Genomic DNA, 144,179 nt, shown 5'->3' on the forward strand with positions numbered 1-144,179 from the left:
CTGCACAGTTTGATTTGTATTAAGAACAGGGAGGAGGCGTTGAAATAATCTTATCTAGAAAGCGCTAGATTGAGTGGCCAACCAGATAATTTGCCGCAAGTCCTTGATGACTTGGAACGTTCGGAGTATAGGGGGCTGTTAGATCCAAAAGTTAGGGCACAATGGGCTGTCCATGGCATGGAGAATTATGAATATGGGGAAAAAGCTGGAGCAATCTTGGCCCGCAAGATTAAAGCAGACCGCGTAAGAAACAACATTAACAATCTAATTATAGACGACTTGGGGACTACCTCTTGTGATCAGGAGGATGTGCAGAGGTATCTGCTCACTCTATTTTCTAAACATTATGAGGAGGAGTTTACTCCAAGTACTAATAACATCCAAAATGGCTGGAAAGTAAGGCCTTACCAAGCTTGACAGAGGAAGGCCGAGACGTGTTGAATAGTCCCTTTACGGAGGATGAAATCGGGCCCTATATAAAAAAAATAAAGAATAAGAAAGCTGCAGGGACCGACGCCCTTCCAGGAGAAGTATTTAAAGTCTTTCAGGAGGTTTTGGTCCCAAGGCTTTGTGAGCTTTTTAACTACGTATAAAGCACAGAGGCAAGGGTCCTTCCATCTTGGAAGGAGTCCATCATAGTACTTATTCTAAAAACAGGGAAAGATCCCCTTAAGGCAGACTCCTATAGGCCTATCTCCCTGCTTAACGCGGATTATAAGATCTTTACCAGCATTTTGGCAGGGAGAATGGCTAAGTTGACCCCACAACTTATTAATTCTGACCAAAAGGGGTTTATCCCAGGCAGACATATTCAAGAATAAACTCTGCAATTAATAGGCAGTATTGATTTAGCGGTGGCACGGTCAGAGCCCTTGGCAGTGGCTGCTTATGACGCAGCTAAGGCTTTTGACCGTGTCAACTGGAGCTTCTTATGGGAAGTTTTAAGAACGATGGGCTTCGGCTCAACTTTTATACAAACACTTAGAAAGTGCAATGAGGGTGCTTCTGCTAATATACTTTTAAATGGACTCCTGATGCCATGCTTCAATATAAAAAGGGGAACAAGGCAGGGGTGCCCCATCTCGCCCCTTCTGTTTGATATTTATATTGAACCCCTTGCGCAAGCCTTGAGGATGGATGATATTATCACCCCCTTTAGAGTTGTGGAATACAGCTGTAAATTAGCCCTATATGCTGATGATTTGCTGGTTTATACCAGTAATCCGGCGGAGGTACTCCCTAAGGTGGAGGCTGCTCTGACTGAATTTGGTCTGTACTCTGGCTGCCTGATTAACAACTCCAAAACCGAGGAAATGTGCTGGGGGGTAGATAATTGGGCAGGTACCTGTAGCAGTGGGTTTAAGTATCTGGTAATAATAATAACACAGGACCTAAACAACATCACCCAGATAAATTTGAAGAAGGTGGCCAAGGAGATCGACCATCTTTTCTTCAGATGGCAAAACCTTCCTCTCACAACATATGGCCGTGTGAATCTGGTTAAGTGGTCATCCTGCCCAAACTGACGTATCAATTCAGTACTATACCTTTGGTCTTTTCTGATAAACTTTTGGGGAAAATCCAGGGTAAAATAGGCAGCTTCATATGAGCGAATAAAAACTCCAGGCTCTCCTGGAAAAAGCTAAAAAGAAAACTTTTAAAAGGAGGTCAGCGCTGCCGGATGTGCTATGGTACTCATTCTCTTTTCAGCTAAAAAATATAGGTAGTCTGCTCTCTAGCCCTGATGATTCCAACTGGGAATGAATTTTTACTATAATGGCTAATCTTGAGGGGAGAGATACCGGTTTCTTGAATAAGTTTGGAGTGCCAAAATTTTACAAAAAACTCCGCCTGAAGGTTTTAAAATTAGCGCTTCTCATCTGGAATAAAGTCAAAGGGAGATGGGGTATAAGATACTACTCCAACTTTGCCCCAATTTGGGTTTTGCCAGGATTGCCCGAGTGTCTCAGAGATAGTTTAACGCCCCCTATCAGGAGAGATTAAGATACGGTCTGACCTCGTAACATCTGAGGGGTTCTCCCCTGGGAGGTCCTAAGATTAAAGATAGGGGACTCTTTTTCCAGATTCAAATATATACAACTTTATTCTTAGTTCCTGGCAGAGAAAGAGAATATTGGGGGTAATTGGGAGATCGAGAATGCCCTCCAAAGAAGTGGGATTCTGGTATAGAAGCCTGTTAGACACAGAGGATTTACAGTATCCCCCATCTCATCTAGTATGGAATTCCTCCATGCTGGAAGAAGCCTCAGCTAGTCTTTATCCGCTATCCCTCCAAATACTATATACGTTCGTCAAGCCACCTTCTCTAAAAAAACACTTTAATGGCATTAGTATGAAGTAATTCGGGGTTCCCAAGGCCTACACGCTCCGGAAATAACCCACTTACACTCAAGAACTGTTGGCACGGAAACTGTAAAAAGTCAAAGAACAAGTTTATTAAGACCCCATGGGGTGGTGGTACACTCAAACAGCACCCTTCGGTAATGCAAGAGGTATCACACCGAACATCGGTGTGACCCCCGTTTATATACAGTTTGGGGTAATAAAAAGTTAGACGACACAAGTTTAAGGCACACTTTTAGGGACATATATGGTCATGTTTTGGAATACTGCCAGCTCATTGGAGGGGGCACAACTCACTGGTCAGTTTGGTGCACATTCCTGAAGGTTTACGGGTCAGTGAGAACTGCGCATGTGTGGCTTGACCAGTACTAAAAATAGCCTGTTGCTGGGCAGACGAGAATGGTCAGTGGAACGGACAACGGACTAAAGGGCACGTCGGCCACGAGGCCGCTCATGGTCTAAGATGGCCGCTACAACATTCAAGATGGCGTTATCGTATGTAGCCAAGTTAAGGAGGACAACGTGTAGGTTCAGCTAATCGCTAACGCGGCCGGGCCAATTACGACAGACAACCCTTTTAGCGTTTAGCTGAATCTACCTCATAATGAACATAATCAGGATGTTCGTCCTCGATGTCTATCAACATAATTTGTGTCACCTCTTTGTGCAGCATCATTTTGTCATGGGCAAGTGCTCGTTTTGATGGTAAACAAGCTGATAAACACATTGAACATAAGGCTGGGCCACATTGAATACATAAGCATATAAAAAACATTGCTCCCACAAGTATACAAAGAATTGTCAACAGTTTCCAGCCCCAAGTTGCAATCATGGACCAAAACCATCCCGAAAGTGTCCAAGTTCCATTGTCCGGGTGTATTTCAGCAGCTATCTTATGTAATTTGGAGATTGCATCATACACGGATGGAGAATTGTCCGGGACATATACACAACAACTGCTTCCGATGATTCTACATGCCCCCCCACGATCAGCCAAAACAACGTCTAACACCATTCTGTTTTGGAGGGTGACAATTCTGGAAATCTGTAATTCTTCAGTAATATTCCCCAGAGCAATAGCAGTATCATTTGCAACAGCCTCAACAACACGTGTCAGCCGTCTGATTTTCCGGCTGTTCAGTGCGGCCCCCACAAAGGAGAATAGTCCCAGATTAAAATCCACATACTGTTGTAATGCAGTGTCAGTTTGGTCGATATCCTCCAGGGCAACAGTTCGTTTAACTCTATTCAAGACGAAATCATGATACAATGTATAATCATTGTGGTACATCGGGGGAGCAATGAATACAGGGGGTAACACAAATGATACATAGCACGTGCCCAACCATCCCACTGGAAGCTGATGGTATCCCTTCGTTCCGCAAATAAAGTATGTGTTTCATGATGCAACAAACGAAATGCCATTCGGGCTATCAAATGTGAGAGTAATGTTACATTCACTTTTCCCCACCGCAATTGAACCCTTATTTCTAATACATAGAGCGGCTTTTGTAGCAATAACATTTATGACATGGACACTAGATACATTAACATTTCGCTGATTGCTGTATACACGTGGAGCAGATATATTATCAGGTCTATACTCCTCCCATTCGAAACGAGTGCCCTCAACCTGGGGAAACCCATCCTTGTCATGAGAACATACTTTATTCAAACGAAAAAGCACCCCCCCTTTTGGTTGGCCATCTCAGGGTAAAAAGGAGGGTGTACCAAGCGTTGCATGACCCATTATGTGAAAACGGGAGTGGAATAAGTGGGGTGCCCCCTCTCTTCTGGTGCCCAGGCAACATCCCACACACCCAGCAATTGGAGGTATTGGTCATATTGTGTGTGTGGTGAAGGATCTGTATGAAGCTGTTGTTTAAGTACGTTTGGCGATGGCGTTCTTCATGAAAAGGCAATGTAAAGTGAAAATGTTCAGACGGTGCCGGGGTAGTCGGCAGCAAATGTTCACGTACAGGCACCACAAGTTCGACTACCCAGGCTATAACAGCTATCACCACAATAGTCAGAACAAAAAGAAAGGCACCCAATATTTTCTTATCACAAGATGCCGTTGATGCCATAGTTCAGGAATGTTCGTGCAAAGTCTCAGATGGCACAAGTTGATTACAAATTGTCACAAAGTCTCAGATACACATGCGTGTATACCTAAAAAAAGGAAAAATGCGGTGCTGAACTCCGAGGTAGCCGTTGTTTTCTTCTCCGGGCCAAGACGGGTGTCGCTACTCTGGCAGAACTGATCCCCCCCCCTTGGAATTCCCGGTTTCCGTTTCACAAACCTGGAGCGGTAACCAACCAGTCATCAAAAAACAAAGGAAAAATCTTCTTATCGTGGACGTAGATCGTAGCGCTCTCTTCCGGTGACAGATTGGTCCGGGAAGGCTCCCTCTACTTCGGCCGACGTCACAGCTGGACTCTTTTCTTTCTCCAAGATCTCCTTGTAATCAGTCAACACAGCAGGAGTCACCAGGTCCGGAGAGACTCGACGACAATGTGTCGAATGCACCCACCGCTTCCTGTTGGTCACTCGTACAGCGGTTCGGGTTGCAAGTAAGACCTGCTCGGGGCCTTTCCACCTGGGCTCTAGGCTGCTTGTTCTTTCAAACGTGCGGACCATCACATAGTCTCCAGGACGAAGATCATGGCCTTCTCCAGTAGAGTTGTCAGGGAGCGCTTCTCGAACCTGTTGATGAATAGAGAGCAAATCATTTGTTAATCGTGCCAAATAATCATTCATCATAACACAAGGCACATCATGTATTAATCGCGGCTTGGGCACCCCCCAGATGTTCATAGGGCGACCGAACACCACCTCATATGGCGTAAGGCCAGTTCGTGAGTGGGGTACTGATCTAAGAGATAGTAGCGCTAGCGGCAAAGCGTCTGGCCACTTCAACGATGTAGACGCCACAATTTTGGCCAGCTTAAGCTTCAACGTGGCATTGTACCGCTCAACCAAACCTGCTGACTGAGGGTGGAATACAGCGTGGAATTTCTGCTGAATCCCCAATCCCTTCAGTACATATTCCACAATCTTTCCAACAAAATGGGGCCCATTATCGCTCCACAGAAATTTGCAAACTCCAAAGCGAGGAAAGAATTCCTTAAGCAACACCTTAGCTGTTGTCAAAGCCGTATTGTCTTTCGTGGGGTAGGCCTCAACCCACTTGCTAAAAGCACACACCACCACTAGGACGTACTTCAGGTTATTGCAGCGCTCGAGTTGGATGTAATCCATTTGAAGCACCTCAAACGGTGCTGAAGGCGGAACGAACCCTCCTTTCGGAGTATGGGTCCCCTTTCCAGGATTGTGTTGCAAACATACCAGGCAGGTCTGCACTACTCTCTTTGCAGTATTAGCAATCTCGGGGTGTTCCCAAACTCGTGTTAAAAGATGAGTGATTGCAAGAGCCTCGACATGAGCCAGTCCATGCGTCATCTGGACCATCGCCTGTAAGTAAGCCGCAGGCAATTTCCACTTCTTCATGTCTTTGCTTCTCCAACAACCCTCGTCATCTAGTACCCCATCTGCTGCCCAAGCCGCAAGTTCAGAGTCTGTAGCTGATTTTTGAATATCGCAGATTTCTACTCTAGCATCACTCCATCGCTCAGCCTGTGATTGTACCACGTACATGGGGGAGCTAGTTCGAGACATAGCCGTTTGCCTCGCTATGTTGTCTGCAAAGGCGTTTCCTTGGCCCACTTTATCTGTAATCTTTTTATGGGCACTACACTTCACTATCGCTACTTTCTTAGGGCAAAGCAACGCATTTAGGAGATCACGCACTAACTCTCCGTGCATAATGTGCTCTCCGTGAGACGTCAGAAACCCGCGTTCTCTCCAAAGCAGCCCAAAATCATGGGCCACTCCGAAAGCGTACCGGCTATCCGTGTATATGTTCACACATAATCCGACACTCAATTCGCAGGCTCTTGTTAGAGCTATCAGCTCCGCCGCCTGAGCCGATTTTTGTGGTATCCTGGCTGTTTCTACCACGGTCTTAAGTGTCGTGATCGCATATGCTGCAGAAGTCGTACCATCTGGCAGCCTTAAACACGATCCATCCACCCACAGTTCCCCGTCCACATCTGGAAGTGGCACATCCTGCAAGTCGATACGACCCTTTGTCTGTTCCTCGGTCAGGAAAACACAATCATGATGTTTTTCTTCCTGACCCTCCTCGACCGGATAGGGCAATAAAGTGGCAGGGTTCAAAGTAGCACATCTTTTCAGTGTAATATGTGGCGCTAAGAGTGTTAGTTCATATCCTGTTAGCCGTGCACTCGTGAGGTATTGAGTCTTTGTTTGGTTTAACAGAGCATCTACTGCATGCGGGACTAACACCAACAATTTGTGTGATAACACTATGCCCTCACTCTGCCGTATAGCTATGGCTGTTGCTGCTACCGCTCGAAAACACCCAGGTAACCCTCGCGCTACAGGATCCAAAATAGCAGAAAAGTATGCACATGGTCTCTGTTTATCCCCGTGTAATTGCACTAACACTGACAACGCGCACCCATCATTCTCGTGCACGTACAATGTGAAAAGTTTCGTGTAGTCCGGTGTACCTAACACGGGTGCGGAACAAAGGGCCTGCCTCAACTGCTCAAAAGCTTTCTGACATTCATCTGTCCACTCAAGAGGCATCGGTGTAGCTTTGGACAGTAATGCTAGCAAGGGTTTTATGATATGTGAAAAACCCATGATCCATTGCCTACAAAAGGACGTTAATCCTATGAAGGCACGCACATCTCTTTGCGTGCGGGGGACTGGTGTGTCTAAAATTGCTTGAATTCGATCAGATGTTAATGCACGCCCCTCCTTAGACAACAGATGACCGAGGTAGGTCACCTGGGGTCTGCAATACTGAAGCTTTTTCTTGGAAACTTTGTGATTGTGTTGTGCTAAAAAGGAAAGCAACGCAAGTGTACTCTGTGCACATTGTTCATAGGAGTCAGCGGCAAGCAGAAGGTCATCCACATACTGAATGAGCGCAACGCCAGACTGCAATTGGAAGGAATCGAGTTGCCTTTTCAAAGCCTGGCTGTAGATGCTAGGGCTTTCAGTATATCCCTGGGGAACACGACAAAATCTATATGATTTATTATTGAGTGTAAAACCGAACAGATATCTGCTATCAGGGTGAACAGGGATAGAAAAGAACGCATTCTTTAAGTCAATAACGCTGAAGGTGGTGGCTGTCGGTGGAACCAAGGTGAGCAAAGTCGTGATATCAGACACCACCGGGTACTGGGGAATGACAATTTTGTTTATCTCACGCAAATCAATAATAAATCGATAGATCTTGCCATCTGAATCTCTCTTAAGAATTGGTAGAATAGGGCTGTTACAAACATTATAAGGAACCTCCTCCACCACCCCTGCAGAAATCAGATCCTGAACAATATGTGTTAATGCAATTTCACCTTCCTTCGAAATCTTATACTGTGGCACTCGTGGTAGAGGGGCCCCATCCTTAACAGTAATGTGTATTGGTGGAATACGCATCTCTCCCACATCCGTATCTGAGGTCGCCCACAACGAGTGCGGTAGAGAGGCTAAAGCAGGGATGTTAAGAATGGCATAAAATCTGTCAGGGTCGGGGTAATTGTCATTCAGAATAACCCGCACTCCCTCTGGAGCGCAGCGTATTGTAGCTCGAAAATATTTAAGCAAATCAATACCCAGGATATTGTCAGGGGTATAGGGCGATAACAAAAATTGGCCAAAACTAAAGTATTTGTCAATACACAGTGCAAGGGGCTTGGACAATGGGCTGGGGGAGGGTGTGCCATCAAACCCTACACACGTAATCATGTCGCCAGACAGGGGAGCCCTTGGAACCAATCTTTTCGACAGAGCGCTACGAGTAGCCCCTGTATCAACTAGGAATTGATCAGTAGAACCCAAAATACCCGCTGTTACATATGGTCCTTCCTGATCTACCGGCACTTCAACTGATTCCTTACCCCATCCCACGCAATCCTATGCATGCACATAATCCTGATGTTCCACATTCTCTCCTTCCGAGATCTGATATTGATTCCGCCTATCAAACGTATTTCGTTCATCCTGGCCACGGCGCCTCTCCTCAACATATCTTCGATCACCTCCGCCACCTCTCGTTCCAGTATAACCTCCTCTTGACCTTCCACTGCCTCGACCACGCTGACTGCGCTGGTCACGAAGTACCGGACAATCATCGGCCCAATGCCCAAACTCCTTACAATAAGCACACTGATCCTCCGCAATGTCCGTACGACCATATGATGCGTTTCCTCCACCCCGTCTACCTCTATCGTATCCTCTACCCTGTGTTCCCCGAACCTGCGCCAACATCACCTTCGTTTTCAACTCCTTCGCTTTCTTCTCTACACTTTCTTTAGCCTCCACTTCCTGCCGCTCATAATACTGAGCCATAGTTAACAAGGATGCAGGGGTCACCGTGGCCCAGGAACTCTCACTCGACTTCAATCGCTTTGCAATCTCCGGTAGGAGATTAGCTACATACTTATCTACAAACAAATGTCGACCCGTATCGTCAGTTAAAGATTGACCACTGTAATCATGAAACGCCTCCTCGAAGCGTGTAAAGAAATCTGAGACCGTTTCATCGGGTTTCTGCTTACATGACGTTAACATAGTCCAATCAATCTTTTTGGAGGGAACAAGCGTTTTTAATTTAATCAAGATAGCTGCCGGAAGATCTAGAATTAACTGACAAGGCTTACATGCTGGTTCTCTGTCCAAATCTGCAGCATTTATTTCTTTCCATGTTCCCCCCAATATCACTTCATCATTATTTTTCCGAATTTGCCTCCACATATCAGGTGGTAAAATCAATCCAAAGAACAAATCTATATCCACAAGAGTCATCACACAAGACGAAATAGCCCCTTCCACCCCCTCATAAAATGCCGCCGGATTTTTCCGAAGATCAGGTAAAGAATTTTTCAATGCCATAACATCTGCTCTATTCCATGGCGTATATACCCAATTATACATAAATACCCCTTTGCATCCTTCGATGATTTATCATCATCCGTACCTTCCCCTTTTGGTGGGACATACAAAGGCGCGGCTTCACGCATAGGCATTACATGCAACGCAAAGCTCTTATCTGAACCACGGAGGGAACACTCCTTAGCCTGCCCGTTATCCTTCAATTCGGACTCCTTTTGCCTCCGCTTCCGTTCATCCCTTAATTGTGTGGTCTCATCCCGCAGCTGGATCAATTGCTTGAATAGATCATCAACATCTGAAAAATCAAAATCACCTTTAGCCAAATTCTCACGGTACACTGACACCGCTTTAGACTCTAAAGTATCAGACAAATTACGATATGCAAGTACAACTTCATCCGCCAGACTGGACAGAAAATACATTAACTCAAGGTCCGACCACCCTTTTTTTTCCGCTAACAACTGTTCCTGAGTAACACAATTCTTATTTACTTTACGAGCCCAACTACGTAAATGAGCGGACCGCTCCGTGGTAAACCTGAGAGCTGATACCCCCTTCTGGGTCAACTGATCCTGATCATCATCCTCGGAATCCGCAACCGGAGCCGTCGGCGAAACGTACGGAGGTGGTGACCGATCTAACAAAGAAAAATCATCAATTTCATTATTAAGGACAGGATAAAGTGGTCGGCGAATTGGAAATTGACCAGTCGTTTGCAATTTACGTTCCCGTTCCTCCCTTTCTTTCTTCTCCTGAGCCTCCTTTTCCTCAAGCTGTAAAGCCTTATCCCGAGCAGCCTTGCGCTGCTCTTTGTCCGCCAAGGCAACCTCACGCTTCATTCGCTCACGCGCCGCTTTCTCCCACATTCGCACACAATCAAACATATTCTGTCTAGACCTTCGTTGAAACAAACATTGCTCTACAAATTGTATTTTACTCAAATCGTAGGACCCGTGTAGAGGCCACTGCAATTCAGAATCGACCTTAGTATATTTATGCCATAATTTACTGTACATAATAGGGGGAAGGCTGAATTTGATGTACATCTCCCTATTTGGTGTTCCCTCTGGGGGAGCCGGCTGTGATTCTGCTAACCTAATTGAGGTACCTTCTCCAAAACAACACATTCCTCGGAGCGTGCTGAAAACAGGCATGTTCAAAAAGTATCACGAAAACGTGACACCGGACAAAATGGCACTTACAAGTCTTCGCACGGTTGTGCCGCTCAAAGGAAAAAACAAAGTTAGAGAAACATCTCTACATGCCTGCCTATGTGAAGTGCACTACACATATAAGTTCAAAGATCACAAATTCACAATGTTAGCTAACTCAAGTCAAAACATAGACCCTAGGGCTTCGACAAGCGTCCAAGAACTGCCTTGTCGATCACAAATCGTAGGACTTCAGTAAGCGTCCGAAGACTACCTTACCGAACACAAATCATAGGACTTCAGTAAGCGTCCGAAGACTACCTTTCTGAACACAAATCATAGGACTTCAGTAAGCGTCCGAAGACTACCTTACCGAACACAATTCTTACCCAACTTCTCAAATGTCCAGGTTCCAACTGCCAAGGTCTTGTAAGCCAAATCAGCCAAACGGCACTTTCTCAGCAGCGCAGACACTCGAAAACTCAGTCGGAGACCGGCGCCACCTGGAAGGTCAGATCGGAAGGAAAGGAAGAGACACCGTGGCAGCCAAGACTCGGGTCACTCGTGGCAGTGCGCATCCATGGCGAGTTTCCAAGCCTTCGTCACGACCTCTCCTTCGGGCATCCGAGTCGCCGATGAGTCCCTTCGTGGTCGCCAATTGAAGTAATTCGGGGTTCCCAAGGCCTACACGCTCCAGAAATAACCCACTTACACTCAAGAACTGTTGGCACGGAAACTGTAAAAAGTCAAAGAACAAGTTTATTAAGACCCCATGGGGTGGTGGTACACTCAAACAGCACCCTTCGGTAATGCAAGAGGTATCACACCGAACATCGGTGTGACCCCCGTTTATATACAGTTTGGGGTAATAAAAAGTTAGACGACACAAGTTTAAGGCACACTTTTAGGGACATATATGGTCATGTTTTGGAATACTGCCAGCTCATTGGAGGGGGCACAACTCACTGGTCAGTTTGGTGCACATTCCTGAAGGTTTACGGGTCAGTGAGAACTGCGCATGTGTGGCTTGACCAGTACTAAAAATAGCCTGTTGCTGGGCAGACGAGAATGGTCAGTGGAACGGACAACGGACTAAAGGGCACGTCGGCCACGAGGCCGCTCATGGTCTAAGATGGCCGCTAGAACATTCAAGATGGAGTTATCGTATGTAGCCAAGTTAAGGAGGACAACGTGTAGGTTCAGCTAATCGCTAACGCGGCCGGGCCAATTACGACAAGTAGGCTGTATTACACGCCCAAAAAAATAGCTAAATTTGTTAGCCCCCCCCCCCTTAGTGTTCAGATGTGGCCTGGTCAAGGCCGACAACATCCACATTTTTTTGACTGCGTTATTCTGGGTGTCTTTTGGCCTAATGTGGGGAGGGCTTTGGAGGGTATTTTTGAAGTTAAATTGTGCCTTAATGCAGCTCGAGTGCTGTTTGGTTTGGATGTAGATCTCTTAAGGGTGTCCTCGGCAACACAAGTGAGATTTTTCTTGTGTCTAATTTTGATCGCCCGTAGAGAGATTTGCAAACTGTGGAATGATCCTAGTTCTCCTCTCTATGAAAACTGGTTGCGTGCAGCATTAGGTATAGCGCGTCTAGATATAGGTTTGGCACATAATGTTAACAACAATGTGTGGGAACCTTTGATCTTGTGGGGCAGAGAAATGAGGATGGTCTAAGGTCTCAATGGTTCTATGATTACACCACGCCTCGTACAAAGAAGCAGGCCTGGTTGGCCCTAGGCGAATGCAAGAACATCAACCCTGGGTGCCCAGGATGGATCGGGTTTTAAATGTTCATTTGCAGACGCCAATGGTGAAATGAGGACCTTAAAAAAAAAATAATAATAATAAAAAAATGTTTTTAAAAAAGAACAAACATGCAACATAGATTTTATGGTGTGATCTAGATATAATTTTAAGTATGCTTTTATTGCTGTGCAATAAAACTTGGCATTCCTTCACTGCCCAGCACCTTTCCTACGGTAAGTACCCGGCGGAGTTTGAATAGTAATCTTGCTCCCCAGTCACTGTCCAGCACCTTTCCTGAGGTAAGTACCCGGCAGAGTTCGAATAGTAGTTTTGCCCCCAGTTGCTGCTCAGCACTTTACCTGAGGTAAGTACCTGCCAGATTTCGAATAGTATTTCCCCCTCCCCCAAGAGTGTCCAGCATCTTCCCTGAGGAAAGACTCCAGTAGAATTAGAATAGTAATTTTGCACGCAGACACTGTCCTGCACTTTCCCTGAGGTAAATACCAGGTGGATTTAGAATAGTAATTTTTCCCCCAATCACTGTCCAGCTTCTTCCCTGAAGTAATTATTCTACTGGGTTAAAATAGTAATTTTGCCCCAAGACATTGTCCAGGATCAAATCAGACTATGCAAAAACTTTTTTTACTTAAAAATTATGTTTATAATAAGTTGTTTCTTTTTACCTTCTACCTTCCGGTAATGTACAGTTAGTAATGGAACTTTAGTCGTCAACAGGAGTTACATTTTTTACACAGTCTGTAAAATTTCTAAAGATTCAGAATCAATCATTGTTTTACAGATAATGCTATGTTTTTAGATTATGTTATTGGTTTCGTTCATATTTGTTTGTGTAGCTAGATGGCAGTGTTTGCAACTGGCTGTCGCTCTCTCTCTCTTCAGCTCTCAGTGGTGTATTTATGTCATGGTCATAATCGTTATGCTAGTGAGCACAAAATGGTGGATGGCTGAATTTTTAGTTTTTTTGTGGTATTTCGATAATTAATTGTAAAATATGTATTGAATTGGATTTTTTATTGTCGTTTACAATTTGAACAAATGTATATTTAATTTGATTCATGATTAAAAAACATCACAACGTGATAGCTATCTTGGTTGGAGACATAAGCCTGAAATGAAGGAAGAACTACTGTGTACACAACAAAAATGTAAACACAAAGATATTTGCTCTATGTCGATATGATTTTTTAATTATTTATTTTATGCAGAGACTGGGTACCAACATCTTACTGTACTGCTTTGTTTTTCACATGCTCTGTCCTCTAGTAGGTACTCCAAAACTAATTATTGAAATTATTTTAATATTTATTTTTTTAAAGTGTTGCATAGGTATGCATGGTAAATGTATGTGCGGTAATGGTATGAGTGGTAATTGTACTTAGAATGTACCTCTATGTACGTTTGTGGTAATGACATGCATTGTAAAGATGTGCGTCGTTCTGGTAGATGTGCTGTAAAAACTGCGTTTTAAAGGCAGTCGTGGTAAAAGCATGCGTTGTTCAGTCATACATGCCATATAGAATTATTAGGAGACAGTATTCAACAGAAATACTTTCTTATTGTTCACCTTTACATACAATTTTAAATGTTTGGCTTGTACAATAGGGAACCCTTATCCCTTATTTTTCTAAAACATTCACTTACATTTTTTTAATTATCCAAATAACTCTATCTTTGACTTCTTTAGTTCTCAGCCCATAAACTGAAGGATTTATGATAGGTGGAATGACACAATATAGGACGTTTATCAGAGCACGAACATCAGTTGAGAGACTGTCTCCTTTTGCATTTGCAGTCACTATAAGTATTTGTGAGGAATAGTAACATGAAATAACTATGAGATGTGAACCGCAAGTGCTAAAAGCTTTGGACATCGGCTCCTTGGACCGGAGCCTGAGTACGGCACGGAAGATCATGGAGTAGGAAAATAAGATGAAAGCTATGTCAAATCCAGTGGTGAACCAGAGTAGCAAAAAAATATAAAGGCGGATGATTGGGTTATGATCACATGCAAGACTTGAGACAGGCAAAGGCGCACAGTAGCATAGATGAAGTACATTGCTTGCACAGTAATTGAGCTGTGCAGTGAGTGCAACTGGCACACAATAAAATATGCACCTCAACAAAGCAAGAAGACTTGCTTTCAGTAGATACTGGTTGTTAATGATTAAAGGGTACTTCAGAGGATTGCATATGGCAACATAGCGGTCATGAGCCATCACCATGAAAACAAACGATTGAGTTGAAGGAAGTGCAGGAGTAAAAAAGATTTCCGTAAAGCAGGTGGCAGCGCTAACTGCCTTTGAACCAAACAAAATGCTGTCTAGGACAGGAGGAACAGCGTAGATGCTCAAAACAATGTCCAGAGAGGCGAGGGCGACAAGTAAATAATACATGGGGGTATGGAGTTTCAGCTCAATCCAGATTATCGATACTAAAATCAAGTTGGCAGATATAGCAACAAGAAGCAGGATTAGAAGAATGGCAGAGAGAAGACCTTTCCACCAGCTCCAGTCTCCTGGGAAGCAGAGGAGAACAAATTCGGTAACCGAGACGGTGTTGTTGGAAGAAGACATTGTCAATGGAGGAGATCGCGGTCCTGTTCAAATTTGAACCTGAAATGGGAAAATGAAAGATTTCAAAAATTAATTGCTTCATATATTGTTGTGGTGTAGGAGTAGTTTGTACCTGACTATGGGGCCGATTAGGATGGCGGGCGGATTGCCCCCACCGGGCTGGCGGTAGACACCGCCGGCGCGGCGGGGCTATCCGCCCACCATCCTCACTGAAATGACCCCCGCCACATTAGGAGGGCTGGGGGGTCCGCGGTGGATAGGAAGACCGACCGCCGCTTTTCTGACGGCCGCCTTTGCGACCAGCAGAAAGAGTGCGTACATATGGTGGCGGTGTCTGCAAGACACCACCAGCCATATCGGAAATGCCCGCGGTCCTATGTCTTTCCATGGCGGCATTGCCGCAGTGGAAAGGCATACGGTCTTTGCTTTGGGGGCCTGTTGCAGGCCCCCAGGGTGAAGGGGGTGTGTGGAATGCACTTGAGGGGTACCTATGGTACCCCCCTCCGTTTCATAGTACAGCATGTATATAACAACACAGGGTCCTGGCTGTTCACAGTAAGGCTAAGCCAAATATACCAAAAAACAACACAATGGCCAATACTGGATGAACTTACAAATAGTCAAATAGTAACCTTTGTGAATAAGTGTTGGTTGGATGTGAAGAAATTGTGAATTGTAAATATGTATAAAGCCGTTGGTTTGTTATGTCTAACTGTTTAATTGTTTATACATGCATATTTAAATTGTGACATGGTTTATAAAATTGTAATATTCAACTAGTGAATAAAATAAAAATGTAACTAGTGACGCAAAACGGACCTTTTTGCTTTATTCACAAAGGTTACTATTTGACTATTTGTAAGTTCATAGTACAACATGGCAGGCACCACGCGGTGCCTGTCATGTTGTGCTTTGAAACCCACAACATGCATTTTTAGCATTGCTTTGGGCGGTGCTTTCAGCACCGCCCGCCGCAATGTTAAAAATGCGGGATGAACCCGCCACTGTGGCAGGTGCATCCTAATTCCACGGACGGGACTGCCGCCCTTATGGCGGACGGTCCCTTCCTACGACAGGATGACGGGCGGACAAAGTCCGTCCGAAATCCTAATCGGCCCCACTGTTTTTGCCGCATTCCAAATGCTGCATACATTTTTAAATGAAATGCAAGCTATATTTTTAACCAACTCTAAATTATGCCTTTCAAAGAAACTCTACTTGTACTGCCTTTTTAGCACATTCCAACTCTTTCTGATAACACCTATAGGGAATTGTAAGAGTAAAAATGCTGGTACACTGTGTATGAAACCCCGTAGAAAAGAGCGTTTCTGCACAGTATGACCCATTCTGCTGGGAAAAGCGCTGTTTGTGTGTAAAAACTGTCTCGAATGTTATATACCATGAGTTTTTTTATGTGCCCAATTTTTGCACACACTAGTTATCAGTCCAAAAATGTTTTAATTTCAACTATTGGAATATCGCTTATCACAAAGCTACTGTGATATACAGATTTTTTTTTTAAATGCGATTTTAATCCATGCTCCATTATAGTTACTCAAAATAATGTAAATAATATACTACAAATCCTATGCATTGCTTTTTTCATTCAGATCAAATCTAATTATCACATCTTTGACTTAATGAGTGGGTAGATTAGGATAGCAGACATCTTTAACACCATGGCTTCGATTCTGAGTGTTTTAGTGCAATGTAGTGTCCTCATAAATACTGCAATCATGTATATGGAATGTATTGGATGCGATTAATAACAATTGCAATGGGCAAGAACTTGTGAATTTTGGTGCTTTCCTGGTCTTTTTACCCTATAAATGTCAGCAGGCTTGAGCTACCTTTCTTTACCAGGGAAAAACTTTCTGTTATGCATATCAACTCAACATTCAAAGAAGTTCATATTTGGGGTAGTATGCAACAAAATGTAAAAAAAAAAAAAAAAAAAGCACAGTCTCTGTCTCACTATCCCTCCAGGGATTAACATTTATACAAAATTATGTGGAAGACATATTCATTCTAATTTTTAGGAGGAAGAAGCTGGGCTTGAAAAATTAGTCATCTCCTGGTGAGACGTTCCTTAATATGATGCCCAGGCCCATTTTCTCCACTCTGTAGAATTAGTTGCTTGGAGTAAGATGGTAGAACTCCTGTTATATTAAAAACTATTTATTTGTCATCATATTGGATATGATACACATGCTCCTCTAGTTCTACCTTAAAATGCTCATTGTTTATCATAGCTTGCTGTTCTATATTTCACACAAGGGGTTGGTGTCCTTGTTTGTTATTCATTTGTTTGCCAGATTGTGTGACAGGTGAAGAACAAACTCTTCCATAAATTATAGAACAGCAGGCAATGATAAACCATGACAATTTAAAGGTAGAACTAGAGAAACGTGGATAAAGTACAACCTGGCGACAAATGACTTGTTTTTAATTTATCCTCCTCCAAGCAAGTATTTCTAAAAGTGGAGAAAAGGGTCCTGGTCATCAGTTGCCTAATGTTTCAAGCGCAGCTTGTTCTTCCGAAATCATAGATGTCGCTACATATTAGGAGACAATCAGTTATACGTTTTTTTATTTAAACATATGTTTTGAAGAAGGCGATATGAACCATTCTGACATCCAAAGAAACACTGCATCAACAGACTTTTTAAAGATATTTTTACATATTATTATTATTATAGAGACTTTTGTAGCGCGCTCTGTTACTAAGAAAATAGTATCCTGGCGCGAGGTGGGTGAGAAGCAGAGCAGAGTGAATCCGGTGAAAAGAAAGGGGAGAGACCCTATACAGTGATGTTAAAGAGATGGGTCTTCAGTCCCTTTTTAAACACAGTAATGGATGGGGCTGTTCTCGGATGAAGAGGGAGGGTGTTCCAGACCCTCGCAGCTCTGACGGAGATGGATTGGCCACCAAGCCTGCTATATTTAAATTTTGGTACAGTCATTTGGTAGAGATTGGATGATCTGAGAGGGCGATTGGGAACATATAAGGAAAATCTTTTCCTCAGATAGACTGGGCCAATTTGATGGACAGCTCGATAAGCGAGGACAAGGATTTTAAATGAAATCCTATGAACAACTGGGAGCCAGTAAAGGGTGCGGAAGGGTTGACGAACACTTGAACTTTTTGGAATATTAAACAAGAGCCGTACAGCGGCATTTTGGATAACTTGGAGACGGTGGATCAGGTAGGCTGCTAGGCCACAGAAGAGGCCATTCGCGTAATCCAATCTGGATAGTATAAGGGCGCGAATGACAGCCTCCTTGGCCTCTCTCGGGAGGAGAGGGAAGAACCTGTGTAATGTTTTAAGTGTGGAGAAGCAGATCCCCATGAGTTTTTTTAAGTGATCCTCGAATCTGAGGTTATTGTTAAACCAGACTCCAAGGTTTTTTGCGGGGCCTCCGATGGATTTGGGGCATGGTAGATCGGCAGGCCAAAGAGATTCGCCAAAGTTGTCTGGGAAAGAGCCATATAGCAGGATTTCGGATTTGCTTTCGTTACATTTTAGTTGGGCGAGGGTAAGCCATCGAAAGACAGATGATAGGCAGGATTGGGCTCCAGACGTATCCAGGTTGTTTTTAGGCCATGTGAACAGAAGTTGAGTGTCGTCGGCGTAGGCCATTATTTTTGCTCCCAGCTGTTCGGCGAGATAGATGAGCGGGGTCAGATATATATTAAAAAGCAGGGGGCTAAGGGTAGAGCCCTGAGGTACACCCGTTGCAAGTTTCTTGGGAGAGGAGGCAAAGGGCGGCATCCAGACTTGCTGAGATCTATTGTCTAGAAAAGACGTCAGCCAGTCAAGGGCGGAGCCTGTAATGCCTAATGAAATGATTGTCTGCATTTTGTGGTAATGTATATGATTTTATATGAATATTTTTTTAACATAAAACATACATAATTTTAACAAGTGTTAATCCCTGGAGGGATTATGAGACAGACAGTGTTTTTTTAGTCTTAGTTTGCTTTTAGAATTTGTTGCATATTACCCCAAATGTGTACTCCTTTGAATGCAGAGTTGATGTGTCTAATGGAAAGATAAAGATAGAAGAAAGTATGAAAGGGAAATCGATTTTGTTCAGTAATAAACTGCCCTGTCCATTTTGACTAATAAGGGTGTCTCTCATTTTGTTCGAAAATGCACACTAGCTTTCTAAAGAACGCTATTTTCTAGGCTGGTGTGTGCCATTGTGCTGCGAACCTGAAATATATATTCTTCAGCCCTACAAATCAATGGCAATCCATAGCATGGATCTGGTATCCTTAGATTCCTAATGGCTTTCATGGTTCCATTCTGAACATGCTAATGTGATGGGTTGCATATGTTCAGCAAATTACTGTTGTCCACCTGTGGTGACACCAATCAGTAATGTCCTTCAGCCGGTGAATAATTAACCTGTCAAACGATGGTGCGGTTAACGTTCTGGTTCCCAGGACAATAAACTCTATTTTTGTTTGAAAAAAATATTCAGTATACATAAATGCTAGCTGTGGGCTAGACTCCTCGAGCCATTGGCTACTTTGGCTTAGGATCCTTCAGCAATTCGCTTCCTGCATGGCATACCACATCTTATTTGCTTTGATGTACCCTTCCGCCTCCATTGGAATAGCCAATCGTCACACAATTTGTCCCGCAATCACACATTCAGTTAGTTGTGTCAGACAAACATTTTGTTCACGTACCAATCGCTCTTAAATTTATTTTCATTGCATCATTCACTTTCAGATTGACATGTCAGAACTTGAGGGAGAAGCTCCCAAATAAATGCATGGTGACAGATTCGGATAAATTGAGGCAATCTTGGAATGATGGAATAATAGTGTTCCATTATTTTACTCCTCCAAGATGGCCTCCATCTTTAGAACCAATGTGGTAGAAATTTTCTTTTTACTCTGCTTGCACAGTCACTGACTATGTACCAGTATGTGCAGGATTGCCATAGTGTTTTTACTTTCAAACACATGGATGACATCTTCCCATTTCTGAGATGGAAAATCCACAATTGTATATTTCCCAAATGCCTGCCTTAGGGCTTAATTGTTCAACTTTGCATGTGTTATTTTATTTTAAGCACCCAGTAATTTATAATTTATATCATAGTGAGGTGGGGAGCTCTTGAAGAGACAAGGCGGGGGCAAAGGCAACAGGAATTAAAGGACTCACTTACGGCAATGAACTAAAAGGCTACCAAAGGTTGCCTGCTTTTGATAGATGGCCTTGCCGAAAGGAAAGGTGTGAAATCATTTTGCTGGATCTAATGTGAACCATTGCATTTGGTTGCAAATTGTTGATGGATAGACAGACAGAAGTTAACTGCTATTTGCTAACCAGAGAGGAGATAATGTGAAGCCATGCATTGTGTTTGATGGGCTATTTGTATTTTCATGAGATACATTTTGCTACACGTTCTATGTATAGAGTGATATTTTTTATTACTTTCAGTAGCTACTAAATTTCTTACTGATCTCCTTGCGCTGCATCATCAGAAGGTACACATTCAAGCTAGTATATAGGTGGGGGGTTGTAGATGCCACGAGAATAAGGAATTACTAACCTCTCTGATAGGCATCCTCACTACCCCGTCAGTGATTACCTCACAACCCCTCACAGATATCCACAACTTCTAGCCTTCATTAAACTCCATTATTCTTTTAGATCATTTTAAAGTTTGGGTATTTAAATACATGTCAAATGAGTAAAAGTAACATCATGTTCAAATACTTCTGACACTTTCACCAAGTGCATTTTGTACCTTGAGACCTAATATTTTTTTTTTTACTATTAAAAAAATGAGCCTAAAATCCTGTTGAAGGTACTTCATTGGAAATAATAACCAAACATGCATTGCTAAAAGGTGCCTGTGCTTCTTTCCATCTTCAGAAGAAATATTATGCATGTAGGAAGTGCACCAGGTCTGTATTGTGTAGTCTATCTAGTAGGAGATACATTTGCTGCATATGCTATTTACAGATATTGTGTGCCTTGGAGTTGCACAAGAGTTCATGTTTTATTTTCCTATTCTAAAGTATTTATGTATATTGGGCTCATCCTTGGGGTACCTTGTACTGATTTCAAAGTATCAGAAAGAAAGAAGGGCAACTCAATAACGCCTTGAGGGTTGGGGTATCTAGTAGTATAAACTCTAGTAAATGGCCAACAAGGGGATCATTTAAAGAGAATGTTTACAGTTATAATTAATATATATGTATATACTAAAGTTGACAGTTTGAATCAATCAATGCGAGTAAATCAAACCAAAAAGGTTATAACTACAGAAGATAACACAAAAAGAAACAGGTTTACAGACATGATGACATTTTATTCAGTTTGTGTATTTTATAATCACATATGATGGCAAACGTTTTCTAACTGGGTGCAAAAAAAACAAATGAAAAAACAACTGTGAAGTTAAAATCCTGTACAGAACACTCTTTTAGAGAACTGTTCAACAAATGTTTGATCATTCCACTCCTCTTAGTGAAAAGTCCACAGAGTGTATCACTAAGATGCTAAATTTGATCTTGCGTTGTTTGATTCATGAACACTAGTAGAATTACTGATGGTGTTTCCATCTCTTCTTTTACCATGTACTTGAAACCATCCTGAGGACTGTTTGTAGATGTAATTAATTGGGGACCTGTTAGAAAAAAAGGGATGTCTAAGTGGCAGGTGTGTACCCTGTCCAAGTAAGGACTCTTATTTCTAGTCAGGATAAGGGAATTACACACCTAAAACAGCTCCTGCTCACCCCCGTGGTAGCTTGGATCAAGCAGTCAGTCTTATCTCAGAGACAAAGTGTAAAACATTTGCACATATCACACAGTAATAAAGAGAATACACTACAGAATGACACCACACCAGTTTTAGAAAAATAGCCAATATTTACCTGTGTAAAACAAGACCAAAATGCTAAAAATTCAACATACACTAATAACATTACGAAACATTTAACAAAATAGAAGTAAAATACAATTCATTGAAGTCAATTGCTTCGTCTGGGCTACCACAGCGTTGTGAGCAACACATCCAATAGTTCAGGCCAACTGCAAGGTAGCGGGTCAGGATTATCTACAAACAGTACCTTTGGAAATGCAGGGAGCCAGACCTTGCGATGAGATCCAAAGATGTGTCTAAGGCGTTGGCTTCGGAGGTTGGTGCAGATGTTGTGGCACCCTTGAAGTCACACATGTTGCAGTTCTAACGCCATGAGTTTCAAATCAGGTGTACCTGCTTCTGTGGATCAGGGCTGCGATGCAGAGAGTGGGGGTGATGTGGCGTGCGGTGCCCCCAGGTCATGGTGAAGGCAGTGGCTAGGTCACAGGACAGCATCCCATATCGACAGTGAGACTAGGGCTGCAGTGTGAATTGGGGCGATATGACATGGGGTGCCCACAGGTCATGGTACAAGCAGTGCCGCTGGTTGATGATCCTTGAGTTGATGGAGCTGATGTTGGAAGACCAGGGCTAAAGTGTGGGCCGGGGCGATGCTTTGTACCACACGAGCGGTGCCCACAGGCCACAGTGCAGGCAGCAGCATCGATGAAAGCATGGAGCCTTGTCTTCGGTGACACCGGGGCTGCGATATGAAGTGAAACGATGTGACGTGCGGTGCCAATAGGTCATGGTGCAAGCAGCGGCGCAGTTGACTGCATTGGGCTACTTTTTCTTCTGTTGCAGCATGAACATACATTTCCCAGTGATGGTAAGCGGTTGAAGTTACAGTCTTTTCTGTGCCTTAGACTTCCAACAGGAGGCAAGCTCTACCGTAAGGCCTTGGAGAAACTCAGACTATAAGTTGCAGAAAGTTCAGTCCAGTCCTTTCACTGCCCAGGACAGATGTGGTAACCACAGGCCAACCCAGCAAAGCAGCACACAGCAAAGGGACAGTACTCCTCCTGACAGCTTTTCCAACTCTTCTTCTTGGTAGGTTCCTGAGTACAAAGTGATCTAAAAGCCTGGGATTTTATGTCCAATAGTTATACCCTTTTTGGCCTCTGAATTTAGCAAACTTCAAAGAAAGGTTTTTTTGATTTGCAAGTTCTTGCCTTGCCCAGCCTTGGCTCCAAAAACTATCCAGCATTGTGGGAGGACAGGCCAGGCCTAATACAGGTATCAGCTCCAACTCCTTCTACCACTTTCACCCAGGAAGTCCCATCAGCCTAGTGATGACTCATCAGGATTTGCAGGACACACCTTAGCTCCCTTTGAGTGGCTGTTTAGAGAGAATGCACAAACAGATCCCTATCAGTCTAGCCAGATGTGGATTCTACAGGCAGGCACAGAATGGTTAAGCAGGAAAATGGCCATTTTCTAACAGTTTAAAATAAATTAAAAACCATTTTCACTAAAACATGCGTTCATAAATTCTGATGTCAGACATCCCAAACTCCAACTTTCTATCATCTTCCAATTGGAATCTGGCCTTGAAAGATGTTTCAAGGCAGACCCCATGTTCACCTATGGAAGAGATAGTCTTTCACCTATGAAAAATGGACGGCACAGTAGTTCACTAGCAAGTTGTGTAAAAATATACCACTACATGTCCTGCCTTTTAAATTCACTGCACCCTGCCCATGGGACTGCGTTGGGCGTAACTTTGGGGTGACTTACATGTAAGAAAAGGGATTGGTTAGGCCTGGCAAGTGGGTGAACTTGTCAGATTGACAGGGCAGTTGAAAACTGTGTGCACAGACACTGCAGTGGCAGGTCTGAGACACATTTGAAAGGCTACTTGTGTGGGAGGTCTAATCAGTGCTGCTGGCCATTAGTAGCATTTGATTTACAGGCCCTAGACACACCTATGCACAATACTAGGGTCCTACTAGTGAATCAAATATGTCAATCATTGAAATACCAATCAATATAACATTCATTCATGCAATGCTTTATTTCAGCAACTTGTGTCATAAAAGCTTCATAAGATATTTAACCATAAATTTACAAAAAGGCAGATCTGACTTAAAAATACATAATGAGACAGACAATGTAATCAGTTATTTTAAAACAGTTCTCAGAGGCACCATTAAGGATAGTATAATTGTTGAAATTGCAGTTTAACCTTTTTATAAAATATCTTGAATAAAAAAGGTATAAATAGTTACGTAACAGATATTTTAAAAATCATTTAACCCCTTCCCTGCTCATGACAGAAACACACCGTCATGAACCCCGACGGCGGGTGCCACGCGGCATTTATTCCCTGCTTATACAGGCTAATTAATGAGTGGGCCGGGCTGTGACTGAACCACGCCGTCATGAGCACAGCCCACCCGTAACTCATGATGGCGTTGTTCGGTCACGAGCATGGTGGCACTGCGCTCACCCCCCACCCAGCAGCGCGGTGGTGGAATTAGCGCCGCGGCCAAGAGGTTAGGAAGAATATGAACTTAGCATCCTGCCTCATGCAATCATTTTGGGAAGCATGATGTAGTGCCCGAGGAAATAAGAACGTTGGTAGCTATTTGAAAACTTATTAAAGGTGTTAAGTAATCTGTTATAAAGTGTCAGTGTGATCTTGTTAATGGGTCTGACGGTCATTATATGCTGGGCGGGTTGCTTTACTGCATCTCTGTCTCATACTCAGTGAAGTAAAGCCTCCTTTTTCAATGCTTTTTCCCTGATCAGCCAGGCTTGGCCAAAAAAATTGGCCACGCCGACACAAATAGTGTTTTTGGGTCCGACCTAAGAATACGCAAGGCTGCCTGATGGTCTAGTGTGCCCTGTAGGCGGCAGATAGGTTTTAACCATTTGGACCTCGGTACTTTGTATGCTGGACAAACAAACATAACATGGGAGACCCACTCTGATAGGGCTTCACAACAAGCACAATCTGCTGGTGTCTGTTTCGAGGTGGACAGGGAGTATGCTGAACCTAAAATGCATACACAGCATCCTATCCCTGGGTACCTGGATTAAGTATAGTTAAGGTTCAAGGCCTCTAGTCTGCTTATAATGGAGTACATTTTCTGTTAATCTGCCCACTTTAGACATACTAATTTCCTGACTGGCGACCCTGTCCCAGTGTGACCGTTTAATATCCTCTTTACTTGGAGGGTCTTGTCTATCCCAATGTCCCTGGGATCCCAGTGCTGTCAAAGTTTTTCTGATGTCGGAAAAAAATTTACTTTTACAGTTGACATCTAAGTGCATAAGCTCAGTCAGTGCTTCTGCGTATGTAGAACATTCTTGGGTCCATCCAATACGAGACCAAAAAAGCAAAGGACATAGTTTTGCTATATCACTGAATGACCGTCTAAGCAGGTCAACTTTTAAGGGTGTCAGAGGTGTGTTACAAGGGAGCATAACCAGGTTCTTAGGAACTTATGTTCAGAACCTGAAATTTCCTCAACATTATCGAACCCCCACAGCTCGGCACCATAGAGAGCTGTACTAACTGCCTTGGTATCATAAACCGTGAGCACTGGAGCAACTGGTCTGCTTTGTGAGGAGCAGTGTTCTTTCCCTAGTGTTACAGTCACATGTTTTTGAACGAAAATCATCTTGGCTAAGTGGGGCTTCCAGGACATTTGGTCAGAGAGTCTGACGCCAAAGTAATAAAAAATCCTGACTCTCTCCAAATTGGCCCCACTGAGTGTACAATGGTTCATAAATGATTTTTGAGGATTGAATGTCATGAACTTTGTTTTTGTGGCATTAATGATCAGTCCCCAGGAGTCACAGAAAGTTTGAAATCCATTGAGCAATCTTTGTAGGCCTGCTGGGGTCTTTGACACCAAAAGTGTGTTGTCGGCGAACAAAAATGTCAGTACTTTGTCGCCTGCGAAGGTTGGTGCGCCTGCCAGATCTTCTTTGAGGAAGATAACCACACCGTTCATGTACATAGAGAACAGGGTGGGTGCCAGGACACATCTCTGGCAGACTACCCTGTTAACAGGGATCGGCTCTGTCAGTTGGCCTTGTGAACCCCAACTCACCCAGTCAAAATTGCCCTCATGAAGTAAATCAATAGATTAAGGATGGGAGGGGGGATGCCCATGTCTCTGAGCACTAGCCACAGATCATTCCTGTGTATGAGATCAAAGGCAGTCTTTAAATCGATAAATGCGAGATAAAGACTGCCTTTGCCAATTATCACTATCCAGTACATTAAAAGCAGCCTAAAGACCTGATCAAACGTTCCTGTGCGGGCACTAAAGCTAATTTGGCACTGTGAAAGGACGTGGGCAAGTATTAGAAGGTTAACAGGTATAAGCTATTTTTCAAGCGTAGCCCCTTTATGGGACTCCCCAGGAAGACCTGACTGCGTAAAAGACAAACTGGTGCAGCCATTAAGAAGGGCTGAGTTGAGTTTATGGGGAAACCTTACCCAAGAGGGGATGCTGCTACCATGGTCAACCTTCTATAGTTGAAATTGCGAGGTCAGTGAATCACTGATCCCATCCTTGTATGCACACAATTATTCCTCTATTGAGGCAGAGGTTTCAAACCACTTTGTCGATTGTTGGATACATATTTATTCAGCAGAACAGTTCATAAATCAATTTCATTTCAAATATACGATGTTCATTAGTTAATTCTTTCTTAGCATTTGGCACTGTCCTTTATATACATCCAATGCATTTCGGGGCTATTATCTGCCCCTTCATCAGGGAAAGGATACTGTAATAAAATGAAATAAAATACTCAGTAAGTGATGTAGTGGTTGTGGCGTGGTTTTTAAACTAGGTGGGGGGGAAAAGGACTGGGGGGAGGTGTTTGGCGAGGGCTGAGTGTCGAATTACGTGGTCACCTTAAAAAATCCAGAACCCGTGAAAAGGGTGAAAAAATATTCAATGTTATTCTTACGTGTGCTGGAACTCTAATGATGCATGGTTCTGAAAACAAAGAGGTAATGTGCATAAGTAGTCGCGGCATGGCGTGGCAGGCTAATCTCAAAGATCCGTGGTTCTATTCGTTTGGTCAATGAACTAACCTGGTGAGAGGTAACTGAAGTTCGTGAGTGTTCTGCTCATCAACGCCGGTCAGGACGGAGGCGTCTACTGCCGCGTTTGGTCACATTCAAACATTGCGATCACGTGTTCATGGGTAGTGAAGAAAGACTCGCTCCAAAGAGCAACACATAAGACAACTAATATATCTAAGCAAGAGACGCATCAACCAACAATTACATGCAAGCACCCTGGTAAAATATCACCGCAATCAACGTATACCCAGGGGCCTAAGGATTGCCTTAAAACCATTGCTCTGCAAAAATTCAAAAAAATTCCAAGAAAGGTGGTATGAAATTCTTAAAAAATGCTCTCTGGACTTGATTCTTTTAATTATTGAAGAGTTATCTGGAATACTAGAGGAGTTAACCATGGAAATCTCCGAAACAACAACAGAACTATCCAAAATGCTCTCTGAGGAGGAACTAAAGACTATACTTGACGACATACAGTCGCAAATGGATAAACACACTAACGATATCAACGAACGCAAGATTCGGAAATACAAGAGGGATACCCTCGATTATAGATTTGGAGAGGTCTACACATGGGCCGAGATCTACGCCCAGAAAAGAAGGAACAGACCCTACAATTCACAAACAGAAACCTCATCATCAGACAGTGATAGTACCCAAAGAACTAGGAGAACCCAACCTACACATACCGGCACAGATACTCATCAAGCTCAACAACCTACCACCAGTCAGCTAATAGAATCAAGTCCTTTTTTAGAACAGGGCCAGGCACAAAAAGGAGACCCTGGAGAGGACAAAACAAAAGAAAAAGAGAAGGAAACAGAACCACCCATTACGAGAAGTGTGACGGGAACCATCAAGGACAAGAAAACAAAGAAGACATAAACACAGATCAACTGGTTATCAACATTAGTAAATATCAACTCACTAAACATGAAAAACAACTTCTACAAAAATGGCACATCGTTTGTACCCACCACCAACACAAACAATTTGGAACCGGAAGTAAGTTTCTTTAAACTTATGCGTAAATTACGGCTACGCCATTTCTTTGACAATGTATTACCCAAACAACCTCAACGTGAAGAGGACCAACTACTGGGATTAAGACCACACAGCACATTTCAACCACCAGTCAGCCATAAAACGTTGGATTTATTCAAGAACAGAGTTAAGAAAGAACTACTAAACATCAAATATGGGAAAAAACACACCAAAAACATCACCCAAAAAGATCTGGACACTCTAAAAAAGATATCAACAAATGATCAGATCAGATGCACTAAAGCTGATAAGGGGGGAGCCCTAGTCATTATGGATCAAAGGATGTATGAATCCAAGGTCAAGGAACACATTACAGACACTACTACCTACATGAAACTGGACAATAATCCTACAATGGAATTTATGAAAACTCTAAAAAACATCTTAGACAAAGCACAGGAATTGGGCATAATCAATGACAGAACTAAGAACTTTCTCATCAAAGCCAACCCAAAGAGCCCCACTCTCAGAATGGTACCCAAAATCCATAAAAACTTGATGGAACCCCCAAGAGACCTATAGTCTCTACATGTGGGAGTATCCACAAACCAATTGGTCAACTATTGGACAAATATCTTCAACCCTCAGTACAATCTATGAGAACATACACAAAAGACACCACCCATTTCATTTCCAAACTGGATAACTTGAAGATCAACCCAGAGGATAAATTGATTTCATGCACCGCGGATGTGCGATCGTTATACACCTCTATACCTCATTCCCTAGGTATAGAAGCAATTGAAAAAGCTTTACTCAACTCTGCCATAGACACATCGTTTCAGACATTCTTGATGGAACTCATGCTCTTTACTTTGTATCAGAGTTATTTTAAATACCAAGACACATGGTACCAACAACTGGTAGGAATGGCCATGGGCAATTCAGCGGCGCCTGTATACGCCAACATCTTTATGCAACAATACGAGGAGACCCACATCTTTACCAAAAAGGAATGGACAGATAACTTACTACTTCTAACACGATACATTGACGCTATTTTCATCGTCTGGAAAGATACCAAGGAAAAAGTACAAAAACTACTGATGGAATTCAACCAAATTGATGAACGTATTCATTAACGTGGGAACTATCGGAAAAAAGTGTGAACTTTTTGGATGTCAATGTTTCCATTAACCAACAGGGATTTGAGACAGATTTATTCACCAAGCCTACAGATAGAAACAACATGCTCCGCTACACGAGTTTCCATGAACCAAATCTAAAAAAATACCTCCCATTCTCCCAAATGGCACGAGCTAAAATAATCACATCAGATTCTATCAAATCCAGACAAAGAACTGAGCAAGTTGGTACCAAATTTCAAAATAGAGGATATCCGCATAACATCATCGAGGAATCCAAACACAAAATTTCGAACATAGACAGACAGAAATTATTGCAACCGGGTACAAAAAAACAACAGACCCGTATAGTGCTAGTTTCCAAATACTCCACAGCCAGCACGAAGTTCAAACGGATCATATACCAACATTGGTCACTACTAAACTTGGAACCAGACTTTAATCAAATCTTCCTGGAACCTACCTTATTTGCGTTCAAGAGAGCACAAAACCTAGGAGAATTGGTTCAACACAAACCCACACCTACCATCAAATACACAGGCACCAAACAATGTTTGAACTGTGGGAACTGCAATAGCATCATAAAAGGAAATGTAATCAATCATCCCTTGAAAGGAAACACAATAAAACTTAAAGTCAACGCTACATGTGATTCTAGCAATGTGATTTATGCCCTCAAATGCCCTTGCGGGAAACTCTACATTGGCAAGACGGAACGCAAAATCAAGATTAGACTGACAGAACATAAGTCGAATATTCGATTAAAAAACAGCAAATCTTCCATAGCCACACATTTCCTAGAAGAAAAACATAACATTTCCCAAATGAAGTTCATTATACTGGAAACCATCTTGAGAACAGAAGGTAGAGACAACACCAAATATCTACTCCAACGAGAAAACACTTGGATTCAAAGACTTTCCACACAGAAGCCATTTGGCTTGAATGACAGAATTGAACTCTCTTGTTACCTGCAATAGTTGCAATTGGAGTATCCTAGTGATTCCTGTGTGAATTCCCTATGACATTTTTTGTTTTAGGTTTATTTTCTGAAATAATGTTTATATTTTTGTTCAAGTGTCGACACACTAATTTCCATCTCTCACGCCTCAATCTAGGCTAAGCAACCCATTCTCACTACCATATCCTCCTCACCCCTGTTCCACACCGAGAGACGTTTCACCCAACTGAGTCCACTCTCCCTCCATCATTAAAATGACATCTCCACATAGATCAACCATTTTTTATTTATTTACTCCATTCATTAAATTTTTATTCATATTATAGTAACAATATCGCATTTCAGGAATTAGATTACTCCATTATGTCACAATAGAGGGTGTGAGTCTTTCTTCACTACCCATGAACACGTGATCGCAATGTTTGAATGTGACCAAACGCGGCAGTAGACGCCTCCGTCCTGACCGGCGTTGATGAGCAGAACACTCACGAACTTTAGTTACCTCTCACCAGGTTAGTTCATTGACCAAACGAATAGAACCACGGATCTTTGAGATTAGCCTGCCACGCCATGCCGCGATTACTTATGTACATTACCTCTTTGTTTTCAGAACCATGCATCATTAGAGTTCCAGCACACGTAAGAATAACATTGAATACTTTTTCGCCCTTTTCACGGGTTCTGGATTTTTTAAGGTGACCAGGTAATTGGACACTCAGCCCTCGCCAAACACCTCCCCCCAGTCCCTTTCCCCCCCACCTAGTTTAAAAACCACACCACAACCACTACATCACTTACTGAGTATTTTATTTCATTTTATTACAGTATCCTTTCCCTGATGAAGGGGCAGATAATAGCCCCGAAATGCATTGGATGTATATAAAGGACAGTGCCAAATGCTGAGAAAGAATTAACTAATGAACATCGTATATTTGAAATGAAATTGATTTATGAACTGTTCTGCTGAATAAATACGTATCCAACAATCGACAAAGTGGTTTGAATCCTCTGTCTCAATAGAGGAATAACTGTGTGCATACAAGGATGGGATCAGTGATTCACTGACCTCGCAATTTCAACGTTTACATATTAACGTCGTGGGACACTTGACGTTACTTGTGTAGCACCTAAAAACTCAAACAAAAGTTCACTGTGCATCTGCCCAACAACAATCACAACCTTCTATAGTGCCATGGCAGGGGATATCTCTAAATATAAATATATAGAGTAGCTGGACTCAAACTCAGAAATCCTAAATTGGCGTAGGCAGCCTTCTAGAAGATCATTTGGTGTTGAAACCTCCGAGGAAGAAAGAGGTATCTTTCTGGTAGTGGCAATTTGAAGAAACAATTTATGGGGACTTTAATGTGGCAGAAGGCTTGTGGGGTACCAACATGCCCAGGAGAACATTGGGAACAACTTTGGCAAGTATCAATTAATATTTTGTTTTGCGGGGTTAAGCCAGACTGGTTAAGGAGAAGTCACCTCTATACTATCCACAGGACCTATTTAACCCCGTCAAGGGTTTCAAAGATATCAACCGGGCTTCCTGTGAAATGCAAGAAATGCGACCTGGAAAGAACATCTGACATCCACATATTCTAGCAATGTCCGGCCATCCTTGAATTTTGGGCGAAGGTCGGTAACACCATTTCTACCACTTTAGGACTGCAAGTCGAGGTAAGTCTTTATTTGAATATTTTTGGAATTCCCAACAAATTTGAAGGTCCGGCAAGAGCTTTTCTCTTATTTGCCATACTGCTTGCAAGAAGGAAAATCTGCTGCAAGTGGGTTGAATGCCTGCCCCTCAACATGCTTAGCGGCTGGATTCTTTTATCACTTCACCCAAATTCGATCTAAGGGGTAATGATTATAAAAAAAGAAGGGCATGTGGAGTTTCTTATTGAAATGGCTAAACAAAGAGGGATGGCTCCATTTACCCTTTTGCACACTTTGCCCAATGAATAAACCTCCTTTAATTCTCTCCAGGATGTGATGGATCTTAACCTGTTTCCAAAAATCCACACCAGCAGCTGCCAGAGCTTAACCGGACCAAATTTGAGAATGACTGTTACGCGTTTGGGAAAGTAACCTCCTGTGCGCTAGTGTACCTGTAGTTGGATAAGTTTGACACCAGGCTTGAGATATAAGAGTAGAGGCGTCTGGAGTGGATATTGTGGTCGGAGGTGAATGAGGACAAAAAGAAGATGCCAGGTTTAACAGGACTTGTAATTAAGGGAAATGTATTGTTAAATGTACGCATAAAAAAACACTATTGAGGGTGATTGTGGTGACAATGCGACTGTGAGGAGACACGTCTATCTGTTCAAACACAGGTGCAGTGTATGCATAGAGTGTAAGTTTATAGTGGTACTTTATTCAGGCATGCATTATGCACTGAATAGAATGACTGAAAATGGATTAAAACCCATCAGACTCCTGAATGTGAGTTGGCCTGGTTTACAAATTTAAAGGAGTAATTGTGTTATAAAGATAGTAGACGATTTTGATGTGTGGCTGCTTGTTTTCCTGAGGAGAAGCGTGGAGGCGGCTGGAGGATTGGCGGGTGAAAGTGCGGGATTAAGCGTCTGACAGCTCCGGAGACACTGACTGTTTGAAGGCCCGCGACCGCTAGAACGCCGGAGCTGGTGGCGGCGAGTGGGGAGTGACGCGGCCGGCAAGTGCGCGCAGGCTCCTGCTGAATACACCTGGGGACCTGGGTACGTGGCGGCTCAAGAATTGCTGGAAGGTATGGGTGCCCCCGAGATGTGGAGGCTCGCTGCAACATTGGGTTAAAAAACCGGATGACTGACTGGGGAAGAACGCTGATTGTTTTCCACTGCATCCCATTGTATGCCAGCTTTGTTAATGCACTGTTAGAACACCTGGGGCTATTGCAAGTAGGAGCAACCTGGAAATTGCAATTTGGAACCAATTTTGGTGCTGGGAGTAACTCTGACAGTAGGATTATTTTACAATACAACTATTGGATGCAAGAGTACTCTTGAAGACGGTGTAGCTGGCTTAATCTGTGTTTGGCTGTAGCTTAAATACTGTTGAGGGGCTGGAGTGGATATACTTGAGTAAGAAGCGGTGTGAAGGCGCTGTAGGCGAGAGCCTGAGAGAGACTAAGAGAGACTAAGAGTCTGAGAGTGCAAGAGAAGCCAGGGACAAGGGCGGACAGTCTGCAACAGTCCGCGACTGACAGCGCCTGGTCTGGGCCAGGAACTCTGCTGAAAGCCTGCTGTGAGACTCAAGTTACAAGGCCCATCTCGGACTACATTTGCTACAACTAGGTACTATTTTGTGTTTTAGTACAGTGTACCTAGAGGCACTCACTAACTACGGTTAACCATGCCACCCAAAAAACAATCACCAGTTAAAAACACTATAGAGAATTATCTCGTCCAAGTAGTGGCAAAAATAAATAGCGACAGAAGATCTTTGCTGGGCTTAGATGTACCTACTGAATCCCCTCCCCGGGTCTCGGAGCTAGATGATCCTTTTGCCCAAGAAAAAAGTGGTAGCTTTGGGCTAACTCCTGATTCTCCCACTGATGCTGTTATCGTGCAGCCCAGCGGCATAGTAGTTGGTATAGAAGATAGCAGTGACAGTGAGGGTGAGGTTTTGAACAAGGCCACCCCCCCTGACCCAGTGCCTGCCCCGCGTGCCACCAGGGGTGGAAAAAAGGACCTGCCTAAACGTGGGGGGCTTCGTTCAAGTAGGAAAAAAGCTGCTACTCCCCCTAGAAAAATACTTGAGGAGGAGGATGATGGGTCTAGTGACGAAGCTTGCGTGACTCTATCTAATACACAATTTATTAAGTTGTGAGGTATGCTGGATGCAAAAATTCGGGGCATCGTAAAGCCCTTGGTTGGACGAATCGAAAAGTTAACTGCTGAGGTTAATAGATTGGGGGGTTTGCTGAATAAAACTCTAGTGGAAGTAGAAAAACTACCTGAGGAAGTTGTGAGTAGAGTCCCTAAAGAGTAGCTCTAACCCTGAGGGTGGTACTGATGCCATCCCTTTGATAAATCAGCCAATGGCCCGCAGATAAATCTAGCTGGAAGTGTGCAAGGGCTAGCAGCCCCATTACCTACACCTAATGCCACGAACCTTGGGAAAGGCTCATGCGAGCTTATTGTTGAGGCCTCTCCCCTCGTTCTTGTTCTAGCTAATGTTCCCCCACTGACCTCTGGTCAAGAAGAAACCACTCCATCTTTATTGTATAAATCCCTATCCTGGTTAACCAATAACATGGTGATAACTCCTTGGGGGAAACAACATCTATCAGAAGAGTTAGTGATGGCCAGAAGGGTTGAGTGGATTGGAAACAGGGCTAAAAGATTTAAGGGGGATAGTGTTGTTCTTAATTTTTCTAATCCTGAGGTGTTGACAAATATTCTACCTAATTTATTACCTCCACAGAGAAGATCGACCACTATTGTCCCACTGACTTTGGATTTTTTTTACCCACGTAAAGGAAGAGGCCCCAATCCCTGTACTCTAAGAGCAAAATGGAACGTGGTGCCTAATAGGGGGAGTAATGCTCCCACATTTAATGACTGGGGACTAAGTCTTGATAACAGGTTTTCTGCCCTTTCCAACTTGAACGAATGTGATTGACTTTTGGCATGCTCAACGTTTGCAACACAACCGCCATCTAACCCATGTGCTAGCAGGTCTATTGAGAACGACCGCCAAGTGGTTTATGCTACAGCAAGGAAAGCTTGTGACCTAGTATCCGCCCCACAGGGAGTGGGAAACTCTGTTGTTTGGGTAATGCATGCCAAGATAATGTCATCATTCGAGGTGATGTTGCACCAAGCAATTCTGTTACTATTTCAAAGCCAATAGGTGAATCATTGCCTGGGACGGGGAGCTTAATCTCTTGGAATGTGGCTGGGTTAAGCTCCAAGTTAGTATGCGGAAACTGGCTAGGCTTCGTCAGCACATATGATGTATGTATGTTCCAGGAGACTTGGGCTTGTGAACCTGTTTATGCTTTTGGATATCTAAATTTCTATGTACCAGCTATTAAGGGACCAAAAGGGAGACCTATGGGGGGACTCACTATTTGGGTTCGTCAGTCCCTTAAATTGACAGCAAAAAGTCTGGCGACTAGCCAAAAAGATATCCAGTTAATCAGGATTACTAGTGATACCTCTGATGTACTAGACATTTATAACATATATGCTAGAGGTAGTAAGACAGGTAGATCTGATGTCCTCCTTGCTCTCTATAATCTCCTTGATACATATTCGCTTGGTCATAGGATTGTAATATCTGGTGACCTGAATCAAACTTTTGAGCCTCTGGTCGCTGGAGAAGCCTTTCTAGGTGCTGAGGAGGATTTACAATGGGGCATCCCTACCTTAGAAACGAATCCAGTATCACGCTGGACAGAGGATATCCTAGGTCTGAATGCCATGTGTCTAGAATTAGGACTAAGAGCATTAAACAGCAGGACTAAGTCAGACAAGACAGCCTCCATGACATTTGACAATGGGAGACACAAAAGTCGAATAGATTATGTGATCTGTAGCATGACTCTATGGTCGACTGTTTGTGACATGGAAATTGTGCTAAGACCTGAAAGTGATCATAATCCTCTATGTGTGGTGCATAAATGGTGGCTCACTGTTGATGTTTTAATTTGCCCTAATGTTCTTGTTCCACCGCTGATTATTCCTGAAAACGATATGCGCAGGCTACGGTGGGCTAGCGTTATGACTGATCAGCAGGCTATTGGAAATATTAAAGAGGAAGCAGATAAAGCTATCTCGGCCCTAGAGACAGTTGCAGGTGTGTCCCCTGGCCTAGGTGACGTGGCCAAAATTCACGATAACCTTTTCGGCAAAATTAAATGTCATTTTTGAGACCGGCAAAAAACCATGGGTCCCGTGCATGCAAACCCGCTAAATGGTATATTATTGATTGCAGGTTGGCTCGAATTGCATTGGGACAGGCAATCAGGCTGAAGGGGGTAGATGACATCCGCCTTGCTAGAAAGAACTACAAAGCCTGTATTGCGAAAGCCAAGAGAACCTGGCATGAGGCACATTGGAATAAATTGAAATGTGCTAGTAATAGGAAAAATTCCCGGTTGTTTTGGAAAATCGTCAAATGGGGTAGCGAAAGATCTGAGGAGCCACCTAATAATAATGTCCCGCAGAATGACTGGGTGGAATTTTTTAGCTCCCAGTATGCTGCAAGTGCCCAGGTGGAAGCTGGGAATCGCCCTATCCAGTCTTTAGCAGAGGATAATATATTAATACATAATGAAATCTTGTCTGCCCTCAAATCTGTACATAGTGGGCGTGCACTGGGCTTAGACTGCGTCCCTGCGGACGTTTTTCTAAATGACAAAGAGAGATGGTGCAAATATATTCATCTGCTTATCAATCACATCGCTAAGGGTGCTGATATTCCGGCATCATGGCGGGGGGCTGTGATTATACCTGTGTATAAACAGGGAGATCGTGCTTAGCCAAGTAATTATCGTCCAATAAGCTTGATCGACACTGTACAAAAAATAGTTGGTCGAGTGATTGTTAACAGATTGCTTGAATGGGCGGATGATAATAATATCCTATCACCCTTTCAGGCTGGCTTCCGAAGGGCAACCAGTACAGTGGATCAAGTTTTTCGCTTCCAATTGATCCAGTGGAGGACCGTGGTATTAGGAGGAGGCAACCTTTATGCGGCTTTTGTCGATCTACGGGCTGCCTTCGACCTGGTGCCGCGGGAAAAATTGTGGCAGGTTCTGGAGGCTCTGGGGGTTCCCGTGGTTCTGTTGGCTATGATTATGAGACTTCATGAGTTAACCTACGCAAAAATTCAGTGGGGTGGTCATGGTAAGGACACTGCTGAATTTCCCGTTGAGCGCGGGGTTCGGCAAGGGTGTTCAATGGCCCCAACCTCGTTTACCTTATTTATCAACTGTATTGTCCCACGCATGCTATCCCAGTCAGTGGATGCTCCTTCTCTTGCAGGTGTAAAAGTTCCTATTTTAATGTTCGTGGATGACACGTTAATTTTATCCAAAACCCCAAGTGGTTTACAACATGCACTGACCATCTTTGATACCTTCTGTGTGGATCACGGTCTGGAGGTGAATGTGTCCAAAACGAAGCTCATGATTTTTAATCCACATCGTAGCTTCAAGTCCAAAATTGTCATGAGTGGTCGTCCTCTTGATGTGGTAAAGCTATTCACCTACCTGGGGATTCATATAGCGGACAACAATAGGTGGTGTCATCACATTGATATAGCAACTCTACGTCATAAACAATTAGCTGGTGTTATCAATCTGGAACACAGGAAGTCTTTGACTAAACCAGTTAAACCAGCTCTGATGATTTATGAAGCCAAGGCAATCGGGTCTGCGCTATATGGGGGTATGAAAATCTGAGTGCGCTTCAAATATCCGAGAATACATTTTTGAGGTCAATCAATGGTACCCCGAATAGCACTCCATTACTGCCCTTGAGATACGATCTCGGTAGGAAGCAAATTGTGGACTTAGCCAGACTACGGCAAATTCTATACTGGCGTAGGCTCTGGACTACTCCTGAGCTTTCCCACTATGCGGAAGGCTTTACTGACGTTATCAAAGCAGACTGTTTTCATACGATTACCTGGTTTAAATCGCTAAAATTGATGTTGTTTGAGCTCGGGCTAAGCAAGTTGTGGGTTGACCCATCAGGAGCTTTATTTCCGTCCAAGTCAATCTTAAAAAATATGTTTTGGGAATATGGACTCGACTGACTTTTTTTAGAATTCACACCCACGCTCACAATTGCACTTCATTTTAGGCCCCTTACATTCATACACCCGTTGGCAGGAAAAAAAGATCTCCACTAAAGTGTAGCCCTCCTGGGCTACCCGACGGGCATTGCACCGCCAGCCTGCCGTAGGAGCAGGATGCCAATGATGACGCTGGACGGTCACCGGATGGGATGACAGTTGTTGTCCAACCGGTTACTTGTGTGAGGTATCCTTAACTTTCCAACAAGGGTTTACACTATGCACTTGTGTGTTCTTAATTAGTGAGAGAAATGTCATTTTGAGCCACTTCTTTGGCCCCCTCTGGGAACTCTGCACAATTCTTTGTTGATTACTTTCTAGGACGAGTGCATTGGACCCCCCCCAAAATCGTCCATCTTTTATTCCCCTTTCTTGATACAAATTTAAGCGTGCTGCCCGCACGGGAATTATTTGCTTTAAGGTTACCAAGTGGTGAAGAATTCTCACCAACTTTTGGACCAAACTGCCCCAGTAATTGCTGTGACAGATTAAATATCTTTGACACTCTGTTCTGGTTCGCTCAGTCCTTGGTACCACATCCCACCTAGATTGAAAACATGGAGGATGTCCCGGGCTTAAGTTTTAACGAGGATACCATAGCTGAAGCTCTGAGAAACACGCCATCACTACTGAACGCTCCTCTAGCCTCAACTTCTGGCGCATCTTCTGATGAATGGACCACATTAACAGAAATGAAGAAGGAACTTATAAGAATAACTATCCATGGGATCATGATGACAGAGTATTTGAGAAGCAATATAGCACCACAAGGCTTAATTGTTAACATCATTCCCAGATTGTTTCTAGATGATAAACGTTTCAAAGTAGACTGGTGCCAGGTCTCCTGGAAATGCACCAAAGACCTCCTATTTCTGATCAGCCAGACTGCGAAACGCCTATCTGAAGCACTACAGGAGAAAATCTCTGCCCTCGAAGCTACCATGAAGAATGCTATCTCAAAGAACAATAAAACAGCTTTTACGACTAAACTATCCGAGATCAACCAGGAAATGGCTGACCACCACGACTTCCTACTTAAACAGAAAACAACCAAATTGGAGAAGGATATTAGTAAATTCGAAAAAGAAAAAGTATACCCCTATCTTAAAGATGACTACAAAGGGAAGAAGAGTAACTACTCGTCAGATGAAAATTCCAGCGGTGACAACAGACGCGGCTCCACAAGTAGTGACTCGAGTGGCGGCTACCCCGCAAGGAATACAAGACCCACACGTTCCTGGCAACATAGTTATCACCAAGGACCGGTGTTCCATGGACCGCCTAATATGACGCCACAATGGCAATACCCTTTTTTTCCACAAGGCCCCCCGCAATTCTACCCCTTCAATCCGCCACCTTTTCAGGGCAGAGGCTGGGGCAGAGGAAGAGGGCGAAAGCGAGGCGGGCAAAAGGGAGTCCAGTGGCAGGACCAGACGGCGGCACCGACAGCAATGGAGACCAGGAGCTCAACATCCAGAGGGAAACAAGCCAGATCGTCAATCTATCGAATAGACCTCTTTCCCCATTGGAGATAAACGTCCTGGAAAGAGGCCTTGGCTTCGTTCCTACCCCCACACCGGACACTTTCCAGGAAATGATTGAGCTTAAGCAGTTCTTTAGGAAGATACGCCTTCGAGCATTTTTTGCCAATCATCCGGAACCCCCCAGTGAGGATACAGGTCTCAGGAAACCTTCTACTTTTACTCCCACTGATGGGATGATACCACCCGAAGTTCTGACCTTTGAGAGAGCGGTCCTGAGGAACTTGCAGAACAAACCATTCATCAAACCCTTCAATAACCTTTCTAATGCGGAAAGACTGGCAGCCAATACTCTGGGCAAGGACGCCTCGATTGTCATAAAGCAGGCAGATAAAGGGGCAGCCACGGTCATACAGAACTACGACGACTATGACCGAGAATGTAAACGCCAATTGGCTAACACCACACACTACAGACCTCAGATGGAGGACCCCACTAAACGACTGATCACCACCATTATGGCTCTGGTCATCGAAGCTGAAACCAATGAGTGGATCAGCGGGAAAGAGGCAGAATTTCTAGTAACAACAGACCCGGTAACTCCATACTTTTACACCCTCCCTAAAATACATAAGGGTACCACCCCGGTCCCTGGGAGACCAATTGTGTCGGGCATTGGTTCAGTGTTGGAGCCCCTTTCCCAATTCTGCGATGCCTTCTTTCAACCCTTGGTCAAACTCATCCCGTCTTATCTTCAAGACACTAGAGATGTGTTACGCCTAATCTCCGACATGGATGGAAGGGAAGACATCGACCTCCTCCTGACACTTGACGTTGAAGCGCTGTATACAAACATCCCCCAACAAGCAACGCTGGAGGCGGTCGACTCTCTGCTGCGAGAAGAGGAATGGGTGTCACCTAGCCCGATAGCCTTCATTATGGAGCTGGCACACATTGCACTTACTGAGAACTTTTTCAGATATGAGTCCAAACTATACCATCAAATACGTGGAACTTCGATGGGCTCGACTTTTGCACCGAGCCTAGCATGTATCTACATGGCGACATTTGAGAAGAATTGTATCTACCCCCCAGAACTAAATCCTTTCCGTGATAATCTAACCTGTTGGCGTCGATACATCGACGATATTCTGGTATTTTGGAAGGGGGATCGGCCTTCCTGCGAGGCCTTTTGTGTCTGGATTAATCAACAAGATCCTTTCTTGAAATTCACGGGCACCATTTCCGAAAAATCTATACCATTCCTGGATCTGACCATCACTCTTGAGCCAACAACTATCAGCACTACCCTATTTAAAAAGGAGACTGATAGGAACAGTCTACTTCCTTACACCAGCCACCACACGAGGGCCCTTAGGGACAATTTACCCTTCGGCCAATTTCTTCGCCTCCGGCGCAACTGCAGTTCCCTTGAAAATTTTAAGCAAGAAGCTCAAACCCTACAACACAAGCTAAGGGACAGGGGTTATCCTACTCGATTATTGAAAACATCAACCAAAAGAGCACTAAACAACAACAGAGAAGCTCTGCTTGAGGTTCACCCTAAAGAACAAGATGAGATGATCACGTGTGTAACCTCCTTTACCAGGCACTCATCATTCATTAAAAAGACTATCAATTCCCACTGGGGCATTCTCAACTCTGCAGGGCTTGAGCTCCCACGCCCACGCTTTGCATTCAAAAGGACAGCTAACTTAAAGGATACTCTGATCCATACCCGCCCCATGAAGACCAGTACCCAACCAGGAAACACCCTCTGGGACCTTCCTCCGGTAACCGGGCACTACCGGTGTGGCTCCTGTGTGGTATGCCCCCAGACCATCCAAGGAAAAACTATCAAACTACAAAGAAATTTCACTTGGACATATAACAAGCACACCAACTGCAACAGTTCCAAATGTATCTATGCTCTAACTTGCCCATGTGAGAAACTTTATATTGGGATGACAATGCGCCCTGTTAAACAGTGCATAATGGAGCATAACAGTAATATACGTTGCCTGAAAACTCACACCAAACTCTATGAACATTGTAAAGAGCACAACCATTCCATAGAAAGTATCCGATGGACTGTCATTGAAAGCCTACCATCAGTCAATCAGCAAACTCTCTTTAGACTCGAACAAAGATGGATACACCGTCTACATACAGATGACCTGGGACTCAACGATGCGGTACCATGGACGAGTTTAGCCAGATAGTATCTGATTCGGACTACATTGTCCTTCTCCAGCTGTATTCATTTTATCTTTAATGTTCAGGAGTCCTTCTCCAAGATGGCGCCCTTATTTACCAATTCGACCTAACACAGACCTCCTCGCTTTTTAACATTGGTACTGGGCATCTACTCACCCAGCATTCATCTTAGTACCTCCATCCTCCTGAGGTCCCTATCTAAGATGGCGCCCAAGTTCAACACATGAGTACAGCGCTGGCTTCTTCGCTTTCTTCTAATTTTTTGACCGTTGTTTGACGTTGCCACAGCAACTTGAAAGAAACGCCCCCATGTGCGCGCGCGCAACCCACACTTATCTGCCTCGCCTGGGACCCCGTGTTGTTACCGGCTGTCCTGCAACCGGCAGCGACGTGGGAAGGGTAGGTGCCTAGAAGCTCTCCTCTAGCAACTAACGAGGTAAGACTGGAGAAACTCTCTTCCAACGCTGTCTCCCTTTGTTCCCCCTTCCCTCCTTCCCCGCCCAGTCCCGAGACCAAGACGAGCGCTGAGCTGTGCTCTCGGCGCCCGGTCTCCGACACGGCGCTTCTGTCCGCAGTGAGCAACGCGGCTTTGTAATTGACATTTCTCCCTCGTTCCCTGTGATTTCTTTACAGGCTCTCCTCGCTGGTTGCTGGCCCCACCAGGTCAGCCGAGGTGGCCTTCTCCTAGGGATTAGCGGGTAAGTGTATTGTTTGTGCTAGCTCCCACTCGGCAAGCATGACCAGTCGGCACCTATCATGTAAATACACCACGTCGCTAGTCAGCATTTGACGTATTCCACAGAGTGTCAATCGGTCACGGTGGTTTTTGTGCTCAAGCTATTTACTGAAATTGTCATCTTTGACTACATTCCCTCCACTTCACTACAATGCTGGGGATAGAAATAAGTAAACATTGATCTTTTAACAGTGTAACTGACACATCAAAACCTGATGTTCTGATCGGACATGGCATATGTAGACACCATGAAGCATGCCACCTATTCAGTAAGCATGCCACTCACAGGACGTAGCCACCCACGTTCTGGTTTTTAACCTTACTTTCTCTCACTCACGGACACACCATAAATATACGGGGGTTTCTACCTTCCACACCCCTAGATCACTCAAAGACACCCCGCTCTCGGGACCACGTGTTGTCAACTGACCCTAGAGTAAACACAGTGAGTAACCACTTGTTTTGTTTCCTTCCCAGTTCCTGATAGGTCCCCAAGGAATACATTAACTCTGCGACAACGTACAGGTCGTATCTCCGATCTCTCTGAAATCAGAGGGACCGTTAGCAATTTATGAGCTTTATAGGTCCTGATGAATTGCCGTCCAGGCAAGAAACATGTTGACCAGCTTCACACTAAGGGTTGAATAAGGTTTGATCAGATCACCCATCACTCCTTAATACCCCTTATTCCTTTTAACAAAGCAGTGAGCCACACTATTAAAATTGCTTAATGGACTCGACTGACTTTTTTTAGAATTCACACCCACGCTCACAATTGCACTTCATTTTAGGCCCCTTACATTCATACACCCGTTGGCAGGAAAAAAAGATCTCCACTAAAGTGTAGCCCTCCTGGGCTACCCGACGGGCATTGCACCGCCAGCCTGCCGTAGGAGCAGGATGCCAATGATGACGCTGGACGGTCACCGGATGGGATGACAGTTGTTGTCCAACCGGTTACTTGTGTGAGGTATCCTTAACTTTCCAACAAGGGTTTACACTATGCACTTGTGTGTTCTTAATTAGTGAGAGAAATGTCATTTTGAGCCACTTCTTTGGCCCCCTCTGGGAACTCTGCACAATTCTTTGTTGAATATGTTGCTAATGCCAGTTTGCGTAATTCTAATAATGGGTCCATGGCGGTTAGTTTTCTGGAGGTCAAATTGTTTCCTGTATTTGAAATGTATTGGGATTTTATATCTAAACCCTTAGACAGGAAACTTCTATTCCAAATGAGAGCTGGTTCACTCCCCCTAAGAATACTAACAGCAAAATGGGGCTCTGGAGGGTCCACTATCTGCCCTGCTTGTGGCTTAGGAAGAGAATCTCTAGGCCACTTTTTGTTCTCCTGCAAAGCTTACAGTGACCCTAGACGAGTCTGGCTGGCACCTATGTGCAGGAACCTTGGTACCACATGTAGTAGAGTTGCTTTGCGCATTTTATGTTCAACCTCCCTTACATGGATTATAATTGCCACTGCAAAATACCTTGGTTGGGCTTGGATAATCAGGCAGAGACTGCTAGTTATGCAACTATTCTTTGCCGATACTAGGCAAAGACTGCTAGTGAATTGACTATTCTTTGCCTATGTACTGCATCAGTGTCTCCATGAAACGTATATTAATGTTTTTAACTTAATGGTCATCTAAAAATAAGTTTTCAATAACGAACTTTTACACCTTCTCACTTGCTTATTTATATTGTGGTTTATCTTTGTATAATTGTTTGTATGGATTTGTAAGTGCTTTGTAATTTCTGACTACTTGTATATTTAATCATTTTTTAATATGTCTGTATGTCTTGCTTTTATGAGTAATTACTCGAATAAAGCACTTTTGAATTGAATTGAATTGATAGTAGCTTATCTACACTTACTAATTTGATCAACCAATGTAGCAGCCATTGAACTTATTGGAGCCATTGAACTTAGTGGAGGTTAGAAATACTTGAATAAGACTAAAAATAAATATAAGGTACCTGTCAAATGGTCAAGATATGTTCCCATAGAAGAGTGGACTGATCACACATTTGTCACACAATGTTCTGAAAGACTGTTCTGTATAAGATTAGCACTTAATAGATATGTGTCCTGTGTTTGTTTTGTCCCCTTTATCAATGATTCAGCAATCATATGTAAACTACTGCACAACTAAATTGAATGTCATCACATCTGCACACTTGTTTCTTTTCGTGTTTTGTTCTGTCTTTATAACCTTTTTGGTTGACTTATTCAAAATGGTATCTTGATTTGAAACATATATTTTATAAATAATTGTAAGGATACTTTCTAAATGATGTCCTTGTACACCATTTGCTAAAGGTTTTACAATATGGCAAAACTAGAAGGTAACAAGTTCTATCGTAGTGTTACATTGGCATCTCTCATTCAGATGCTCTTGGAGTCAGCTAAAGTATTGGCCAGACAGTGATATTAAACAAGCCTTGTCTAAGCCAATATGCCTTTCTTCAACCTGCTACCACATGCAAACATAATCAAGCAGAAATGTACACAAATAAGTGATGTTGTGTGTTTTCATACTTTAGCACATTCAAAATAGTCGTATAGGTTTTACAACCGCTTTTTTTTAAATGGGGTTTAACAAGAATTAAATGTACAGTTGTAATCCGTTTATCAGTATGTAAAATGGTGATGATTCTACTTGGAAACATCTTCAGCATCGGTCAATATGGAAGAGCACAATACATCCCATGACATCTGCAAACACTTGCGTTTGTGAGGAGTGTCCAATGAAGCTTATTCTTACACATTCCGAAGAGCATCATCCTAGCTACGCCTAGTATCATTTTACTTTATTTCTTTGCATTCTGTTGAGGCATACAGCAACCCAAATATTGTGCTGTTCATTAACACTAAGGCCCAGATTCACTAGATAATCATGCAGCGCAATTCAGCAGCCGCAAATGCTGTGCTGCGCTATCTGAGAAGGAAAGAGCGGGAGAGCACTATATTTACAGATATACGGCACTCTCCTCCCCTCTCCCTAGCTCCAATGTGAAAATGTGCTGTGGTGCGCCACAGCCACAGCTTTGCACTATTGCATGGGTGTCTCTGTGTCTTGCATAGTTTTTGGAAGGATTGCCTTCCGGTACAAAATACAATGCTTAGACTAACTTTAAACCTTTTCCCACTGTGTATGTTTGCTCTACAGTTGGGTGTGACACCAGACTGTGTGATGCCGAGGAGTTGGGTGGTCAATGAGGTAGTTGGTGATATGTCTGTTGATGATTTTCTCTAAGACGTTTGCCTAAGCTATGTAAGGAGATCTACATTTAAAGAAAATGGAAATAATTAATAAAACATATGCCCATTGTGGAGAAATTGTGTTAGGGTGCTAGATATTTTATAAATCAGCATTGTTCAAGCTGTAATTTATTGTAGGGAGACAAATTATTTGTTATGAGGTTTGCGGTGATGGAAAGTGCTCCCTTCATAACAACCCATTAATGAATAAAAGAATTGTGGATCAGATAAAGTACCCTTGGGCACACATTATAAGGATATTACAAGTCACTGAGGAGTTATATGACCATATAGAGGAACAAGGCAGAAGGTTGGATTCCTGTGGAAGGCTATGGAACTCCAAGGTTACAAGGTACTGGAGCACAGAAACTGCCATCATTGCTACCACAGATGACATCCACATGATTCTGGATGGAGGAGAAATTGCAGTTCTCCTCCTCCTTGACCTCCCTGCAACGTTTCACAGTCTCCCTGCACATGCTCATCCAATGCCCACACAACATCAAATCTAATGCCGGCACTTTGATGGATCTGCTTCTTCCTGACTGGAAGGACTTAGGGGCAGAATGGCGAATTTGGGCGTTTGTGAATCGCAAACGACGTTTTGGGATGTAGGTGCCACTTAGCGAAATAAGGAATTACAAAAATTGCGATTTCTTATTTTGCTCATGCATTTAAGGAATCGCAATTTTGTGATTCCTTAAATGCTATGTAGGGGTGCTTTTAAAATTGCGATTCTGGCGTAAGGAATCGCAAAATACCACCTACTTCAAATAGATGGTATTTTGTGATTTCCTGTCAAAATGCATTTTTTTTAAAAAATTCAATGTGCCATGTGGGGCACAGACATGCCCTTAGGGCATGTCTGTGCGCCACATGTACTTACAGGTACATTCCAGGGGTGCAACAGGTGTCCTTTGGACTCCCTGGCACCCTTGGAATTGCGATTCTCAAATTGCGATTTTCTCATGGAAAATCGCAATTTGAGAATGTATCCCCATTCATTCCTATTGGCCTCTTGGCCTATAGGAATGAATGGGACACTCATTCCTTAATTGCAACTCGCAATTTGCGAATCGCAATTAAGGAATGTTAGAGACATTTTGCAATTCTCAAATAGCGATTCCTCAAAAATCGCTATTTGAGAATCGCAAAATGGAAATTACCTACATATGCCCCTTAGTCAGTTAGCCAGGCACCATATGGCTTGGATTCCCATTACCTCATCTGCGGAGTTCTGCAAGGATCCTCCTTAAGCCTGACCCTCTTTAAAGCAGAAATAATCCCTTTAGCCAGCATCATCTGCTCTCATGACATCAACGCCCTCACTAAGTCAAAGACAAACATTTCATTATTTTTCTCACAGACAAGATGCCATGTACCCATATCAAGTTCAATGCCTGCATGGCTGAAATTGCCCCCTGGAGACCTACTGTCTAAAGCTGAACACACACAAGACCAACATTGTGATAATTTGGAAACTGATCGTCACTGTGGGGAACACCTGGTGGCCTACAGAGCTAGGATGGGCACCCAGCTCCACCACCCACCTTGGGATCAACAGCAAACTCAATATGACTGCCCAAGTCTATGCCGTCACCACTTCATGCAGCCATACCCTGAAGATTCTGAGGTGGGTTTTTCAATGACTCCCAATCGGCATCTGGAAAACTGTCATGCACACCCTGGCCACAAGCAAGCGGTACTACGGAAAAACACTATCTTGGGATCAACAGAAAAACTCACCAGAACTTAGCAGATCATTCAGCACTCAACACCAAGGAGAATTACTGGCTCCCAGTTCAAAGCAAGCTTAATTCAAACACATTACTCACATTTTCAAGGCACTATATAACACTTGTATGAATGAATGAATGAGCAAAAAGTTAGAGGCAGAGAGTTCCAAAGTTTACTAGCACAGAAGTAGACAGTCCTGAAACCTCATCTATCTTTGTATATTCTGGGGCAGTTACCAATCTGGCTGAACTAGTTCTGAGGACCCGGCTAGGAGAATGCCAGGAGAAATGTTTCCGAAAATATTCTGGTCTAGTCCAGTGAAGAGCTTTATGGACCAGACATAATTTTTTTAAATTGATCCTGTTCCTAACTGGAAGCCAGGTTAGACCCTGCATAGTTTTAGAAATGGGAGAAAACCTAGGAATTTCCAGATGCTGGCATTTTGCAAAGACTGACATTTATTCACTAGATGCTTATAAGGGCCCAGACACAAGGCATTGTAATAGTCAATCCGAGATATAATAAGCACCTTCATAACTGTATTTTGCAGTTCCAAAGGAATGAACAGAAAGATCTTATTCAAAATCCTGTGCCAGAACAAGCATGAGGAGGTGATTTGGTATATTTGCTCTGAGAAGTTTGGTGTCAAAAATTACTCACACATTTCTAGCTTTTGATCAGGAGAAGGAAGGGAGCCAAGATCGTATGGCCACCAAAAAAGAATTCCAGAAGGTGGAATAATTCCCAAAAAGCAAGACCTCAGTTTAGCTTCAAGAAGTCACTTTGCATCCGAATTTCAATGTGAGACATGCAACTACAAACAATGCTGCCTCCTATAAATCATCAAGTGATATTGACAGCATAATTTGTATGTCGTCGGTGTCGGAAAATAGTGTGGAGCCAAAACTGCTGACAAGATTGCCCAGAGGGGTTACAAAGCAATTGAAAAGTATGGGGCTAAGAGAGGACACCAGATTCACAACACAAGGGGGAACGTGTCTAAGATAAAATCTCCCAGCGCCACTACCGGCTCCCTCTCTCACAGGAAAAAGCTCAGCAGGGCCAGTACTGGATACCTAAAGCCCAGCATCTGGAGATGGTTAGTGAGGAGTGAGTGGTGGACCGTATCGAAGGCGAAAGATAGGTCTCGTAAAATCAATGCCACCTTCAACCCTTCTCAAACACCATTCTCAGTTTTTCAGAGGCTGACACCAGGGTGGATTCAGTACAGTGGTTTGCCCTGAATCTGTACTGTGAGCATCCACAAATGATAGAATTTCCTCATTCAAAGTCTCTCTAGTATCAAGGGGAAGGAGCAATATAGGCTTATAGATTCTAACATCTTGCGTATCCAGTGAAGGTTTTATCACCAAAGAAAGAATGGAGGTTTTTTTCCAGGTAGTTGAGAACTATCCTGTTATCAATAATTTATGTAGTAAATCCATAAAACGACTAGCTACCGTCCTGGAAATCTTATTTAAGACCTGTAAAGCACAGGTTTCTGAATGATAGAGTCAGTGACACTGTAGGATTGCTGAGTGTCTGCAACCCTTATGGAGTCCCGTCCTTGTCCCTTTATGATGCACCTGTAGTGGTGGTAATTCACCATCTGAGTCACATTTATCCTCATTGGTGATGTTCTGCAGGCCCTTCCTCATGGCGATGTTGTGTAGTATGGCACATGTGGTGATATTCTTACAGCTCATCTCAGGTCTGTACAGTAAAGCTCCGCCAGTCTAGTGGAGGCAGCGGAACCTGGAATTCAGTGTACCAAATGCTCTTTCAATGATGGAGAGCGTTGTCTTGTGTGTCCTGTTTTACTTCCTTTCACTTCTTGTTCTTTGAATCAGGTGTGGTATGAGTATCCAGTGATACAAGGCACATGATCTGTCTCCTTAAGAACATGAGAAGGAAAACCATTAGTTCACATTACACAAACAGATCTGGCCAATGTATTAATTGAGTCAGCAATGCTCTTACCTAGTAAGAAACCGGCACAAAATTCACCCTGTGACAGAAGAATTTGTATTCCACAGTGGTGGAAGATGAAAGAGTCATTGGTACTGCCTGGTAATTTGACCAACAGGTCTGTTATGGTACATGAGGCATCACACATTACTTGCACATTGAGTGAGCATGAGCTTTTCCTGTTTCTGTAGATTAATTAATTTGATGAGTGGGGACGTATGCTAATATGTGTGCCATCAACACAGCCAATGACATTGGGGGACTGTGCTACTCAGTAAAAAAAATATTTTTCTCTCTTGCAAATATTGGGGGGGGGGGGGGTGGATTTGTGAAATATATGTATTGGTGAACTGTGGTAAACATAATTTTTTTTTTTTTTTTTTTTACACTTGTATGGCGCACAGCTACCCAAAAAGGGTTTCCCGGGCGAGACATATCACTGAAACGGAGGTATGAGATGAGCTGATCATTCAAGTTATTTCTCGAAAAGCCAGGTCTTGATGCTTTTCCTGAACCTGGCAAAGTTGTCTTCCTTGCGAATGTGAGGAGGGAGTGCGTTCCAGAGAGTGGGCCCTAGGAATGAAAAGGACCTCCCTCCCATTATCGCCAGTTTGAACCTAGGTACCCCAAAATTTGCTGCAGTTTGAGAGCGCAAATTCCGTCCAGGAAAGTAATGGCGGGCCACTGCTACCAGGTATTTTGGTGCCGTACCGGCTTCGATCCTGAACATGTAGCTCAGGGCTTTGAACCTGATGCGGTTTTCAACCCTGAGGCGGTTTTCGAAATTTTGCATAGAAGTCTTGCGGCTGAATTTTGAACAAGTTGCAGCCGCCTGATTACAGCCTGATTCAAACCCAGATAAAGAATGTTGCCGTAGTCAAGACGAGAAGTAATAAGTGCGTTGACTACGGTCTTTTGGGTCGCAGAGGGCGGCATCCAGAGGATTTTCCTCAGCCACTTCATGATGGTGAAACAGAGGCCTACAACTTTGTTGGCTTGTTGTTTCAAGGAGAGGGCATTGTCGATCGTGACTCCCAGGTTTCTTACTTGGGTGGCTGGTATGGGGAGGTTTCCTAACTCAGAGGGCCAGTGGGAGGAGTTCCATAGGTCTTTGTTTTTCCCCAGAAGGATGATCTCCGTTTTCTCACCATTTAACTTCAGCTGGTTGGTAGACATCCAGCTGAAGATGTTGTGGAGCCCCTGTCTGAGAAGGGATGGGGCTAGGGGATTAGATTCAGACAGTGAGAAGATGATCTGCGAGTCATCCGCATAAGTCATGAGGGTGAGTCCTGATCTGTCTGCTAAGTCAGCCAGGGGTCGGAGGTAGAGGTTAAAAAACAGTGGGCTCAAGATAGAGCCCACTGTTTTTTGTTATGTCCAGAAACCTGCAAAATAACCTGCAAGATACACTCTGTGACACCCCTCTTGCCACTGCTATGCCCCCCTAGTAACTGTCAGAAGCTAAGAGGTGTAGGCTACACAATACCTGTACATGTGGTGGGAATGCATTGCTCTTGAGAGTTGTGGTCTGAAGCTAAATTTACCACCTGATCCAGATGCCCATTTTGTTACCATTCACAATTAGGAAATTCTTCGTACATGCGGTTAGCGATTTGCTATTTGGAAACCCCTATTTGTAATTTCTTATTTAGCGATTTCCAACATACGATTTCTACTGGATAGAAATTACATTTTGCACCACCAGAACAGCCTTTCTGTAATCCAAAATGGGATTTTGCATTTTCTAATGGACTGAAATTGAAAATGTCACCGTTAGGAAATGACAAATACCTCTGTACTTATTGCCCTTTCAAGTCACACCTTGAAGACAGTCTTAGTTAGATGAAGCATTATGCTGTGCCTAATGAGATAGTGCACAATGTGGCACGTTGCTTTTTCACATTAACTTTATCTCTTTGGCCAGATAGATTTGTTAAGGGATGCTGCAACCTAGAAGGATAATATGGCTTGAGGAATAAACGCATTAAATAGACATATAGGGCCATACTTACAAAGAATATGGTGTGAGTTACTTTTAGGAAAATGCTTCTGCTGCCCCTGTATGATGAGTAATTATAATCATCTTTACAGATACTGGATGCTGCCAGAAAAACTGAATTTGCTCTTCTTCATTTCATGGCAAAGGAACCTGCAGCAGCGGCGCAGTGTCACACATGGAATGCTTATAGCAAGCATTGTTAATGCAAATATAAATCTCTCAATAACTTTTGAGCACCTACACAATCAGTCAATTAGTCAAAAAGCTTTATTTCAGACACAAATGTGACCATAAATGCACACATTAAAAACAGCAAAGACAAACATGAAAATGGTCTCCATAGATACAATAACATACATAAGGTTGAAAAGCACAGTCAAAAAGTATTGTACACGCTATTACATTGCATGACAAGTTAAACCATGTAAAGTGCAAAACATTGTAACAGGAATGCAATGTAATAACGTGCTAATAACTTCTGGTCAAGAAGTTAATCTATCAATTAAAACATTAAGGATTTCTTCTGCTAAATCCACATTTAAGGTACAGGCATATGCAGGCAAAGTCGGATGGGAAAGCAAGTTGTTGCAAGTACACTAGGGCTAATCTCGAAGATCTATGCCCATGCTTACATAAAATTGGAATTAAAAACTTTAGTAAAATCATTATAAAATTAGCAAAAAAGATAAAATGCAGGGAATACTCATTACTTGGGCATGTCAGGACTTTGCAGGGCTCAAATTACCAAAGGGAAAACCAAGCTGCCACCTCACGAAGTCCAACCTGAAGCTGCTGAGAGTGGTTAACTGTCCCAGGGGCGTCAATTCACTCTAGATATGATTGACAGGCAGTCGATGCTGCCACATCACAAAAGTGGAGGTGCGGGGGAAGGATGGGCGAGCAGGGGTGAGGGGGCGGAGGAATAATAATTGTATTGTATGTATTTATTTTCCCCTGCAGCCTCCGATGCTGATGGGTGCCTCCCTCTTTTGAGCTCTCCCAGCAGTCTCTGAGAACGCACAGACTGCTCACCCAATCCAGACACGGCTCTGCTGGGAGAGCAGCATCCGGATTGGCCAGAGCGGCCTGCTCTGCCGCTCCGACACTGCCTGTGAGCCTCAGGTATTTGTCCAACCCAGCTGTGAACACAGCCGCGTTCACAGCAGGGTTGGAGAAACAGAAATAGGCATGTATGTTTGACTGGCCGAGGACGGTCGGCCAAGCAACATACATGTGCACTTCTAAGTGCCACCACCTGCCTGTCATGGCCCCGCCCCACCTTTCACGCATGTTAAATCCAGTTAAAGAGAAATAAAATGATATTCTTTCATTATGATTTCATTTTTCTTTGACTCAAGTGGGGCGATGCTCCTCCGCCATTACGGAGAAGCCGCCCCTGTTCCAAGGATGAAGAAGTTCGAAAACTCAACATACTCTTTGTTGGACCTTTTTTTTTAGTTCTATGAACTCCCGAAGGGCTTTCAAACTTTCCTTGAATACAGACTTTACCCAAAGTATATCCGCCTTGCATATTAATGAAGGATTTGTAAAACGTGCCAGCCTACCAAATTTCGTGAATTCAGTACTAATGTAATCAAGCCACAGGATTTTCATGTCTTTCTCACACTTAAGGCAATCAGGGATAATCTCTTTATTCAACAAGGAATGGGGGTTTACCGTCCGCCCAGATGGAGCACCACAAACTCAAGGGGGCAAAGAAAATTGAATAGAGCACCTAAACAAAAATGGTGACTCGTCAATGTAAAGAGAAAAAAATAAACATATTTGTCACATCTAAATTCTCATGTAATTTAAATTTTTTTTAATGTACTCTGTCAATCAGTGTAGCAATACTGTAGATCAGTGCATCCTATTGGCTTTAGTTTTTTACACATGGGCCTTTGTCTTCTGCTATCTTCTGTTTCACCACCAGATCGGTCACTCTGTCTGCATTCTCTTATATAGAGCACAATAAGAACATCTTGGATAAATCCTCCGAAATGCAGCAATGCAGGGAAATCTATTTGTCTAGGATCACACCATTTTGGGTAGCTGGGATTCATGTGAAGGACCCATGTTACAAATTTTTCAACTTACTAGCTTCCCCACTTTCCCCTTACATCACTTTCTCTGGTGATGTAAAAATATAAATAATGTGCATTATGTTTTTGTGTGTGCGCGTGCAAGCATGCATGTTTGTGCGCATGTGTGTGCATGTGTGCTTCTCCGGTTTATAAATGGTATTCTTCTCTGCTAAATATTCTAAGGACCACTACATTTTCACACACATTGTTTATGTTTGTATATAGTCTAGAAAGTAAAGTAAACCTTAACTTTTATGTGGTCCCAATAGTGTTCCTTTAAACAGTGGCGGCTCCTCCGCAGTGTCGGAGGAGCATCGCCCCACTGGCTCAGAACCAGCAGCTGAAAAAACAAACAATATGTTATTATTGTTTCCACTTTCAGCTGCTGGCTAAGTCAGAGTGTGCAGGGAGGAGTGGGGCCAGGCCATGGGAGGGGGAGGGGGAACGGGTTGTTCACGTTTAAGTGCACATGTGAGTTTGACCGGCCTTTTTAGGCCAGCTGAACTGAAATTCAAACCACGTTTCTCAAACCCTGCTGCATTGCACAACTGGGTTGGGGAAAGACTCACAGACTCCCTGTGCTTGAGCGAGCGTTAATCCAGCCTGCTCAGGCCAATTCCCACTCTGCTCTCATGCTTGAGAGCAGCACAGGGATTGGATGGTGAGTCCGTGATGCTGTCCCAGCGACTGCTGTGACCAGGAACTGGATGCAGAGGAGCGCGAGATGGCTGGCAGCACCAGGTAATTCTTTTTTTATTTTTATTTTATTTAACACCCACCGCATGATCCACCCGTGCCCCTTCCACCCACCCACCCACCCACCCACCACTCTTTATCTTTATCAGCCGCCACTGCCTTTCAGTATCTAAATGTCCTTCCTGATGCACATCTGTTGGAACTCTGGAGTGCAGACAGAAACATCAATGGCTTTGAACAACTTTGCACTGTGACTCCCACTCTCCCGTTGATGACTAGAGGTCAGGCACATGTGGCGAAATTGTCAGAATGCTTTGTGAGCCTGTCTGTACTCTTGCACCTATTGTGGGTTAACTGAATTATTGTGAACTGTTTTTAGATATTACATTTATCTCAGCTGCAATATGAATTTGAAACGGACCAGAAACAGAAAAGGAACAAACACTGTGAAAACCTGGACAGCTTCTGACGTAATGGGCAGAAGAGAAGAGTGGGCAGACTCTGCAGACAATGTAACAAGGTAAATGGGCTCTGACTGTAGGAGGGGAAAGGACACAAAGGCCCATCATCACTGTCCTCTGCGACCAGAAGCAAGCAGTTTAGTGGACAGGAGAGAGGGACAGAGAGAGGAGGGTCTGCAGAGAGGGTGATGTGAATGGCTGTTCTCTGGGTGTTTGCAGAACATAGTGTGATATAGGGTGAACCATAGAAGACAAACTGGTTTTGTATGTCGTGGAGAAGGAGAGTAGACAGGCGGACTGGTATGACTGTGAGAAGGGAAGAGGACAGGCTGGATTGGTATGTCTTGGAGTAGGGGTTTAAAAGGACTGGATTGGTATGCTTGGGAGAAGGGTAGTAGACAGAATGTATTGGTTTGACTATGAGAATGGGAGTACACAGTCTAAATTGGTGCGACTGGGAGGAGAATAGACAAGCTGAATTGGTAGGACTGGGAGAAGGGAAGTGGACAGGCTGGATTGGTATGATTGGGAGAAAGCAATTAGAGAGGCTTGTGGCTTGTCTCCCTTCATTGGTATTATGAGGAGAAGAGGAGTGGGCAGGCGGCGCTCTGCCATTGACAGAAGGGCAGAGGGACTGAACACTGCCCTACATGTAACAACAGGGTGGGGGACAGATAGCGGTGCTCTGTCCCAGGTCAAACCAGCTGCACACTGGCACAGGTGCCACAGGGCAGGAGATATTACAGGCTATGATCTATCACAGGTACAATAGGATCACTGACTAGATATGCTGTGCTCTGCTATAGGCGTGACAGGGACGGCGATATCACAGGTGTGACCTGCCACAGGTGTAGTAGCATCAGGCTGTAGCTAATCTGTGCTCTGCTATAGGTGTGACATTGCAGGAGATCATGCAATCGTTGCACTGTCCTATTATCTGTAAACTATTGCGGGTGTGACATGGCAGGAGATTCTACAGGCTGTGGTCTGCCACAGGTGTAATCGGATCACATATTAGATATGCTGTGGTCTGCCACAGGAGGGAGGGCATGTAATCTGTGCATTGTCCTGTTGTCTGTGCACCACCATAGCTGTGACATCGCAGGCGATATTACAGGGTGTCCTCCGCAATAGGCGTAACAATGTCCAGGGGCAGATATGCTGTGCTCTGCTATGGATGTAACAGTGCAGGTCATCCTATAGTCTGAACCCTATCCTATACTAATAAAAGAGATAGTCTGTAATCAATGGAACAAGCGGTCTTCTCGCTGGGCATTCGTGCCTGTGAAAGCAATGTTAGGCTCCGCCATATGTGTGTCCGAACAAAGCGCTGACAATGCTGATTCTGGCATTCATGTGTCGAGGAAGGATAAAGTGCAGAGTGAGCCCTGCCCTTCCTGTCAAAGGTAGGGGAGCAAGCAGACTGCAGACTGCCCTTCTGATAAAAAGTGTTGGTGCAGGCAGGATGGCCCTTTCCAGATGTGAGCAAGTGGGGTCTGACTGATGTACAGGACAATCTGGCAGTGCCAGAAGGGCTCGTCCTGCAGGTCAGTGTATGTGACAGTTTTGTGGCTGTATGTGAACCTGTGTGATGGTCTGGGGGGCCTGTGGTTACTATAGATTTCCATGGCATTACCACAAACATTGCCGGGCACAATCACCAATGCATGCAGCCTGCCATACCTTGTAAACGCCTATATAGGATGCCCACACAACTTCAAAATTGCCCCGATTTACAAATGTGGCCTGCTTTATTAGATATAGGATTTACTAATAGGGGACATTTTTTATGTGATACCTGGGACTATTTCCTGTCCCAGTCCGACCCTGTGAGCAGGGTAGAAGGTGCAGGCAGAATGGTCCTTTACACATGTGAGGAGGGCAGGAGCACATGCAGCTGGACTATGTATTCTGTACTTTAAAAACAGATGCAGACAAGCTCAACCATGTCTTTAATGTAAAAAAGGAGAGTAGACCTGATGGACTTTGCTCCCTATGTACATTGTAGTGAGGCAGACAGGACAGGTTCTTCCGCTCATACAGCAGGACAGATGAGCAAGGAACCCTAAGTGTTTCGCAAGTGTACCAGGCAGAAAGGGACTGCAGTCAGTGGAACAAAACATGCTGCCATGACACTTTCCAAAGATGATGATTGCATTACATTATGTTTACAATCTAAAGCACCTTCTTTTGTTTTCATGGAGTGTCCCATGCAAAGACATTCTTACCATAAACATGTTTATCTCTACAGAACAAAGCTATTTAAACTACTTCATATCATAAAGCATCAACAAATGGTGCGTCTCTACTGAGTGACATCTGACCTGGTTCAGAGATCTTGATTCTAGCTCACAGAGGTATATTCAGGACCTCATTCACAAAGGTAAACTCACACTTTAGTGTAAGTTTATTATTTTATTGCTGTTCGCACACACATTTTACAAATAATATCTGTATGACTATCTTTTTATGTGCGAGGTCTCCGCCATGAGCGCGGGGACTATGCCATCGAACAGATACTACAAGTAAAATTAGTTTGTGAATAACAAAAAAATCATGACCTTACACTTACATGCAATATTACTTTTCTAAATCAAGCTCTCGGAGTGTCTATAAGTGCCAGCCTTCTTGTGGAGAGAACAGTTTCCACCCCTTTATTCCAATGGTCTGGGCTTCCAGGTTCCACAATACAGTAATATGTCAGAAGTCATCAATTAGTGATTTAAAATCACCTACAAATGCAACAGATGCCCCAGGGCTCAACTTGATGAACTGACCAGCTAATGCATTGTGAGTTTTTATAATCTTGTGCTCGAATTTTCAAGTGAACCATGCTCTCTTTGGGGACAGTCCTAACAAGCAACAATTATTCTGATATCACCCAGAGGAGAGAAGGGCAGTGCAACTAGTTGCCAGGGAATCTCCCTCTCACCTGCCCATGTGCAAAGCGAGTAAGCTTCAAGACAAGCCAAGTGAGACCTGATTAAAATTACTTACAAGGGGACCAGAGTGAAGCTACATTGTTAAGAGGCATATCTTGGCAGTAGATATGTAAATATAAGCAACAAAGACACCTATAAATCTGAAGCCATGATGTAATTCTTTATTGCTCGATTATCAAAACTCATTGCAATTAAAAACAATACCCTTGGCCTGTTGTTAACCCCTTCGGTGCTGATATTGGCTCCCGGTCATCATGAGTTACGGTGGGCGTTTGCTGATGACGGCCGGGAGCAGTCATGACCATGCCCACGATCGGAATGTCCAGCACCGGCGCGGAATTCCGGCCACAGCCAAGGTGTTAGCTTCATTTCCGGCTTCCCCAGTTCTGACCACAGAGTTTGTGGTGCTTGTTTTGTGCTCCCAGCACACAGACTACTTAACCCATGATGAAGCGGGTGCACAGAGAATGCCCGCAGTGGGCGCGTTGCTGGTGTGCTGAATGCACGCCTGAGGCAAGCCCATCTGTGTCCGTCAGCGTCCCGGAGGCGGCCAGCGCCAGATATGCTGTCGGTTTTTCTGCCAGTAATGTGTTTTATAGTAGGACTGAATTGGGAAACGGGTGAGCTGTTGTTCTCCAAAAGACATTAACCCTGCAGCAAAAATCACTTGTATGCACCCTTTGTAACTGGACATCCGACCCACACATTAGAAAGCTCAATGGGGAAAGTGTTACTGGGTTGACCAATGGTACACCTCTGGGTTTGTGTTCTTGGGAGGGTGATCATCTCAGGCTCTACTTCTTAATACTCGGTCTATTAAAATACATGAGTTACAACTATATGACCTTCTACCTGACACCAACCCTGATCTAATGTTTGTAACAGAGACCTGTTTCAACGAAGGCTCTAACGCAATGATTGCCAGTGCTATCCCGCCTGGCTACCTGATTATAAAGAAGGACCGGCCAGTGGGCAGAGGAGGTGGAATTGCCATTATTTAAAAAAAACTTCTTGTGCTCTAGCCTACCTACTGAGGATATCGACGGTGCGGAAGTTCTTGTTTTTTTTTTTAACTGCCTATACTCACCAGACGATAGCAGGCGTTCTTATTTTTAGGCCTCCGGTACTGCAGGAAAGTATAATGAGTCACTTAGCCAAGCTATCACTCCGGTAGCCACCAAACACAACCACTGCTTGGTGTTAGATTTTAATATCCATATGGATAACCCAGCCGAGCATGAGTCAATGAGGTTGCAGGAATACTTGGAGATTTTTAATCTGGCCCCCTATGTTCACCATCCTACCCAATAAAAGGAACATTTCTTAGACCAGATATTTTCTAATGTTATAATGGATACAGTCACATCGCTTCCGCTGGTATGGTCTGATCATTTTCTATTAGGTTTTAAAATCCCCAAGGATCGATTTCACTTGCTAGCCCGCTGTACGCTCCATCTGTGCAGATTCAGGCCCTTCAGTCGGATTACGCCAGTTGCCATGAAGGCAGCTTTGAGTCAGCGCCCGATTCCTTTTAGCGGTGATCCTGAGATAGATGCACTCAGCCTTGAGAGTTGGCTTGAGGGTCGTGCCTCAGAGCTTGCTCCCCTTACCACTCGAGTGGCTAAATCTAATCGCACCTCTGCTCCGTGGTTCACTGAATCCCTTAGGAAAAGCAGAAGTGCTTGCCAACGGTTGGAGAGAGTGTGGCGGAATACGTTTTATCCAGAGGACAAAGCCATATACAAACAAGCTCTGAAAGCCCGCTATAATAAAGTCCGCCAAGAAAAGAAAGTTTTTCCCCCCAAAACTGAAGTAGCAGCACATAAGAGTAAAGAGATCTTTAAAATTGTTAAGGACTTTTCTTCTCCTAGTGCAGTGGGAACTCAGTTTACCCCCATGTCTGCCAGGGTTCATCATATTGCAAGCTACTTCCACTATAAAATCCGTACGATCCAAAAGTCTTTTGCTACTTTATCCATACCTAAGGAAGACGAGGTAAGGTATTTATGCCCGGCCAGTTCTGGGGCTGGTCCCTCTCTTACTCAGTTTCCTCCTATCTCCTTAGAGAAATCCCTGGAGATAATGAACACCTTGAAGTCAGGCTCTCCTTTAAACTCCTGCTCAGCAAAAACACTGTCAGTCATTGATAAGACTATAAACCCAGCCATCAACTTGGTCCTGAATACCTCATTACAAAAGGGGAAGGTACTGGGTACCTGGAAAAAGACCAGAATGATTCCCCTAGTGAAGAAACCTTCATCAGACCCAACAGTAGCCTCTAACAACAGGCCTATATCTCTGCTGCCCTTTTTCTCCAAAGCCCTCAAAAAGGACGTCAATCTAGTATTGACTGAGTACATGGTAGCCAACCATATACTCCAGAGGAGTCAGTCTGGTTTTAGAACACATATCAGTACCGAAACCGCTTTATTGGTCATTTCTCCTTTCAAGTACTGGCTGCCCGCTCATGGAACTGACAGCCTCTTCATCTTAGGCAGGTCCAGGACCTGCTCTCCTTTAGGAGACAGCTAAAAACCTGGTTGTTCCAGCAATAATTCCTCTTTGCGTGGGTTGACCATTGGGCTCTGGTTGCCTGTTATTTGGTGGTCCTTTAGTGCCGGGGCACTCCATGGAGTAGCTGTGCGCTTTATAAGTACCTATTTTCATTTCGTTTCATTTCAATAATATCATGAGTAAAAAACAAATGTACTATTCACCAATGAATATACAACAGTGTACACATAAAAGGATGGTTATGGCTATGGAAGCATGTCACACTACAACATTGATACAACAGGTGCACTTTTTTTTATCACCGTAGTTAAAAACTCATGAATCAAAAAGCATGTGAAAGACGGTTTCCAAGGGATGTGCAATAAAAATATAGACATTGTACAACATAGTGCAATAGCTATAAAGTGCCAAAGTGCAAAAAGTGTAGACATTATAAGTCCTTGTGTAAATATGACATTTTTAAGAAACAGGTGCGTCCATATACTCTTTAGGTGCTAATCACTAAAATTGGCTTAGACAGAATCATAAAATCCAACTGTAAATGCATGCAGAGTGACAATAACCTGGCAGCAGCTTCCATATTTTTTCTCAAATGTACCTTACCCTTAATTGCACCCTACTGATACCAGTAATTTTTCTGCAGTTGATAAAACATGTATCATCTGACATAGTAATGGAATAGATTCACCTGATAGACAAAAAATCAGAACCTGGTTTGCCGAACTGACCCCTGAACTAACCGCCCGGGCCAGGGTCCCGAGCTCCGCACAACCAGATCCACTGTAGCCTCGCCTGGTGCTGCCCAGACACCTATGTGCCCTTTTCTGAACACCCTTTTACCACCACTGCTCCCACGCAGCCCCTCAACCTGCTGTTCTCAGTCTCGCCTCCCAGCTGAGCTTCCTTCCCCCTTCCCTATTTAATGGCAGCTGCTGCTCGGGTGTATGAGCAGGACCTCTGACCTCCTGGCCAGGGTCCTGCTCTCCGCCCAAGCAGCTCTGCTGTAGCCTCGCCTACCACTGCCCCAGACACCTCTGCCAGGTAGGTGTTCGAGGCCCTCCTCCACCTGCATGCTCCTGCCTGCATCTCATCCATAGTGCTCCAGTAGGAGAGCCTTGCTCTTCTCCTGTTCCACTGTTGTCTGTCTGCCTTGTTATACCCGTTTCGTTTTTGTGACTTGTCTGTATTTTATTGTATTTTTACTGTAATTTCTGTGCCTGTTTGTCTGTGACTAAGTTTTCTGCCCCGCTTTTGTTTTTGTGCCTGTGCCCTTGTTTTCTCCTCCGTGCCCGTTTCTCACCGCCCTTTTCCTTACTCTGCTCCCCTGCAGCCCCTCCCCTGTCGTCTTGCTCCCGCCTCCCAGCTGAGCTTCCCTTCCCCTTCCCTATTTAATAGCAGCCGCTGAGTAGACATGCAGCGAACCGTGCAGCGGACCGTGCAGCGGGCGCGCAGCTGGTGCACCAAAGAAGCAAAAAAGGCAAGCACGTCTGCGCCCGACCAAGACCCGACCGCAACTAACGCAAGAGACCCTGGATATCCGAACACCTACCGCTATACCTCCACTGCCCTCCTCGCTCTCAACTCCAGAAGAAACAACAACTGCCATCTGTCTACACCGAAATTCACTCACAGCCAGTTCTCCTGCGACACTGCCAACCGAAAATTCACCACTCTCTGCATTCCCACGGCCATTGCCCCGAAGCCGGGCACCAACACCCCCGAAGCCCTGAGGTGCATCCTCCTCATCATGTGCTCCCTGCATAGACATGCCAAAGAGATCTGAGCCCTCCTCAAAACCATCTCGCCTGAAGTTGCCTTCTTCACAGAAACCTGGACCAACTCTACCTCCGCCTACAACATGACCACTGACTTCCCTGACGGATACAAGATCCAGAGGAAAGACCACATACTCATCGGAGACCTCAACTTCCACCTCAACAAACACAACGACCCCAACTCCTCCACTCTCCTGGATAACCCCAACAACCTTGGACTGAAACAGTTCATCACCACCCCCACTCACAAGGCAGGTCACACCCGACCCTATCTTCACTAGAGGAAACAACATCCACTTCGGCCACAACAAGCAACCACTCTGGAAGGACCACCACTGTGTACACTTCCATGTCAACAAACGCACCTCCCCAAACCTGCACCCGCACACTGTTAAGGAACTGGAGGAAATTCACTGAGAAGCACCTCAACTCCACCCTCAACCGCGATGCCCCATCCTCCTTGACCGACGCCAACCTTGCAGCCAATGTACTACAACTTCGCAGATGAACTAGCACCCCTTCACAACCCCAACAGACAGCACCCCAGAAAGGCCACCTGGTTCACCGCGGATCTATAAGAATCCAGGTGCACCTACAGAGGTCTCGAGAAGAATTGTAGAACACTTTGGAAGGCTGCACCACATACAAGAACACCATGACAGAATACCGCCAACTCATCAGATCAACCACACGAACCATCATCCAGTGCAGGATCATCGCCAGCTCCAGTAACTCGAAGGAACTCTTCAGCATCAATCAAGAATTCACCAAACCCCCCAGCTGGGCCACGGACATCACCCACTCCCAGGACCTATGCAACAAGCTCAGCTCATACTTCCATCTAAAAATCAAGTCCCTCCACACAAACTTCAATGAACAGACACCGGACTCCAAAACAACTCCCCCTTCCAACAGCCAACCCACCATCTCCGCCTGGACACCAGCCACAAACGAAGACACTGAATCGACCAAGAAAGGAATCCACTCAGGAGCACCCATGGACCCCTGCCCTCTGCACATCTTCCACAGTGCCACCTCCTCCATCACACTGAAACTACGACGCACCATCAACACCACCTTCGAAACTGGCACCTTCCCCGATGACTGGAAACATGCAGAAGTCAATCCCCTGCTCAAGAAACCCCCGCCGGACCCTTTGGACCTCAAGAACTACTGACCCATCTCCCTCCTTCCCTTCGCAGCCAAAGTAACTGAGAAGACGTCAATGCCCACAATTCCTCTCTGAACCCACAGATATCAACTGCTGAGTGCCCCAAGAATCATTAGTCTGCCCAATGCTCTTCAATATCTACATGGCCCCCCTTGCCGCCATCGTCAGACAACACAGATTCAACATAGTCTCCTATGCCAACAACACCTAGCTCATCCTCTCCCTCACCAAGGATCCCGTCACCACCAGACTCAGCTTCCAGGAAGGAATGAAGGACATCGCATCCTGGATGAGCAGCAGCTGCCTGATACTCAAATCAGGGAAGATGGAAGTCCTCATCCTCGGACCCTCTCTCACCACATGGGACAACACCTGGTACCATAATGCTCTCTGAAGCCCCCCACCCCCATGGACCATGTCCGGAACCTCGGAAACATTCTTGACTCCTCAATCTCCATCACCAGATGAACGCGGTCACCTCCACCTGCTTCAACACCCTCCACATCCGTTCCCAAGACCTTCAAATGGATCACCCCTGGATCACCCTTGAATCAAGAAAGATCGTCACCCATGCACTCATAACCAGCAGACTGGACTATGGAAACGCCCTCTATGCTAGAATCAGAAAGTCTCTGCTCCGCAAACTCCAGACCATACAGAACACTGCAGCCAGACTCGCCCTCGGCATCCCTCGGCATCCCTCGACATGAACACATCACCCAAAACGTGCAAGACCTCCACTGGCTCCCCAACGAGAATAGGGTAACCTTCAAGATACTCACACACGCCTACAAATGCCTTCACAACACAAACCCCAATACTTCAACGAGAGAATCTTCTTCCACATACCCAAGAGAAACCTCTGATCCACCGACCTTACCCTTGCTGGAACCCCGCGCATCCCCAGATCCAGTATGGGTGGAAGAGCCTTCTCCCACATTGCGGCCAAGTGAGGTAATGTGAATTTTCATGGTCAGTTATGTCCCCTATCGTAGACCCCAACGGCTCCATGTATGCACTTCAAGTACATGTATGTTCCCTCCACTTTCAGCTATGAAGACGCAAATACATTTGCGTCCAACGTTAACATGTCCTCTTTTAGATCCACCATGAATGGGTCGGATATTCCGTTCCTAAATATGCCATGCCAACGTCTTTACATGGTACACTTTTCATGTTTTCTAGCTCTGGCGAGTTAGGCGAGTAGGCCCTGATTTCGGCCATCGAGCCTTTTCTGCCTTCTGTCTCTGAAGGCTACAGTCAGCTGCTTCCTGACCTTTCACTTACTCCCTGTGTGGCGAGCGGTGCCTGGCTCGACCTGCCTTGCCTGCCAAGACTGTATTCAACCTTCAAGTTATCTGCTCCGCTCCTCGAAAATACATTCCTGTCTAGTAGTTTAGGAAAACATTCTTCCCAGCTGCAGAGCAAAGGGCCCGGCCTCACTGTCTCCATGCAAGTAATTCATAGCTTCCGTTACCATGGTAGGCCCACGGCCCCTTGTCTTACACGTAGACACGTAGTCGCATATGCACGCACTAGCAGTCAGTATAGAATAGCCTCTGCCCGAGAGACCTTTCCTTCCAGATAATACAGTTCCTCAAACATAAGATACCAGATATGATTTGGGTTTAGGTTGTTCTGACACCCCAGACTTCTGTCTCCTCATGTAGGGCTAAATGTCAAGTCCCCTTCACCCTCCAGTTACACGTCAATCACACGTCATGCTGCTGCGCGCGCAGCTCTGCCATGTATTTCTGCTGACACTGCAGGATTCTTCTACGGATCCACCCAATTACATGTGACGTTTTCTAGCACACATCTCCGTGTACGCCCTAGTGCACGCCTTCTGTTACGAACACATGTTCTTATCTCGTTCCTCTCAGCTGTTACGCCTCCTGCATCAGTTTCTATTGAAAATGCATTTACTATATATATGTCATTTTGTTATGAAATCATTGTACATGTCCTATCCGTTCCCTTGTACATGCTACCTGGTTCGAACCATTAACCAATTCCTTTTTAAGGAATAAAACCCCTTTTAAAACCTCAAATGCCACGGATTCTGCCTCTTATTTTTGACTGAGTTATTCTTATTGATATTTACCGCATAAATTCCGCATAGGTAATTAAATTTACCACATAAATTGGCGCCCGAATAGGGACCCCTCCCCCACCCCACGCGCCGGCGGTGCGTTGCAGGCCCGGTCCCCTGCCACAGCGCTGACGGACCACTACGCGTACCCGCAGGATTTCCTGTATCTCCCTCAGGCCAACGGAGGTGACTGAGGCTGCGATCGACACCCAGACGAGGCGGTGAGGAGTGCGGAGGATCCCGACCAGAGCCTAGCTGAGAGAGCAAAGTCCGAGGTGTTTGGAGGCCCACCAGTTCCGAAGTTCCGAATCCAGTCGAAGTCGAGTCCAGTCGAGTCCAGTCCGGTCCAGTCCAGTGTCGAGTTTCCGAGGCCTTCTGTTCCGTGCTTCCCGGTGAGTACCGTTGCTGGGGACGCATCTAGACGTACGCATTAATTTGTGCCGGTCAAGACGGGGTTGGGTACACAACCACGGTCTGCACTGTTTAGCAGTGTATCTGTACTGTTTAGCAGTATATCAAATCTGCACTGTTTAGCAGTGTATCTGTACTGTTTAGCAGTATATCAAGTCTAGTTTTCATTTTAGTTATTGTTGTACGTTTTCAAAAATGTTTATATGTATTTTAATGTCGTGGTATGAATGATTGTTCGATCTATATACTGTACTCATTGTATTTATTGTGTTCAAGATTCAAGTTAACATCAAGTACCAAGTATTACGGCTGAAACATGCCGCTATTCTCTAAACTAAGACAGATAGGAACTAGAAAAGGGATACTAGAAGAAGCTGTTCCCATTCCACCTAGGGACACTCCAGGGTACTTTATGTACCATAAGCACGGCTTAGACGCTGTATTATACCTCGATTTATGGGTGGATTACACCAAAGATTTAGCAGAAATTCAGAGATGGCCCGCTGCAGGGACATGGGATGCCGATTGCATCATGAGAGTAGAGGAAGCATTATGGAAAAAGAAAGCCAGACAGTCTCAGAAAGATGCCATTGAATTATGGCGTAAAGAATCGCATAGGCGCACAGAAAAAGCACTCAGAAAAACAGAGAAAAGTAGAGAGGATTCAGACAAAGTCCGTGAAAATATATTAGTTGAAGAGGGGATACGAGTAAAAACAGAATAAGTAGACAGACAACGAAACGCTCTAATGAACGGTATGTATCCTCTTCTGGCTGAGGGTTTACCTAAGGCCACTCCGGAAATACCGAAGAATCTGCCCCCTCCATTGGTCCCGACTAAAGTACGTCACAAAGCCGCAAAGGACATATTCCTTTCTTCCTATTTAGACGATGTAGCCCCCGACTATGTTAATGTTCCGCCACCACCTGCTGATGGCACTCCACCACGAGATAACCTACCACCACATCCGCAACATCAAATTCCTCCTCCCGTTCCACATCTTCCGCCGATTCCTCCACCCCTTCCGGCACCTATTCTCCCTACTATTGATCCACTTAATCCTTTTGGACCTGGCACCTCGGGAGGTGCCACAGGAGGTTTTCAAACACCGCCACAAGCACACCGATTGACTTATAGGGATCTAGCACAGCAACGTACACCTCAATCAGCAAATTACGACATATTTAAAGAGCCTCTTACAGATTGTAGATATGATCCAGTACCCGGTAAAGACGACAGAATGATGCTATCATCAGTACGCCTACGTCGAGTTACACACTCTCTAATGTTACTACCAGGAATGATTGATCATCTAGACAGAATATATCGTTTTGTCCAAACAGGGGAAGGTCCTGAAAGTATTGGCGAGGCCATGGCATACCAGAAAGTTGACACTCAGAAACTGATATTACGTTTCTTTATAAACTGTTTAATAAGAGACCAAGATAGGCCTGGGGTAGACCAGGAAGAAATGAAAGCACTTAACAAATGGGGTCAGAATATCGCAGATGGAAAGCATGATAAACAGAGTAGTATAGAAAATATGTACCGCAGGATACGAAAAGCAGTAGAACAAATACATGAAAAAAGACAGACCGAAAGAGAAATAGATGCAGATAAGACGGAGTCCTCGGAGGAGGAGGAGGAACAACAAGAAACGACAACAGGTACATTACAATTACCCAATAGAGAAACGATAGCGTATGTAGGCAAGGGAAGACCCTTTAATAATTCAACGCGTCCGGTACGTCCAGAAAGTAAGAGACTTTTTCAAGCAGCCATGTCAAATCCAAAGACTCCTGAACATCTGTTTCAGGCTACCGATAAAATACTTCAAGAACGAATGGGGTACCATGTACTCAATTCTATGGATGAACAAGAATTAGCCAGGTCAGCAGTCCAATGGGCTGACAGTTCTGATAAATATAGTGATGACGCATTAGCACAAACGTTTTTAAATCTTTCGCCAGACGAACAGCGTTTAGCTGGTATGTACATGATACAGCACCTCCTTATATTGTATAAAAGTCAACATTCTGATCCAGGTCCCCTGCCTGATATATTAATAGAACTACTCTCGAATAAATGGAGAGGTCTAGGTACCGACTTAATTAAAATTATTCTAGAGCATCGGCACAGATATAGTGCCTTCCTGAATCCACAGTTCGTTCCACCTCCGGATAGAAAAATGTTTTACATAGACAGACAGAATCCCTTGCGAGAAGTACACCCAGTTAGGAATGAAGATAATACCCTTAGACGTGTGTTTGTGTACACACCCATAACTAAAATGGAACTGTTAGAAATGAAAAAATGAGTGCCTAGTCATGACAAAGATCCCGCAGGTTTCCACCGTGAAATAAAAGACATGTTACTCATGGGTGAAATATTGAAAGTATTATTGCCTGCTGGTATTTACGAGAAACTCAAGGAAAAAGAATGGGAGGTGGGAGAAGCAAAGATTGATTGGGCTGCATTAGAGAACGAAGAAAATACTCGTACCCCAGGCCTAGGGCTTGGGGACAAAATTAAAGCGTTACCAGGATTATTAGTTCAAGTTTTGCCACGTTTGTTAGCAACGAAAAAGGAGGACTGGGATGCAATCTCTGCCTGCAAACAGAAACCAGATGAAGATACTAGTGATTTTTATTCCCGATTTGAGAAATGTTTTGGTATTAATAGTGGCCTAAAAGCAAGTAGCGAGTCATATCCACATCTTTTTGTATCTAAATTGGTCGAAAATTCCCTGCCCCAAGTTAAGAATCGTGTTCTGAAAGTCGAGAGCACATGGCAAGCTAACACGCCTTCACAAATGTTACAAATGTTACAGTACCACCAGAATAGAATTCGAGAAGAACATGATCACGAACAAAGACGTATGAAAGACACAAAAATGAAGATGTTAGTTGCTCAGTCAGTTCCAGCTGACGGTCAGAAAAAGGGTATGACACAGTCCAATAATTCAGCAGCTCCTGTTAAAGGGATATGCAACTATTGTAAACAGCCAGGTCACTTTATTAACGATTGCGTAGTTTTGAAACATAACATAGCTACAGGTAAAACTAAAGAGAGACCGCGTCCTCCTAGACAGGACCAGGTCCAACAACAAGTACCACAGAATATCCAGCCTATGCACGCCTCACAACAGACAGTAGCGGTATCACAGCCACAACTGATTGCCGCAACACAACATGCAACTCAGCAGATGTATCAGTATGCACAGACGGATTACCCCGATTACCAGCGATACACATGAAATAGCCTAGAGAGGGAAGTCAGCTTGCCTCTTATTGAGGTTCCTGTAGATCAAGAGGGTCCTTATGTACACAGCCAAGTGTTAGGTAAAGATAGAAAGTTTTTGATTGATACAGGGGCAAGCAGGACAACTATAAGTCATGACGAGGTTCCAGGGGCACCCCTCTCAGGCTCACAGAATGTTTCCCTTGGATTTTCAGGCAAACCTATTGTAAATGAAGTATCACAACCAGTACCACTTTTAGTTGGTCCATTGTCCCGCACTACAGACTTGTTGTTAACGAAATCATGTCCAGAAAACTTTTTAGGTATCAAGAAACTGAAAGCTCTAGGAGCTGTAATATGTTGCTCTCCCGAAGGAGTGAGATTGTTCCTACGTGACTTTACAGGTCACTATGTGTTGAGAGATATTGATCCCAGATTACAGAATGTACCTGCACATTTATGGGCACAAGGCCCCACTGATGTAGGTTGTATGCACATTACACCATATCGAGTCACACTCAGACCATGAGTAGTCTTACCACGAATCCGACAATACAAGTTACCACCAGATGCTGTAGTGGCTTTACTGAAAATCATTGACGAGCTCATTGCACAAGGAGTGGTTGTAGAAACCGACTCGAATTTATGTAATTCTCCTATCATTCCAATTCTTAAACGTACTGATCCAAATGCACCTCCTGTTTATCGATTAGTTATTGATTTACGTGAATTGAATAAATGCATTGTACCGCAATACCCTGTGGTTCCAGACATCTCTTCCTTATTGACTGCCATTGATTCCGAAGTTACGTTCTTTACTGTAATTGACCTGAAGAACGCCTTCTTTAGTGTCCCCATTGACCCGGAAAGCCAATACCTTTTCGAATTCTGTTTAAATGGACGAAGCTTCAAATTTGCACGCGCACCTCAAGGATTCACAGGAAAGCCCCAGCATCTATAGCCAAGCACTGAAAAGACAACTCGACAGTATACACATGCCTGAAAACACTGCCTTACTCCAGTATGTCGATGATCTACTGATCACCGCCCGAAGCTAACCTGAATGTGAGCAAGCGTCACTGACGGTTTTGCATTTCCTGGCTGACAAGGGACACAAGGTGTCCCCTTCGAAACTGCAATTCTCTGTTCAGCAAGTGGTGTACCTTGGGCACTTGCTGTCCAAATGGGGGAGACAGCTAACACCCGACCGCATCCAGTTAATAGCAAACATGTTACAACCCAAGACACAGAAGGAGGTACGGGCTTTTATAGGCCTCACTTCTTACTGTAGACAATGGATCCCTCAGTATGCATTTCTAGCAAAGCCACTCATTCAGTTAACGACTCAGGAGGCAGCGTCTTCGACTGTCCTCCCTTGGACTCAGGAACATACACAAGCTTTTGACGACTTAAAGAAAGCCTTATGTCAAGCACCAGTTCTAGCGACACCATGTTACAGTAAGCCTTTTACACTTTTCGTCACAGAACGTGAAGGTACTGCATTGTCAGTCCTGACCCAAGATCAAGCAGGTTCACACAAACCGTGTGCTTACTTTTCTAGTACATTGGATCCAGTAGCCCAGGCTCTGCCTGCGTGCTTGAAATCAGTAGCAGCAACAGCCCTAGCAATCAGACAAAGTGATTCCATAGTGTTAGGACATCCATTGACAGTACAGGTTCCACACTCTGTGGAAGTTTTATTAAATCGAACACAGACTCAACACTTGACTATAGTAAGATTGACAGGTTATGAATTGACATTATTTCAGCCACACATAGAAATCAGACGCTGTAACACATTGAATCCAGCTACACTTTTGCCATTAAATATGACAGACCCTTTGGCACATGATTGTGTTGAAGTTGTTACCATTACGACGAAACCCAGACAAGACTTGACAGACACCGCATTACCAGATCCAGACCTGACACTTTATGTGGATGGTTCATGCATGAGAACAAGTACAGGAGAATTAGTGGCCGCTTATGCAGTCACGACAGAAACTGAAGTCCTAGAAACGAATTGTATTGACACCTTGTCAGCTCAAGCAGCAGAGCTCATCGCTCTGACCCAAGCCTGTATTCGAGCCAAGAACCTGAAAGTTAATATATACACAGATTCCCGTTATGCATTCGGAGTCGTACACGACTTCGGTGTCCTCTGGCGAGAGAGAGGTTTTTTGACTTCTCACGGTGCCAAAATTCAGCACGGTCCTCTCATTCAAGCTCTGTTAGATGCAATACATCTGCCTACAGCAATATCCATCATGAAGTGTAAGGCACATACAAAAGTTACTGATACAATTTCTCAGGGTAACGACCTAGCAGACCGAACCGCAAAGCATACAGCTCAAAACCAGACTCATACAACTGACCCGACAAAGCCAATAGGTCAGACATCGACACATTGCATGACAGTCAAGGATCCCGCCCTAGATGTAATTGACATACAGACACATGCTACACCAGACGAAATAAAGAAATGGGCTGAACTAGGAGGGGTCCAGACAGATCAAGGATGGATGACGAAGGGAAAATCTACATGGTTTCTCCCCGACTCTATGGTCCAAGTTATCATTAATACAGTACACAGTCCAGCACATTTAGGAGAAAAAGCCATGTTAGACAGTATTCAAAATATCTGGTTCAATAAACATTTACGAGCAGCAGCCAAACAGAAAGTGCGTACTTGCATGATATGTTGTCAGTTCAATCCAGGTAAAAGCATTCCCGTAGAGCAAGGTGGATTTCATCCTCCCGATCACTCTTTTGAAGTCCTCCAGATGGACTATATCCAGATGGAACGTTGTCGAGGATTCAAATATGTCCTCGTTGTCGTATGTGCACTTTCCCGTTGGACAGAGCATATCCAGTCCCAGATTACACCGCTCCGACCACTGCCAAGCAGCTGGTTCGTGAATTCTTCCTGCGATATGGGTTGCCCTGTATCGTGTACTCAGATAACGGTCAGCCATTCTCGTCCGAGCTTATGAAGCAGGTATCACTCCTGCTCGGCTACCAGTGGAAGTTCCATTGTGTCCGATATCCCGAGGCGGCAGGCCTCGTGGAGCGCCATAATCAGACTCTGAAAATTCGTCTTGCTAAAATCTGTAGAGAGAAGGGTGTCGACTGGATAGTAGCTTTGCCAGTCGCTCTTTTCTATATGAGAATGGTTGCACATTCCAGAACAGGGCTATCCCCGTATGAGGTGGTCTTTGGTAGGCCACCAAATATGTGGGGGACGCCTTTGCCTAGAAAAATAACAGATGTTGATTGTAATATGTTGACAGATTACCTTGCTTCCTTGATGTCTGCACTACAATCATGTCGTTCACAGGTCGCTGCAGCCTTTCCCGACAACTCCGAAGTGAAGCCCCATGAAGTGGTTCCGGGAGACCTCGTATATATAAGAAACTTCGACAGGAGAAGCCCGTTGGAGCCCCGCTGGCAAGCCCCAAGACTAGTACTTCCTACAACAAGGACAGCAATAAAAGTCGAGGGCCGTAAGGGATGGCTCCACTCGAGCCATATCAAAAAATGTTATGGACTGCCTCCAGATCTGAACGTTCAGCCCGGCCCTCCTCCACAGACTGATTCAAAACTCCCTTTGGTCGAGAAAACTTCTTCTCAGAACTACAAATTAAAATTGAGGTCTAGCAAGTCAGACAGTTTAATTGTTTAAGTCCTCCCCTAGGTGAATCGGTTAGACCTGATTCTGACATGTATCCCCTAGACCCCAACAGAGAGAGAGATAGACAGAGACTGCTCAGAAAACGTGAATATTGTAAATCTCTTCGCAGCCACTGCATTGTGACATTATTGATTATGTTTTTTCTAAGTCTTCTGATTATTGCTGCAAGTGTACTTTTACATATGTACTATCCTATATTCAAGCGTGCACAATCTCCTTTCAATGTCACTGCCGAGCATTCTTTCAGTGAACTGCCCCCGCATGAATTGTCTTACAGACTTGCGCTGCGCAACAACACATTCATTAATATGTTACATCATTCCCATCAAACCAGCAATGCTACAAATTGTTGGATATGTGGCCGACTCCCTCCCTATCAGAAATTCAAGGGAGTTCTGCCTCTTTTTCCGTACCCGTTCACACATAATGGTTCATGTGGTGCATGGTTTAGTTTAATTAATTCCTTAGATTCAGATTCCGTAGTTTACCAGGGCAACTGGGTATGGGGAAATCTGAACACAGTTCTGCATAAAGTATGTTTCCCTGACAAGGAGGGTCTCCCCAAGAGAACAGGTACTGATCTAGAAAACGAAGTATATGGATTAGGTAATTTTACACTTAACCTCATGATTCTGAATGTTGAATCCGAATCCGAACTAGTCCTGCCCGCTATGTCCGTACTACCAGTCAAAGGTGAATTATGTGTCAGAAAGAATGGTTCAGTACACCTGGGTCATAGTGAATGCCTTACTGTGATCGAATTCAGTGATAAGGGCAAGTCTACATTTAAAGCTTCACGTCATTCCTACTTCGTTTGTGGTCATACCGCATATATACGTTTACCTCTAGATTGGGATGGTACTTGTTACATTGCATTCCTACTGCCACCTGTTTTCCTAGCCCCTCCAGATTATCATAGGAACTCCCATCTAGTACATGACCGTTCCAAGAGAGATTTCCCGCTTGTTGACTATACTGAAACAGCATGGGAAGAGTATATAGATATCAATAAAGGTTTCTTTTCTTTTGTAGGTGCTGCCCTAAATAGTAAACTGATACGTAGATTAACCAGAACCCTTGAAGCAGTAGTAAATGAAACTACTTCCGCCCTAGGTAACTTAACAGAGGAGCAGTCTGCTATGCGGATTGTTGTTCTTCAAAATCGTCTCGTCCTTGACGTCATCATGGCCGATAGGGGCGGAGCCTGTAAGGTCATTGGATCGAGCTGCTGTGTTTTCATTCCAGAGAATGCACCTTCAGTATATGGAGCCATTACTCGTCTTCACAAGATTGCAAGTCAGATACACCAGAATCCAGGCACCTGGACTTGGTCCGGTTGGTTCTGGAGCGTGTTATCAGCCTGGGGATGGAAGATCCTATCCTTCCTCGGAATAGCCCTTCTCATAGTATTCAGTTGTTGCCTATGTTTGCAATGTGGGCCAGCGATTTGCGGCTTGTGCGCCACATCATGTATTCCTCATGCAAGTCCTCATTCAAAACGCCGTAAGAAGAAAGAAGAGCAAATGATGTTACATGAACAGATTGATAGATTAATGAGGATTGATATATCATGAAGGGTCCGTAGGGGACAAGGAGGGAATGAGGTAATGTGAATTTTCATGGTCAGTTATGTCCCCTATCGTAGACCCCAATGGCTCCATGTATGCACTTCAAGTACATGTATGTTCCCTCCACTTTCAGCTATGAAGACGCAAATACATTTGCGTCCAACGTTAACATGTCCTCTTTTAGATCCACCATGAATGGGTCGGATATTCCGTTCCTAAATATGCCATGCCAATGTCTTTACATGGTACACTTTTCATGTTTTCTAGCTCTGGCGAGTTAGGCGAGTAGGCCCTGATTTCTGCCATCGAGCCTTTTCTGCCTTCTGTCTCTGAAGGCTACAGTCAGCTGCTTCCTGACCTTTCACTTACTCCCTGTGTGGCGAGCGGTGCCTGGCTCGACCTGCCTTGCCTGCCAAGACTGTATTCAACCTTCAAGTTATCTGCTCCGCTCCTCGAAAATACATTCCTGTCTAGTAGTTTAGGAAAACATTCTTCCCAGCTGCAGAGCAAAGGGCCCGGCCTCACTGTCTCCATGCAAGTAATTCATAGCTTCCGTTACCATGGTAGGCCCACGGCCCCTTGTCTTACACGTAGACACGTAGTCGCATATGCACGCACTAGCAGTCAGTATAGAATAGCCTCTGCCCGAGAGACCTTTCCTTCCAGATAATACAGTTCCTCAAACATAAGATACCAGATATGATTTGGGTTTAGGTTGTTCTGACACCCCAGACTTCTGTCTCCTCATGTAGGGCTAAATGTCAAGTCCCCTTCACCCTCCAGTTACACGTCAATCACACGTCATGCTGCTGCACGCGCATCTCTGCCATGTATTTCTGCTGACACTGCAGGATTCTTCTACGGATCCACCCAATTACATGTGACGTTTTCTAGCACACACCTCCGTGTACGCCCTAGTGCACGCCTTCTGTTACGAACACATGTTCTTATCTCGTTCCTCTCAGCTGTTACGCCTCCTGCATCAGTTTCTATTGAAAATGCATTTACTATATATATGTCATTTTGTTATGAAATCATTGTACATGTCCTATCCGTTCCCTTGTACATGCTACCTGGTTCGAACCATTAACCAATTCCTTTTTAAGGAATAAAACCCTTTTTAAAACCTCAAATGCCACGGATTCTGCCTCTTATTTTTGACTGAGTTATTCTTATTGATATTTACCGCATAAATTCCGCATAGGTAATTAAATTTACCACACAAGACCTGGAACCAGCTTCCGATCGACATTAGGCACCCCTCCTCTCTGAACATCTTCAGGAAGACCCTCAAGACCTGGCTCTTCAACTGAACGGAGCTGCTTATCTCCTCCAGTGCCTTGAGAACATCATGGGTGAGTAGTGAGCTTGACAATTCCCTGTTTAATTGATTGATTGACACAGGAAATGTTAAGCAGTTTAGGACACACCCACACAATATGTAAAACAGTTTCACATTGCCACCCGCACAGTCTACAATTCAAGATTGGCCATTGTTGTATCCATATTAGTGTGCCTTTTTAGTTAGGTATATGCCAAGTTGTAATTTTAAAAATATTTTGTTCATGTGGGCCAAAAAATAGGCATTTAAATATTGCTGAATTTGCAAGGAATGATAAGAATTAATCATAGACCAGGCATGAACTTTTGCCACTAAAGCTGCCTTAGCCGCACTAAGGGTACAACTTTTGATCTCATTTGAAAAAGAAATATTTAAAACTGGATATTGCCATTCCAGAAAGCCCTGTCTGCAAATCAAAACTCTGAAGGCATGATGAAATATGGAAATGCCAAGCTTATGCATAGGTAGACTGGGTCTTATTTCTGCTTGGCCAGTTGACCGTGGTATCCCATAGACTTAATTATAGGCCTTTATAACTATTAAATCCATGCTTTTAGCATCTTGAGCCCTGGTAATAGGCAATCCATAAGCAATTGCTGGTTGTAGCTTCGCACCCATATCTTTAAGGAGATGTTCATGCAATTGGCACCTCAATGATTTGCTTAAACATAATGGGGCAGATTTATGTTAACTGGCACATCCCCAGGGATGCGCCAGTTAATGTGCGCCACAGTGCGCCACAGCTACGCCACCCATGGTGCGCCGCATTTACAATGCGATTCAGAAAAGGGGGTGGTGATGAACAGAGTGTCTGAATTAAGCAGACCACTCTTACCCAGTCCAAAGTTCAGGGCTTGATCCATCACCGTTATTTATCTCACTGCCCCATCCCAGCTCAGAACCTGGCTATATGCAAATCAGTCTGTCCCGGGCCCAGTGCATCATGGGAACAGGGCAGACTAAACTACTAAGCCAATTCTTCACCAGAAAGGAGACAAGCTACCGGGGACCGGTTTCTGGCATTTCAGCCGTCTTCGGCCCGGCTTGCTTGAATCCTGATGGAGCAGTGAGAAAGGGACTCATGTCTGAGTATACCCTGCCACACCTATAGTGGCCAAAAACGATTCAGAAAAGGGGGTGGTGATGAACCCCTTGTTGTGTAATTATTTTGTCCACCATAAGCGTGGAAGGGTATACTCAGATGTGAGTCCCTTGCTCATTGCACCATCAGGATTCAAGCAAGCCGGGCCGAAGACGGCTGTAATGCCAGAAACCGGTCCCCGGAAGCTTGTTTCCTTCTCAGTGAAAGAATTGGCTTTGTAGTTTGGTTTGACCTGTTCCCATCATGCACTGGGACAGGAACAGACTAATTTGCATATAGCCAGGTTCTGAGCTGGGATGGTGCAGTGAGCTAAAAAACGATGTTGGATCTAGCCCTGATCTCTTGACTGGGTGAGAGTATTCTGCTTAATTCAGAAACTCTGTCCATCACCACCCCTTGTTGTGTAATTATTTTGTCCACCATAAGCGTGGAAGGGTATACTCAGATGTGAGTCCCTTGCTCATTGCACCATCAGGATTCAAGCAAGCCGGGCCGAAGACGGCTGTAATGCCAGAAACCGGTCCCCGGAAGCTTGTTTCCTTCCCAGTGAAAAAATTGGCTTTGTAGTTTGGTTTGCCCTGTTCCCATCATGCACTGGGACAGGAACAGACTAATTTGCATATAGTCAGGTTCTGAGCTGGGATGGTGCAGTGAGCTAAAAAACGGTGTTGGATCTAGCCCTGATCTCTTGACTGGGTGAGAGTATTCTGCTTAATTCAGAAACTCTGTCCATCACCACCCCTTGTTGTGCATTTACAATGCGGCGCACCATGGTGCAAAAATGCGGCGCATTGCTGGAGTTGCGTCGCAAGCGCGACGCAGCTCCAGCAAGGCTCGGGGGTGCCCCATCTTCACAATGCTGCGTCAAGACCTACGCCTGCTTGAAGCAGGCGCAGGGTTTTGACGCAGCATTGGCCTGAAAGTGACTGAGTGAAATCTCATAGATTTCACTCAGTCACTTTCAGGAGGCGCCCCCCCCTGCGCAGGAACGCCTCCTTATGGCGCAGGGCTTTACAACGTGACGCATCTCCTAGATGCGTCAGGTTGTAAATAGGGCGCATTGTTTGCGCCGCCGTTGCATCAAATAAAGTGACGCAATTGCGGCGCAAAGAGGTGCAAGGGCATCATAAATCTGCCCCTTAAAGGGGTACATTAAAGTCAAAGCTATTGCCCTTAAAACTTTAAAATGGCCCCTGAATGACACTATCATCAAATAAAAATGCACACATATTTATATGTTTTCACCACTTCAATTGGCCCACCTATAGCCCGCCAATTTTCATAATTTTAGTTTTTTTCACATTCAGTTCCAGACCATTGACTAATATGTAATCATCAAATGCATTGATCAATCGTTTTTAGGCCTATTGGGGTGTGGCTCAAAAGAACCGTATCACCAGCATATTTGTGGTAACTAAGATGCTTCTCAATGAGTATGAAACAGATAAATAGATTTCGCATTTTTAAAATTGACCGTTCAGTGAATAAAGCAAGTGCCAAAAAATGTATATTAGTAGTTTGACCCTTACGAAATCCTGTCCGTTTAGTTGGAATTATTTCCTGCAGGGCTTCCAAGATTTCCAGGTCAATCAATAAGCGAGGTGCAGAGACCTCAGCATCTACATCAGTTAAGGGAAATAACCAATAATTGATGAGCTTGTCAACTGGTATGCTTTTAAAAATTGGTTGGATAATACTACCTTGCAGGACACAGGAACAATATATAATATCATCACTAATTAAATACCGGAGTCAACAATTCTGCCCACATAACAGTGTTGGCATGGAATATGCCGTCAGGAAGTTCATTGGGGCTGGAGCCCTATTTGATCTAAGACATCGCAAAAGCTTGACTGTTTCAGTATTGCTTATATAGTCCAGATTATTCTTTGGATTAAAGATGTCCATTTCGTCTTCACAAAATTTACTGTTTTTCACACAGTGGGAACTCAAATCCTGCCTATTTGTGTCGGAATCACACACACCAAACAAGTTGGTAATATACATTACCCAATCGTCTTCCATATTATCAATACTATATGCCCTTTTGCATCCCCTTTGAAATAAATCTTAAGCACTCAGAATGCTGAGACTGTGTTTAGATCCACTGAAGGTCAAAACCAGCGGAAACCAGCTGTCTAACTTCACCCGAGAAAGCTAGGCAGTGACCCCCTACATAACAGCCACAGTAAAGTAGCAAGGCTTATTAGTTCTCCTTACCTAAAGCGCCGGGACACTCTTTTTGAGTAACCGTTGCGCTATACAAAAGAATAAATACCATAACATAACAAGGCTACAAGCTTTTGCAATTAGCAGTGAGTTAAGTCTTAGCTGCTAACATGCGAGGGATCCTTCCGGGTAACATTTCCAATTCAAGTCAGAGACAACTCACCCATTGCTCTTTCGAGGGCCGCTCTTACCTTTAGCAATAGAAAACACAGATGTAGATATGAGATATAAGGTTATAAGAGAAATAAGCTTTTGCATGCAAGATTGTGTACATGTGTTGCACAATATCAGGAAAGGTGCTACATAACCGGTTATTTTTTTTATTCCCACTATAAGGTTGGAAGTGGTCAATGTGGGTAATTCGCCATTGGGAGGGCCAATATGTGTTCGTTTGCTGAATTGTCTTTTTTTATGACACAAGTACACAATTCCCATGCCCCTGCACTAGGGGGCCCACAAGGGGCCCCAGAGTACATCCCCGCCAGCCTTTGAATGGCGGTTAACCGCCATTGAAAGGCTGGCCTAATGCAGCATCCTAATGTGGCGGACGGTGCCTGCTAGGCACGCTACCATTCTAGGTATGCTGGCCAGGTCGGACAGGCAATCGTAACGATTGCCTGTGTTTGACCCATGGCGGACGGTCTTTAGTTCCGTCAGAACACCACCTGCCATCCTTATCTGGCTGGCGGTATTTGGCCGCATGATGGCAGTAAACCCACCACCGGCAGGCTGCTGGTGGTGGGTTCACCACTATCACAATGACCCCCTAAATTTCTTTCCTTAAAATCGATATTCTTGACCACAATATTCTTGCTGTCAATATTTATGTGTCACAATACTTACAACTCGATATTTGTGTACGTGGACATTTCTAACTCAATATTTTGTCTAAATACCTATCTAAACAATAAATAAATAAATAAACACTGCTCAGCTGCCTTCGACACAGTTTATCATGACACTTTGGCACAAAGTCTCTACAAAGCCAGCATAGAGGGTACTGCCCTCGACTAGATCACATCCTCCCTTCACAACAGAACTAATGCCATTCATAACCCCCTTTCTTTTCCAAACCGTACTACACAAAAGTAGGGGTCCCTCAAGGCTCTGTCATCTCACCCATGCTGTTCAACATCTACATGAAGTCATTACCAGCACTGATCAATCAATTTCCCCTCACATGCTATAACTATGCAGAAAACACACAAATACTACTTCAACTGGAGTGCCCCAAAGTCATAGGAAACTAACCATTTTTCAGTTGTTTCAGAGCCATGGATTAATGGATGACGTGGAGCCATCTCAAATTAAATGCTTCCAAAATGGATATACTCATGTGTGGTGATTGGAAAAAATTATGACCCACTTGCCATCATGATCTGGGAACATCACCTAAAGTATCAAAGGAAGTAAGAAACCTCAGAATGTCCATGAGCTCCAAACTATCAATGCAAGACCAAGTGGACAAACTACCAAGATCAAGGTTTGTTTCTATAAAAACTCTGTGATGCATCTTCCCCTACCTAGGATTCCCACACAAGATGCAGGCTACCATCTCTCTTGGTCTGTCCAAACTCAGCTACGCCAATAACCTCTCCCATGGATCACCTTGAAAAACTATGAAAAGACTATAACAGATTCAGAACTCGTCTGCCAGACAAGCCTTACATATAAAACTGAAAGGCCACATTCCCCTGCCTTAAAAGCCCTACATAGGTTACCGGTTGCCAGAAGATCCACATTCTAGCGGATTTGTATCATCCACAAAGTGATACATGGAACAGGGCTGCTCTTCATCAGGAATACAATCACAAAATATATTGAACAAAGGAACCTCCGCTCTAGAGTGGTACTTTGACGCCTTGTCAGGGGTAGTAAGCTCTATATCAATGCAATTGTAATACAATACAATACTCGAAAAAAACTCCTCTCTTGCAACATGATCACAACTCAAACATATGATCAAAACTTGGGCTGTTCCCTCTTTTGACTGCCTCACTACTGACATCCCAATAAAAACAGTCTAGCATTCAATAATAACCTTTATTTACAGTGCACCTGGATAAGCCAATGCCTTTTTTGATGACATAACAGAATTCATTACCGATAAAAACATATATCTACTTCAGCATATATTCATGGAGCTTTTAAATCTTTGTTAGTATAAAATACATGATACGACCTCATAAATTCAAAAAAAAAGGATGGCAACAAGCTCTTTCACATACTGCACTCCACACACTCGAAACATTACAAACTGGATCTCATCATTGCTGGCCATGAAGTTACACAAATGTCAGATCATATCATGTCAGATCATATCCCTATAATCTGTTCTGACCATCCATCAACCCCTTTCATAATTCTGAGCATTCATCTGCAATGAAAACACAACCCTTGCTGAAGCTGAGAATCACTGGAGACTTTACATTCATCCATACCAGAACTTGACATAACATGATATCGCTTGCCTTAGAGGTATGCAGCAGCTACAAGACAACCTGCCTCACTTCCAAGTCAAAAAGAATCAGAGTACTAACTATTTTTCTATGATCCAGAATTAGTGAAAGTTTCCCAGATTGTTTTTTTTTATATTCGCATGACCATATTTTATAAGTAGCATCTTTTCCAAATAGTAGTTCCTTAGGATTCACTTTCTAAAATTACAACTGTCCGCTTTATGATTTGGTCACATTTATAGATTGTGAATGTTGCCTAGATAGCAACTTAAGGCACCACAACCAGAAACTACACACAATCTGTCACATTGCATGCCAGAGGTGGTCACATGTTGGCCAACAGACTGTGTTGCTTGAATGTCTGACTAAATATCGAAATCAAAAATATCGACATACAAAAATATCGGGACAAAAATATCGAAGTCAAAAATATCGGAATCCTATCCCTAACAAGGTAAGTACAAAAATATCGAAAAAATAATATCGTAGTACAAAAATATCGAAATTAAAAATATCGTTTTTTTAAATATATTAATAATAATGTTAAAATAATTATAAAATACATATAATGTTACAAATATTAATTAAAAATATTAAAACATAATATAAAAATTAAAACTAATACATATACATTTAAAATAAATTAAAAACGTAATAATTTAATGTAATTTTATATTTTGTAATTTCATTTAATTGATTTAATTTAAATTTATTTAATTTTTACCCTGTACGACTGTACCCCAAAAACCCAAAACTGACCCAGAACCCTAAAAATACCCCTTTACCCAAATACTGAAAACTGACACTGAACCCTAAAAATACCCCTTTACCCATGAACTGAAAACTGACCCTGAACCCTAAAAATACCCCTTTACCCATGAACTGAAAACTGACCCTGAACCCTAAAAATACCCCTTTACCCAAAAACTGAAAACTGACCCTCAACCCTAAAAATACCCCTTTACCCATGAACTGAAAACTGACCCTGAACCCTAAAAATACCCCTTTACCCATGAACTGAAAACTGACCCTGAACCCTAAAAATACCCCTTTACCCATGAACTGAAAACTGACCCTGAACCCTAAAAATACCCCTTTACCCAAAAACTGAAAACTGACCCTGAACCCTAAAAATACCCCTTTACCCATGAACTGAAAACTGACCCTGAACCCTAAAAATACCCCTTTACCCATGAACTGAAAACTGACCCTGAACCCTAAAAATACCCCTTTACCCATGAACTGAAAACTGACCCTGAACACTAAAAATACCCCTTTACCCATGAACTGAAAACTGACCCTGAACCCTAAAAATACCCCTTTACCCATGAACTGAAAACTGACCCTGAACCCTAAAAATACCCCTTTACCCATGAACTGAAAACTGACCCTGAACCCTAAAAATACCCCTTTACCCATGAACTGAAAACTGACCCTGAACCCTAAAAATACCCCTGTACCCATGAACTGAAAACTGACCCTGAACCCTAAAAATACCCCTGTACCCAAAATTAATTAATATTATTTAATTACCAATTAATTATTAATTAACAATAACAATAAAGTAAATATATTAGCACATTTGCTGTAATTAATTTAATTTAATAATTAATATTATTTTGCACAATTAATTAATTAAGAATAACAATAAATAATATGTATAACAATTACTTTAATTAATTTAATTAAATAATTATTAATAATTAATTACCAACTAATTAATAATTATAAATATGAAAAAAATTAAAATAATTAATTAACTAATTAATAGAAATTAATTACCAATTAATTATTTAAAATATGTACAAACATATATCAATTAATTAATTATTATTAAATTACTTCCCACCCTATTCCCCTATAAACCCATAACCCGCTACAGAACATATTTATCAATTAATAAATTAATTTAAAATTATTTAAAATTAATTCTCAATTAATTAATTAATAATTCCTACTAATTAATAATTAATTTAACATAATTAAATTACTTCCCACCCTATTCCCCTATAAACCCACAACCCGCTACAGTAGTAAAAGACAATATTTAATAAAATAACATTAAAAATAAATAATAAAACATAATAAATACAATATAATATACACTAAATGTATTTAAAAATTGATATCAGTAACATCAAAGTTATTAATTTCGATATTATTAACATCGATATTTACAACTTCGATATTACTGATATCATACCAATATCGATATTTAGACTGTCGATATTACTTACCTTCGATATTTTTGTATATCGATATTTAAACTTCGATATTTTTGCATATCGATATTTAAAAATCGATATTTTGTCTGTGTACCGTGTTGCTTGTGTTAACATTTGTGGAGACCCTCACTTGGCAGTTCGGGCTGGTCTGTTCCTATTGTATCAGTACTATGACTGAATTACATATGACTGGATCTTTTCTACCATGACTGGATCTTTTCTACCACCTGAATACCCTCCAGACCTGAATATCCCCACAATTTGCTACCATAACTGGCAATCGCTACACTCTTTGCTTAATACCTTTTTATCATCACCGCTATCGGGCGCTTGCCCATTTTTGTAGCGAAGTTAAAAATCTCTGCATTAGTCCTAGACACTTCCCCCCTTTTCTTCCTAAGTAGAGGACCCCAGTCCAGGCGGTCATCCAATAAGACACCCAGGTAGGAGAAAGTTGATGTTATAGGTACTTTTTCTCCGTTCATCACAAAAGAGTACTGCTTCTTGGGCGCAGCCCAACTTGCATTACGTAGGATTTAGAATTGTTTATTGCCATATCGCTTTTGGCCATAAACCTATGAAAGGTGTCGGGCAAAATCTGTAAGCTTTTTGGGGTGCGAGCCAGGAGAAATGCATCGTATGCATAAAGCAAGACGGGCAGTCCCCTGCGTCCCACAAATGGGAAGTCAACCTCCGTTTCTCTTAAGATCTTATCTAGATCGTTGATATAAAGGTTAAAAAGAAACGGGCGAGGATGCACACCTGCCGTACACCCCTTTCTGTACTAAAGTCCCTAGAGACCCTGAGGTGCTGGGCGAATCTGATGTTTGCCTTGGTGTCTTTATGCAAATCCATCAGAAAGTCCACCAAATTTGCCTCCACCCCCATGGCCCTCATGGACTGCCACATCTTCTCCCGATTGACACAGTCAAAAGCGGAGGAGAGATCCATGAAGGCCATGTAGATTGTCCCCTGGCGGGCAACAGTGTACTTTCCGAGGATCAGATCGAGGTTTAGGCATTGTGCCATGGTAGAGTGACCTGGGCGGAACCCATACTGAATATCAGAAAGGATCTTATTTTCTTCCGTCCAGGCCGCCAATCTATTTAAAACGACTCCACCGACAACCGTAACCACAGAGTCAATAAGGGAAATTGGTCTATATTTCATAGTGCTATTGCGATTACCCTTTTTAAAAACAGGTACGATTGTGGAGATACCCCATGACTCTGGACACCCATCCTTCACCGCAGCATTAAGCACTGCCACCAGAATCGATGCCCAGAGAGAAGGATTAGATTTCAAAAAGGTCTGGTGAAATGCCGTCCGAGCCAGGTGCCTTATTACATGAGAGACTAACAATACCTTCCTCCACTTCTCTTCGAGTGAAAACAACTGCGTCATTTTCCTGAAATCTCGATTGCAACCGGGGTAAGGTTGAGGCACTTTTCAAAATATAACTGAAGTGAGACACCCATTCCTCTTCTGTTAGGTTAGTGCCCAAATCCTCAGCTCTGTCCCGTTCAAAGAGCGGTCTCTTAACAATGCTCCAGAATCTAGAGCTGCTACGTAATGTGGAAGGGATCTAAGTTCCCCCCAAGTAGCCTCCTTCCGTTCCTACTTTCGATTAGCCAATATTTTTATAATTATTACGAAGGGTATGATTTTGAGATTGATTCCTGGGATTCTCTTTCAAAGCGGCCTTTAATTCTCTAGCTGCTTTGGAGCATAATGTATTAAACCACTTAGGGTCGTCATCCACCCTTCTTTGTACCGGGACTGATAACAATGCCTTGCAAACATTCCTTTAAAAGCATTTAGAATACACTTGGCAGTAGAATTAGGTTCCACACAGTATATAAGTTCTGCCACACAAGATTCACAAACCTTTTCATGAAAAAGGGATGGAGTTACTTGGGCCCATTTAAGGCGGCGCCTACCATCAGTAAGCTTCAAGGTGCCTGATTCTAGCACCCTGTCCTGCCTTGTTAATATTTTGCCCCCCAAATGCACACACACAGGATTATGGTCGCTGAAGGCACTCTCTAATATCATAAATCCTAATAAGAGGGGCTGAATACTTATAGATATCAGAATATGATCTATAAAAAATCCACCATTGCGACCTTTAAAGGACAGAACCATCTGTTTACTAGTTGATGCTACAAAACACATGGAAGAAGACAGATCATATTCGTCAAGCAGATCGTGAAGTGTATCACCCCGTGGCGAATGCTCAAAGTGAAGACCCCGGATCCTTGCACAACCCATATCACCCATACTAGTCGATTCAGGGTTCCCACGTGGGTGGACATTGAAGTTGCCTGCTATCATCAGGTTATTTCTAAAGGGGTCACAATACTGTTTGACAAAGCTGTTCAACTGGATTATCTTACAAACCCCCTGTCTGTGTACTGCATTGTAGAAATTAATCAAACAAAGACTAGAGTTTCCTTGCCTTAAAACAATCGCTTGGAAATCGCTATGGGCAGAGAAGATATCCTTAATCCTACATTTCAGAGCCAGGGATGTAAAAATAACCAACCTACCCATAGCTCTTCCACTATTTGCTGGAAATGCTGGGACAAAAACAGCTTGCAGTTCACCATCCAAGTCTCCTTAAGACAAATCACGGAGAAATACCTGATGAACTGTACCCATAGTGGGTCTGCAATCTTTTCTGCCAGCCCAGCAATATTCCAAGGTAGGACATTGTAGTCTTCTCTCTTGGGTCGGTCCCCTGGAGGTACATTAAATAGATCCTTCAATAGCACAGGAATTGATATTACCCGCTGCTCCTGAGCTATGGGCCCTGCACCAATTATAGCCTCTAATAACGCAGCAGATGGTATCTCTGGTAGTGTTTTGTCCAGATAACCTGCATCGGGAGAAATAGAGTCAACAGATGCAGGTATCTGGATCATTGGTTCTAAGAGCTCTGGGCTATTACTCAGTCAATCACAGTCATTCAACCCTGACAGAGCTGCGAATCTTTTTGGCCCCTGTACGATAGAAGAGAGATAACAATCCCTCCGTAGATTATGCCTTTCTACGCAAGGGTTAAATGACCGGTCTTCCCCAACTCTTGAGGCCAGGTATGCTGTGCTGAATTTAAATGAATCTGTCTTGGATTCAGAACCTTATTAAAGTATCCCAATGATAGTATCTCAATACCTAGGCCCCTTTTTGCTGGGCTAGCATTTACCTCTCAAAAGATTCTCTCTATGGACTACAGGTTATTAAAATTCACAACAAAACAGTCCCCCTCCCTTGTTTTCCTAGAGCTTCCAAGCCAAGCAAATCGACGGACCATACTAATATTGCATGCAATCGCAGGGCCAGCTTCAGTATTACAGGACAACCAATGAGTAACCTTATTTTTAAGCTGAAAAAAATCCTACTTTGTGCCCATTGGCATTTATTAGTTAAAGACATTAATGCCAACGACATCTGTTTCTCAAGGTGTTGCACCGTTACAACGCAACTTTTACAACGCACTACTATTACATCGCAACTTTTACAACGCAGGATCCATTACAATGCATGCCTTTACAACGCATGCCATTACATAGCAGATGCTATTACAACACATGCCATTACAACGTAAATATAGGTAAGTATATAATTTTATTTTATATTTTATTTAACATTATTTAATTAATTTAATTAATTTTTAAATTAAATAAATATATTAAGTTATGTATTTTTAAAAAATAAATTAAATATATTTATTTAAGTGATATTAAAAAATAAGTATGTGTATAGAAGTATATGTTTTGGGGTACTGAGGTATATGTTTTGGGGTGTTTGGGTATTTTTAGGTTTCAGGGGTACAGGGGTATTTTTAGGTTTTAGGGATGGGTTTGGGTTTTGGGGTACAGGGGTATTTTTAGGTTTTAGGGCTGGGTTTGGGTTTTGGGGTACAGGGGTATTTTTAGGTTTCAGGGCTGGGTTTGGGTTTTGGGGTACAGGGGTATTTTTAGGTTTCAGAGCTGGGTTTGGGTTTTGGGGTACAGGGGTATTTTTAGGTTTTAGGGCTGGGTTTGGGTTACAGGGGTATTTTTACGTTTTAGGGCTGGGTTTGGGTTTTGGGGTACAGGGGTATTTTTAGGGTTCAGGGCTAGGTTTGGGTTTTGGGGTACAGGGGTATTTTTAGGGTTCAGGGCTAGGTTTGGGTTATGGGGTACAGGGATATTTTTAGGGATCAGGGCTAGGTTTGGGTTTTGGGGTACAGGGGTATTTTTAGGGTTCAGGGCTAGGTTTGGGTTTTGGGGTACAGGGGTATTTTTAGGGTTCAGGGCTAGGTTTGGGTTTTGGGGTACAGGGGTATTTTTAGGGTTCAGTTTTAAAAAAAAACCTCTTTAAATAAATTAAATTAATTAAATTAATTAAATTTTATTAATTACACTTTTTAAATTAATTAAATTAAATTAATTTATTAAATGATTAAAATAAATTAATTAAATTATATTAATTACAATTTTTAAATTAATTAAATTAAATTAATTGAATTATATTAATTACAATTTTTAAATTAATTAAATTAATTTAATAAATTAAATTATTTACAATGTTATAATTAATTAAATTCAATAAATTAAATTAATTAAATTAAATTATTTACATTTTTTAAATTAATTAAATAAATTTATAGATTTAAATTATTTAAATTAAATTAATTTAAATTTTAAAATGAATTAAATTAATTAATTAAATTAAAATAATTATATTACATTAATTACATTTTTTTAAAAAGATATACTTACCTACACTTACGTTGTAATGGCATGCGTTGTAATAGCATTTGCTATGTAATGACATGCATTGTAAAGGCATGCATTGTAATGGATCCTGCGTTATAAAAATCGCGTTGTAATGGTATGCGATGTAAAATAATGCGTTGTAACGCCATTCATCCGTTTGTCAAATGGCATTCACTCCTTGACTAAATATATTGACATTTCAAAAGGGACTGGGGTGGTATTGAAAAGCTTTTTTTCACCTCACAGGAATTGATTTGATAATTGTAGTTTTTGTTTGTTTTTTGGCAACTGTAAACCGATTCATTTTGGGAAGTTGTGAGCACATTTGTCTTGTATTTAAACTCATTTGTTCATTTTCATGTTTTTTTCATTATAAATGTTTATGATTTGTGGTTCACCATGTTGTAAATTGTATGGCAATATGTGAAGTTGGCGATGGTCTTTTTTTGTCTAGATATAAAATAAGTTCTATAATCAATTGAAAAGAAAAATGACATAAACTAAGTGTCAGGATAAACTAATAAAATTTGGTTCATCCTTATTCAGGCATTCATTGTTTGAATTAATACTAGAGGCATATATAAACTCCCGTTTTCTACAGTATTTGGTGGCCCGACCTACCCTCTTTCCCATTGGGCCCAACCCCCCTTTTTTCTTAAATATAAACATTGGGAAAGAAGGCACAATCCCTAAGATAGCCACCAATGGTGTTGATTGCAGCGGTAAATCAATTACAGGTAATTTCTGCTGTACATCATTGGTATATCCCTGCAACATGCCCCCATTCTTTTCCACTACAATAAGAACTGCACCATGCTGCTTTGTTGCCTGAGCTCCATCTGTTGTCAAACGAACAGGAGCCTTGTTGTTCAACCCTCCTGGGCAACTAAGACTCACATCAGAAACAGCAGGTACACAGCTAATTTGAGGGTGAGGGGTTTCAGACATCCCATCTATATTTATGTTGTATTCCTACATGATGTCGTTTTTGGAACTTCAGTATGTCATGTAGAATGTTCCTGTGCCAGGAGCTCTTTCTGCGGTGGGATCCTCCTGAGTCAACTGCTCTATACTACCTGTGGATGTTAAGTTGTCATTCCTGCAATTAAAGCTGTTTTCTTCTAACCTACGCCTGGACCTCTTCACTACATAATTTCTGGCGACGACTGGGTAACTACAGCTACTCCTTTCAACTAGAAGGATTTATTGGATGACAACGTTCACTCTTCAGCTGTTGGAGAAACAAAGAAAACTACCTTCCTACTAGCACTGCCGACGTTTCTATTGTCGCGCCCTGAATTTGCCACCTGTGCTAATCGTGAGTTTTCTGTATCTGTTTCTCCAATTTGGCAAAATAACTTTATTTAGCGTGCGTTAGGTTCCATTAAACGCATCTTTCAACTGCGTGGAACTCTGCCTCGCACTTACTTCTGCACCCGCTTCATCTTCTGCATCCAGGCAACACGGAGGAATCCTTTTCGCGCCTAGCAACGCCGAACAGCCTCTGTCTTCCTTGCCGATCGCTCCATTCCGGAAATCAAGTGAATTGTGGGTATTACCCTTTCACCTTCACAACGTCTGACGTCACAACGTGCCGCCATTTTGTTGATTTACTTCGTGAATCGGAAAGCAACTTTCACGAAAATCTTCTCTTTTGTATCATTTCTTCACCATTGTGCCTCGTTTTTCCACCGGATTTGCTGCTTAGCGATCTACTAACAATAAGGTACTAGAATCCATTCATTATTTTATTTTATTATTTTTGGTTAATTTTATTTGCAAAATACTGTCAGCAGGTCCAATATCTCGGCTCCACCTCATTTTTTACAAATTGCTGGTGATCCCAATATTGAATGGGATTTATGGCACCCAATGTTCTTAGCCTATGTTGATGTTTTAGAAAAAGATGGGTGTTCGGCTAAACGCAAGTTAGCTCTTCTCAGACACTGTCTTGGTGGAGCTGGCATTAAAGAATTCGACAATCTTCCTTCAATTGATGATGCAGGAGACATGGATGTTTTTGAAAAGGCTTGTGCACAGATGAAAATTCGTTTTGGAAGAAAAATAAATACTGTTATGGAACGCTTTAAATTTTATTCCCGTGTTCAAAAACAGGATGAATCTATTGAGGACTATGTCTCTGCTTTACGATCCCTGGCTTGTTCTTGTGCCTTTGAAACCATCTCTTACGAACAAGTTCTCAGAGATCAGATAATGATGCGCACCAAAAGCAAGAAAATTCAGGAAAGACTTTGGTTAGGCACAGAATCTTCCTTGAGCTCTGTCATCAATATTGCTAAAGGCATTGAGCAATCCGAATTGTTTGTTTCGGAAATCAGAGGTCAAACGTCCAAGTCTCAAGTTCCTGAAACCGAAGTTGCGTTAGTAAAGAGTCAAAACACTTCATCCAATTTTAATAGGTTACTTCCTAGGAAAGACAATGAGAAGAAAGTTCTTGAAAATAGGAATGTTGTCGAAAATAAGTTTTCTTACAGGAAAAATGTTTATTGTTACAGATGTGGTAGTTCTAACCATTTAGGAAATTATAGAGGATGTCCAGCTTGGGATAGAGTTTGTGTTAAATGTAAAAGGAAAGGACATTTTGCTAATGTTTGTCGTTCTTCCCAAAGGGTCAACTATATCTCTCAGGAAGAAGAGGAAGTTTTACAAAGCTTCAATTGCATTCTATCTGTGGATGACTCTGAACAGAAAGAGTTTCCCTCTTACACCATTTTAGTTGATAACCAGCCCATTCGCTTAATGATGGATTCATGTTCATGGTACTCCATTATTGGTTTGAATCTGTTTAAAAATCTCTGGGGGGATAGGAAATTGTTGACTTCTGATATATCCCCAGGCGGTTACACTGGAAAAAAATAAATATGTAAGGTTTCTTTTGGGCTGATATTCAGGTTGCTGATAGATTTGCCAAAGGGAAAGTTTATGTGGCCACCAAAGGTGTTGCTATCTTGAGTTGGCCACATCAACGTTTACTTGGCATTAAACTTGATCCCAATGCCAACCCCCCAGTTTATTTAGGTGAACCATATGTTTTAAGTATTTGTGATGTGGGAGATAATTCTATGTTTGTAGAGAACACTAAGAAAATTTTCCCTGATGTTTTTAAGGACACCTTAGGTAAATTTGTTGATTTTCAGCACAGGATTATTCTGAATGATAATGCCATTCCAGTCAGACACAGGGTCAGAAATGTTCCATTAGCCTATCGGGAGAAGCTAAAAGACATTTTGAGTGATCTTGTATCAAAACAGATAATTGAACCTATAGAATCCTCCCCTTGGGTTTCTCCCATTGTTTTATCACTCAAAAGCTCTGGTGAGCTCCGTCTGTGTGTGGATCTCCGCAGCTTAAACAAGGAGATCTGGGTAGATAAACATCCTCTCCCTAACATCCACGAATTAATTTCTTCTCTCACAGGTGCCACTGTCTTCTCAACCATTGATTTAGCTAGTGCCTATCATCAGGTTGAGCTACACGAAGATTCAAAAAAACTTACAGCTTTTGTGACTCCGGAAGGCATGTTCCAGTATTTGCGAATGCCTTTTGGACTCGCTAGTGCTGCTTCTGTGTTCCAACGCCTGATGAAAGAGGTCCTTCTTGACTGTAAAGGAGCCATCGCGTTCCAAGATGATATCCTGATTTTTGGGGTAGATGTCAAGGAACACGATTTCAATTTGTATTGTGTACTGTCTAATGTGCAAAAGAAAGATCTTACCCTAAAGTTTAACAAGTGCAAATTCAGACAACCTAAAGTTGAATACTTGGGGCATGAGATTTCTAAAGATGGTATAAAACCTAAACTTAATCATGTAAAAAGTATTACTGATGCTCCCATTCCTTCTTCCAAGGAACAGTAGTTGTCCTTCTTAGGACTTACCAAATTTTATGGCAAATTCGTAAAAGATTACTCTACCATTGTACACCCTTTGCGCTCTTTGCTAAAGAAACAGGCCAAATTTGTTTGGGGTACAGAACAGCAAACCTCTTTTGATTCTTTAAAAAGCAAAATTGTCAATGCTCCCTTTCTCAAACCCTTCTCTGTCCACAAAGTTTGCATTGTTTGCGTAGATGCCAGTAATGTAGGGCTTGGTGCCGTTCTTATGCAAAAGGATCGTTTTGGAGAATATGTTGTATCCTATGCTTCTAGGACTTTACGGGACGCCGAGTTTAATTACTCTACCATAGAAAAGGAGCTTCTTGCTTGCACTTGGGCTACTCAGCATTTTCGACAATTTCTTTGGGGTACGAAATTTACTTTGAGGACTGATCATAAACCTCTTGTCAACATGTTGTCAGCTGGTGGTGGTAGGACTCTCACTGCTCGTCTGGCTCGTCTCGCTGCTAAATTGCAAGAGTACCGGTGTGAAGTTGTCTATGTCCCTGGACGGCTTAATGTACATGCAGACTGTATGTCACGTCTTCCTGTTAGTGATACTTCTAACACGGTTATTTCTGATGAATGTGATGTCGCTTTCTCTCTTTGTGATGTTAATCTAATTGGCGGTAAGGACTTAGAAAATTCCATCACTGAAAGTGTTTGGTCTGATGCTATGCGTCACGATGAGGTTCTTGCTAAGGTCAAAACTTTCTTGAGTGCTGGTTGGCCTGAAGAGAGGAAGTTGTGTGGTGACTTAGCTTCTTTCTTCAAAGTTAAGGATGAATTGTCAGTAATCGATGATATGGTTTACAGAGATGACAAAATTGTCCCTCCTCTCAATGTCCGTGAATCCATTTGCATTTTGGCCCATGAAGGCCACATGGGGATGTCCACGACTAAAAGAAGGATCCGAGAGTATTATTGGTGGCCTAGTATGGACGCCATGGTTGACAGGTGGGTAAGGAATTGCTCCCCATGTTCTTTGAGCGACAAATCTGTGAAACCTATTTCTTCTGGGTTTTCTCCTATTGAATTTGCCTGTGGACCTTGGAGGAAGTTAGGAATTGACATCATCGGTCCTTTTAATTACCAGTCAGGAAAAGATATGTTTGCTGTGGTTCTCGTGGATTATTTCTCCAAGTGGCCCGAGTTAAAAATTGTTGAAAAGGTCAATTCTGAAGTTGTTGTTGAATTTTTAAATGAAGTTTTTTGTAGAGAGGGTTTACCTGAAGAAATTGTCTCCGACAATGGGCCGCAATTTGTAAGTGAAGTTTTTTCTGCTTTTCTAGAAACTTGTGGCATTCTTCACAAAAGAGTTTCGAATTATTCCCCACAATCCAATGGCCAGGTTGAACGCGTTAACAGAGTGATTAAGGAGTCCTGCCAGTTGGCTCTACGGAGTGGATTGAAGTGGAAAAAAGCTCTACAGGCCACTTTGTTCACCTATCGCATGTCCCCCAACTCTGTTACGGGTTTGTCCCCCTTTGAAATGTTGCGTTGCAGGAAACCTGGTACCAAGATTTTTCCTTGGTGGCTGAAGACGAAAGACTCTGGGTATCTGGAGTTGGATATGAATAGAATTAGAGACCGCGTTGGAAAATACCAAGACAAAATGCTTAAGTCTTCCCCGAGATTTGTTTCGCCCAAAATCTCTGTTGGCGATTTGGTTAGGGTGAAGTTTGGCGGTATCATTCCTAAAGGCATATCCAGGTGGTCTCCGCCTGTCAAAGTTACAGAGGTCTTCAGTAAAGCAGTTAGAGTAGAGGGTGGTAAGATTTGGAATTTCAGGCGTATCTCAGCTTGCAGGTCAAATGTCATGGATGAGAAGCATGTTCTTTCGGATCCTAGTTCCTCTGATTCTGGTTTTCATGGTTCTCATGAAGTCTTTGATAATCTGCATTCTTCTCAGGTATCTTTGCCTCAAGCTTGTCCTAACAATTTTTCTTTACAGGTTGTTCCTTCTAATGCTCATGATGTTGTTTCTCAAAATACTGTGTCTCATGATGTTGTTTCTCAAAATGCTGTTTCTCAGGCATGCTCTTCGCAGCCTGTTTGTTTACGCAGTAGTTCTCGTGTAAAACATATTCCTGTAAAGCTTAAGGATAATGTTTGCTCTTAATGTTTTTTTTTTTCTTCTCTTTCTCCTTTTGTTTAATTTCTATTTTATTTTCCTTTTTAGGTTTATCGTTTTTTTTTGTTTTTTTTTTGTTTTTCGGTGGGAGGTGTGTTGTATTCCTACATGATGTCGTTTTTGGAACTTCAGTATGTCATGTAGAATGTTCCTGTGCCAGGAGCTCTTTCTGCGGTGGGATCCTCCTGAGTCAACTGCTCTATACTACCTGTGGATGTTAAGTTGTCATTCCTGCAATTAAAGCTGTTTTCTTCTAACCTACGCCTGGACCTCTTCACTACAATTTACAGTCGGGAGCTCTTTATTTAAAGCAGAAGGGGCTGACACAGCACAACTTCGATTTTGAACAGATTGTATACTATTGTGCTGATCTGCTATACTTTGCTTAATGTTATGTAGTTTAATCATAATTGGACGACGTTTATCTTCCAATATGCTACATAGTGCGGATTTAAACACTTCTATCCGTGGGAGATCAGTGTTCCAGGACACCCCCACGCCGCACAGCCAACCAGCTGTAGGTGCGGCTCTCCCCCAGCGCCACAGGTCCATCCCTGGCCTCAGGTGCCCCCTCACTACTGCTCGCTATTTTCGCCCTTTTTTTCCGCTTTTCTGCCCCTCTGTGCCCAGCTGTCAGTGTCCTGTATTCCTACTGTGATTTACTGTTTAGTGCTTCTTTTTTGTGAATAGGATTATTGCGCCTTGTATTTTTGTCACGGTTCCCCCAGTGTGATCCCCCTCTGCTCCCCGCTTTCCGCCGCTGCTCCCTCATGGCCCCGCCCCTTTTAATTTCTGTCAACACCATTGGCCCCCCGCTCCCGCCTCCCAGCTGCTCCTCCCTCCCACTTGGCCTTAAATGGTCCCCGCGCGGCGTAGGCGAGTGTGACCTTTTCCAGGACACCCCCATGCTGCACGGCCCACCAGCTGTAGGCGCAGCTCTCCCCCAGCGCCACAGGTCCATCCCTGGCCTCATGTGCCGCCTCGCTGCTGCTCGCTATTTTCGCCCGTTTTTTTCGCTTTTTTGCCCCTCTGTGCCCAGCTGTCAGTGGCCTGTATTTCTACTGTGATTTACTGTTTAGTGCTTCTTTTTTGTAAATAGTATTATTGCGCCTTGTATTTTTGTCACGGTTCCCCCAGTGTGATCCCCCTCCGCTCCCCGCCACTGCTCCCTTGCGGCCCCACCCCTTTTAATTTCTGTCAACCCCATTGGCCCCCCCGCTCCCGCCTCCCAGCTGCTCCTCCCTCCCATTTCGCCTTAAATGGAACCCGCACGTACACGCAGCTTTCACACGCAGCGGGCGCGCCGATTGTGTGCCGAAGTCGTGCCAAAGGCAAGCCTGTCTGCGCCCGTCCATGCCCGGACCACGCCCAGTGCCAGGACCCCTGGCCCCTGACAATGCCAGCCCACACGACGGACCTACGACGCCGCTACCCTCAACGCACTCAAACCCAACTGGAACCCTGCCTGCTACTGAGCCACACGGAAACGCACCCACGGACCCTTCAGCTGCCAAGCCTGAAAATTCATTGGCCTCCAGACCTGCACCGCACCCAAAAGACCAGCCACCAGCAACAACCACCTAAAGTGCATCCTGCTCAACACCCGCTCTGTCCACAGACACGCCGTCGAACTTTGGAATCTACTCGACACAACATCACCAGACGACTACTTCCTCACGGAAACCTGGATGAACGCATCCTCAGCGCCCGACATCGCGATAGCCATCCCGGACGGGTACAAGATGACCTGGAGAGACCGCGTCAACCAAACTGGAGGAGGCATCGCCATCGTCCACAGGGACACCATCCGCATCTCGACCGACTCCAACGACACCTTCACCGCCGCCGATCACCTCTACTTCCAGATACACACCGACCCCAGGACCACCCTCAGAGGCACCCTCATTTACAGGCCCCCGGGACCACGCACCCAATTCAGCGAAGACATCGCAGACTTCATCAGTCCATACGCCCTCCCCTCCACTGACTACATCCTCCTAGGGGACCTCTACTTCCACCTGTAGAACACTTAGGACTGCAACACCACCACCCTGATGGACAACCTCGCCAACCTCGGACTCAAGCAACTGGTGAACACCCCCACCCACTACGCCGGCCACACGCTTGATCCTGTCTTCTCCTCCAGCAAGCACATCTCATTCAGCCACTCCACCGGACTTCATTGGACGGATCACAGCTGCGTCCACTTCAGCTTCAGAAGAACCACGACCCACCACCACCCGCAACAGGTTCCTCGCAGGAACTGGAGCAAGATCACCGTCGACCAGCTCACCACCTCCCTCAGCCTGAACCCTCCCGCCCGAGCAAAGGACCCCAACGAAGCAGCCCGCACCTTCACACAGTGGCTCACCAACTGCGCCAACGACCTCGCTCCACTGAAGAACCCTCCCAGCAGACCCGGCAGCAAGAAAGCCTCCTGGTACACAGACGAACTCAAAACATGCAAGAAAAACTGCCGCACCCTCGAAAAAGCCTGGCGCCCCGACCAGACCACAGAAAACATGACGGCCCTCAAGAATGCCACCCGCGAACACCACCAGCTGATCCGCACCACCAAAAGGACAACATTCAAAGTACGACTTGACAACAACACCCACAACAGCAAGCAACTCTTCAGCATCGTCACAGAGTTCTCCAGCCCCAACGCCGGAAACAACGACATCACACCCTCGCAAGACCTCTGCGACTCACTCGCCACCTTCTTCCACCGCAAGATCGCCGACATACACAACAGCTTCGACGCACAGACCACGCACCCATCTACCGAACCAACGCCCCCCACCACCACCCTCTGCAACTGGACCCCAGTCAGCACCGAAGACACCAACCGCACGATGAACACCATCCACTCCAGATCACCAACCGACCCCTGCCCCCACCACGTCTTCAACAAGGCCAACTCCATCATTGCACCCCAACTCCGGGACATCATCAACATCTCCTTCAACACCGCCCCCTTCCCGGAGAGCTGGAAGCACGCCGAGCTCAGTGCCCTCCTGAAGAAACCAACAGCAGACCCCACCGACCTGAAAAACATTCGCCCCATCTCGCTCCTCCCTTTTCCTGCCAAAGTCATCGAGAAGACTGTCAACACACAGCTCACCACCTTCCTCGAGACAAACGGATCCCTCGACCCTTCGCAGTCCGGCTTCCGAGCCATCCACAGCACCGAGACCACCCTCATCACAGCCACCGATGACATCAGATCCCTGCTCGACAACGGTGAAACAGCAGCCCTCATCCTCCTGGACCTATCTGCAGCGTTCGACACTGTCTGCCACTGCACCCTAGTACAGGCCCTCAGCAACATCGGTATCGAAGGGAAGGCTCTAGAGTGGATCATCTCATTCCTCGCCGGAAGTACCCAGAGAGTCCGCCTCCCCCCGTTCAGATCCCAGGCCACCGAAGTCATCTGCGGCGTACCACAAGGATCCTCACTCAGCCCCACCCTCTTCAATGTCTACATGAGCCCCCTCGCAGCCATCACACGCCAACACAACCTCAACATCATCTCCTACGCCGACGACACCCAGCTGATACTCTCCCTCACCAACGACCCCGCAACTGCCAGAGCCAGCCTACACGAAGGGATGAAAGACGTCGCCGAGTGGATGAAGAACAGCCGCCTAAAACTGAACTCAGACAAGACGGAGGTCCTCATCCTGGGATCATCGCCCTCCGCCTGGGACGACTCCTGGTGGCCCCCTGCCTTGGGCACCACCCCCAAGCCAACGGACCACGCACGAAACCTGGGCTTCATCCTGGACTCCTCCCTCACGATGACCAGACAAGTCAACGCTGTGTCATAATCGTGCTTCAACACCCTGCGCATGCTCCGTAAGATCTTCCGATGGATCCCCACCGAAACCACGAAGACAGTCACCCAGGCACTCGTCACCAGCCAACTGGACTACGGGAACACCCTCTACGCAAGAACCACTGCCAAACTACAGAAAAGACTCCAGCGCATACAGAACGCCTCCGCACAACTCATTCTGGTTATCCCTCGCCACAGCCACATCTCAACCCACCTGAGAGACCTGCACTGGCTCCCCGTCAACAAGAGGATCACGTTCAGACTACTCACCCACGCACACAAGGATCTCCATGACATGGGCCCGAACAGCCGCCTCACTTTCTACACACCAACCGGCCAGCTACGATCGGCCAGCCTCGCCCTCGCCACCGTCTGAAGGACTGGGTTCTTTAAAACCCAGCGGTGCCAGGGATAACACCTGATACCTTCGTGGGTTACCTGCTCCGGCGTACGAATGACAGAGACACGGGACACTTCCTTCGGCGTCAAAGATTCAAGGTTTATTTACTGCAGGGAACACAGAAGTCACGACAAGTACAACACGTGCAACTTGGGGAGACTGCTTCAAATTCGTTCGGTAGGTCGCTCCTTTTATACACAATTTACCCATAGGACAACATGATACACAAAGGTTTACAACCCGGTTCCCACAATCATCCCCCAGAGGGGTCGCTTTGGTCGCTTTGATAAACACGAGGTCCGGAACATAAGTGCGGAAACATTTGGCGGTTCCCAACTGTAAAAACCCATCTTCCCAACATTAGAGCATTCCGATCGGCCGTAAAACAGATCGAAATAGGAACGAAGACAGGTGTAGAGGAAGACGGAGACAGTGGGGAGATTGGAAAAGGGTGTAAAAGGGGAGGTATCGAGAAACACGAGATACAGGCTTCAAAGGGACGTGCCTAATGAGATGCACGGCTGAGACAATAAGTCCGTGCAACAAGATGAGCCTCGAGCGGCGCCATCTGCTTTACAGTAGCATCCCCCTCATCATAAAGACACTTACAAAGGACATGTGTCTTCCGCAAATATCGTGGGAGTCCCAGGGTCGCGAAGCGGACAGTGTCCGTTCGCTGGCTACTTGAGGGTAAGAGACAAAATGGATGCCGCATCTAAGATGGAACCCGTGGGTACAGATGAAAAACCCACATAACAAACGAACGGTTTAAGTTAGCACAGCGAAACTGCGCACACTTACTAAACTCGTCATTTGCGGTTCGTAGATATCAGACTCGACCATATTCGTGCGAGTCGAAAACATCACTTACAATTGTCACGGAACCTCAGACGCTCCTTTTGCCCTCATGTAGGCAAGCACTAGTCCGAATCATATTCGATATTCATCAGACCATCGAGATGTTGCTGCAACATAGCTCTGTCCAACCGAGTCCCCTTGGTAACAGGCGGCTGTCTTATACACGTTGTAGCGCAGAGGCCACATAAGGCAGGACCACACTGCACACAAAGGCAACACGTGAACAGGAACGCTACGACAACTCCGATGATCATCAGAGTCTTCCAACCCCAAGTCGACATCAGGCCCCAAAACCATCCAAGTAACGTCCAATCCCCTACATCCACGTGTATGGATTCGGAGATCTTATGCAACTTTGAGATGGCTTGATAGACAGTTGGAGCGTTATCAGGAATGAAAATACAGCAGCTCGAATGGATCACCTTACATACCCCACCTCGATCTGCTAAGATGACGTCTAAAACCATACGGTTTTGTAACGTCATAAGTCTATCCGCCTGAAGCTCTGTGGTGATATTACCAAGGGCACTGGCAGTAATATTAGCTGTCGATTCTACCACTCGAGTCAACTGTCTCAGGTTCCTACTATTAACCATAGGTCCCCAAAACGGGAGGAAACCCTTGAAAAAGTCTCCTGCCTCTTGACCGGCAGTATCCTCTTCGCTAATTACGCCTCTTACAACTCTAGTCTTATGATAATCTGCATCAACAGTAAACGTCGGAGGCAACAGATTTGCAATGAAACATGAGCCCGTAAAGTCAGCGGGCAACCATGCGTATGCACGATCATGACAGATAAAGTATGTACCCTTGGCGGCCAGAAACACAGGGGACGAGACCATCGGCAGAATGTAATTTTCAGTGCAAGCACTCTCTCCAAGTCGGGCTTTCGATCTACGGCCACGACCTATTAGACAAAAATTAACAATGTGGGGTACGACCCATATCGGGGGCGAGCTTTTAAGCTGTTTTTCACTAGTGAACACACTATATTCGCCTCTACTTAGGACCCTATAGGCTTGTACCTCTTCTTCAGGGATTAGCGAGGGATCATAGATATCGCTATCTAAATCCTCTATAGCTATCGACAAAGGTTTTTGGTACGAGGTAGGACCAGAGTAGGGGGAACGTGGTTCTCGAATGGGGTGGAAACCCAGTGCGCTTCGAAACATTGTTTGAAATGCTCGAGCAGACCCTTGGGAACTATACGGTAACACCAGATATGGAATTCCCTTATCCGTAGTGTGTGGCATCAACCCACATACCCAACAGTTGGTAGTGTTAACCACCAACTGATGCTGGTGAAGGAGCTGAATAAAGGAATTATTGTGGAATTCTGCACGTCTAGCCTGCTCGTGTTCAGGTAGGATATGGAAAGAATGAGGAGATGCAGTGGAGGTGAGTTGAGGGTCAGAAGTAGGAGTAGGTATAGCAGAGGGTAAGAAGTAGGACATCATGTAGTACACCCCACCCGCCAATAATGCAGAAACAGTCAACGACAATACAAATATCTGAAACATAAAACATTTGGTGCGACTAAGTTGCTGTAACCTGAATCTTTGCGCTTGAGCTCCTTCCAAGTCCGTCAGCTTCGAAAATGCCATTCCCTATGACCGTCCGCAACGTTTCTTGACGCACTTCGTTCTGTGTAGCAGCAGTCAATCCCTAGGAGTTCCCAGGAACCAACGGTCTTTAACCTAGCGTCAAGACCTACTATCCAGAAGGAAGTACGCGCGCGGCCCTACGGCCTTTATTTCACAATATATTATATATGTGCAAAAACAATGTCTCTCAGCTGTGGAAGCAAAAAGTGGAAGGAACGAATTTCAATGTATATATACAAAAGTAATCACAACAATAAGAAGATTCAAACTGATCGTGGAAAACGGGATAATGCAGTTGTCAATACAGCAAAGCAGGATCTTTTTATTAGTCTCTTATGCTAGATCGCAAAAAGTATCGGGTTTTCCCAGGACGTGTCTGTTCGTCGAACAGAGGATCAGTTGAAGGGACAACGTCCTGTCGATCAGATGAATGTTCTGGTCTTGAGTCTTTTGCTGACAAATGTTCAACAATGTCTTTCTGCTGCACTGAGGATTCTCCGACAGGCTGTGCGTCGCTAAAAGGTACAAACACCGGCAATCCTTCAGCTTCAGATGATGCAATGCCTTTCCTTATCCACGAGTCTGCTGGTAACGGGAGAGGGACCTTCTTGGTATGGGTGGCATGCACCCAGTTTTTCCGGCCCTCCAGACGAACTGCAGTCCTCGTAGCAAGGAGGACCTGGTAAGGTCCGGTAAAACGGGGCTCCAAATTTGTCTTGCGCGAAAAGTTCCGCGTTACCACCCAGTCTCCGGGCTGGAGCTGGTGGCCTGGACCCTCCGTCTGTGTCGGCAATGCGTCGTGAACCTGTTGGTGAATTAACCTCAGTTTAGCAGTCAAGTCATGAAGATAATCAATCAACATTGGGTACTCAAGATCACAAAAAGAACCCGGTCTAGGGACCCCCCAGATATTTGCAGGACGGCCGAACACTATTTCGTAGGGACTAAGCCCTATTCGGGAGTGTACAGTCGCCCTTGTTGATAACAAAGCTAATGGTAAAGCGTCAGGCCACGAGAGACCAGTCGTAGCCTGAATCTTTGCTAGTTTTAGTTTAAGGGTGCCATTGTACCCTTCAACCAAACCAGCTGACTGGGGATGGTTGGCACTATGGAATTTCTGATTAATTCCAAGGCCCTTACACACACTCTTCATCACACTCCCCACAAACTCACTTCCATTATCTGACCACACGATTCTGGGCATTCCGTACCGAGGAAAGTATTCCTTCAGTAGGATTTTCGCAGTGGACAAAGCAGTGTTGTCCTTGAGAGGATAGGCCTCGATCCATCGGGAGAATGCGCAAACCACAACTAAAACGTACTTAAGGTTATTGCATCGCTCCACATGGATGAAGTCCAATTGAATCACCTCAAAGGGATATGAAGGGGGAGCAAAACTACCAGGAGGAGTTGGGGTTCCCTTACCAGGATTGTACAACATACACACCATACAATTCTTGACCAAGCGTTCAGCACATTTCGTAATACCATCATTCTTCCACACAGGGGATAGCAGCTTACAAATACCTTTCGCACTAATATGAGCTAACCCGTGCGCCATAGTCACAACGGCCAGCACATACGCATCAGGCAACATCCATCGTTTCTGTTCTGACAAATCAATCCAACATCCACTCGCATCCAACTTTCCCGTACTTTCTTTCCACTTCGTCTTTTCAGTCTCGGTGGCCTCATTCTGAATTGCTTTCACACTCTCAATAGTGTCCTCACACATACTCGATTCTGCAGGCCACCTAACCGAACTCGTCACATACATTCGAGTGCTAAGGTTCCGGGCAGTCTCCTTAGCAGTCTCATCCGCAAACGCATTACCACGACCAACATCATCCGTCACCTTACGATGCGCACTGCACTTAACAATTGCCACTTGTTTAGGCAACGTAAGTGCATCCAAAAGATCATTCACGAGCTGTCCGTGCTGGATCTTTGTACCATGCGACGTCAAGAAACCTCTCTCTCTCCACAACCGTCCAAAGCTATGCGCAACGCCAAAAGCATATTGGCTGTCAGTAAACACATTCACTCGTTTCCCTTTTGCTAACACACACGCTCTAGTAAGAGCGATCAGCTCTGCAGCTTGGGCAGAGTTCTGATTCAATCTCGCAGTCTCAACAACAGTAGTTAATGTTACAACAGCATAAGCAGTAGTCACATCGCCATTCGGCAACTTAAAACATGACCCATCCACATACAACGTTCCATCTGGGTCTTCCAATGGAGTGTTTTTAAGGTCCACTCGACCTTTTGTTTCCTCCTCAGTCCTTAAGTAGCAATCATGTTCTGCTACTTCATCTGACTCTGTACTAATGGGTAACAAAGTTGCTGGGTTCAGGACATTACAACGTTTTATCTGAATGTGGCTTGCCAACAGCGTCAACTCATACCAAGACAACCTCGCACTCGTCGAGTGCTGAGTTTTCGTACGATTCAAAAGGGTATCGACTGCATGCGGAACCATCACCGTAAGCGTATTATCCATGACCAATCCTGCTGATTGTCGGATGGAGACCGCGGCTGCCGCTGTTGCTCGTAAACAACTCGGCAATGCTCTAGCTACCGGGTCCAAGGTCGAGGAGAAATACGCACATGGACGCTGCTTTCCACCAAAAGGTTGCGTCAGAACACTCAACGCGCAACCTTCTCTCTCGTGAACATATAACGTGAACGGCTTGCTGTAGTCAGGAGTACCTAACACAGGAGCCGAACACAATGAATCACGAAGCTGAGAAAAACTTTTCTGACATTCTTCCGTCCATGGTAAAGGAGTCGAAACATCCTTGCACGTAAGAGCCACTAATGGTTTCGCCAGCAATGAAAAATTAGGGATCCATTGCCTGCAGTACGATGTAATACCTAAAAAGGCACGCACATCTCTCTGGGTTGTTGGCACAGCCATTCGCGCAATTGCTGCAATTCTCTCTGGGGTCAACCGTCTTCCCTCCTTTGACAATAAGTGACCTAGATAGGTTACTTCTTGACAACAATATTGGAGTTTAGAAGGTGACACCTTGTGATTTAACTCACAGAGATGTTGCAGCAACGACACAGTAGCAATTTTGCAAATGTCCTGAGTATCTGCAGCCACCAATAAGTCATCGACATATTGGATTAAAGCCGCACCAGCCGGCAACTTGAACGCATCCAGCTGGCTTTTCAAGGCTTGACTGTAAATCGATGGACTTTCACAGTAGCCCTGAGGAGCGCGTTTAAAGCGGAAGCTACGTCCACCGAGAGAGAAACCGAAGAGATCTCTACTCTCCTCAGCAATCGGGATGCTGAAGAACGCATTCTTCAGATCAATCACCGAAAACCATGAAGCAGAAGCTGGAATCAGAGTCAGTAGCGCCGTGATGTCAGGCACAACAGGAAATTGAGGAACCACAATTTTATTCACCTCCCGTAAATCGATAACAAAACGATAAACAGGCGGTTTCGAAGGATCAGTACGTTTAAGAATGGGCAGTACGGGACTGTTGCACACGTTTCCCCGAGTCTCTTCAATAACATCTTTCTCGATCAGATCATAAATGATCGCTAGCAACGCTCGTTCACCATCAAGAGAGATACGATACTGGGGAATACGCGGCAACCGCACATTAGATTTCAACTGAACAACATAGGGTGAGATATTAAGCAGGCCCACATCATTGGGACCTGTTGCCCACAAAGACGCAGGAAGAGAACTCAATTCCGGTGGAAGCTTATCGAGAGACAAATACATAGGAGAGACAACCCTCTCTCCTAACGTAAGCTTTACACCCGCAGGAGAACAGTACAATGTTGCATACAAACGTTTAAGCAAATCCAGGCCCAAGAGATTTTCACCACAGCCAGTAGTCAAAATCAACGGAGCCTCGAGCTCACGAGGCCCAATTGTAAGGGGCAAAGGGCGTGAAACTGGATTGCTAACGGGGGCGCCAGAGAATCCAACGGAAACATTTGTTAAGCCAGACAAAGGTGCGCCAGGGAGTTTCGAATGCTTGATGGAACTTTTCGCTGCACCAGTGTCCAACAGAAAAGGCTCAACGACGCCCGATGTAGCAACCGCGACGTAAGGCCCTCTCTGATCAACCGGAACTGATACCACTCCCTCTCCTTGTCTTCGGCTGTCCTAGTAATTACTGTCGTCAGTCTCGTGATCGACGTAATAATCGTCCACATTATACTGCGCAGATCGTCCTTGCGACGATCCACGTTGATCAAAACAATTATCAGAATTCGACGAGTTGTCTGAGCGCTCATTCTGAGTATTACGACCTCTACCACATGATGCCTGCTGTGTACCACCACGACCTCTTCTAGATGAATTACCATTATAACGTTCATTTAGAACGGGACAATTGAATTTGATGTGTCCCTCCTGTCTACAATAAGCACATTGATTATACCCCAACGAAGATCTCTGAGAAGAGGAGTCATTACGAGGTTGTGATCTGTTCGATTGCTGCTGTGATCTATCCTGCTGCGAAGAATTTTGATTCGAACGGGGAGGAAAAGCCTGTTGTAACAAAACCTTAGTTTTAAGCTCTTTCGTCTTTTTATCAGCACGGTCGGACTCTTCTTTCTCTCTGTTCTCATAGTATTGTGCCGTAGCCAATATCTGAGCAGAGGTAGAAACAGCCCATGCACTTTCTGAATTCTTTAATTTATTGCTCAAGTCGGGCAATAAGTTCGAAACAAATTTATCCACAAACAACCTCTGACCACCCTCGGTGCTCATGTCCTGGCCACTATGATCAATGAAAGCCTCCTCGAACCTCGTAAAGAAGTCGGAGACACTCTCATCCTTTTTCTGCTTACAAGCGGACAATTTGTCCCAATTTACCCTCATGGCTGGCATAAGAGTTTTCATCAACGTTATTATTCGCTGAGGGAGATCAGCAATCAACTGGTCAGGTTTAGCACCACCAACTTGTCGTGCATCGGCCGCAGCAAGAGCAACCCAACCACCACCTAATTCATTCACATGATCTTCCTGCCGAATCTTAGCCCATACCGGTTGCGGTACCACATTACCGAACAACATGTCGATATCGGCAAGATTCATTATCGTAGCATCTACAAGCTGCGATAACTCCTTATAATACCCTGCAGGATTTTTGCGAGGGTCAGGCAAAGTTTGCTTTACCTGCAACACTTCCGATCGTTTCCACGGGAGATGTATCCATACTCTCTGGAAATGCGGCAAGATGATAGGAACAGCATTAGGATTACCTGGCATCCATACTGGTGGAACTTCACGCATAGGATATTGACCAGACCCATCTGGCTGTCCTTCCACATCCTCTACAAACAAAGCGTGAGGTATAGGAGCGGGACGAAGGGACAACAACCGTTCAACAGCACGTCGAACATTGGATTCCACTATCAGTCCTGTTGAGAACTGAAGCTGTAGATCAGACAAAGCGGTCAGCACCTCGTCAGGTGCGTCGGCCGATAACTGATCACGAAGAACCTTACACATTTCCTCGAACACATATCTTTGGGTTGGTGTACTAAATTGGCAAAACGTCTCAAGTACGACACGTGGTGGATTTCTAAGGGGATTCGTCATCCAACCCATCGCCATATTATATAGCGCAACGCGTTCCCTATTACCAGGAAGCTGACTACGTCTCTGAGGACCATCGGAACCAGCGGACCCAAGAACAGGTCCGAGCGAATGGAAGAAGCTAGCTGCAAGAGGAGAATTATAACCACGAGTAGAAGGAGAAGTATAGGACACAGGACTAACAAGCGAAGGAGTAGACACAGAAGCAACAACAGGAGTTAACAGAGCGGGAACAGTAGTAGCAGGAGCAGGAGTATGTGGAAGTGGAGGAGCAGTAGGGATAGAAACAGACGAAGGAGCAGGAACAGGTGGAAGAACGGGTGCAGGTTGAGGAACAGGCAAAACAGGAATAGGTACAGGAACAGGTACAGGGGGAATTACAGGAGCCACGGTACCCTGTACATACGGAGGTGGCGACTTCATAAGATAAGACATTAAAGGATCCTCAACTGCCTCTTCCTTCTTTTCCGACTCCGTAGGCAAAACGGGATAACATTTATCTATGCTCATACGCTGTAGTCTATCAAACACTTCCTTTTCCCTAATCTCCTTATCCTGCTGAAATTGCTCTGCTTTCTTTACAATAGTAGCAACATTATCTTTGTGATTTCGTTTAGTCTGTCTGATTTCTTTCTGTCGGGCTTCTTTACGCCACAACCGAAAGGCATCAAACATGGCCGGCCTTGACTTTTTCTCGAACAATTTAGCCTCAAGGTTATCTAAAATCGTTGTCTCAAAACTACCATGAGGTGGCCAACTAAGGGCACCGTCTTTTCTAGTGTAGCGGATCCAGTAATCATTAAAGGTAATTGGGCCTAGCCCATGTTTGCTGTACAGCTCATAAATTGGAGTTCCAACCGGAGGTATCGGACACGAGTCCTCCAGTCGGGAATCCGTACCACAAGGTCTGAAACAACTGAACAAAGTACTACGACCAGGCATCTTGCACACTAGCCGAGTTTCACAAACTTCAAGGGTTACGGGATTTACCGAGTCCCAGCAAGAACAAAAACCCTCGGTTTTTGGCGACTGCAATCGTCAAATAATACAACAAAGTACGCTGGCAAAGTGTCACCGACAAAAACACTCACACAGCATCAACAACAAAAACACTCGCAAGAGTGTCAACAACTAAGGACTCTGGGAGCGACCCACAAATACTTAACTCAAAGATCGATGGCGTCACCAGGAAGGCCCGTCAATCGTCTCGCTATACCAAGGTCTACGCCAGGCGCCAAAACAGGTCTACAGTCAGGGCAGCAGTCCGTCGCAGCCGTCAGGAGGCGGGAATCTTCGCGGGAAAAGTCTTCGGGCCACTTGTTTCGACAACAGGATCGATGAAGCGGAGTGCACCTTCCCTCGGAGATTTCACACGAAGTTCCTCACGATCGTCGGGCTTGGACCGGTACCACTGATGCAGCCCCACGTTGGGCGCCAACTGAAGGACTGGGTTCTTTAAAACCCAGCGGTGCCAGGGATAACACCTGATACCTTCGTGGGTTACCTGCTCCGGCGTACGAATGACAGAGACACGGGACACTTCCTTCGGCGTCAAAGATTCAAGGTTTATTTACTGCAGGGAACACAGAAGTCACGACAAGTACAACACGTGCAACTTGGGGAGACTGCTTCAAATTCGTTCGGTAGGTCGCTCCTTTTATACACAATTTACCCATAGGACAACATGATACACAAAGGTTTACAACCCGGTTCCCACAATCATCCCCCAGAGGGGTCGCTTTGGTCGCTTTGATAAACACGAGGTCCGGAACATAAGTGCGGAAACATTTGGCGGTTCCCAACTGTAAAAACCCATCTTCCCAACATTAGAGCATTCCGATCGGCCGTAAAACAGATCGAAATAGGAACGAAGACAGGTGTAGAGGAAGACGGAGACAGTGGGGAGATTGGAAAAGGGTGTAAAAGGGAAGGTATCGGGAAACACGAGATACAGGCTTCAAAGGGACGTGCCTAATGAGATGCACGGCTGAGACAATAAGTCCGTGCAACAAGATGAGCCTCGAGCGGCGCCATCTGCTTTACAGTAGCATCCCCCTCATCATAAAGACACTTACAAAGGACATGTGTCTTCCGCAAATATCGTGGGAGTCCCAGGGTCGCGAAGCGGACAGTGTCCGTTCGCTGGCTACTTGAGGGTAAGAGACAAAATGGATGCCGCATCTAAGATGGAACCCGTGGGTACAGATGAAAAACCCACATAACAAACGAACGGTTTAAGTTAGCACAGCGAAACTGCGCACACTTACTAAACTCGTCATTTGCGGTTCGTAGATATCAGACTCGACCATATTCGTGCGAGTCGAAAACATCACTTACAATTGTCACGGAACCTCACGTCCCACGCATCCGCAGAGCCACTGCTGGAGGAAGATCCTTCTCCTACCTGGCGGCCAAGACATGGAACTCCCTCCCCATCCACCTACGGCAGATCCAGGACCACCTCTCCTTCAGGAAACAACTCAAGACCTGGCTTTTCGAGCAGTAAAGGACCCCCCCCCAGCGCCTCGAGACCCTACTGGGTGAGTAGCGCGCTATACAAATTGTTGTTGATTGATTGATTGAGCAGGAACTGGTGTCGGTGATACCCTAGTGTCTGCTGCTGATGATGACAATGCATTGGTTTTGCTCTTTTTCGCTTGACTGCCCAATGTTTTACCTTTTCTCTTTGTACTCCCAGTTGATGGGCGTGCACCCCCCAATTGTTGCGGAGGATTATGGTCGCTGGTAACCTCTATATGTGAAGTAGAGCTCGCCCTTCCTTTCCCATCCTTTCCGCTAACAGGTGCAGGGACAGCCTCCTGCCTTTTTGCCACAATAACAACAGGAGACAAGGGCATAGCTGGAACAACCTGCTGGGACTCCAGGACAGAGGAAGGCACAACCACATCTTGAATGTCACTACCCATCTCCTGTGTATGTATGGCACCTTAATCCTCATCAGGACAATTATTTAACTGAATATTAGCCCCATCCAGAAGAGGTAAAAGGCCACTAGTAGGTGATCTAGACAGGCGTCTATTTACCATGTCAATCTCCCTGTCTATCAATGTAGCAGCTCAAGACAGGAAGGCATCCATGGTAATTACCGTTGCTTTTGCATTGCCTAAAGCCCCGTCCTGATTTGCCTGTATCTTAAGCCTACCCATAATTAGAACGCTAGAATAATATCACAATTTTGCCTCACGAACAGTAAACCCACAAAAAGAAATAAATATCATATATCAAGTGCAACTCTAAGTTCCCCTAAAAAAAACTACCCAATAGCAATGTAAAAAATATGTCCCGACGTTTTAAAGTCACCAAATCCGATCCCAATATCACTGACCAAGTCCTTGGGAGCACCAGATCAACGTTGGCAAGGGGTGGCCCCGCTCTGCCTCATCCTGGCTACGACGGGCGCGGACGGGAGCCCGGTGCTGCTTTTAAATGCCTCCCGGCGCGCTCAGCGTGGTGCAGGCGGCGTGTGCGGCGCTTCCTGCTGCTGCCGCGAGGGATGCTGGGTGCTGTAGTCTTGCCCGGGCCGCGATGTCCACCTCCTCCCGGGACCGTTGAATCAAGCTGCCCAAATGACTCGTGTGGCGGTGGACGGCAATGGACAACGCGAGTCAGAAAGCCCAAAAAACACTGTCTGCCAGGTAAAAGGGACTCCTAGTTCTTCATTTGAATTTGATGGTTCTATTTTGCACTCTAAGGTTATACATCTACCATCTGTTGGGAGGAGCACGTCCAGCACTATTAAAGAATTTGATATCTGGACTTTTTGTACCTAGATTTTGTAATCTGCTCCCATATAGCACATTGTTTTAATTGCGATGTAATTGCGGCGTTACGCAGCTTTCTTAGTTGATCGGAGTTTGCAAAGTACTGGCCGACTGTTTTGTTGCCTTTTGCCATCTATTTTACCAGACAATCACAGTTTTATTAGGTTGATTTTGGTATATTGAGATGGCATTGTCAGAATTGCAGATTGTTTTCAATGATTATATAGAGACAAAACATAATTAGAAAATAATGCACCAACAGTGCGTGGTATACTGTCATTTTCTATCAAAGAAATCTTCAAAAAGCAAACCCAAATATAAGATTGTTGTAATGCATTTAAGTGATATTTTCCACTGCCCAATCTGAATGGGCTTTTATTATAGAATTATTGGTGACCACAAAGGACAAGCAGCATCTTTCTACCTTAACCTTCTTGCCATAGAACTTAAGACGTCAGAATCAATTTACTTTTAAGCTGTCATTGAAACATGGCTGCAAATGGATGAACACAAACTGAGGTAACACCATTGCTACAATGAACTTAGTACTATTATGTCTCCGGATGAAATTTCTGTTATGTGGGCATAATCTCATGTAATTTTGGCAATTTTAAGATATTTGTGTTGCAAAATACCCAAACGATTTGCTTTGCCCTTTCACCATGCAATGGAGCGCAAGAGCAATGCAACTCATAAGTTAGATAAGTTAGATTTAAAATGCCACGCAACACCCCTTTGCGTGTCTTGAGAAATCAGGAGTAACATATCGCAGCTGTGTTGCTTTAATCTGTCCTAGGGAGGACTTTCCATGGGTGGTACGTATGTACTCCCACACAACATGCATGGATTTTGACGCATTCTCAAACGTACATCACTGGTAGACCTGGGAATGTGTCAAAATGCTTTGCATCACAAGGGGAAGCGCAAAGAGGAGAAATAGCGTTCCGTCTTCAAAAATAGAAGGCAGAAAATACCTCAGGGGACTGTTTTTGTGCAGTGAGGTGCCCCTTCCTGAAAACTAAAAATTGTCTTGATTACAAAACAGGCATCCTTGCACCTTAGTGCAAGGGTGTCTGCCTTGGTGCTAGGCAGCACATTGTACGCCAGCGCTGGGTAAAGAGAGGAAAGCACTGTATTATGTCAAATGTGGCGCCTTCCTCCCCTTTTCAGGTCACGCACTGCAGTGCAGCAATGTAACTTGCTGTGCTGTGCTTCCCTGCAGAACGTTTTAATGAATATTCCGCTTATATTTCTACATCACATCTCATAACTACATAATGTTCGTGGCAAAAAAGTAGAGCCATATTTGCCAATGAGTTACATTGCCCTTGCAGCACACATTGGTGCGCGAGAGCGATGCAACTCATAAGTAAGAGTTATCAAGCAATGCAAAGCCCCAATGCATGGCTCTGAGTGTCTTGATCAATCTACTGTAATGCAGAGCGATTTGCCAAACCCAAGACATGTAGGGCTAGATGTAGGTAGGCATTTACCGGTCGGTAATGGCCGAATTTGGCAGTTACCGACCGGTAAATGCCTTTTCCTATGTAGGAGGCATTGTTTTACAGATTCGGTTTCTATACTGATTCTGTATTTACCAAATCGGTAAATTTACCGAATCGGTAAATACAGAATCGGTAAAAATACCGAATCTGTAAATCCAAATGTAGGTAGCACTGTTAACAGTGCTAGAGGCCTTTAAGAATTCGGTATTTACCACCCAATCCTATTGGGTGGTAAATAACGAATTCAGGTGTACATGCACATCTGTGCATGTACACCTGCCCTAAGGGCATGTATGTGTGCCACATGGCACACAAGCCAAAAACAGGGGTGCTACAGGGTGTCAAAGTGACACCCTGTTCCCCTTGTTAGGATTCGGTAATTACTGAATCGGTATTTGCCATTGATTCCTATTGGCTTCAAGGCCCATAGGAATCAATGGCAAATACTGATTCGGTAAGTACCGAATCGGTAATTACCGAATCTTAACGATTCGGTAAAAAATACCGAAAATTTACCGACATAGGTTTTACCGATTCTGAAATACCGAATCAGTAAAATTCGGTATTTAAGAATCGGTAAAACACTATTACCTACATCTAGCCGTTAGTCTGTTGTTCTGTTTTGTTTTCAAATATCATTTTCCAAGGGATCAGATGAGCTCTAGCTAAAGCATCAGTTCTCTGGACCTGCCAAGAGTATGTTGCCCAGACAGACTTGAGCGCAATAGTCTATATTTCAGGGGTAATGGGTCCTGGATGTGCCTGTCCTGTGTTAATCAGGATATGTATATTGCCACTTATCATTGGTAAATGGGCAACCCTCCACCCATTGATTTCTCAAATATGTATATGAACCAGGACAGGTGAGCATATTTGAAATATTCCTTGTAATCCAAATCAGTGATAAATAGTATCGCAGGCCCTGCAATAGCCCATGCCAACAGCGAGTGACTCCTCCACCTCCTGACCGCATATGTCTTCTTTATAAATGCCCGACATGGCGATTACATAACTACTTCTATGACCATACTGGACCTTTGTCCTATGACAATCACACTTAAAATGGACTCTCAAAAGACTGCGTGAAAAAGTCACAGGCCTGCATGCCGCTAAGGGTGTGAAACACCATTTGGTCATTCTTTCATTTTTCAAGTCTCTTCAAACCTTTTGTGAGGAAGCAGGAGTTGTAAGCATCTCAGCTGCGAGTTCAGGAACAGTATGACCAGGGTGATCATGTCCATTTTACAGCAGAAAGAAGACTGTAACAAACCCAAAGGATGACAAGAATAATGAAAGAAAGAACCAACAATGGGACTAAAGAGGAATCAAGTATGTTTGGTTCAGCCAAAGGAATAGTCTATACACACCTCGCAATGTGGTATGCAGAGTTTGAAGAAAAATCATCAATGTTGACAAAATAACCAGAGTCTGAGTAAAAACAGGGTTCTCAGTACACATAGGAGAGTAGATAGACACCTCCATAGGTGGTTGATAATAAACAACTATATTGCAAAAAGCAGCAGTAGAAAGTGGCAACATTTCATTAGAAACACATCCTGTGTTGACATCATCAGTCAGTATGAGCAACACTTCTGCATCAGGAGACCCCAGCCATGGAGATTAGGAATACTTATTGCATGCATAGAGATTTCCTGCAGGGAAGGGAGAGGGGAGAAGGAACTACGCAGCTAGACGTGTGGCTTACAAACGAGAACCAATTACATTGTGTAACTTGATCATGTCTATCGCAAATTGTAACTTTTATTTACAACAATCAAGTGATGTCAACATTAAAGTTTGAGTACATTGAATGGCAAGGACAGGCACCAATGCAGAATAGGAGGAGCCAAACTCTTTTTCATCTGCAATCTTCTTCCAGACAATATACCCAATTTTAGGAATACATCCAGAAAATAATGGTTGCACCTTCACTTTGTCGGTAGCAGATAGTTTAGAAATTAAATGTGAGTTTTCTTCTCGGAAGGCTTGTAATTTATGTGAAATAATGAAACATTCATCAATGGCGAAGAGTACATCACCTGCCACTAATCTAGAGTTGTCAAGCCTGGTACAAACAATGGAATCCCAAACAAAACTTCGTATGGAGCATGCCCACCCAACATTTATCTAGGCAGGTTAGGTAAAGATCTATGTACACCATACAGTTGATGAATCTAACAAAGGTAACTAAAACTTAAGTTTAACTTAACTAAGACAAAATCCTAACTTTACGACTTTCAGTATTCACAGAGGGCATTTAGCAGTAGTAAAGTTAGGAATCCTAACTTTACTACTCCTAAATGCCCTTTGTGAATTCAGAAAGTCGTCATGTTAGGATTTTACCACAGATTACGTTTGTGAATCGGGCCCACCAATTGTATCTATCGTCCATGGCACATTTCCCAATTGCAGTGTGTGACAATGCAGCAATTTATTACGTTGCCTCACATTATAGCTGCAAAGCTCTGAGAAGTCATGCAGGGTGGCTGTATGTGGCTTTGTAGATTTGGTACAGCAATGTGCATTGCCAAAACATCAATAAAATGATGTTCTGGCAGAGCACAGGGGCTTGTAAAGAGACTAAGCATGGGCGGAAAATCCGTTTCGCTCGCGGATTTTGCGGATTTTCAGTAAATTCGCAATCCGCGAGATTCGCGAATCTCCCGCAAAATCCGCAAATCCGCGAGCAGCGGATTTTGCTCGCACTGTTCGCGTGAGTTCGCGGCTTCCCAGTACAACTTACAACTTCGCGCCCCGCGAAGAAGTGCAAAATTGCAGAAATACGATTTTAGCAAAACTGAAACTACTTACCAGGTTCAAAAGTTCAGGCTCATCATTAGTAGCCATTTCCTGTAGTGCTTCCTGAGGGGCCCCTCCAGAGTTCAGTTGCCAGTTGCAACTATTATGTGACCCTGCTCTGAACCTCAGAATAGTTACACATATGCCACAAAGGTCCTGAATTACAGCTAAGGGAGACAAGCAGGAGCCAGGCTGGAAGTTCAGATCCATTAATCAGCCCCTAATTCATTATTGTCACTTGGGGCAGGGCAGGTGTTGTAACTAATTTTGCAACAATGAAAGCACTTAGCAAGTGCAAAAGATCACTAATCAGGAAGCACTAAGGAAGCAGGTGCCAGCTAAAAAAATATTCTGTGACACATTAATCAGCCCCAAATTAATTCAGGTCACTTGAGGCAGGGAAGGTGTGCTTGCGTTGCCACAATAATGTACACTGACTGGACAACCAGAGGGTGCTGTGATGAAACAGAGGGTGGCATGGGTGGGCCCGAGGGTGGCATGAGTAGTCAGAGAGTGGCAGTGGTGACAGAGAGTGGCAGTGATGAAGAAGAGTGTCCCAAACAGGCTGGACACGTAGAAACAACAAGTTCGCGAAACTTGCGACCCGACAGGTAAGTTCGCAATTTGCGACATTGTACAAAACCCTCGCGAACTGGCAGAAACCTGCGCAAACACACAAAAAAAAAGTCCGCAAATTCGCGAGAATTCGCGGATTTTGCGGATTGTGAGTTCGCAAATCCGCAAAATTCGCGAACGCGAGATTCGCAAAATTCGCCCATGCTTAAAAGAGACCCCTCAGTGTTTACCAGGAGGCAGGAAGTCTGCATTAATAAGGATTTTATATTGGCCAACTCTAGAATTCCCATACATTTTTTGAAAATTGTTTGTGACCCCCATAAAACTGGAATTTACTCCATTTGTCAGAGTAATAACAGGCTGCACATTTCCTCTCATGCATTTTGTGAGTTATAATATGCTCAGCAGTATATCAGTATACAGTAATTAGAAATATGCAAAGTATAAGAGTTGCCAAAACATTATATTAACCCTTATAAGAAGGCGGAAAATAATTCTCACAGTGCAAATCTCCTAACCCGAGGATTTATCTTAAATGGTAACAAATGCCAAAAGCCTTGTTTATTAAGTTTATTTATAAGATTTCATGAAACATCACGTGTCTTCTGTCTCAGAACGACTAATAACAATCAACTTTTAAATGATTATTGGGTTTATTAAATACATTACAATATAAGTAGGCCAGGCCTTCTATTTTAGTCATAACTTCATAATAAAGAAATCAGGTCTATGGTATCTGACACAATTTTTCTCAATGAACCAATTTAGCCTATAGCCCACAATGGATTCTCCCAAACGGATGCGTCCCGCATTGCAAATAAACTGTCAACCATCAGGCACAGTCATAAGATTACAAATGTATGCAAAATTGCAGTTGGCAAAACAATACACAAGTCTTCTAAACAGAACCTGAAAAGGATGATCACATTGCAAAGCTTCATCTCCAAATGTTCACCAAATATCTTGCCTACTTCAGTAATCTGTGAGTATATATGCAATAATCTCTGCACTCAGGGCAGAATCTCTGCACTTGGGCAGAATCACCGCACTCGGGGTGTTAAAGTTTGCTTTCACCTGACACATCTGTGTCAGTGCCTACCATCTCCCAACCAGCTCCAGGGGAAACTCCTTAACCCAACAGCCAACACCAGCCTTGTATACGGTGAAGGACATTCTGCACCTGGCCTAGATTACATTTAATTACATACACCTGGAAACTATCAACAGCACCTGCAATCCAAGCATTACAAACCTCATAAAAACAGCACACATTCAAGGCCTTGGTTTGGTCACTCAGAGTGTTTTGCCTGCCTTCTCTGTGCCTTGCTTCCACCATGTTGCCAGTGTGGAGGAAGAAGAATGATAGTGAGGAGGAGACCACCATGATAATCCAGTTCATACTAAGGAACCACAGAAGATTGCATGCTCTACCCCCCCCTACAGCTGCAGTGCCACAGCAGCACAGGTGGCTACTGTGGTCACTGTAAATTGGGAGGATGTCCATACTGTCACAGGGATCAGGCCGGAAGTCATTGTAGGAGGAGAAGAGGTGGGTGAGGGAGAAGTTCAGCAGGATAGAGTTGATCAGAGCCCTATTTGGTGGACAAAGTGGACCACGCTGCTGTTTCACCACACTCGAGAGGGATGTCATCTCCACCATGCACCCCCACCTGTTCCTTGTTTTGCCTGTGAATGATGACCTCACTGTGGTGCCAGGTAATATTTGATGATTCTAACAATGACACAAAATTGCAATTGTTTGCGATACACTACAAATTTGACTCTGGATGCTGTTCCAAGTATGTGCAAATTGCATGGTGAGACAAACCCTCATGTGTCTCATATCGTCCATTGCACTACAATCTTCAAAATACTTTGTGATGCAAATGTCTAACTCCAATTCCTCAATCCCAACAGTGGCTTATCTTTGCTGGTATGTTCACTTAACACTGGTAAGTGGCAATAGATAATGTTACTCATTCACGTACAATTACTGTTGGCATGGCATTTCCCTTTTATTGTCGCATACAGCTGAACTACAGTCACCCATTGGAGCAGAGGTCCCTGCATCTGCTGAGAGGCAATGTCATGGGGCACCTCAACCCATACCTCCAACACAAACGGTATATAATTATGACCAGGAGAGGGCCCAAACTCCTACTTTGTGATCAGACAACCCATAGCTATGTTTCATAGAAACCTTCAACAGACAAAAAGCAGTGAACTGAACTAGGTAACGTTGTTATTCATGTGTCAACTAGAACGTTATGTCAAGTTAATTTCATTTATATAGCGCATTATTGCCCTGAGGCATCGAAGAGTAATTTGTTTCAGTTTGGATGTGATCAAGACTACCAGCAGAATTACCACAATGTAAACAACCAGGTGTTTTCAGCATTCCTAAAAGAAAGAAGATTGGGTTCATTTTTAAGGCCTAAAGGGAGTGTATTCCATATTTTGGTTGCTTCCATCACAATGCTCTTTCCACCCTATCTAGTTTTTTTCTAAAACTGAGCTGTATCAGAAGATTGGCTGCGGTTGAACGAAGTTTCTAAGCTGGAACATACTGCTTAAAACTTTGGTTCAGAAAGGCTGGGCCCAAATAGTGGATTGATTTGTAGGTTACGCAGAGTACCTTAAAGGTTATTCTTTGTTTAATGGGGAGCCAGTGTAGCTGTTTTAGTTTCTGAGCCACAACATTTAGGGATTTTTAGTAGGAGTCTGGCTGCAGCATTTTGTAAGACCTAAAGTTTGTTCAAATTATATTTTGGGGTTGTCAGAAGCAGACTGTTGCAATAATCTATTTTATAAAGAACTAATGCTGCAACTAGGGTCTTTTCCAGGTTAGCCCGTATAAAATGCAGAACTTTTTTGATTCTTCTGAGGGTGGTGAAAGTAGAGGAGGTGACTGCATTTACTTGCTCTGTAAAATTGAGTACGGAATCGATAATCACTACTAGGATTAGTGCTTTTTCCACTGGAGGGTGACTGGACCCATAGTGGTTGGTCATACATCAGGGCTCTAAAAATGTAATTCAGGTCCAAACAGCAGTGGCTTGTTTTTTTCTGAGTTAAATTTAAGGCAATTTTTCCCATGCAACTGTGAACAGCTATCATGCACTTCTGAAATCTGTTTCCAATGCTACCATCATTTTTCTCTATGGATAGGACGTGAGTGGGAAACCAAACTTTCTTATCATTGCTGCTAATGGAGAGACATATATGTTAAAAAGAGTAGGTCTCAGTGATAATCCCTGTGGGACTCCACAAGGCAGGGAGAATGAGTGAGAGGTGACATTTTCTAGCTGCACTACTTGTTCTTGATCTGCTAGGTAGGATTTCAGCAGGATCCATGCCTGACCTGTGATTTCACATGTTTTTAACAGCTTAGTAGTAGCTGGTGATTGACAGTGTCAAAAGCCACTGAGAGATCAAGCAGGATCAGTGCAGCCCCTTTTCCCTGATCTAATTCATGCCTTATCTCTTTCGTTGCCTTGAGCAGTGATGTCTTTGTGCTGTGGCCTGTCCAGAAGCCAAACTGGGTCCTATCCAAAAGTTTATTTGTCTCAATGAAGGAAACCAATTGTCCGTTCAGAAATCTTTCCGCTATTTTCGCAGGTAATGGGAGATGGGAAATTGGTCTATAATTGCTCGGATCTTTGTGATCAAGAGAAACTTTCTTTAGAAGAGGGATCACAACTGCTTTTTTCCAGATCATAGGAAACGGTCCTGTTTCAAACATAATTTGGAATATAGGCGTTAATTTAGCTGCAGTCATTTCTGCTGCTAGTTTTATTATATAAGGCGGATGTCAATCCTCTGGCGATCCAGAGGTGGCAATGTTTAATAGCTTTATAATTTACTCTGTTGATGGAGGGCTAAATTCCTTCAAAGTATAGGTTATATTAGGGTCATGATCTCCCTCTGTTCCAGGTGTTGGCGTTATGCATGATTGAACGTAAACTGAATGCACACATATCAATGTATCCCCAGTGATGTCTGCCAGAAAAACACAGCCCACAGAGATCTCCACTACACGTAAGGGTGACACCTGTTCAAGGACCAACCACACACTGAGCAGATGCAGGACCATAGTAAGTATACCTAACATTAACTTTACCAAATGCTCCTGCTCCTAAAAAGGGGATTAAATGTCAGCAGCATGTTGAGTGTGCCTAATATCATAACTGTCACTCATCTCAATATGCCCCCATATGGTGGCTAACTGTATACCACTTCATAACATGTTGAATAATGAAAAGATGACTCAAAATGTATTGTTAATGAGTGCAGTGCATACATAAGTGTTCATATTGTCACTTACAACCAGGAGTAGCTACAACTAGGTTGAAACTCCATGATATTGAAACTCACCAGGGGCCTGTGCTGATGCCAGTAGGTTTGACGTTGGCAGTGGTGCTGGTAAGGTGGGTGTAGAGGAAGTGAAGCATATTCGTCTGTTGGCTGAACCACACAAAGTGGAACTAGTAAAGGTGGGGATCATGCACCGAGTAGATGCAGGACCATGGTAAGTATATCTACCACTGACTTAACCAAATGCTCATGCTCCTAAAAAGCGGATTAAATGTCAGCAGCATGTTGTGTGTACCTAATGTGATAGCTGTCACTCATCTCCATATGCCCCCATATGGTGGTTAACCGTATACCACTTCATAGCATGTTGAATAATGAAAAGATGACTCAAAATGTATTGTAAATGAGTGCAGTACATATATAAGTATTCATATTGTCACTAATGACCAGGATTAGCTACAACTAGGTTGAATCTCCATGATATGGATACTCACACTGTTGCCAGTAGTGTTGACTTTGGCAGTGGTGCTGGTAAGGTTGGTGTAGAGGAAGTGAAGCGTATTCATCTGGTGGCTGAACTATACAAAGTGGAACTAATAAAGGTAGGGTTCACCCCAGCTTCTCCACTTGACCAAAATGTGTCATCTTTGCCAAATGTTGACCTTCACTTTGCCTCCTCTTCCTGTATCACATGTAATCTAACCTTAAAATACATGACTTCTGGATGTGTGCTGTACTAAACATTATGCAGTGTCAGTTAAAATAGACTGTGATGTGGCTCATTTATAATAGGAATACAGGCCACCCAAAGAGTGTAAAGAACAAGGGTTCGACATCCTTGGCCTCAATGGGCATTATTGTCCCAGGAGGGAGAGAAGTAAGAATATTACCCAAATCTTGGTTGCCATTTATACATATCTTAATTTTACCCTGCAATGCACCGACATGATCTGATGGGCCAAGGTGAAGCAGGTCTGCATGTAGAGAAACACTCCATTAGAATTTAGAAGAGACTACATCATACTTATGATGCATGATGCCCTTAAAAAGGAAGGGGCAGCCAAAGGTAGGCAGTTCAGGACATCCTGGTTACTTCCTTTCTTTAACTAACTGTAAGCTTCAAATACACATTTGCCTGTTAATATGATATCTGGTTGATGTCAGTGCTGTGTTGAGTTAACATTTGCCCAGTGGTACTGTTGACCAGCAGGGCACATGTAAATCTTAAGAAGGCCACATGCAGTCTCCTGCCCTTAAATTCCATTTAGCTGGAGTATACCTTTGACATACACATCAAACATTATTGCCATCACCTTTTACACTTGAATATGGACATGTATGTAACATTACAGCTGCTGTCAGGACTTCCACAGTGATTCAGTCAACACCATGCAAAGGTTTGGGAGACATCCTGGTTGCAGCAGTCAAACCAAATATCATTCGTCCATCAGGTAAGTGTATCATATAGTATTGTGAACTAATGATTACCAGATCATGAACAACAACCAGATCCTTGTGGAAGGGCATTATCAGATATAGCCACCTTTGCATAGCATCTGAAAGTGGTGTGTAAAATGTTCCCAACATAATCAGTGATGTGTGTGTGTGTCAAGTGTGCATGTTCTCATATAATTTATGTAAATCATTCAGTATAGAATCACTTCCTTCTCAAACTGCTGGATCGAGGACCACATCTTCTGCTATAGCCTAGAGGTGCCAGGTTCAGCTGCTAACATCACCAGGGATCTCAATACTACACAGAGATGTGATTGGAGCTGATGAGTTTGTGAAGTAACTTTCAGGGACAGGATAGATGTCTTGAGTAGATATTTATTTGGTTACATGGATATGAGGTAGCAGCAGGCAGCTTTAACGGTACTGAACTCAAGAGTGACACGATACACATTCCACTGTAACTAAGCAGTGACAGAGTATTCTAAGAAACATTAGCATAGTGCATTGGCAAAGTACAGGATATAGGAAACTAAACATAACACAGATTACTACAGTTTGCTTTTGCATTGCACATGTGCATTTAAGGCCTAAATGCTCAGTGTTAGCTGTCGCGTGTAGGTGTACACAAACCAGGTCACATGTGGAACATCTGTTAATGCAAAGATCATTTGACTCAACCCTTCTTTTGAACCCAATGACATACCAGGACAAATACTTATCCTGTTGCAACCTCTGTCTTTCAGGCGCTAAGGATGGAGTGCCCATTGACCAGTGGCACCCGATGGGCACTCCAAGACAAAATCCCAATCCTCTACCAAGCAGTAATGCCAGCTGACAATAATGCACAAGAGGAGGAGGAAAAAGTAGAGGAGGATGAAGAATATCTGGTGCTGAGTACAGGGGATGAAGAGTCTGATCCCCCGGCCACCATTATTGGCCAACTGGGCAAAATATCTACAACTAAAGATTTATATTGTGCACAGCTACCCCAAGGGGTTTCCTGGCGCATGACAGGAAGAAAGGATGAAAAGTGAGTAGATTAGAAAAGCCAGGTCTTCACGCCCCTGCGAAAAGCAAGAAAATGCTTGCAGTTACTCAGAGAGACTGGAAGGGAATTCCAAAGTTTTAGGCCTAAATATGCGAGAGAGTGACCTCTCATGTAGGCCAAAATGCACCTTGTGACAGTAAACAGGACCTGTTGCGAAGACCTCAGAGATCAAGATGGATGATATGGGCAAACCAGAGCCAAAATATATTTAGGTCCAACTCTGGATTTTGCCTTAAACATTTAACATAGTGCTTTAAATTTGATGTGATTTAAAATCGTAAGCCAGTGCAGATCTAAAGGAGGTTCAAGGCTGAGGCAAATTTGGCCAACCGATAAAGAAGCCTGGCAGCAGAGTTCTGCACTAGCTGTAGTTAACGAATAGTCGTTTTATCAGCTCCCAAATACTGCACATTACCCTAATGAAGTCTGGAGCTTGTATCACTGTCCTTTGCACAGTGATGGGGTTCAGCCAAATTATCTTTTTAAGCCATTTAAGCACTGCAAAGCTGGTGACGTCACCTTAGCTATTTGCTGCTTCATGGATAACGAATCATCTGCAAGGAGGCCAAGATTTTTTAACCTTAACAGGTGGTGTGGATAGAGCGCATAAGGAAGCAGGCCAATGATGTGGGCCTCAAAGAGCGTCAAACAATTTTGAGTGCTCAAAATTATATTGGGAGTAAAAAACGTCTCCAGCAGATTTACAAAGCCTGCTATATTTTTTAATGCTGCTTTGTGGTTGGCTTTGGTTTACTCTATGTTGGACCTTCTCCAAACCTTTCCAGGATATTACATTGCTTCTTCTCTAATTTTAGCATATCAATAAACCAGGGAGTTAGAGGCAAAGACCGGCCTTAGCTTTTTACAGTGACCTGTAAGCTTTTTTCACAGCCTCCATAAGCCAGTAATCATGATCCAAGACCGACAGCTGTTTAATGTCTGGTCTGGTGCAATTAAGTTGATTAACAAACACCAGAATGCTCAAATAGGAACAGGTCCTTGTTTTAGCCATAGAGGGAGAAAGAGAGGGTACACAAGAAGATGCAATTCTCACCATAAAAGGCACAGAAAAATGGTCAGACCAACATCGGAGACAAAAGGGAGCAGTGAGTAAGTCTGGCACATTGGAGAAGACTAGGTCCATAACATGTTTTGCAAAATAAGTGCAGGTAAAATTACACAAATTCAGGTTGAGGAACCCAAGGTACTCTATAAAAGTTGAATTTTGGATGCATTTGGGATCATCCAGGTGGAGATTAATTTCACCCAGTATTGTTAAATTGGCCGATTTTCAAATGTGTGGCGTTACTCAATCCGGAAAAGAGGTGCACCAATTTCCTGCATGGCCATAGGGCGGTATACCAAAGCACCAGAAAGTGTGAATTTAGCTGTCAAAGAAAGTGGGAGGAGTAGTGATTCACAGGTGACATTGAAAACATTTAAATACAATGACAACTCCTGCACCTTCCCTATGTTGTCTATCTCTCCTAGCTATAGAATAACCAGGCGGGAGAGCCGCAATTAAGTCCAGTGGGGACCCCTCATGAAGCCAAGTCTCAGTAAAAAAACACAGCATCTGGTTGCACATACCATAACACGTTTAAAATGTGTTGCTGATGTTTAGGCAGAGACCGGCAGTTAATGTTAAAAAAGTGGAATTCTCTTACAGTTAGTTTCCCCTGATGGTGTCACAATAGGGATAGCCATTCTATATGGAATGTCTGAGCCACTACCAGAGGGTGAGAGCATATTGTTATGGACATTGCAATTTAATGAGGTTGAGCAAGTAAAATTACACCCACTGCAGGTAGAAGAGCTTTCCCGACAAATGATGATTTGGTAGTTAGGAGAGTGATCCTGCCGTGGTGCTTTAAGTTGGCTTATGTAGTAAAGCTGTCTCTAATGAAAAAGTATCAGGTTTGCATTAAGCGTTGACCCACAAGCAGCCGGGAATGACAGCACTGTCAAAATGGCCGACAACACTTGTTTTCCAACCACCTAGTGAAAACATAAAATCTAGAACCTCAAAAACACAATTCAATATACAAGCTAATTAAAAAAAAATCACAAGGATTCCTGTTTACCAAGAGCGAATTGGCAGGAAGAAAAATGGTAGCATTGCTCAGGCAAACCTCTACCACTTATGAGTTAGACATGTAGATTTGTAGGACCATCTGTGTAACAAGGTACCGTATGAAAGCATAACTAAACTACTACCAATGTATACATTGAATACCAGTGCATGGCCAGACACCCCACAGGATAGGGCAATATGAGGGGAACAAAGCATACAGGGGTAAAACAGTGTGGGCAGATGTACAGTGCGACACATTGAAGGGGGTTTGGGAGGGAAGCTGTGCCAGGGTAGACAACATGTATGCACCCAATGGAGTGATGGTGGCAGTGAGGGTGGCCATGTCTCTTGCATATTCCGCTCGGTACCTACACAGATCAGCAGTAGGATCTGAAAGAACACATTTGGCTCCCCATCAAATGCGACCATCAATTCCTGGGATGCTGTCATATGAGTGACAATACAGGGAAATGTTTGGGTCTCACATGAGGGGTGTCAGGGGCAGAGCTTTCCCTACATTCATCTGGGCACCACCTGGAGCATGAATAGTGGCAAGGAGTGCAGCTGGTGACTCAAAGAAATAAGGTCCTCAAAAGTTAGGGAGGGGTCGGTAGCAAGCCCAGGTGGTGATAGGGCCTGCTCTCGGGACACCGCAGCTGTTGCACATTTTCAACCATCAGGGGGAGAGTCACATTGGTCCTTCCAGCCTGAAATGTCCTGTTCGGTCCTCTCCCTTCAATGTCCACTCAGTCTGTAGCAGTTGTAGTAGGCTCTGTTTGTGTGGGCACACTACCCCTGCTTGCTGATGTTCTGGGTCCTTCCTCCTCTTGATTGAATGAAAGAGGCTGTGGTGGCTGATACACCTGGGATGTCCTGCTCTGCTCCTGGTTCTGTTCCTGGTGTTCTTGGCCAGCTGGGTCTCGCAGAGGTTTTATGTAATACTATGAAATACCGCTGAGTCAACTTCCAAAAATGCTTCTCACCCCTTGGAGCACCTTTTCTTTATTTTTGCCTAACTTTATTTTACATTCACCTTTTGCACATTTAGGGCCCAATTCTGATGCAGTTAGGCAATCTTTCCGATCAAATCGGTTTGGAAATAGTTTCCGGCCGACTCGGATAGGGAGAGTCTGACTGATCGAGTATGATGCATCCGGATGCTTCCAGATACGATTTGGTTGGACTACCATTGACTTCTATTGGAGCCTATGTTCCTAAACGCATCGTAATATGGCGGTTATTGTAATTGGTCGGTAAGACATGTTCCTGATCTGATTTGGAAGGGGCAAATGCTGTTAGGAGGCCTTCATAACCGCATCGTAGGTGGGAATGCTTTCCTAACTGCTTCGGAATTCGGCCCATAATTGTTAAATATCATATAAGGATGGTAACTATCACAGATGCACCAAAAATACTTGCTATGAGGCATGCTTCCAAACTTGTTTGAATTTTTAGGCTCATTATTACTAAGGAAATTTAGACAGTGTTCATGTACATTTCCATTCATTACATTGAACCCAAAGTGATCAGCGATGTTAGATTTTGTTTTCATGGCATGTCTAGCATGCTTCTGCCGTATTTGCCCCAAGTGGACTTCACAACTACACAACAACTGACATTAATCAAGGGCGGGAAAACATCAGGGCTTATAAAGGATATTTAACTTAGAATGAATAACCTAAATGAGTGGAGCTGAGGAGTCCTGTCTAAAACAATGTAGAAGTTATGTTCTTTCGAACCCATGGGAGTTTATTAACCATTCTTTAATCAGCTACACTGTTTTACTTGTTTGAATCCGTATGAATGGTATTTACCTTTGCTCCAAATGTATTGTATTGGACTACTCTTTGTGTAAGTAGAATACTGTAGTTTGGGCATTTTGCTTGTTGTGTGCTTTGTGTTACAGTCATCATTTTGAGCCCCCAGAAAGTTGGCAATAAAATTGCCCTTCTGTTAATGTCAAAACATTGTATTGTCCTTATTGAAATTTGCTAAGTTTAGCATGAGTTTAGCTTTCCCACAGCTCTCTCTATTTTTGATTTGACTGCAAGGGCTGTGAATTTGAAAGCCACTGAAGGAACAAGGGAACACCGTCACAGGGAAGAGTAACGCAAGGCAGTGACTTGTACTGCTGTGCATCACTCCATATCTACTATACTATGTAGAACCAAGCAAGGTTGTTTTGTGTGGCATAGTAATTCCCTCTTAAGGGTTTGCTTTGCTCTTCTGTCATCTTGAGTGACGCAAGGGCAATGCAAGCCCTTGATAAAGTTGCAATGCAACTTGCAGTATCCCAGTAAGACCAGGGATCCTGTCTCACATAAAGGAGAAGATTGACTTTGGGGATAGGACAAGATCATCTTAAAAGGCCCACATGATTGAACAATTTTGGTCAATCTCTTTTAAGATATTCTGAATATATCTTCATTTGCATGGCAGGATGACATTAACATTCTCATTGTGATTCGAAAGGTGCTAATATGACAAAGTATCAGATTCTGTGTTAGAGATGGAATGAGGTTGGAAGTGTGCTACTAGGAGATTAGTTTTAGTAGAAGCAATTTAAGGATTTAAGAAAGCACACTGAACATGACCAGAGTGCTGACAGGTGCAGAGATCTTCTTGTCAAGACCCAGTCAAAGAGAAAGGTAAGCATAAGTTCTACGTATTTCAATAAGAAACAATCTCTTAACTTATCTTGCCATGTTTTGCTTGTAATGTTTGTGCTGAACTCAGAGGGGCAACTGCTGTAGGTCTCTTCATATCATTAGACTCTTTCAAAGTATACTTTGCAGCTGTGGACAAACAATAAGGTCACAATTTAATCTTAGCAAACAACTCTCAAAAAGTCATTATAAGAACTCCTTCAATTTGGTGTTCAGTGTGACTTGTTAAAGGAAGTGTTACAAAAAGCTCACTCAGTAATGTAATGTGTGCAGCGTTTGCACAGTTTCAACTTGCTCACACATTTGGCCAAAGTTGGATATTATCACATTCTTTCCCTTTGTAGTTTCATTTGCTGGAGACGTGTTAGAGAAAAGTATATTTCAGTGACTGTAATTTCTTTCTAAAATATTTTTTGTGAGCTATTGATCTCGGTAAAATGACATTTTATGTAGTTTTTCTGCCAATTTTGTCTAACTATTTGTTTTTATCAAATTTCATAACTGTAAAGTTTACAAATTTCATAACATTCTAGATCGTAAAACATGGCATTTGCAGTAATGGGTGGATCTGGGACCAGCTATTACCCGTCAACTAGTACAGTGGCGTAACAAAACTTGAAGGGGCCCCCCTGCAAAGTACATGTAGGGGGACCCAAATGATCAGGGGCCAGCCAGTGCCCGTGGGATCCTCTGAAGCTTGGAGGTTCCCCCACACCACGAGGGCTGCAAGGGCTTTTGTTATGCCATTATCTGTCTATCTCAAGCAGGTCCAGAGTTCAGCCTACGCACAAGGGCACTGCACTCCAGCATCAACCATGCAGGAGAAGCTGCATCAACAATGCATTGTAGCTCTGGTCACCCTCCTGGGATGAAAGTGGCTGCCGTGGGGACACTCTAATCTCTGCCTTGTTCTGGGACATCCAACCCAGATCACATGTGATAAGTGGAAGGTTGACAGAGACGTAGGCCCACAATGGTTCTTCTTGCCAGATGATTCTTTCGATGGTTTTTTGACACCATCATCATACAGGTGTAAGCTCATTGATCCACGCTGGGTTTCTTCAATCAGTAGCTCTTTTGACAGTCATTTTAGTAGGGGATAAATGAGCCTGGTGAACACATCATTGTACATTTATGGGATTACTGCTAAATTTGTCTCTCTGGTCCTGGTCACTACCCTCATTCTGCAGCTGGGAGCCGGAACATGACTGAGGAGGTACAAGATGCTGCCTCGCTTGATGTCATCTGCCTGCTACTGCAACCACTTCAGCCTGGTGGCTGCAGATCCTCTACCTTCACATGAATATTCACATCAATCGCATGACACATGTACATGCTGCCTGCACCCTGCAGATGTTGCATGAAATCATGAGAACTTACCTTCATCCCATCATTACTATGATCCCGAAAAAAAACAGCTTGTTTACCCAGCTACTATCATAGACTAACTGCCACTCACTGATGGAGGACCAGTCAATAAGGGTATCCTTGATCCTTTAAAGGTTTTACTTATGGATTATGACATTTTGGGTTCTCACTGCACCTAGTGTGCCATTGCATCTTTCTGAACTTTTGTTCTGGTGACAAGGCACCATCTGAGGCCGGGTATTAGCTTCTCACTGGAGACAATGTGTGCTTAACAGCTTGCCCTTAAACTCCAGAAACCCCCCATTGCCATCTGTTTACATGGAATTGGGCAAAGAAAATGTCAGTATCCATCTGGAATCACTGTTTGGGGATGAAAAGTTTGAATGTAAAAGTAGGGAAAACAAAACTCTTCAATCATTTATTCTGAAATGCATATTTTGTATTGGGAAACGAAAAAGTTAGAAACAATATATAGACACATAATTTGAAAATTACAATTTCTAACCATACAAATATTTTTTTTAAAAACATACACAAAAAAAGCTTTGAGACAACAATCTTCATCCATTGGTCAGTTCACCTCTCATTAGCATTTGCTTCCTCCTAACACAGCATATAGCATGGGGAGCGAGGTCAGCTTTTTATCGGATCAATTGCATCTGAAAGGAAATGTGCTTAAGTGTTGGGACGTCCGGTCCAAAATTTTACTTCATCAATGCTCTTTTCTTTCCTTTCCGTATTTTTATCATTCTTGTGTATTTAAAGTATGATTTCAAGTTGCAGTAGTTCAAAGCAAATCATATTTTTTTGAGCCATTAAGAATACTATTTTCCTGTGATTGCTTTAAAACTAAAAAGGGTTTCTGATCTATTTTAAGTAAACCTGCCTGCTAGGAAGCTCTTATGTTTTATATGAAAATTATTTTCATTTTTAAAATGTAACATTTGATTACAGCATATGGCCTCCACAGTTAAACGGCATCCTTTCTTCAATGCCTACTGCAAAAGGGGGGAAGATAATCATTGGCAATGTCAAGCGGTTCGGCTTTAAAAGAATGTTGTATGATATGTGAAACATTATAACTAAATAACATGAGAGTGGATATGTATTTGTGTGGAAACAAAGAACTGTAGAATAATACTGGTGTAGGTAGACAGGTCAGGTGACAGTTGCACAGTCAAGCCAGGCCTAAACATCTATGTAGGCAAATGACTGTCCTCCTCCCATCTGTGCTGCTGCCCGAGAAAAGCACCATACATTTTCTAGTTCTCTAACATACTTTAATAGCATTGCCATGTCATATGTGTGCATCTGAATGTTCAATCTCAGGTAGCTGGACACATGAACAAAATGATTACAGCTGTGTGGAGGGCAAGCATTTTTTTAGAGAAGTACACAACTTCTGTCCTATCAAAACATGCACTCTTGGCTCCCAAAATGTGAGTGGAATCCAAGTCCCTCTCTATGATGCTCACATAATTGTCTGGATGGCGACAGCTGCTCTGTCAGGCTTGACCATATAAACATTTCCACAGCATGCCATACAAGACCTATTGGCTTCTCCAATGTTTTTTAAACAAAGCACCTTACACTGGTCATTAATATAGGAGTGCAAGGCTAAAAGAGCTTCATTTTAAAGGATATGACTATAGGTGGGTAGGGTGGCCACTGTGGCCACCATCATCTCCAATTGTCCCTTAGTCTTCCAAAGAAATCTATTTCTTGTAAAACGTGGGACAACGTCTGTAGCTCCAATCACCACTCCGCTCGCCGCGACACATTATGCTACTAGACACCCTTGCAAAGCAACCAATCAAGTAATGTTCTTTAATTTATGATGGTTTCACAGCCCCCGTAATATATTCATAAATTTACCAATATGAAATGTAGAACACTGTTAGAAGTAAGTGGGGCAGGTTCTAATCTTCTAACCGTGCCCTGCGGCCTTGTAGCACATTGCTTCATTGGACAACCTGATGATTACACTGTGTATAGTGTGAAGCCTTAAGAAAGCCCCAGACTCACCAGCAAAGGGGGAAAAACGTGTCAGCTGGCATTCTAATGTTATTCAAATATGGCTTCTTATATTCTGTACAAAGCAGAATATTGATTACTGAATAACCATTTAATACATCACGTGTTACTCATTTTAAGGAGCACTTAGTTTGAAAAACATTAAACAAAATAAAGTGATTGGATGTTTTGACTAAACATTGTTCAAATTTCAGATTCAAATACTAACTAAAAAGTATGGGCACTATGGGTCCCTAATTTCTATTGTGACCCTATTTAAAGTGCATACTATATCCAGTACAGATAGAGTTGCAACCTACACATCATACCAAATAATCTGAAAGCTACAGGCTAAGATAAAATGTCTTGAAAAATCCATGCTCTTTTGAGACGTACTTCCTAATGGTTCTGCTGCTATCACTGATGGACAAGCTGAGGAATTTAAATGGCTACTTCAGGAGGAAAAGTCTCAAGTTTATCATGCTCACTGTGCAGGTGCTTTCTGGTTCTCAGTCCCTTACAAGTCATCCTACACAACAGAATAGTATATTAGGAAGAAATGTCCTTAATTAACACAACAAATAAATCACAGGACTCCCAGAGCAGAGCAAATCTGCCTTATCTGTCCACTTAGAAGTTCAGATATTTTCTGTATTCTTTTTATCCCTCATTTTAAATTGCAATTTACCCTTTCCCTCCGCATTTTACTTTTAAGTATTGATTCAGTTTTTACTTTTATGCAGTTTTATTTATATACTAGGGGCTAGATGTATCAAGCTTTTTTCTTGTCGTAAACATTGCGATTCGCAAAATAGCAGTGTTTGCGACAAGAAAAACGGGAAATGAGATGTATCATGCAAAAAGTGTGCAATATTAACGAATCGCACATTTTGCAATTCCTTAACATTGCGCAAGCATTTAAAAAATCGCAAATTGCGATTTCTTCAATGCTATGTATGAAACATTTCATATTAGCGAATTTTGACTAAGAAATCGCAAATTACCACCAACTTGTAGTTGGTGGTAATTTGCGAATTCTTTTACAAATGCACTTTATCCAATTTGTAAAGGTGCCATGTGACGCTCATACATGCCCTTAGGGCATGTATGTGCGCCATATGCGCACACATGTCATTTTCAGGGGTGCAGCAGGGTGTCCTTGAGACACCCCTGCACCCTTGAAATTATTCTCAATTTGCGATTAGCAAATTGCGAAGCGCAGATTGAGAATAATTTCATATTCATTCCAATGGGCCTCCTGGCCCATAGAAATGAATGGGAAATTATTACTTATTTGCGATTAGCAATTTGCTAAGCGCAAATTAGGAATTTTAAGAAATTGATAAAAAATAGCGAATTTCTACCTACATGCCATTTTGCAATTCCCAAATAGCGATTCCTTAAAAATCGCTACTTGGAAATCGCAAAAGTGTATGTTGATACATCTAGCCCTAGATTCCACTGCCCGCTCTTCAGATACAGGTCTTTGTGAAACACATGCTAAATGCAGAGGGCTATCAAAAAAAATTGAAAAAAGGACATTACTGCCTATTATCATAGTGCCTGTGCATAAAAGTAGAACAAGCATAGGTTTCCACTCACTGCAAGTTGTTTCCGACTGGCTCCCTGAGGCCTGCAGCAGTGCGGGTTGCAGAAGACCACCGGCAGCAATTATTAAATGATGGTCTACGTCTCACTGCCAGAGACCACCGGCTGCCTCACGTGCAGGGTGCGCTGCACATGACAATACTGTCCCAGCCTTGCTCCATCCTATGGCTGAAACCACGCAGCTGCGTGCCGCGCAAACTTTCATCAGGTACACGTACGTGATGAAATGTGGCGCAGCAGTGGGAGTTACGTTAAAAGTACCCTGCTCTCAGCAAATGTAATGTGTGCTGAAGGGGCCCCTGGAGCTGCCCCCCACCCACAATGCGGGGGCTGCGGGGGCCTGTGTTACGCCCCTGAACTAGTATAAGGCATTACTGTGAAAACGCAGCTACCTACAGCTTTCTGAGTACAATGAATCTTTCTGTATTTCCATTTTGACACTTGGCTTCAGTGCAGGAAAACCTTTAATGCTAAGCATCTCCAAAGTGGCAAACAATGAGCACGAGGATGTTATTCTAATGTTATTATGCAAACGGTATGTACTTTTATGATACAATTTGGTGCAACTTATGTTCATTAAGAAGCACTTACATATATACAGGTGTGAAAAATAATAAAACAAGGTGCATTAACATTTTACAGTCTCACAATCATGTAAAGATATCTATAAATGTACACCAGTGGTTATATTTACAAGGAGCCGCTGCGTCATTTTTGTTAATGCAGTGGAGGCACTTTCTTTGCTCCATATCTGCACAGATATGTCGGCCTTCATCAGGTTTTCCTTTTGTCGGAATCAGCCAAGACACGTTAGTGTTATTATATGCAAAGTACATGTTCCCACCTAAAATCCACTGTAAAAACTACGCAGTGGTATTTATGACATTTTGCTTCAAGAAGCGGTCCGCTGAGCTTGAGATGCGTCAAAATGACTATACCTCTAAAATCCAGGCTTAGGAATAATGCATTGGCTGTGGCATAGGTATCTGATCAGCTGAAGTGACTTGGAACCGTGTAATCTGTAATCAAGTCAATTCAGCTCAACAGGTAAGTGCACACATAAGTTAGGTAACGCAGCAAATACATACTCACACACCATCACAGACTTGTATGCACTCACTTTCACATAATATGCCACACATATGAAGGCATAGTGGCACACAAAAGTACACTATGCCTCCTTGCATGCAAAACATCCAGGACCAAAGCAATAGAGTGCAAGATGAGTTTTTCCCATTTTCAGGCTATTACAATGGTCCCCACACACGAGGATACTTGCATCAGTCAAAACTGACGCATCGCCTTTGATTTCTGGTGCATTGCTGTAGTTGCACCAGTTTCATGAGCAACTACAGCAATGCGTCATTTTTGGGCCAGATGCCTTGCGGCACCCTGCCCATGGATGAGTCAGAATTGCTGACGCATCTTTGAGACTTGCACCATGGACCCCATATTGTAAATACACCACATCCATGATGGTGTAAGTCTTTTTGAAGCAGGCGCAGGAAGTTTTGGTGCATCACTGCCTTGGCGCAGCAATGAGTCATTTCTTGTAAATAGCACCCCAGGGGGCTTATCAAGAAGTCCATTGCACCACAGGTGTGTCACTTTCTTTGTTGCTGCGGCAGCACAGAGTGCAGGCCTATAATTAGGAGGCCACGCAAAGCAACTTTGTGGGGCTTTTCATGGCCTCGTAGATATAGAGTAAGGCAAAGCAGTATAATTTGCAGCTTTGCTTTACTGTGCGTCAAAGAGGCTTTCCATGGGCGTTGCAGATCTCAAGCAACACCAATGGAATTTTATGCATTTTCAGATTTAAATGACTTACAAACCTGGGAATGCATCAAAGCACTACGCCTTACCATGGGAGGCATAACGAGGAGAAATATCTTTATTTCTCCGTGTGTTTTCCTCTTTCTTTGTGTGTTTCATTCTGCAGCATACAGAAGGAGTAAAATGACTCATTGATTGTTTTTGAGCAGGAAGGTGTCCCTTTCTGCAAAAAAAAACAATCTTTCCTAAAATGCAGACACTCTTGCACCATGGTGCAGGGGTGCATGCATTGGCACAAGGCAGCCAAAACTGCGCCAGCACAGTGGGAAAGAAAAGGAATGAGCCGTATATAACAAATACAACACATTAAAGTCCTTTACTTTTGATACAGGGCAGCGCATGAAAGTGACCTACTGTGCTGCTCTGCGTCAAAAACGTGTACATGAGGCCACAGGTTTTAAATATAAACATACATTATCAATTCTGGAGATCTGGCACTGTGTGCCCTGGTTCCGTGTGAATACAGGAGATTAGCATTCATGTTTATAAATTTGCTAAAAGACACTAAATACTACCTTGCGACTCAATTTTTCTCTTGAAAAAGAATGAATTTGACCCCATGGTGACAGAATATAGGAAGTTATTGTATTGCTTTAATCATATTCATATGGTATCAGGATTGCTATGTGTTTGGATCAGCATACAGCAATATCTTCAAGGTATTTAGTTAACTTCGACTGAATATACTACATTAACTTGTCTTCCATGCTTATATTTTCATAATCTTGCAATGTCTCTTCATGTCATGTAGAATTTTTAAGAAACATTGTTCATCAAAAATTGTTTCTTATTGTGCACCTTCCCCTACATTAAAGAGCGAAAGCCTTCGACCGTTTGTCGAAATATTTTTGAACGCAGTCTACAGCTTTCCGACCAACACGGTCAGTTGCGGTTCGATCGCCCGATTACGATGTTGGGGGTTGGAATGGAAACCGGCTGGTCAATCCGACTCAGTTGCAACCGGTTTCTGGAGTCTACCAGCCAACCGAACTGTAGTCCCCTATGGATGGCGTTAACGCTGTCAGGATTATGATGTCAGATTCTGACAGCCTTTCTGTGCTGGCTTTCTGACAGGGAAAGGCTGTTGGAGATTTACTCTTGGGGCCCTAGCAGGGCCCCATTGACTCTGAAGCCTATGTTGATGACCAAAGGGGTACCTAGGATACCCCCCCTGCAAAACTTTGCACTGCGTGGGAATGCCTGCAACAGGGTGCAGGGTATACAACCCCCATCTCCCTATAAGAGCCTGGGTTATGGCTGGTTTATGGCCATTACACAAGCTCCCATAGGAAACAATGGGAATCCGACCGAACAGTGTTCGGTCGCATTATTATCAGGTGATTGGGACCGCTGACTGCATGTCGGTTGGTCCAGAGTCCCAGACGTTGTGTGTCAGGGGCTTTACGACCAACAGCGTATTCGGCCCCTAAGTGTATGGTTTGTTCAATAGGAAAGACTTGCTCCCTATTTTGCGAAAACATTCAACTTACATTTTTTAAATATCCTTATGACCCTTTCTTTGACTACTTTAGTTCTCAACCCATAGACTAATGGGTTTAGGACCGGTGGAATGAGGAAATACAGGACAGACATCAGAGTATGTACATCAGCTGGGATAATGTTTCCCATCGCTTGTGCAGCCATTAAAACAATTAGTGAGGAATAGTAATAGGAAATGACTATGAGATGGGAACCACAAGTGCTAAAAGCCTTGGACATCGTTCCACGGGATCGGAGCTTGAGCACAGCACGGAGGATCATGGAGTAGGAAAAGAAGATGAAAGCTATGTCAAATCCACTAGTGAACAACATTAGCAAAAAAATATAAAGGCCGAGAATTGGGTTATGATCACATGCAAGTCTCGCGACAGGCATAGGCGCACAGTAGCATAGATAAAGTACATTACTGGCACAGTAACTGAGCTGTGCAGTGAGAACAACTGACACGCAAAAAGATATGCTCCTTGGCAAAGCAAGAAGAGCTTCTTTCAGCAGGTATTGGTTCTTAATCATTAAGGGGTACTGCAGTGGTTTGCATATGGCAACATAGCGGTCATGCGCCATCATCATGCAAACAAGTGATTGAGTCGAAATGACGGTAGGTATTAGGAAGATTTGTATGAAGCAGTTGGCAGAACTTACAGCCTTTGTACCAAACCATATGCTGTCCAGAACAGGAGGAATGATGTAAATGCTCAAAACAAATTCCAGAGAGGAGAGGAAGACAAGTAAATAATACTTGGGAGTATGGAGTCGCTGTTCAATCCAGATTATCAATACTAAGATCAAGTTGGTAGAGAAAGCAACAAGAAGTAGATTTAGAAGAATGGCAGAGAGAAGAGCTTTCCAGCAGCTCAAGTCTCCTGGGAAGCAGAGGAGAACAAATTCTGTAACCTGGACGGTGGTGTTGGAAGAAGACATTGTCATTGTAGGAGATTGATTTTCTGTTCACATTAGAACCTGAAAGGGGAAAAAGAAAGATTTTATGAACGAATTACTGTATTTGTTGTTCTAGTGTATAAGTAGTATGCTATCCTCTTGAAACTATTTTGTCCTCATTCCAAGTGCTGCACTACATTTTAAATGGAATGCAAACTGTATTTGTAACCAATTTTAAATTTTGAGCAGTACTTGATCTGCACATTCAATCTCTTGAAAGTCGCATGTGAAGTGAATTGTACGTGTAAAAATGCATGGAGAGGTACACTGTTCATGGAACCACTTAGAATGGATGGTTTCTGTACAGTATGACCCTTTGCACTGGGAAACCAGCTGCTAGTGTACAAAAACTGACCCAATGTCATGGGCTAATATTATATACCAAGAATTTCTTATGTGCCCAATTTTGGCACACAGTTATTATGATATACACATTTCATTTAAACAAATGGGAATGTATTCCGTGCTCAATTATAGCTACTCTATACAGAGTAAAAAAATATTGCAAAAACTATTCATTGAGTTTTTCATTAAAATAAAATACAATTGCCATCTCTTAAACATAATGAGTGCATAGATTAGGATAGGAGACGTTTAACACCATGGCCTCAATTCCCTCAATGCAATTATCTATCCTCGTAAATACTGATACAATGGATTTGGAATGTATTAGATGCAATTAATAGGACGCATTATGAGTTTTCCAATTGCAATAGGCAAGAACTTGTGATTTTTGTTGCTTTCCTGGCCTTTTTACCTTATGAATTTCAGTAGGTTTGAGCTATCTTTGTTTAACGGAGAAATTATGAGGGACTGGAAAACTCTGACCAAACTGTAATTTTGGTGCCCTAAAAAAGTGCTGTTAGCAAAGGGGGATCTCACTTTCTAACATCACTTGTAATTGAGGTCCATGTGCTCTGTATCAGGTACTGCGTTCTTCTGGCCATCTCTGTGCTCAATAAAGGCGTGCCAGTATATTAATGTGTGCTATTTTATCTCCCTAGATTGGTTTGTGCCATTGTGTTGCGAACATGAAATATAAATTCTCCAGGCCTTACAATCAACATCAATCCATAGCATGGATCACATACCCCTAGATTCTAAATGGCCCTCATGGTTCCCTTCTGAACATGCTTATGTGATGGATTACCTATTGTTAGAAATGGGGGGGTCTCTAGTTGGCAAGGGTTTGTACCTTTGTCCAAATAGGGACCCTTCTTCCTAGTCAGGATTAGGGAGTTATACTCCTAAAACAACCCCTGCTCCCCCACTTGGTAGCTTGGAACGAGCAGGCAGGCTTATCTTAGAGGCAGTGTATAAAACATTTGCACCTAACCAACAGTAATACAGTCTAAGCACTACAAACAGACTACACACCAGTTTAGAAAAATATTCAATATTTTTATATACTTTAGACAAAACCAAAAATGATAATCAAAACTCTCCAATACAGCATTTAAAAATCTTCCGTTATCAAAATATGCTTGAAAAACAGTTCCTTGATGTCGATAGCTCAGTCCAGGGCTATCACAGCGTTGTAAATAAACAAAATCCAAACAGTTCTCACTGACCGCGGCATCGCTTGCCAGCTACATTGTCGGGGAGATCCTCAAACAGTACCTTTTAGAAATGGAGGGCATCAGCAACTTCTCGTTGAGCTTCCGAAAGCATGGCGTCTGCAGGCCTTGGTTCCGGAAGACGTTGCAGGAGTCAAGGGGGGTCCCTGAAGTCACACACTTTGCAGATCAAACTCCTCTCTGTTGAAGTCAGGAGCGCTGGCGTCGGCAGGCGACAGGTGCTGCGGTGTGAAGTGCAGCAGCGCGGTATGCAGAGTCCTCAGGTCGCAGTGCAAGCAGCGGCTCGATGGCGGCGTCAGATGGCTTTGTCAATGAGACCAGGGTCATAGTGCAAAGTGAATGCGGTGCTCGTCGCGGTGTTAAGAATTCACGGTGCAAGCAGCGGCGTAGTCGTTGATGAAGCGCTGTCGTCGCCTGACGAACTAGAGTCAATGGCGCCGGTGTCTGTAGGTCAAGGCTGCGGTGCGGGATGAGGGTAGTGCATTGTGTAACTTTACGAGCGGTGCCCTTGAATCTTGGTGCAAGCAGCGGCTTAGATTGCAAAATGGAGCAGCGCTGTTAGGGATACCAAGGCAAGGCGATGCAGAGTGCAAAGCCAACCGGTCGCGGTGTGAACTGCGGCTCGGTGGCGGCGTCAGCATGCAGCATTGGCGAGACCAGGGTTGTGGTGTGGCGTTGCCCTCTGCGGTGCCATCAGGACACAGAGTCGGCAACAGCATCGTAAATGGCATTTAGTTGCTTTTTCTTCTGTTGCAGCACAAAGTACACAGGGCCCGATTCACAGAACTAACTTAAGAAAAAATCCTAAACTTACCCACATTTTGGTATTCACGGAAGACACTTACTCATTTTGGTATTCACAGAAGGCACTTACTCATTTCAGTATTCAGTAATTTAGTAGTAGTAAAGTTAGGAGTCCTAACTTTAGGACTCCTAAATGCCTTCTGTGAATTCCAAAAGTCTTAAAGTTAGGATTTTTCTCAATTTAGTAGTAGTAAAGTTAGGACTCCTAACTTTAGGACTCCTAAATGCCTTCTGTGAATACCGAAAGTCTTAAAATTAGGATTTTTCTCAGTTTAGTAGTAGTAAAGTTAGGACTCCTAACTTTAGGACTCCAAAATGCCTTCTGTGAATACCGAAAGTCTTAAAATTAGGATTTTTCTCAGTTTAGTAGTAGTAAAGTTAGTTCTCCTAACTTTAGGACTCCAAAATGCCTTCTGTGAATACCGAAAGTCTTAAAATTAGGATTTTTCTCAGTTTAGTAGTAGTAAAGGTAAGTGTCTTCTGTGAATACCAAAATGAATAAGTGCCTTCTGTGAATACGAAAATGGTAGTAAGTTTAGGATTTTGTCTTAAGTTAGTTCTGTGAATCGGGCCCACAGTTCCCAGTGCTGAAGGCAGAAGAACTTGAAGTCTTTGCTGTTCCTGAGACTTCTTGAACAGGGGGCAATTTCTACCTCAAGCCCTTGGAGAAACTAACAAAAATAGACTGCAGAAAGCTCAGTCCAGTCCTTTCACTGCCCAAGACAGAAGCAGCCACTACAGGCCAACACACCAAAGCACTCAGCCAAGTGGTAGTTCCTCCTCACAGCTTCTCCAGCTCTTTTTCTTGGTCCAAAAAAGTTCTAAAGTTCTGGGGTCCGGGCCCCTTATATTTATACCACCAAATGTTTTGTTTCTGAAAGGCAGAGAGTGTCTGTACCCAGCCCAAACCAGTTCTGTCCTCTCTGGTGCAGCTTCCTGGCAGGAGGTGGAGACAGCATTATCCAAGGCAGATAGGACCTATTCAGGTGCTAGTGAAAACTCCTCCCACTACTCTGAATGCAGCCCAGGTCTATTCAGCCCAGCCCTGACTAATTTAGGGAAGGCAGAACAGACTTCAACCCCCCTGGTGACCGTCTGAGAGAATGCACCTCCCCAACCCCTGTCACTCCAAACCCAGACAGTCAATACACATCCTATCAGAGGCACACAGGATAGCTAAGCAAGAAAATACCTACTTTCTAACAGTGGTCTTTTTAAACACAGCTTTAGATTCTGAGTTCAGGTATACTAAACGTTTATCTTTCTATCTGGTCCCAATGGGAAGTTATATTTATAAGATGTTATAAATTAACTCCCATGCTTTCCTATGGGCCGAGATAGCCTTTCAATAGTGAAAAAACTAAATTGGAAGTATTTAACTATCAGGACATGCGACACACATCAGCGCATGTCCTACCTTTCACATACACTTCACCCTGCCCACAGGGGTACTTTGGACCTACATAGGGGTGACTTACATGTTAGAAAAGGAAAGGGTAGGGCCTGGCAAGTGGGTGCACTTGCCAAGCCGACATGGCCACTACAAATTGCGTGCAGACTCTGCACTGGCAGGTCTGAGTTACCTTTTCAGGGCTACTCGTGGGTGGCACAATCAATGCTGCAGGTCCACTAGTAGCATTTGATTTACAGGCCCTGGCATGCTCAGTGCACTTTACTAGGGGCTGAAAAGTAAATCAAATGTGCCAATCATGAAAACACCAATCCGTAACACAATTTACACAGAGAGCATATGTACTTTTGCACTGATCAGCAGTGGTACAGACCAGAGTCATAACATCACCAACAAGTGTTCAGAAAAAATACAGGAGGAAGGCAAAAGGTTCAGGGTTGACCATGAAAAAAGAGCCATTTCCAACACAACCCCCTTCCATCCTAAAGCCAAGGTAGACCAATCCAAACCTCGAAGGGCTTCCCTGCTTGGGCACGATAGGACTTGGAAACTAGCCAGCAACAGCGGGGTCTATGCCTGTTCTATGCCTCCCTGAACCCAGTTTGATCCTTCTATCCATACTCTCAGGGCCCACTAAGCTGACCCATGGGGAACCCTTCTCCTTGCCTGTGGACCCCATCTGTGCAGTGCCTAAACTTACTTTGCTTACAGATATTCCTAACAGGTAGCTAATAACAACATGGCCAACACAGTGGTGTGGCCCAGTCCACCCAAGGGGTGTGACTCTTGTCCCCCTCCCAGGGGCAACACTGTCCACCAGGACAGCAAGCCACAGTGGTGACTGACAGCTGTCAGTGATGAGAGCCAGGCCTTATGCCTTTCAGGGCTCTATAACCTCTGTGGCGTTAGAGAGTAGGGGCAGTAGCCCTGGGTGCCTGGCACCCTTTCTCTACCTCCTTCTGGCCAAGTCAGGTACAAGATCCTGACACTGGACCACCACAGGACCTGTCCAGTGACAGGCTGGACAGGAGACTGGGATGGGTTCTCCCACAACCTGTCCTCCTCCCCAAGGCTCTGCCTCTCCCCACTGGAATTGTCAGGGCATCTGTGGCAGGTGTTCTGCACAATTCACCCACCGGTTCAGGTGTGCTATCCTGGAACGGGTCTATCAGCCCAGGGTCTGTACCCTGAGCTGGACACAGTGAAGAACCAGGTTGTCAAATACCCAGCGGCGCCAGGGACACGCCCAAAGTCCTCTGGGTTCCCTTGCCTTGGTATACAGAGACACGGAATAGTTCTAGGTGGGGTCAGAGATCAAATTTATTAGCTGCAGCTAGTAGCAGAAATCCCAGCAATACAACACGGTGTACAACTCAAGAAACTGCTCAATTTTACTAAGGTGAGACATCCCTATTTATACACACAAAGGTACTTATAAAATGCACGCCCCTGCACCAAAATTCAACCAATAGAAAATACATGACATCACACAGCATCATATAGTAAAGCTCATTTTACAGTGTCCCAACCCACAAGTTAATATTTAGGCATATCTAAATAATAATCTGGAAGGCCCGGACAAACCCTTAATTGAAAGCGTAACCCATGAAATGAAGAAACAGTAAAGAAAAGTAGTTTCAGATAATGTGCAAGATAACAGAAACGTAAAGAAACTTAAAAGTTAACAAATGTCTTGAATGGTGATTGGGAAAGTGGATAACGATCTTGCAGAGAAATTGGCTTGGCAGGGTCAATTCCAGGTGAAAGGCCAGCTTCTGAAATTAACTCCAGCGCACAAAGAAAACCTTAGTTAATGTATATATGACCCACAAAAGGTCGGACTGCCTTGCTCGCAGACTAACTTCTGAGGCCTATGCAAAAGGTAACACCAGATGGCAGTCACGACGCATGGCAAAAATCCATGTTTAGAAAAGAAAGTTGTAAGGAAAGAAACAATTTAGATATTGATTAGGATAAGAAATGTGCAAGGAAACTAAAGCTTACGAGGTCCTGAACAGTGATTGAAAAACTCAGATAACCATCAGCTAGTGATACTGGTTTTGCAAAAGGTCAGTTTCAGGTGAAAAGGGTCACTCTTTCTAAAGTTCATTCAGAGTCAGAAAAAACCAAGTTAATATATGCACGAACTCAGAAAGCCAGGCCACTTGTTCGTTGGGCCTACTTCACAGGCCTACGTGAGGGCAAGACTAAAATGGAGTCAGGTTTGAGAATTACAGAACCACATACCCTCCTTTTGCCATTACGTAGGCAATAGCCTAAACTCATGTCAATCTGATTCTAGGTCTATATCTATTCACATCAGGTCATCAAGGTGTTGCTGTAACATCATCTTATTATCCTTCACTTCTCTTGGGACTGGTCTTCTCACACAGATCGTAGCACAAAGACTACAAATGGCGGGACCACACTGGATGCATAAACAACACGAGAAAATGGTAGCTAACGCCATACCAAGGAACATCAGAATCTTCCATCCCCATTTGGACAGCGACTCCCATAACCATCCCATCAACGACCAGTTACCTTCGTCCACATGAATAGACTCAGAGATCTTATGTAGTCTAGAGATGGCTTGGTACACTGTCGGGGCATTATCTGGTATGAAAACGCAGCAACTAGATCCGATCAATTTGCATACCCCACCTCTATTTGCAAGTATAATATCTAAAACAAAATGGTTCTGTAATGTCATAAGGCGATCCGCTTGAAGCTCAGCTGTAATATTGCTAAGGGCACCTGCAGTCTCATTTATAGTGGCCTCAACCACTCTCGTAAGCTGACGAATATTCTTACTATTAGCCATAGGACCCCAAAAAGGGTAGGAAACCCATGAAGAAGTCTCCAGCTTCTTGTGCGACAGTATCTTTCGCATTGATTATACCGCTACCATATCTTGTCTTATGGTAATCGAAAACAGCAGTGTATGTAGGGGGAAGCAAAAATGCCACGTAACATGTGCCGGAAAAATCAGATGGCAACCATGTGTACGCTCTATCGTGACAAACAAAATACGTGCCTTTAGCTGGCATGAACGGAGGAGATTTCTGGGACGTATAAACGTATGTGTGAACACACACACTCTTACCAAGCTGAGCTCTCGGATTCTGACCATTACCTTGCAAAGAGAGATGACCTTGGTGGGGTACAATGCAAGTAGGAGGAGACCTTCACTGCCTTTCTTTCTCCGTCAAGCTAACACTATATGTCGTCTTATTCCAACCGACATATGCTCGTACCTCATCTCTAGGGATAGCGTTATACTCATAAATATCTCTAATCATATCAACTATTCCCCGTATCAAGGCATTATTACTTGCATTGTCTTTGACAGAACGTACAGGAGAGGCTTCATTCGCATAGATAAACATCGCCCGTTAGGCGAAAAAGGCAAAACCAAATATGGCATTCCCTTATCTGTAGTATGTGGCATAAGACCACACACCCAACAATTTGTGGTATTTATGACTAGCTGATGCAACATCTGTATAAACGAATTGTTCACAAATTCTGATCTTCGTGTATGTTCATGTTCAGGTAACGTATGAAACTCATGTGGAGAAACAGTAGAAAAAGAAAGAGTAGGTTGGGAGGTAGATGTAAGTGGCAATTGTGTGACATAGAAAATCCAACCTACACAAGCTAACGTAATATTCACAAGCATAAGAAAACACATTATTAAAAAACATTTGCTACGAATCAATATACATATTCGGACTTTAGAATCCATTTTCCTAACACATTTATCAGACTCAAGAAACTCCATCCTCTAACGTGCTGCTCACGGAAATTTTCTTTCTTCACTTAAGTGTGCGCCAAAATCACACTAACGACCCTGAACCACAGACCTTGTGTCAATATGCGGCTCACCCCTTAAGAACTTCCTACCGTGACCCTGCAGCTGAGTCCGGATGGTGACTCGAAAAAGGAAAAAGCAAAAAAGTCTCCTGATCTGACAAGGTGTAATTCACTATATAAAAAAATCGGTTTTATTTGTCCAAGGCAATAGGCTTTCCTGGCCTCAAATCGTAGCGTTCTTTATCAGGTACAGTTGGATCCTTAAATAAAAGTTCCGGATTGGTGGTGTCAATCTTTAGATGAGGAGGCACAGCAGCTTGCAGAACTGTGTCCATGTTAAGCACGGGGGGAAAATCCGTTCCGCCTGCGGATTTTGCGGATTTTCGGTAAATTCGCAATCCGCAAGATTCGCGAATTTCCCGCAAAATCCGCAAATTCGCACACAGCGGATTTTTTTTCTTGGTGATACAATTTTGCGGCGTGCGGCGTTCACTTACCGTCATTCAGCGTTTGCCCAGTTGTTTTTCTCAATATTTTGCGAGTGCTGCGCCATTTTGGATCTTGCTGCGGGAACCCGCGGGAGTTTGGCGAACGCGATTACGTCATCGCGGCTTGCCACCTTGCACAGCGAGTTTGTCAACGCGAGTACGCCGTGATCACGTGTCGCGGGAGTTCGCAATTGCGAACACATAGATGCGGCGGGCAGCAACAATCTCGCACTCGCGAAAATACTCGCGAAAATTCTGCACAAGAAATCCACCAGCAAGCAGCATAAACCTTCTAGAAATGATGATTTTTATCAGAATAACTCCTCAGGTTGACATTTGCCTGCACTTTTTTTTGCAAGGAGTCCATTTTGGGGGGGGGTGGAGGAGGAAGGAAGTGCCCCACAGTCTCCAACTTCCTGTTCCTGTCCAGCAGGCTCCTCCCA

The sequence above is a fragment of the Lissotriton vulgaris genome, chromosome 8, assembly GCF_964263255.1.
Source record: "Lissotriton vulgaris chromosome 8, aLisVul1.2, whole genome shotgun sequence".
NCBI classification, from domain to species: domain Eukaryota; kingdom Metazoa; phylum Chordata; class Amphibia; order Caudata; family Salamandridae; genus Lissotriton; species Lissotriton vulgaris.